Source organism: Megascapheus bottae, chromosome 10, assembly GCF_031878675.1.
Source record: "Megascapheus bottae isolate mThoBot1 chromosome 10, mThoBot2.hap1, whole genome shotgun sequence".
Classification (NCBI taxonomy): Eukaryota; Metazoa; Chordata; class Mammalia; order Rodentia; family Geomyidae; genus Megascapheus; species Megascapheus bottae.
Window position 1 is genome coordinate 50,116,932 of NC_143518.1, and position 126,976 is coordinate 50,243,907.

Below are 126,976 nucleotides of genomic sequence, written 5' to 3' on the forward strand. Positions count from 1 at the left end.
ATGGGCATCATGTAAAGATTATGGTTGATCAAAAGTGATTACTATCAGATATTTTCTATAAAGCTTAGCTTTATAGAAATCACCAACGTTTAAATTATCACTGTAAACAGAACACAGTGGTAGGCACTGTGGAAATACATTTGGTCCTGTTCTCCCTACCCAATGCATGCAAAATAGCGACTGTTCTAGAGAGTGGTGAGCACATACACTCAGGGAAGGAAAGAACTGAGGGCCCCATACCTGATGGGACACATGTCTGGGCCTAGTATTCCTCGAAAGACAATAGCCATACAATGATCCTGCTAAATTAGAACAGTTAGCATTGCAACAGGTCACCACTAAATGGGGTATAGATTTCCTAACCTCCAGAATTCTCAAGGCAAATATATGAGGGAATACATATAAAGAAAAGAAAGAGAAATACACATGAAAAGAGAGAGAAACACACATGACACATTTTCTTACTAGAAAGTTACATACTGAGAAAAGTAAAAGAGAAAAAAATTCAATAGGTATAAAGCTACTATATTTCAAATCACACTAGAAAAATATAGCATTATCTGTAATAGGAGGGTGGCATGGAAAGGAATTCAAGTTCTTTTGGGGTACCTATATCTGAGCCCCTCAGCTTAACTGGGCCCTAATTTTAAGATTAGAATCATGGACAGAATCTTATCAGATCAGTTTTTGTGGCCATCAATATTAGCTATTACAACACACTTTGTAACACTGTTATAAAAAAAAAACCAGTAAAAATCAGCTAAGTGCAGTGGCTCACACCTGTATTCTTAGCTACTCAGGAGGCAAAAATCAGGAGGATCACACTGAGAGGCCAGTGTGGGCAAAAAGTTGGTGAGTCCACATCTTAATCAATAAAAACTGAATGTAGTGACATATGTCTGTTGTCCCAAGGAAAAGAGAAGAGTAAATAGAAAGATTATGGTTCGGGAATTTGAGGTTCTATTAAATAATTAGAGCAGAAAAGGAACAAGGGCATAGAGCTCAAGTGGTGGAGCACCTTTTGAGCAACTGCAAGGCCCTGAGTTCAAACCCTAGTAATGCAAAAAGAAAAAAAGAAGGAAGGAACGAAGAAAGGAAGGAAGGAAAAAAAAAGAAAGGAAAAATAATTTCCAAGAACCTTTCTTGCAGGTACAAAATACAACTTAAAATGGAATACTACCAGATAAATGGTAGTGGTTAACATGATATAAGAAAAAGCATTTTAAGCAACATATTGCTTACATTAACAATAACACCTCCTATAGTGTTCGTACAATAATTTCCAAGTACTTGCTCATCCCCACCACCAGAAAAGCTAGGCTTACAAGTCCTGGGCTTGAACTCAGAGCCTGAGCACTGTCCTTGGGATTTCTCAAGGCTAGAGCTCTACCACTTGAGCCTCAGCACCACTTCTGGCTTTTGTCTATGTTTGTGGTACCAAGGAATCAAACCTGGGTCTTCGTGCATGCTAGCAAGCACTCTACCACTAGGCCAAACTCCCGGCCCCTAGGCTTACTGTTCCATTCACAGTCTCTCCAAAGATGTCCAGGCACTACCCAGTTATGGAGGGTCAGCAGTCTTTCCTTTCACCTCAAATGGACGATTCTGACTGCTTGGTTAATACAACTGCTTTGGGATTTTGATTTGTAGGACTATCAACTGCCACCTGTACAAAGAATTAGAATACAAAACACGTACAGCACATACCATTTAATTAATTAATTAATCTGTTTATCTATCTATTTATTTATTTTTGTGCTGATCTTGGGGCATGAATTCAGTGTCTAGACTCCATCCCTAAGCCTTTTACCTTAAAGCTAATGCTCTCCCACTTGAGCTACAGCTTCATTTCTGGCTCTTTTTTTTTTTTTTTTTTGGCCAGTCCTGGGTCTGAACTCAGGGCCTGAGCACTGTCCTTGAGCTTTCTCAAGGCCAGACCTCTACCACTTGAGCCACAGCACTACTTCTTGCTTTTTTCTATGTATGTGGTTCTGAGAGGAATCGAACCTGGGTCTTCGTGCATGCTAGGTAAGCACTGTACCACCAGGCCAAGCTCCCAGACCCCATTTCGGGCTCTTTGGTGCTTAACTGACAATAAGATTCACATGAACTTTCCTGTCCAGGCTGGTTTTAAACAGTCACCCTCAGCTCTCAGCCTCTTGAATAGCTAGATTTACAAGTGTGAGTCACTGGCGCCTGGTTGTATATGCTATTTTAATAAATCAACAGTTGACTTAGAAAAAAATAGCTGACTTAAATAAAAATGATTTCATACTCTATATACCTTTTCTCTATCATGTAATTGGTTTTTTGTTTTTTGCCAGTCCTGGGCTTGAGCTCAGGGCCTGAGCACTGTCCTTGGACTTTCTCAAGGCTAGAGCTCTACCACTTGAGCCTCAGCACCACTTCCGGCTTTTTTCTATGTATGTGGTACTGAGGAATCGAACCCGGGTCTTCATGCATGCTAGGCAAGCACTTTAACCACTAGGCCAAACTCCTGGCCCCAAACTTCCGGCTTTTTTCTATGTATGTGGTACCAAGGAATTGAACCTAGGTCTTCATACATGCTAGGCAAGCACTTTAACCACTAGGCCAAACTCCTGGCCCCTCATGTAATTGTTTTAAAAAAATAGTACTTACAGCTTTAATTTCACCATTTGCAAGTCCTATATTTATATTGTGTCTTCTCAGATCAGACCTGATCAATGCTGAAACAGAGGAGAATCAACAAGGTCACACTCCAGTACTGTGATACCCCACTTGTAACTCAAATAAACTCCTCTCCAGGCCTTGACTTTAATGAGTACATCATTCATTAATAAACAAAGATGAGATGTGAGGAATCAACACTACAGAGGTGAAAAGCACACTCTTCCCAAAGGATTCTTGATAGGTACACAATTACCGCCTCGAATGACCACTACAACGCTGAGGGTATGAACTGGGTACGGCGAGAGAGAACATGGGAGAGAAAAACGCCTGTCAGCAGAAGGAAAGCAGGGAGGGCAGCCAGGGGAACACTAGCTGGGAGACAGATCTGGGGAGCACTGTGGTTTGAGGACAGCCTGAGCAATGACCAACCTGTGGACCCAGAAGCATAGACCCGTCATCCCAACCATGAGGGAAGTGGAGGCTGGGAGGACTGCAGTTCCAGGATGACCTTGGCAAAGAAACAAACATTCAGAAAAGGCTGGACAGAACATGTACAGGAAAAGTTTGGGATCCATGGTGATCGAGCATGAGAGGGAGGCTGTAGGAGATTATGTCATGTGTGCCTCTGCCTCAGTGCGGAGGAGTGACGCCATCAGGTCTACACACCAAGGAAAGGGACTGACCCATGGCAACATGGGAGATGAAAGTCAGCAAGAAGACCAGAGGCAGGAAGCCTAGCCACCAGAGTATCCTGCTGAGAAAGAGGGCGTGCCTGAATGTATGGACAATGAGATGTGGCAAGGGTGCTCTCAGGAGCAGAGTTTAGAGGTTATTTTAGAATAGAAGCAGGAAGGTCTGGGATTTGATAAAAATATGGAACGTGATGCATGGCAGGGGAGAGGGAAAATTAGGTAGCTTTGAGTTTTCTCACTTGGGCAATCAACTGGATGTCAGTCCTAGTTACTGAAACTGAAATACACGAGAAATAGGGGTGACAGAAAGATGATAAATTCAGTTTTAGACAGGCTGAGTTATAAGATGCTGTGAAACATCCAGGGCAGAGGCTGTGGTTGGACAAACAATACAGGTGTGAAATACAATACAAGCCAGGTCTAGAGGGAGCGATGTCTATATTACTAGTGCTGAAGTGGTAGTGGAAGCTATCTATTGATTAAAAAGGAAGTATATGACAAGATATAGAGAACACAATGGCTTACACCTGAAATCCTAGCTACTGGGAGAATAAGATTCAGATGATAGTGGTTTGAGGACAACCTGGGAAAAAAATTTTGACATCCCTTTTCAACCCAGAGCTGGGCACAGTGACATGCCTGTCACTATGTGGGAAAAAGAGGGCTGGAGGACCTTAGTTCAAAACCTGCCTGGCTAGAAAGTGTGCAAGATACTTTTTTGCTAAGTGTGGTGACACACACCTCTCATCCCAGCTACTCAGCAGGCCCAGTTTAACAGGATCACAACCCCAAGGTAGCCTGGGTAAAGCAGTTTGTAAGATAACGTCTCAATGGGAAGGAGCTGGGCACAGTGACACATGTTTTCATTCCACTGTGAAGGAAAGCATGAAATATGAAGATCAAGGTCCATGGATGTCACCAGACAAAAAGTAAGACCCTAGATAAAACAGGCAACACAAAAGGACTAGAGGTGGAGCTCAGCAGGAGAGTGCTGGCCCAGCAAGCATGAAGCTTTGAGTATAAACCACAGTAACACACACACACACACACACACACACACACACACACACACACACACACAGTTTATTTGCAGACAGTTTAGTCATTGAATTAGACATAAAGCAAAGTGGAAATGAAAGTCTTGATTCAGTTTTGTGTTTCCTTAGACATCTTTCTGTACCCCTTTATTTTTCTTCCATAAAGCCATTATTTCTTGTAAATAACATGATTGGGTCTTGTGTTTTAACTCACTTTACATCTGTCTTCTAGCTGGTGCAAGTAGGATTAGTGATGAAGTTGAATCAATGCCTACCACATTTAATGCTGTTTTCCACTTATTGTCTTGCTCATTCTGATTCGTCTTCCATTCTTTTTCTACCTTTTGTGGTTTTAGTTGTATATTATGATTTTTCTCTTCTTTTTTAGCCCATCAATTATACTATTTTAAATGCTTTTTAGTGGTTCATTGTTTTCTGGCTGCTTCATATAGTTTTAGCTCCTCTTTCCTCACTGATAATCTTGGCAGTTTGGTGGTTTTCTCTAAGTACTAGGTCTGATTTTGTTATCTTCTTCATTTGTGTCTCTACCAATGAGTCTTTTTATTTATTTTTTGCCAGTCCTGGGCTTGGGCTCAGGGCCTGAGCACTGTCCCTGGATTTTCTCAAGGCTAGGGCTCTACCACTTGAGCCACAGCACCACTTCTGACTTTTTGCTATGTATGTGGTACCGAGGAATCGAACCCGGTTCTTCGTGCATGCTAGGCAAGCACTCTACCACTAGGCCAAACTCCCGGCCCCAGAGTCTTATTTTTTTAATGTGTTTTCATAATAGTAATTATTGACCATTCACTTCCAGATGTAGGAAGCCAGCCTACCTGCCTGCTTTCCCTCTTTTCCTCCTTTCCTCTAACTCTCTTCCTAACTTCCTCCCTTCCTGATCCTCTGCTATTCTTCCTACCATTCCCTCCCCTTTTCTTCCTTCCTCCCTTCCTCCTGCCTTTCTTCTTTCCTCCTTCCCTCTGTTTCTCCTTTCCTTCCCTTTCCCTCCTTCCTTTCCTTCTGTTCCTTTCCCCTCCTCCCCTCCCTAGTTTTCATTTTTCCTGTTATGGGTATTGAGTATCAGCTGGGTCACTGTGTTTGCTTTGATTCTGAGTGGGCTCAACAATGGAGTATCTGTGTAATTTCTTCAGCTCTAATCCTGTCAGACAAATCTATGGTTGTATTAGTGGCTTTCCACTGTGTTGTGTCATGGCATTGTTTTACTGAAGGTAGGAGACCCACCTGGCCCACAGGCTGGGAGTGGTGGCTGTAGGTGCTGTAGGCTCTGCAGTGGGTAGAACTGCTATCTGGTTCACTGCTGAGCCAGACTTAGGAACATGTGGGTGTAGGGTACCACTGGCTTACCTCTGAGCTAGTCTGACTTTTCTGGGAGCTGGAGTATTAGCTGGGTGGGAGTTTGGATCTCAGACTTTCTGGTGGACATAGGATTTGTGGTACTGTGGTGCCCATGCGAGTTGGCTAGAATGATGGTGGCATATCCCAGGGTGGGACACTAGCAGTAGGTCCATTTTCAAGATGGCACCCAGCTGAAGCACTTTAGATTTAGGGCTGGCTCCTAGTCTGTGGCCTTCCAGCCATGGGATCCATGGCAAGTCTCCAAACTCTGTGCAGGGTCTGTGAGGTCTACAGGAGTCTCCTGGCCAGTCACCTGAAGTGGAAACAGGGGGCTGCTGGGGCCACAGCAATCATCTGCACTGGTTCTGTTCTTGTATATAATCTGCTGTTCACCTGGGTAGTGAGTTACAGGTTTTCAACATTCATTACAATGTTGTTGTTTGTTTGTTTGTTGTATATGTATGTGTGTGTGTGTTCCTATATAGAGTAATTATACTGAATTTGAAACCTCCAAAATGAATTGACAGATTTATATTCCAAGTAGCAAACAGTGCCCTGCTTTTGACTTCACTTTTAACCCTTAGCACTTGAACACTACCTAGCCATTAAGAAGCAATACAGAGAAAAGTTAAATATGAAAACAACATGACATCATGTTTTTGCCAGACACATGCCTTAACTGACCTGTTAGAATGATTCCTAAGAACATCCAGACACAGAGGAAACTGTTCCCTGCACTCGGGTAGTATTCAGTTGTGAGCTTTCTTTGAGCCAATGTGAACAAAATTCCAAAAATCTACGGTAAGAGAAATTGTATTAAGTTTGCTTCTTTAAACAAGTACACCCCCCTCCATAAGGACTTTCCTTTTCCTTTTCTTTTGCCAGTCTTGGGGCTTGAACTCAGGACCTGGGCACTGTCCTTGGGCTTTCTCAAAGCTAGTATTCTAGCCACAGCACCACTTCTGGCTTTTTCTGTGTATGTGGGCACTGAGGAATTGAACCCAGGACTCTGTGCATGCTAGGTAAGCTAGGCCACACTCCTGATCCCAGGACTTTTCTTAACTAATTTTCTGCATGTGATTTGGCTTCCAGAAACAATCATTGAAAAGTAAGATTGCTATAAACCAAAATTACAGCCAAACTCATTATTCACTGGACGCATTGATGGTATGGTCCTCTCTGCTTTAGAGAAATCAGAGGTTTACCTGTGCGGCAGCATTAAGGAGACCAGATGAAGTACCCTCTGATTCAGGGTAAGTGATTTCAACAGCAAATTCAAAACCCAAGGGCAGGTAGCCAGTCATGAAGAAACTAGAACACATCCAGAATTACAGACAGATTCAGCAGAAAGACAATATTACACGGGGATACAATTATTCCAAATCTCAGGTTTGTTCCAATGAGGAAGGAAATATTTCGAAGTTGCTAAGTGAAACTATGTTAATTATTATGTTAACTATTGTCCAGTCACAAGAACTAGGAAGCAAAGTAATTTCTAAGTTTAGCTGTAGCTTTCTAAGTCAATTGTCTTTATAAACAGTTACTTAGACTAAATAAGGCCTATCTATTTTTCACCAAGAGTCTACCCCAATCATTACATTAGAGTTTTGAGGTATTATACATTTAAATGTATAGAATGGATCTTTTAGAGTTGAAAATATTAACAACTTTTAGATGAACATAAAGAACGTTAATTTAAAAAACAACAACAAAACAATGCTTGAAAATGGTCATGGTAGGGTATCATTTCCTCTAAAATACTTACCCAAGAATTCCTCCAGTAATAAACACAATGATAATACATTTAAGGTCCAACGTGAAAGTAAATACAACCATTCCAATAAAAGATAGAGTGTAAACTATCAAAGTAGTCTGTCTAAAAGAAAAACAACAAAACTGTTAGCATTTTCTCTGATTCCCTTAGACACATGACAATAATAATGTAGCTAGCCACTACTATATATAATAATAATTCTTTTTCAAAATTTATTTTTTTGTGTTTGTGGAAAATGTATCCTCTAAACCATGGCCTTCAAATCCAGCTATCAGAAGATAGAGATCCTGGTTTGAGGCCAGTTGGGGAAAAGTGTTAGCAAGACTCTCCTTCAGTCAACAAGCTGAGTGTGACAGTATGCATTTGTCATCCTGGCTATGTGTTAAGTGACAGGGAAAAGGATCACAATCTAAGGCAGCCCCAAGCAAACACTATGGAACCCTACCTGAAAAACAACCCAGCAGGAACCGGGAGAAGGAATGACAACTGCCTACAGATGATACCTCTCTGGTGAATTTCTTAAATATATAGCGGTCCACAGACCACGAAGAAATTTAATCCCCTCATCTATAAATTGATTAAGTTTCACTCTAATCTATATTTTATAATAACAAAACTACAGCAAGTGCTGTCTTAAATTATGGAAGTGCTATCTTGGAGCATTTTAGGATTGAAGATATTTCTGGAAGAGTAAGAATAATAATATAAATGCATCTTGGGCCTTGAAAAGTGTTTATGTCATGGGTCCATATTTCATTCATTCATTTGTCCTATTCCATTCATTTATTCACACAGGATTGCTCTCCTTCATTTTCCCAAGCAGATAAGGGACAACCTATTTTTTTTTTCTATCACTTGAGCCTCAGCTCCACAGTGCAGCTTTTCTGGGTGAATAATTGGAGAGAAGAGGTTCCTGTCTGGCTTCAAACCCCAGTCTTCAGATCTCAGCCTTTTGAGTAGCTAGGATTATAGGTACATGCCATGGGCATCCAACTACAGTGTTTTTTTTTTGTTGTTTTTGTTTTTGTTTTTTTTGCCAGTCCTGGGCTTGAGCTCAGAGCATGAGCACTGTCCTTGGACTTTCTCAAGGCTAGAGCTCTACCACTTGAGCCTCAGCACCACTTCCGGCTTTTTTCTATGTATGTGGTACCAAGGAATCAAACCTGGGTCTTCGTGCATGCTAGGCAAGCACTTTAACCACTAGGCCAAACTCCCAGCCCCAAGGGACAACCTGTTAAGAAATGTGCCTGATACACTGAAAACTTTACAAGAAGGAATAGGAGATACACTAGGTCTCCTTGGCACAGATTGGAACTTTCTTAATAAGAACCCGGAAACACAAAAAAATCAGAGAAAGTCTGGATAAGTGAGACTGCATTAAACTGCAGAGCTTCTGTATGGCAAAAGACATAGCTTGCAAACTAACTAGAAAGCCTACAGAGTGGGAGAAGATCTTCACTAACCATACAACAAAGGCCTTATATCTAAAATATATCAACAGCGCAAAAAATTGAATCACTCCAAAGCTAATCTCCAAAGTAACAACCATCCCATTAAAGAGAGTCTTCTCTGAAGAAGAAATAAGAATGGCCTATAGACACATGAAGAAATGCTTGACATCTCTGGCCATAAAAGAAATGCAAATCAGAACTACTCTAAGATTCCACCTCACTCCAGTTAGAATGGCCAGGATCAAGAAATCCCTGCTGGCAGGGATGTGGTCAGGAGGGATCACTACTACACTGTTGGTGAGAGTGCAAACTTGTTCAACTGCTATGGAAAACAGTATGGCGGTTCTTCAAAAGACTAAATAAACATAGAGCCCCCCTATAACCCAGCAATTCCACTACTTGGCATTTACCCAATCATCCAGAAACACGGACATACTAAATCCACTAGCACAACGATGGTCATTGTAGCACTATTTACCATAGCAAAGATATGGAACCAACCCTGATGCCCCTCAGTTGATGAGTGGATCAACAAGATGCGATATTTATATACAATGGAATTCTATGCTGCTGTTAGAAAGAAGGACATCACCCCATTTGTAAGGAAATGGAAAGACTTAGAAAAAATCATATTAAGTGAAGTGAGCCAGACTCAAAGGAACATAGGCTCAATGGTTTCCCTTATTTGTCATAATCAGTAGAAACCTTGGGCTCTCCTAGCAGAGATTTACAATAGAACAAAACCTAGATACATAAGACCATATAGGATGACACTAAATGAAAGGACCTCCAGGGTATAGAAACAAAAGCCACATAATGAGTGATTGTTGCCCTTAATGTACTATGTTTTCTCTCATCTCTTTTGCTGTCCCTTGGTCATCTCATATTGTTACAATATTTTACCTTGTTATCTGATATATTGTATATATGCTTATTTGGTTATTTGAAATTGGATAAGGAAGGGGGGAAAACAAGATGAGGTACAGGGGTGGGGGGCCCAAGACATGAGAAAGGGTATCAATGTTTGTGAAGTAATGCACTGTCTATTTGATGAATATAATGTAACCCTTCTATTAATTACAATAAAAAACATATATAAAAAAAAAAAAGAAATGGGCCTCCTGGGTGTTGGCAACTCAATGCCTGTAATCCTGGCTACACAGGATGCTCAGTATCTGGGGATTACAGTTCAAAGCCAGCCTGAGTAGTAAAGTTTGTAAGATTCTTATCTCCAATTAACCATGATTAAACCAGAAGTGGAGTTGTGGCTCAAAGTGGTAAAGCACTAGTTTTGAGCAAAAGAGCTCAGGGACAACACCCAGGCTGTGAATTCAATATTTTATAAGGCGTCTTCCTGTCTAAATATAAATCTCCATACACACACTAATTTGTGCATGGGTCTGGGTGATTGTAGCATTACCATGTGGTCCCTGAGGAAAGAAAAGAGAAAAAAAAGAAGGAAGAAAGGAAGGAAGGAAAAAGGAAGGAGAGGGAAAGAAGGGGAAAGAGAAGAATAAGGAGAAAGGAGGGAGAAAGAAAGAATGGAAAGAAAAGAAGGAAAAAAGGAAGGAAATACTTCTTTTGAATTCAAGCCCCATGACTAAAAAATAATAATAATAAAGGAAACAAGCAAGCAACAAAGGAAGGAAGAAATGTGTCTATTATTTTTAAGGCCTCCAGCAAAAGACACCCCTCTCACATCCCTTCCTGTCCTCCCAATGGCTACCATTCTCTGTTTTCTTCAATAATACAGTTTGTTATAGATAAGCTGTGCTGTGGTTTTGGGACATTCCAGTCAAATTTTTTTTTTTTACTTAAAAAAAAAAAAACCTTCCACTCAACAAGAATGTTTTCGTGGGAAAGAACGTTTTGTTTGTTTTCTAAGTCCACAACATAAAAAAAGAACAAGTCTGTGAAGTCACACGCTTCTCAGAAATGGTTCTCTTTTCTTTCCATTCTTTCTTCCTTCCTCCCTTCTCTTTTCTCTCTTTCTCTCCCCTTTCCCCTTCTCTCCTTCTCTCCTTCCTTCCTTTCTTCCTTCTTTTTTCCCCCTTTTCTTCTTCTACTAACTCTACAATCTCCTAGAGCCATGTACAAATGAGTGCGTGTGGAGAAGTATATTTAGAAGGGAATCCTCATAAGATATTGAAGTTAAACTTAAAATAAACATGACTAGCAAAATAAAATACAAAGACTACTGAAACTTTTGCTAAGTGAAGAGAACCTACAGGTTTTAAGAATTTAAACCTTATGGGCCGGGAGTTTGGTCTAGTGGTAGAGTGCTTGCCTAGTATGCACAAAAACCCGATTCAATTTCGTGATACCACATATACATAGAAAAAGCTGGAAATGGTGCTGTGGCTCAAATGGTAAGAGTTCTAGCCTTGAGAAAGCCAAGAATGGTGCTCAGGCCCTGAGTTCAAGCCCCAGGACTGGCAAAAAAAAATTTAAATCTTAGGGTAAGGGATATGGTATGAGCTGAGACTCTGAGTTCAAACTCCAATCTTGCCAAAAACAAACAAACAAAAAAGAATCTAAGTCATAAAGTAATCAATGCCTTTTTAAATCCCTTAAAATATAAAGTGAAGTTCTTTTTGATAGAAACACAATTGGTTAGACAATACACACACACACACACACACACACACACACACACACACACACACACACACACACACACACACACACATATATCCTCACTTACTTGTATGTTTTGGTGTGATCCAGCCATAAGCCACAAAGAATAGAGCCCACCATGCCAGCCACAACCAGTGTTAGCCCAATCCTTCCAGCATTCACGTTTTCCTGAAGACAATTTGCACAGCAAACTAATCAATATTTCTAATTCAAGTGGATTTTTCATATTATCATACCTCTACATAGTAGAGGAATAATTAAATGAATAAATAAATGAATAAATAAATAAATAAATGGAAATAATTTAAAAATTTAAGCATACAAGAAAGATTTTATATAGGCTAGAGTTGGGCGGGCAGGTAAAAGACACATAAAAACCAGGTAGCAGTGGCTTATGCCTATAATCCTAGCTATGTGGAAAGCTGAGAATTGAAGAATCATGGTTAAAGGACAGCTGAAAAAAAGAAAAGTTCTCAAGACCCCTTCTTTATAGCTGGCACAGTGAAATACGCCTATCATCTAGCTAAGTGGTAGGCTTACAATCACACTAATAGGAATTACATTACTAAACAACAACAACAACAACAACAAAGTCTTGGCCAACCATGCAATGATAAAAGCAGACACTTACCTGAAAATAGTACACTATAATCTGATTTAGCAATGTGGAAACTGAATAAAATGCTCCAGTCATGATACCTATAATAAGGAAAGAAATTGTAAATGCATACTTTACCAATTCATGAAGTGATATGGAATACTACAGGACATTTTGAAAATGTAAGCTGGCAGTTCATTGACAACATTAAAATCTATTTCCCTTCTCTTTTAGAATGGGTACAGCATTGTACGCCTATAGTTCCAGCACTTGAGAGGTCACAGAAAGACGAGTTTGTGCACAGCTTTGGCTACAGAATACCTGTTCTCAACCAAAAAGAAAAAAAGGAGGTGGACTAATGAATTGAACACTGTAACTTATATATGGCTGGGTATTGTTTGAGTGTATCCCCAAAGGTTCATTCACTAAAATCTCAAGGTGGGATGGAAAGCAAGGCAATTAGATCATGGGGCACTTCCATAGGAAAAGATTAATAATGCTCTCATGATTAACAGTTGAGACTGAAGAATCATTCCCCTTCCATCCCCAAAATAGTTCAACCTCAGAAAAAGCTCCTTCCATTTGGTTCTTGAGTTTGGGATATTATTATCCATACAATATGACATAGGAATGCCTTTGTGATCCCAAGGTATACTATGTGTGAGACTACTCTGATCTTGTGTATGAAATACATGGTGGAGTGGGAGAGAATGCTCATCCAATGACTAGGTGATGTCACCCTCATACACGGATCCCTAACTCTGCATCTCACTGGTAAAGGACCCGAGGCCAAGAGATGTACCACGTGTGATAGGCGACACTGTTGGATTCTCTGTGGAGTTTCCTAACCCGTTTCCTTGTAATTCCTTCAGGAGAATAAACAGTTTGACTTCCTAGCCAGGCTCTCTATCTGTCTTTTTCAATAATCCAATCTACCACTGCAGTCTGTCAATGTAACATTAACTGGCATCATTTTGATCCCACATCTTCTAGCAATGTGGTCTATTCTCTCCATTTAAATTAACTGGGTTGTGCAGAGGCGGGTGGCTCACATCTCTTACCCTTGAAAATGTTACTACCCCCTTCCCTTTTCTCTACATCAACCCAGCACCCACTCTCTGGGGGTGTTCTTCCTGACATTTGTATCCTGTACCTTGGTTTATCTCTTCCAGGAATGCATCTTGTAGGCCTTCAGCAAACACTGGCCATGGAATTTCCCTTGTATTGCTACTTTTCTGATGTTTACTTAATCTCACATATTACACATGGTCTCTACTCACAATCCTCCAATCTCTGCCTCCCAAGCAGCAAATTTAATGTTTAGTTTTGATGGAGGAGTCAAAATGGATGCCAGCGTGCAACAGGATGAAATAAAAGAACTGTTGACAGAATTTCCTGCCCTCTATGCTCATAACTGTATCACATTGAAGCTGTTCTACGCACTGGGAACTCACTCAAGAAGGCAGTACTTCTCTATTTGAGATGTATTTTTTCTTTTATTTTATAAGCATATAACTTCAATATCACAAAAATAATAACAAAAATAATAATAATAAAAGTGTGTAAAAAAATTCATCTTGGTTTTCTTTGTACTTAGTTGAAAATGTAAATTTCTGAGACTCTTCTCCCCACCCTTTTTTTTTGCCAGTCCTGGGCCATGAACTCAGGGCCTGAGCACTGTCCTTGGACTTTCTCAAGGCTAGAGCTCTACCACTTGTGCCTCAGGCCATTTCTGGCTTTTTTCTATGTATGTGGTACCAAGGAATTGAACCCGGGTCCTCGTGCATGCTAGGCAAGCACTCTACCACTAGGCTAAGCTCCACGTCCCCCCCCCCCCCCCCCCCCGCCCTCCCCTCCGCCTTTTTGGCCTGTTCTGGGGCTTAAGTATGGTCTCTGGGCTCCTTTTAACCAAGGCTAGCACTCTACCACTTGAGTCACAGTACCAAATCTGGCTTTTTTATGTGATCAATTGGAAATAACAATCTCACAGACTTTCCTGCCTGGGCTGGCTTCAAACCAGGACCCTCATATCTTAGCCTCCTGAGTAGCAAGGATTACAAATGTGAGCCACCAGCGCCTAGTTCCTCTTTCCCCTTCTATTTCTTCCTTTTTCTATTTTTTTTTTTTTTTGAGTCCTAGGGCTTGAACTCAGGGCCTGAGCACTGTCCTTGGGCTTTCTCAAGGCTAGAGCTCTACCACTTCTGGCTTTTTCTATATATATGGTACATATGTATGTATGTATGTGGAACCCGGGTCTTTGTGCATGCTAGGCAGGCACTCTACCACCAGGCTAAACTCCTGGCCCCACTTTTTTTTTTTGTGGGTCATGGGGCTTGAACTCAGCCTGGGTGCTGTCCCTGAGCTCTTCAGCTCAAGGCTACTGCCCTACCCTTGAGACAAGCCCCACTTCCCATTTTCTAGAGGTTAATCGGGGATAGGAGTCTCAGGTTCTTTTGTGCCTGGGCTGGCTTTGAACCTCGATCCTCAGATCTCAGCCTCCTGAGTAGCTAGGATTACAGGCTTGAGCCACTGCTCCCAGCTATATTTCTTTTTTTTTTTTTTTTTTGGTCAGTCATGGGGCTTGAACTCTGGGCCTGGGCACTGTCCTGGAGCTCTTCAGCTCAAGTCTATCGCTCTACCACTTGAACCACAGAGCCACTTCCCCGGTCCCTCCCTTTCTATGTCTTCTAGTTCTCCCTACTTTGTTTCAATTTATGAAATAAATATTGGTTGGCCTTCCAAAACAAACAAACAAACAATTAAACAAAATGCAATCCACTTACCATAAGTGATCAACAGAAGAACAAAAGGAATGTTCTTGAACAGGTTTTTTATTGACTTCAGATAGGAGTACTGTGCAGGAGGACTGTCTGGAAGAGCTGCTTGAGCCTCACTTGGTGGATATGGAGGTTTTTCTTTGAATGCTGGGAACATATGTGAAAAAGATTATATATGATTAATATATGTGTCGCATATTGGCTCATACAATAAGTAATGACATGGACAGAATTCAAGTTTAAGCTTAAAAGAGAGAATGAAAGTTGCTTATGGTGTGTTTTTCATTTCCATTGCTTGAAAGGTTTGATATCATCATCTCAGCCTCTGAAACTCACCAAAACCCAAGAGATTTGGCAGGTTCACATAACTAGGCTTCAAACCCTTCATTTGTATTTTGTTTTTGAGATCAGATATCACTGACTTCAAACTCATATTCCTTATCCCTTTAACTCTGGAGGAGCTGGAATTACAGGCATGCACCATCACACCCAGTTAAAATCTAGTTTTTGTAAGCCTCAAACCTTTAAACTAATTCACTCAAACTTTTAAATACAATAAAAAGAAAGGTGCTGAATCACTAACTCCATGATGCTTACATTCAGTGATCTTGACAGGGGTCAATAGAAGGTTTTCCCATAGCCAGGTTGCTATTATCACTAATTTAGATGTCACCGATTATTAAAGACATATCAATATCTGATCTTATGACCACAGAGTTGATCAAATAAGATACATTTAGAAAGAAAAAAAAGATGTAAATGGTTTCAGAACACTAATACTAAAATAATTATAAAATAATTCTTGCTTCTCTCTTTCCTTATAGTCTCTTTCTCTGTTCCTCTCTTTCTTTTGTGGCAATTTTTAATTCCTGCTTTCTCTTTTCTCTTTTTCCTTTCCTTCTTTTCATAACAATTTTTTCCAAGAAAAGAAGCTAATGTTCTTTTGTTGTTGTTGGACAGCTAAATCTGGTCGTCAGCTGGAATCGTTTGGGAATTTAAAAATAACACAGATTTTGAGATTCTACTCAAGATTCAATAATTAAAACCTCCATGAGAATATGTATTAAACAACTCTCCCCCACAGTGTTATCAATGGAGCAGTCAGGTTTGAGAATCACTGGGAAAGGAATAACTCTTTTTAACTTACACAAAATAACTTGTTCTCTAACTCTCCTGCTTGCTGCTAAAAGGGAAGTTCTTTGCTAGCCAAAACATTTATTACAAGATAACTAAAACATAACTTATTTTTACAGAGATATAACTCCTAACTATTTCATATTTAGTAACCTTACACCGGAGAACTAAAATATATAAATGGTTTATGTTGCTATAATTCTTCCTTTCACCTTGCTTCTTTTTTGTTTTGTTTTGTTTTGCTTTTGCCATTCCCGGGGCTTAAACTCAGGACCTGAGCATTCTTGGGCTTCCTCAAGGCTAGAGCTCTACCACTTGAGTCACAGCACCACTTCTGGCTTTTTCTATGTATGTGGTACCAAAGAATCAAACCTGGGTCTTCATACATGCTAGACAAGCACTCTACCACTAAGCTAAACTCCCGGTCCCTCACCTTGGTTCTTGCACTGTTAGGATGGCTGATGTTTTTTTCCTGAAAGTCTCCTGGCATGCTCCTAGTTGGACAAGGTGGATCTCTTTTTATTTATATGGGTAATACAGAATTCTCATAGTAATAAAACAAAGTTTGACTGTAAAATCTATGATTTCAAGGTGATCATAGGTATTTAGTGTATCTTAAATTTCTTTCTTATTTTCATACAAAAAGCAAAATGATCTGTACTAGTCTTTAAACTCCATTAACTTTACTTTCTGAATCCAAGTATTATCTTCAAGTTTCAGATGGCCAGATTTGGCAAAATCAAGCCTGTATCCACCAGCTATATGCTGTTGTGAAGTCAGATTTGAGTCTACATGAAGCAAAAAGGGAAAAAGAAAAGTCACTGGTCTATGACCTTGTTTACTTACAGTTGCTATTTTTACAAGATGAAAGGCAGCTTTTCCTTTCTCCTTTGAAGTTGAAAAACAATGGTCTCCTACTCTTCCCCTCCCACACCCACATTTTGACTATTGAAACTGCTTTTGTCCACAGTGGCAATAGGCATATCCACAATATAGCCAAAAGATTCTTAGTGACCACAGTACAACTGTTTCTCCTGTGTTGAGAAGCCAGGCTGGGCAGGAAACATCTGAGACTCTATTTTCAATAAACTACCAAAACACTGGGAGAGAAGCTGTGTCTCAAATGATATAGCTCCTAGTCTTGAGCGAAAAAACTCAGGATCAGAGGCTAGGGTCTAAGTTCAAGTCCTACAATCAACACACAAAAAAACTATTATTAACGTCATTTTATTATGTAAAATATGTAGAATTTTGTGATGATTAAGTACTGCACAAAATGTGTTTTTTTGAGGAATACTTATCTTTTAAAAAATCAGTGACTTTGCCTCAAGGACTTAAAATGTTTATGCATCAAGTAAAATATATATGTTATACATATTTATGTAATATTTATAATATATAAAACTCTACTGCATATACATGTTATAATGTCCTGCATTTAGTACTGTTATATTAAATGTTTTTGCTTTTTTTTTTTTTTTTTTTTGCCAGTCCTGAGCTTGAGCTCAGGGCCTGAGCACTGTCCTTGGACTTTCTCAAGGCTAGAGCTCTAGCTCTTGAGCCTCAGCACCACTTCTGGCTTTTATCTATGTATGTGGTACCGAGGAATCGAACCCGGGTCTCTTCATGCATGCTAGGCAAGCACTTTAACCACTAGGCCAAACTCCTGGCCCCTATTAAATGTTTTTAATGACACTGCTTTTGGTTTCTGTTATCTATTCAGCAACTCAAGAAAGGATTTTTATGTGTTGATCATAGGGCTTAAATTCAGGACCTAGGCACTATCCCTGAGCTTTTTCGCTCAAGAGCTCTACCACTAGAATCACAGTTCAATTTCTAGCTGTTTAGGTGTTTCATTGGAGCTAGAGTCTCACAGATTCCCTGTCTAGGCTGGCTTCAAACGGTTACCCTCAGATTTCAGCCTCTTGAATAGCTGCGTTTACAGGTATGACCCACAGGTGTCCAGCAAGAAGGAACTTTGTAACGGATATACTTTAGTTCAAGTTATATACTTTAGTGTTCTACTGCTTAAAACAGGAGGAACTGATGTCTAAAAAAAATGAAAGTAAGGGCAAGTAAATATTAAATGATCTATTTAAATGTATAATATATATATATATTTTTTTTTTGCCACTCATGGGCTTGAGCTCAGGCCTGAGCACTGTCCTTGGACTTTCTCAAGGTTAGAGCTCTACCACTTGAGCCTCAGCACCATTTCTGGCTTTTTTCTATGTATGTGGTACCGAGGAATTGAACCCGGGTCCTCGTGCATGCTAGGCAGGCACTCTACCACTAGGCCAAACTCCCGGCCCCTAAATGTATAATATTTTATAAGCGGAATTATATTGCTTAGGCTTAAATCTGACGTTGGGTGCTTACTAACAGCAACATTGGAAAATTAAATGTATTTCAGATCTGTGGCCCTGTTTCCTTACAAAATAGAAATAATAACAGGACCTTTCTCAAAGGACCCTGAGGATTAAGTGAGATCCAGTGGAGCATGTATTTATAGCCATGTCAGCAGCATGGTATATAAGAACCTTGATTTGAGAGGCTACCCTAGAGTTCCAACAAGGAGAAAGAGGTTGTTCTAGGAAATGCGGTGCAGAGTTAGGATTTATTCCTGAGTCCCAGATGGGTTGTATTCACATATAAACTCCGTAAGAGAGAGGAACAGAGTTACATGGCTACCTTAGGTAGCCTACAGGATACCAGTTCAGAACATGATACCATTTAAAACTTCAGCCTATGCTGGGTGCTGGTAGCTCACAGTCTGTAATTCTAGCTACTCAGAAGGCTGAGATCTGAGGATCTCAGTTCAAAGCCAGCCAGGGCATGAAAGTCTATAAGACTCTTAGCTCCAAATAACCTCCAGAAAAGGGGAAGTGGCGCTATGGCTCAAGTGGGCTGAAGAGCTTAAGGACAGTGCCTGGGCTCAGAGTCCAAGCCCCACAACTGACAAAAACCAAAACCAAAAGAAAACACCAAAAAAAAAAAAAAATACCCTTCAGCCTAACTAAATTATCTTACAAAGATGCGGTTGAGTTTCCCAGTTTTTATGGGTGGAATTTAGAGGGAAGTAGGATAATCTCTCAGGATGTAAGAAGCATTAAGTAAGAATTTTATAAATAATAGAAAGTTTCCTCCTCAGCAACTATCTAAGTATAAGGGAAACAAAAACATTTTCCATTTAAGTGTCACAATTTTCAACATAAGAGTTTCATATCACAACTCTATACTATCTTGTTTTTGTTTTTGTTTTTTCAGGCCTGAGCCTTGAACTCAGGGCCTAAGCACTGTCCTTGGGCTTTCTCAAGGCTAGAGCTCTGCCACTGGAGCCACAGTACCACTTCCAGTTTTTTCTATATATGTGGTACCGAGGAATCAAACCCAGGTCTTCATGCATGCTAGGCAAGCACTCTACCACTATGCCAAACTCCCAGCTCTACTATCTTATTTTTATATTGTCCTTGGCATCCTATGATTAAAATTACAGGTCACCATGGCAAATTTGAAATTAAGTCTTTTATTCCACTGCTGCTATTCTTTTTGCTTATTTCTACTTTAACTTTCTACCAGGAAGTCTTGAATACTTAATTAATTAAGTATATAAATAGCATGGTCTTTTAACTTCTTAAAAAACACAGGAATATATGCTAATAGCCACATCTTTTATTTTGCTCCCTTCCTGCAACAAATAAAGACTGCCTATTTGTAGCAGGTTAAACTTGCATGCACATACATACTGTATTATAATTTCATACAAATAGGTATCTTATAGATAATAATTGGTTGTCTCTTTGGAGATAATATTTTTAAAAACTTGGAATGTGATGACATATAAGCAATTAAAGGAAGAGGATTTTATACTTTTTCTCAAGATCCATATTGACAATGGCCAATTTATGCAAAATATACATAAATAATATTTCCTATTTCATCTAGCAAATATGGCTACCAGAAAAGTAGATTTAAAAAGATACTACCAACAACACCTCCACCATAACAACCATCATAGATACCTTTATAGCTTTTTTAAACTGCTGAAACAGTACAAGGAAAATTGTCCTTTTTCAAATGCCTGTACCCTAACTAATTTAAAACATAAAAACCAACCCACAGACTGGACATGGTGGAATACTTTATATGCTACTAAGAGAACATTCTGTTCATTATTTGAAGGGAAAGTAAGTGTTTGGGCTGAGCTTCCTCTACCTGAATCCTGCAGTTCACCTACCCAGGCAGTCTCTACTGAAACATTCTAGAATCTTCAGCACACATTTCTCTAAAAACTGAGAACTTCACATCTGGAGATCATAAAATATGAATGTGTCATTACTATCATAGCCATAATAAAAGGTAATATATAAATCTAAAACCTCCCACTAGAATGCATTTATTTATAAATGTTCACTGATTACAATAACAAGATGGCCTTTCAGTTTTATGGTGCCTTTCCTTTTTAAATACATTTTGTGACACACAGAATACCTGAGTTATGGTAGCGATATATTACTGGGAAATGCCTTACCTATCTTCTCTCTGAAATCAAAACTGATTCCCTTAAAAAAAAACAAAAAACTATAAAAAGCAGACCTTCCCAAAGCTTCTTCCAAACTGCTGGTGGCTGTTTGCAGCTGAGTTTGACTGACTGCTTCAAGAGACAGGCCCAGGATGAGAAGACTCAGTGACTGATGGTGGCTTTTGTGCCTTGCTGGAGGGGCCTAATAAGCAGGTAGTTGCCGCAGTTTGAAATTCTGCTGAACAGCCTGCTGCTGCCCAGAATAATTCACTGGTCAACATTTCTCAGAGCAAGTTAATTTTAAATTAGGCATTCTTGGGAGGATTTATCATTTAAAAAAAGATGAGGGGCCAGGAGTTTAGCCTAGTGGTAGAGTGCTTGCCTAGCATGCACAAAGACCCAGGTTGTATTCCTCGGTACCACATACATTAAAAAAAAGCCAGAAATGGTGGCTCAAGTGGTAGAGTTCTAGTCCTGAGAAATCCCAAGGACAGTGCCCAGGCCCTGAGTTCAAGGCCCAGGACTGGCAAAAAAAAATTAATAAATATTAAAAAAAAAAGATGAGATCCTATCTGTGTTGTTTCAGAGCATGACATGGATTGTTTCTGGCTAGGTACATGCAAGATGTAGACTGTGTAGACAAAAATGAGGAGAGGAGATAGGGAGTATGTTTGAAACCAAGACTCACCAGGAAGCTAAGTTAGTAATGAAATAAATGAAATGGATTAGTCTTCAAAGCCTTTCCAGTATTTAAATGCACCTAGTGGACCATAACATATTCCTAGGGTTGCAGTGTTTATATATTATCTGAGCAACACGTGCATGGCAAGAATGAAACCAGCAAAGAGCAACTGAGATATTATCAATGAAAAAATGTTCAGGGTTAATTATTCTCATATCTTTTGTCATGGATTTATCTAAGCATCGGAGGAAATAATGCACTTACCAATTGCGGTTAAAATAAATAAAAATGTTGCAACAGCTGATGTCCCATAAAACATGGTGCGGATGTTACTAGCCAGCAGTTCTGTGTTATTCTGTGTGTTGGGCACTAGAACAGGTGGTAACAAAAAGCCAACTGCAGTTCCAAGCTGTAATATAGAGAGTCCTATTAACCGCTACTATCATTAGAGGAAGAAGACAAAGTAAATACTGGCATTCAAGCAACATAAAGAAGCAGTATAAACTCTAAAATCTGTTTTTATATTTTTGTTGCTATTGTTAAGGGGAAATTGCTGATCTCTTTCTTTTGCCACAAACATTACTGAGTCCTTACTATCTTGATAATTCTACCATGAAGCTAAGACACAGATAGCATTTAGATGCTTACACTAATAATAGTAATAACAATAATAATAATAATAATAAAGGGGTGCTACAGGTATGTAAAATGTGATAAAGGAGAAAGCACCCTACAAAATGGGATAAAAATTTGTAAATCATAATCTGAAAAAGGACTAGCACCTAGAATAAGACTTACAACTCAATTAAAAAAATCTCAATTTCAAGATATCCCAGTTTTTAAATGGGCAAAGGACTTGAATAGACATTTATCCAAAGATATACAAATAATAAAAAGAATATATGAGATCTTTAATATTCTTTTTTCTTTTTCTTTTTTTGCCAATCCCAGGGCTTGAACTCAGGGCCTGAGCATTGTCCTTGGGCTTTCTCAAGGCTAGAACTCTACCATTTGTGCCACAATACCACTTTTGGCAAGCACTCTACCACTAGGCCAAACTCCCAGCCCTGATATATTTAATATTCTAAGTCATCAGAAAAATGCAAATGAAGCTGGGTGATGGTGGCTCATACCTGTAATCCTAGCTACTCAGGAGGCTGAGATCTGAGGAGTGCAGTTCAAAGCCATTCCCAGGCATAAAAGTCTGAGACTCTTCAATTAACCACCAGAAAACCAGAAATGATGTTGTGGCTCAAAGTGGTACAGCACTAGCCTTGAGCTCTTGATGAGCTCAGGGACAGTGCCCAGGCCCAGAGTTCAAGCTCCATGACTGACAGAAAAAAAGAAAGAGAGAAAGAAAGAGAGAGAGAGAGAGAGAGAGAGAGAGAGAGAGAGAGAGAGAGAAAGAAAGAAAACATGAAAATCATAAGAAGATTCTATCTGCTAGGATGGCTCTATAACATGAGAACAAAGCAAGTTTTTTTTTGGTTTTGGTTTTGGGTTTTTTTGCCAAGTCCTGGACCTTGAGCTCAGGGCCTGAGCTAAAACTCTGCCACCTGAGCCACAGCACCATTTCTGGCTTTTTTCTATGTATGTGGTACTGAGGAATCAAACCCGGGTCTTCATGCATGCTAGGCAAGCACTCTACCACTAGGCCAAACTCCTGGTCCCAAAACAAGTTTTTATATAAGGAAAAAGTACTGTACACTGCTGGTGGTAATGAAAGTGGCAATACAACTGTGAACAAAAATTGACTAAGTTTGGCAGTTCCTTTAAAAGTTTAACACAGAGCCAGGTGTTTTGGTGTGCACTAATAATTTTAGTACCTGGCAAGTTGAGACAAGAGGACTGTGAGTTTGAGGGCAGTGTGGGCTCCACAATCTCCATTTTTAAGACCCTGTCTCAAAAAACTAAAACAAAAAATTTCAAACAAACAAACAACAAGCCAGGTGCCAGCAACTCACACCTGTATTCCTAGCTACTCAGGAGGTTGAGATCTGAGGATCTCAAAGCCAGATCTGGCAGGAAAGTCCATGAGACTCTTATCTCTAACTGCCAGAAAATTAGAAGTGGTGCTGTACTAGTGCACTAACGGTGAGTGAATAAAGTTCAGGGACAGTGCCCAGGCCCTGAAAAAAGTAATAAATTGCCACATTACCCAGAAATTCTGCTCCTAATTTTATACTCCAAAAACCAACACTACATATTAAAAAACATCATACATGAATATGAATTATTTATACTATTCAAATGTGGCAAAACTCAAATGTTTATCAACAGGAAAATCAATAAAATGTGATATATTCATTCATACAATGAAACAGTATTCAGGTACAAAAAAAAAAAGAAACACTGATATAGTGCTAATCATGGGTAACCTCTGAAAGTATAAGTGAAAGAAGCCAGAAACAAAAGGTCAATATATAACTCCATTTCTTCTTGTAAGTCCATGTAGAGAGAAAGCAGACTAGCTATTACCAGATGCGGAAAGGATAGGAGATACTATCACTTAGTGGTGAGTTAGTGGATATTGGGACTTATTCATGAGTAGATAAATGTTTTAGAATCCCAAAAAGATAGCAATTGCACAATATTGTAAATGAATGAAACACCAATGAACTGAAAATATAAAAATTCATTTTGTTATATGAATTCATCTTAAGAATATAAGACTAAAGGGGCCAGGAGTTTGGCCTAGTGGTTAAAGTGCTTGCCTAGCATGCATGAAGACCCGGGTTCGATTCCTCGGTACCACATATAGAAAAAAAAAAAAAAAGCCAGAAGTGGTGCTGAGGCTCAAGTGGTAGAGCTCTAGCCTTGAGAAAGTCCAAGGACAGTGCTCAGGCCCTGAGCTCAAGCCCAGGACTGGCAAAAAAAAAAAAAAAGAATATAAGACTAAAGCTGGGCATGGTGGCTCACACCTGTCATCCTAGCTACTCAAGAGGCTGAGATCTGAGGATCACGGTTCAAAGTCAGCCTGGGCACTAAAGACCATGAGACTCTTATCTCCAATTAATCACTAAAAAGCAGAAAGTGGGGCTGTGGCTCAGGGGGTAGGGTGGTAGCATTGAGCTGAAGACCTCAGGGACAGGGCCCAGGCCCAGAGTTCAATGCCCATGACCCACCAAAAAAAAAAAAGAATGTAAGACTAAATAATCACAAGAGAGAAAGTTAAAAATTAAGGAATTTCAATGGTAGGATAGGATTTGGGGGATCATGAAGGTAAAGAGAAAAGTCCCAAACAAGGTATCAAGGAAGCAGAGGCAAATAATGTTTGCCAAATATCTTATTTCCAAAAGACTAGAGACAGATAACTACAAAAGAACACTATATCAAAGTACTACGACAGAGATGTAGAGAGTTCTAGGACAGGAAAACTCATATCCTTTGTCATGTAAGCCAGAGCACTGTTCTGAATGAACTCCAGTAGTAATTAGGCCAAATAGTAGGTTTATATCCAGACTTGCCCAGGTCACTAGGGACACATGGTCACCTTGGGTAGGACAGCATTTTGTAGTACCACCTTGCATAAAGTAAGGATTCAAGCAAGCTTTCTGGAGAAGGAGAGATCTAAAAAAGAACCCAAAATTAGCCAAGTGAATGAGAAGTGTTCTAAACCACAGGACATTATGTACAAAGGCCACAGAGAGAACATGACCTTGTGAGAAACTGTTGGTATGAAGTCTAGCTGTGAGCAGAAAAAGAATGTGTGTGTGTGTGTGTGTGTGTGTGTGTGTGTGTGTGTGTGTGTGTTGGAGGGGTAGGGGCAGGTATTAGAACTGAATGAGGCCAAAGAGTGGGCAAGAGACATATGGAAATGTCTTGCAAGTCACATTAGAAAGTCTGAACTTTATCTTTCATTTTTTCTTCCTTCTTTTTTTTTTTTTTTTTTGTCCAATCCTGGGACTGGTCTAAGCACTGTCATTGGCCTTTCTCAAGGCTAGCACTCTACCACTTGAGCCACAGCACCACTTCTGGCTTTTTCTGTGTATGTGGTACTGAGGAATCAAAGCCAGGGCTTCGTGCATGCTTGGTAAGCACTCTACCACTAGGCCATGCTCCTAGCTCCTGAACTGAATCTTAAGGGGAGCAGGAAGCCACTGCAAGGGGCAAAGGAGTGCCCCTTCAAGTCAGAACGGATATACCAGATGCCTGTGGAGGACAGAGAGAAAGAGCATCAGGGCTGCTCATGGGTGCTGGGAGTGACCCAAGTTAAGCCTCTAACAATGGAGATAAAGAGAAGTGAGCCAGAAGACAAGGTTCATTTTGAGGGGTGGGCTCTGCAGAGATACATGGAAACAAACACCTGTCCAGTACCTAGTGAGTCTGACAAAACCTGTTTGTGTATGAAGAGCTTACAACATGTCAGGCACTGTAAATAGTACTGTAAACATGAGACCGATGAGCACTATATGCAGACAGAAATTTTGATGGTATAATAAAAGAGCACTAGAGAATTCTTCATGGATTCAAGAAATGCTATGGGCTATTCAAAACAAATGTAAACATAAAATTAATGATATAATCATGTAATCATAAGAGGAAGAACAGAAATCTAGGCAGAATGAATGTCTGCCAGGGCCAGTAAGCAAGTCCAGCTCAGTGTCATTAGGAAATTAAAGAAGATATCCCAGTAAAGTTTTGTATTTAATTCAGTTTACTTTTTAAGTATATCATAAAATCAATGGCAAGATCAAAGCAGAGCAATAACATGATGTACCCTATATTTTAAGATTCCTTCTGGTTAGGAACATGCAGTCCACATTTGATGTTAAAAGCTATTATTTAGGGGGTGCTTGCCTAGCATGCACGAAAACCGGGTTTGATTCCTTGCTACACATACATAGAAAAGCCAGAAGTGGTGCTGTAGTTCAAGCGGTAGAGTGTCAGCCTTGAGGAAAGCCCAAGAACAGTGCTCAGACCCTGAGTTCAAGCCCCAGGACTGGAAAAAAAAAAAAAGGTTATCATTCAAGAACCAGACATGTTGACTTGAGTGTGAGTCACCACTCGCCAGCTGCACGACCTTTTTTGAAAAAGAATTTCCTTCATGTGGCAATTTTCATATCTAACAAGTAAGGAGATTCCTAGTACCTACCTTGTGGCATTAAGTTAAATGACACAATGCACAGATATTGCTTGGCATGTTGTCAGGCTGCCCATGAATGCTCAATATTTCTGAGTATTATCAATGATCACTTCACAAAGTAGGTTGAAACGCATACTTGGAAGTAATGAGCAAACTGTATAATTAATGGAACCAAGGAAGTGATGAGAACACCTAAGGAGAATATAGGAAGAAGACCCAGAAGTCTGCTGTTAGGGGCAAGTCTGCCTATGAGTAACCGTTTCCATTTACTGGCCATAAAATTGATGGTGCATAGATATGGAGTTGATAATATTCTTGCTCAATGAAATGTTAATCCTGAATTTTACAAATGTAAAATAGTCCTCTCAAGTTTTCTGGATAAATCTTACTGTGATCATGACACAATGACACAAGTGAGACTTGAAGAAAGTAACCTTCGGGCTGGGAGTTGGGCCTAGTGGTTAAAGTGCTTGCCTAGCATGCATGAAGACCCAGGTTCGATTCCTCGGTACCACATACATATAAAAAAGCTGGAAGTGGTGCTGAGGCTCAAGTGGTAGAGCTCTAGCCTTGAGAAAACCCAAGGACAGTGCTCAGGCCCTGAGCTCAAGCCCAGGACTGGCAAAAAAAAAAAAAAAAAGAAAGTAACCTTCTGGGAAGTAGAGGTGTGGCTCAAGTAGTGGGGTGCTTGTCTTGGGTGGGGGAGGGGGAGTAACCAAGAAAGAAGGCAAGCAAGAAGCAAGCCAAGCCAGAAGGTAAGATCCCAAGTTCAACCCCCACTATCCACACTATTAAAAAAAAAAAAAAAGGAAAGAAGCATTCTTTTGCTCCATAGTTACAGTGGGACAGGTAAAGTTTTTTGGTGCACAAGTTTTAACTAGATTCTTCTCAAACTCAATGAACACTCAGTATATTTACAAAAGATGTCATGGTACTTCATGCAGAACTTAAAGTATTATAGAGAATTAGTTTGCAATTTTAAAAAGCACACACGCTAGCATTCTATCTAGTAAACCATCTGCAATACTACTAGCATTTGAATTTATGAAGAAATTTTCAAAAAGTAAGGTCATTTCTCAATTGAGGGTTGGCATATTGAGCCACAGATTATTTCATAATCAGTAATTTGTCATGAATTGCTTTTTGGGAGGGGATGGGATGGATAATGGAGCTTGAATTCTGGGCCTAAGGAGCTATCCTTGAGCTCTTCAGCTCAAGGCTACCACCTTACCCCTTGAGCCACAGTCCCACTTCCTGTTTTCTAGTGAGTAATTGCAGACGAGTCTCATATTCTTTAGTGTCTGGGCTGGCTTTGAACCATGATCCTCAGATCTCAGCCTCCTGAGTAGCTAGGATTACAGGCTTCTTGCATTGGTTTATTGTTGTATAGAAAATGGTAACTGGATTCAGCGATGCTGTGAAGTATTTATCACCACAATATTTATTTAGCAATCATTTGGTACATGTCCATTTTGTGTCTGACTAATAGATAAAATTAAATAAGAGTTGTTTACAATGACATTCAATATAGAAACCAATTTTCCAGACTCCAACACTTCCCTTTTGCAAAGGATACACTGGTGACAAAACAAGTGTAGCTGCTTAGTGTATTGCTAAATTTTCTATGATGTTACCCATCTTATAGGCCAATACAGTCAATTAATTTATAGGCAATTTTAAAGGAAGACAACCAAAGTGGTCTCTTTAAAATGTTTTTGAGAGTTTGAAAGTGCTGTCCTAACAAAGAAATCTAAAAGTGTCTTTAAGACTGATTCCTATCTCCCATCACCTCCAGTCCTTTTATAGACAAATGCACCATAGATAGCGCATCTAGCTCACATGGCCTAGGGCTTTTCCTGCTCCCTTCACCATGGGACGCACCCTCACTCCAGTCCTTACCTGATTGGCCAGCACGGCGGTGGCACAGGCTGTGGACACCTCGGTGGGTCCAAACCACACTGAGGCGATGCGGGAGGGTAAGCCCAGGATAAACACCTGCGCGACAGAGCACAGGCCCTGGCCCAGCATGGTGACCCAGAAGAGATGGGGCTGGACACTGCAGCACTTGATCCAGGCACCCAGAGAGTTGAGACCAGAGCCCAAGAGGGCGGTGAGCCGCAGACCCCTGGTATCCAGCAGCCAGGTGGCGGGGAAGATGAGCGGCACGTAGGCCAGCATGTAGACCATGGACAGCCAGTCGATGTGCAGCGGGGAGACGCCGTAGAAGCCCTCGAACACGTGGCTGATGATGCTGTACTGGATCCACTGGAAGGCGTTCACCAGCGAGTACAGGCTGAAGATGAGCAGCACCACGAAGCGCCGCGCCGAGAGCGCCGTCCGCGGCGGCCGCGCTGCCGCGCCCCCGGGGTCCGCCTCCTCCACGGCGCCCGCGGGCAGCAGCCGGGCCCGGGTCTCCTCCTCAGGGGCCAGCCGCATCGGCGGCCCGCTCAGGTCTTCCGAGACCGAGCCGTCCTGAGGACCCCCGTTGTGGAGCGGGCAGGTGGCCTGGGGCCTGCCCGGCACCTCGGCGCTCGCCTCGGCGGCCGGGGCACCCCGCGGCACCGGAAGGTATCCATTGGAGAGCCGGTGTCCAGGTGGCGTCGCCGCCCCCTCCTCATCGTCCGGCAGCGCCATGTCACCCGGCTTCCCGCCGCCTCCTCGGGTCGCTGCCTTCCCGCCCGACGCTGGAACCCCAAGACTGGAGCCCGAGGCCCTGCCGGTTCCCCACTCCCGCGCTCTCCGGGGCCTACCACCCTGGCTCTCCTAGCTGACCGGAGCGGGCACCTGGGGTCGTCCTCCGTGCACTCGTCCTCCGTGCGCTCCGCTAGGCCTAGCCGTCACTCCGGGTCAAGCCCCGCCCCGGGAGCGCGACGTCTCTGTGGTAATATCCCATCAGCCAATCAGAGAGCGCCTTCGCCCGGCTCGTGAGCCAATCGCAGAGCTGCCGGGAGGGCGGAGCAAGAGTACACGTCCGGACCTCACGAGAAGCCGGGACAGGGTGCTTTCCTCCCACGGAAGGTGAGGGCTCACTTGAAAGTCGGGGTCGGGAAGTGGGGGCGGGGGGCAGCCCACGGATGGGACAGCTCCGGACTGGGATGAGGGGAGACCCGGAGGCTGTCACCATCTCACTATCATGAGGGGCTTCCCAAAGTCCGGGGGCGAATGCGGCCCCCAGCCCCGCGTGCGTGAGCGGGGACTCTGGCTTCAACTCTGCCTCTCGACAGTTCCCGCTATCTCGGCAGAGGAAAAAGAAAAACCTCTGGGAAATCTCTTCTAAAGGGCAGTGTCCTCATCCTGATGACCCTTAGTCTAACGAGGTACTTCTCATGAAAGGTGATAAAGGAGTGAATGGATCCCCCCCCATAGATGTATCTGGATAGTCGATCATAAATCTCATCCCCGCAAACATTTAAAAAAAACACCTGTCAGTACAGGTGTGTTATGTATGGAATTTCTAAACCCTATGGAAAATTGAGCTATGTGAATTCTAAGATTTCTTCTGATTTCATTGCTGTTATTTATGAAAAGTGAAATAAGATGTTTCCAACCAAAGAATTAGACAAAACTCAAGGGCAGACAGTGCAGTCACTATTCAATACATATCCTATGAAACTAGGAAAGTTGAGGGGAGAGAACAATGAAGAGGTGACATCAATCAAGATGCGTTGACTTGAATGGTAACTTCTTTGTACAACCACTTGAAGATAATACAAACAATTTAAAGCCCGGTATGGTGGCTCATGCCTGTAATTCTAGCTACTCAGGAGGCTGAGATCTGAGGATCCTGGTTCAAAGCCAGCCTGGGCACTAAAGGACAAGAGACTCGGGCTGGGATTTTGGCCTAGTGGTAAGAGTGCTTGCCTGGCATGCACTAACACCTGGTTAGATTCTTTGGTATCACATACACAGAAAAAGCCTCATGTGGGGCTGTGACTCAAGTGGTAGAGCACTAGCCTTGAGAAAGCCCAAGGACAGTGCTCAGGCCCTCAGTTCAGGCCCCAGGACTGGCAAAATAAAATAAAGAATGTGAGATTCTTTAGAAAACAGAAATGGGGCTGTGGTTCCAGGGTAGGGTGGTAGCCTTGAGCTGAAGAGCTCAGGGACAGCACCCAGGCCTAGAGTTCAAGTCCCATGACTCACATACACACACAAATAATAACTTAAAACCCAGCAGAATTAGATAAAAATCACATGTCCATTTCAACAAAGTACCATAAAGAACAGAGTACATTCTGAGAGCAAAATCAGCAGTATCTCTGGAGTGCCATTTGAATTCCTGAACCTTGAATGCTTTCTCTGAAGACTTTGGTGATAGTTAACCGGTTTAGATCTGAGCTATATTTTATATGTTGGGATGTATAAAATAACATGAGCTTTAGTCTGTCTTAAAGGATACTGCTGAAAGCATCACTTGGCTAGGATTCAAGATGATACTGTTACACTATGAATATAGAAGGTCAAGTTGGAGAGATTTGAATACTAACAATTCAGTGAAAGAGAGAAAAGGGGGGAGGGAGAGAGGAGAGAAAGAGAGAGAAAGTCAGTCTGCAGGCCTGGTTGCTGTTTGAGTTTTTGTGTTCAAGGCTAGTGCTCTACCACTTTGAGCCATAGAACTATTTTCAGTTTTTTATGAGTAGTTCATTGGAGATAAGTTTCACAGATATTCCTGTCCAGCTGTCTTTGAACCCCAATCCTCAGATCTCAACCTCCTGAGTAGCTAGGATTACAGGCATAAAGCCACCAATTCCTGGCTTAAAACGAGATTTTAAAAAATAATTTTGTGGGCTGGGAGTTTGGCCTAGTGGTTAAAGTGCTTACCTAGCATGCATAAAGACCCAGGATCGATTCCTTGGTACCACATACATAGAAAAAAGCCGGAAGTGGTGCTGAGGCTCAAGTGGTAGAGCTCTAGCCTTGAGAAAGTCCAAGGACAGTGCTCAGGCCCTGAGCTCAAGCCCAGGACTGGCAAAAAAAAAATAATAATTTTGTGGTATGGAAGATTGAACCCAAGGCCTCATACTTGGTAGATCAGCACTCTGTCAGTCAAACCACACTCATATCCCCTTTATTTTTATTTATTTATTTATTTTATTTTTTTGCTAGTCCTGGGCTTGAGTTCAGGGCCTGAGCACTGTCCTTGGGCTTTCTCAAGGCTAGAGCTCTATCACTTGAGCCTCAGCACCACTTCCAGCTCTTTCTATGTATGTGGTACCAAGGATCGTACCCAGGTCTTCGTGCATGCTAGGCAAGCACTCTACCACTAGGCCAAACTCCCGGCCCAATATCCCTTTTATTTATATTGGTTTTTTATTTTTGGATAGAGGGTCTCCTAACTTTGTCCATGATCCTTCTGCTTCTGTACTCTTAGGTAGCTGGGATTATAGATGTACACCACCACACCCAAATCAGTGATAGGAGATCTGAACAGCATCCAGAAGCCAAGGTTCAAGATGCTATTGGAGTGATATGACTGCCCTAGAACAAAGGTATACTATAGTCCAAAGGCTTCAGAGAGACAAGTATAAACCTGTGCTCCCCCACATCCAGCTATTGATTCACTGCTGCTGTTACATTGGATGAAACCTCAATAAAGGGATTGGGCTAACAAAATAGAGTTCTAATCTCTCTGCCTAGCCCAGAGGAATCTTTAGGCTTGTAGTTGCTAGAGTTGAGAAAACACATGGCTCTTGAAAGCTGTATGTAGGGTAAATGCTGAATGGAGGCAGGCCATAAGGAAAGTCAACATTCTAATCTGAAGAGTGGAACAAGCAATGGAAACAACATTGGTGTGCACACACTCTCTGTATGATCTCACAAACCTCCTTCACATGAGAAAGGTCATAGGTGATGAGATATCAGAAGCTTGGAAAGGGAGCACACAGGTAAGGGAGCACACACTGGCATTTGAAAAGCACTGGGATGGCTGCCATGTAACTGGTTTGGGGTTAAACTGTGTGAGCCTTTGAATGTCAGTTAGTGAACTTGAACATCATTCTCTAAACATTTAAGAACATTCTTGATTATAGAAATAAAATGATCTAAACCTACTTTAGTGTGCTAGGCGAATCTGAAGTAGAAAAGAGAAGGCAAAAGTGTTTAGTAGACAATGTAACACACACCTTCAGACATACTTACTAAAGATTTGATGAATGGTCTATATTATATTATAATATAATATAATATAATATTACCTCAAGAATTTGGGAGACTAGCCGGGCATGGTGGCTCACGCCTGTAACCCTAGCTACTTAGGAGGCTGCTATCTGAGGATCAAGGTTCAAAGCCAGCCCGGGCACAAAAGGACTTGAGACTCCTATCTTCAATTAACCTCTAGAAAATGGGAAGTGGGGCTTGACTCCAGGGTAGGTTGGTAGCCTTGAGCTGAAGAGCTCAGGGACAGTGTCCAGGCCGAGTTCAAGCACTATGTCCCACAAAAAAAAAAAAAAAAAAAAAAAAAAAAGAATTTGGAAGACTTAACAGTATAGCAAGTATAAGAGAGCAGATAAACTAATCAACTCTAGATTGTTTACAAAATGAGGCAGCTCACAAGGAAACATCTGTGTCACTTCTCTTTCCTATGCAAGTATATTTATAATAATTAGCATTAGAAATGTATGTTAGTTTTCCACCACTGCTTGAAAACAGCATTATCTAAGTCATTTTTTAAAGTTTATAACACTGTTTATATAAGATAAACAATTATTTCAACTTTTTTGGGGTACAGAATCTTATATAGCTCAGGCTGGCCTTGAATTTTTAATGTCCCTACCTTAGCCTGCTAAGTGCTCAGGTTACTTGAATACACCATGACACAAGTGTATAAGACATCTTTGAGGGCCGGGAGTTTGGCCAAGTGGTAGAGTGCTTGCCTAGCATGCATGAAGATCTAGGTTCAATTCCTCAGTACCACATACATAGAAAAAACTGGAAATGATGCTATGGCTCAAGTGGTAGGGCTCTAGCCTTGAGAAAGCTCAAGGACAGTGCTCAGGCCCTGAGTTCAAGCTCCAGGACTAGCAAAAAAAAAAGTTTTCAGTGCATGCATCAATATCACTGGTACAGTAATAAGTACTTATTAGCTACCATCACAGAACTACATCTGGTTCTCCCAGCCTGGGTAAGGTGCCTGTACACATGATCCCTTGGTGAGATGGCTCAGAATGCATGCTAGAGATGCTAGTACCACAGCTGAAGTGGAAGAGTGGTGATGAAATTGAACCACTCTGGTCTACTTTACCCCTCTGGGCCAATGCTTATCATGTAGTCTTCTTTGAGTGCAAATGCTCACCCATCTTCTCTTGACAACTGAATCCTATCTATTCTTTATGTTCCAAGCCAACATAGATCCTACCTCTCTGGTCTTTCTCCGACACTGGAGTCCAAGAGATCTTTGGCTCTCTCAAGACCACTCCTGGCAATGTAACTGCTTTTTCTTTACATGTTTTCTTATTTAGATCTAAGCATCTTGACTCTAGGGATTGGATCATCTATCATCTTTTATAACCACTCAGTACCTAAACATGCCTTTCAGTTAATAGTACATGCCATACAGGATATTGCATTTAACTCAGTAATTAATCCATTTTGGGAGCAAGAACTAGTAGTATGAAAATGCCCAGCCTATTACTGCAAAATTAATTTTAACTTACATCACAAGTCCAATTATACCCCTCTCTTCCTCTGAAATGTAACTAAACTTAGTTTAAATTCTATTTTTTGGGGGGGTTGGCCACAGAGTACGCATCTATTATTGTATCCTTGTAACCTAAGAGTGGAGCTGAAGAAAGACTTCAGTTAAGACTTGGAGAAGGTAGAAAACCAGAGCAAGTCTGAGAAAATATGAATAAGAATAGTGTAGCATGAACTGGGCATGGTGATTCATGCCTGTAAGCCTCTCAGAAGGTTGAGGTCTGAGGATCAAGGTTCAAAGCCAGCCCAGGCACAAAAGAACCTGAGACTCTTATCTGCAGTTAACCTCTAGAAAATGGGAAGTGGGGCTTGGCTCAAGGGTAGGTTGGTAGTCTTGAGTTGAAGAGCTCAGGGACAACACCCAGACTGAGTTCAAGCCCCATGACCCACAAAAAAAGGAAAAATAAATAAATAAATAATAGTGTAGCGTTCAACCTAAGGAAGGAAAATTTAAGGATAATCCAAATTAAATTTCTTACATGATATATTATCACATTGCAAAGGAATGACAATAAAACTCGAGTACAGCATACAAAACTTTATTAATAAATCTAATCTACTTTTAGAAAATTTCAAAATGTTCAACACTTTTCAGCCTATATTTTCCAGTAACATCTCTGTATCAGCGTGAGCCCCATCTTATACTTAGGGGAAGCTGAAGCTACTGATATAGAAATCTTCCTTATTGGATTGGAAGAAAGGGAAATCTAGTCTAACCTCCCAGCCACCCAAATGCCCAGTGCCAGCATTGTGCTCAGGGGACTTCTGGTCTCTTGATAGCCCTTCTTTTTTATCTGGTGGGGGGCTTGTTATAAGCAGAATAAAAGATAAATTAAAAAACAAGAAGTCCTTTGTTCTTCTAAACCATGGTGTCTCATGGTTGCCATGTGCCAGGCTTGTCTCAGGTGGGTGGTTCAGTGTGCCTCCAGAGTAACCTGCCTTATTCTCCAGTGGACTGATCTACTGACACTGTAAACTGATGCCTTCCCTTATCACTAATTCTGCTGAGATAAAGGAATTCTGACTCTGGTATTTCTAAAATTTCAAAGGCCTTTTAAAAAAAACTTAGAGGTTTCCTCTTACAATAAAATAGATATATGACTAAAATATCTGTATGAAGTATGGATTCTCCTCCTCCTCTTCCTCCTCCTCCTCTTCCCCTGTTCCTCCTCTTCCTCTTCCCCTCTTCCTCCTCCTCCTCTCCTCCTCCTCCTCCTCTTCTTTTCTTCTTTCTCCTTTCTTTTTGAGATGAGATTTTGCTCTTGCCCCAGACTCCAGGCAGTCCTCCTGCCTCAACCTCCTGGGTAGCTGAAACTTCAGGATCAGATTGCCACACCTAGCTTGAGATTATAATAAAAATAGCTACAATTAGCTCAGCACCTGTGGCCCATGTCTATGATGCACTGTACTCAGGAAGCTGAGATTTGAGGAGTGCAGTTCTAAGCCAGTTGGGCAGGAAAGTCCTTGAGCCACTTAGCTCCAATAAACTACTCAGGGGAAAAAAAATCTGAAGTGATACTGTGACTCAAGTAGTACAGCACTAGCAAAAAGAAGTTCAGAGACTGGGCCCAAACCCTGAGATCAAGTCCCAGGACTGGCAAAAATAAAGAGAAAGGAAGAAAGAAAGTAAGGAGGGAGGGAGGAAGAGAGGGTGGGAAGGAAGGAAGGAAGGAAGGAGAGAGAAAGACAAGCAGCCATAATTTACTGAGAACCTGAAGCAAACTCTTAGATTATGATTGCTCTCCAAGAGGTACTTCTTTGTCCCAGTGACCTTAATGGCAGTAGACACTGATAGATGCTTCAGAAATGCGAACATGTGGGAGAAATTGAGGGTAGGCATGATGTACACTTCGTTTTAACCCAGCTCCTTCCCCCTTTTATCTCCTCCACAGCAAACATACCACTCAGTGAAGTAAGGATGGCTATTTCCTTATACTGGGGGGTTGACTCATTTACCCAAGCACATATGATTGGTAGTCTTGTCTTAATTGGGATTCTATAGGTAGAACAGGGTTGGAATGGCCCAAATGAGAACATTCCATCACTAGGGTAACGTATCAGGGGCTCACCAACACCAGTGGACTTAGACTTCGGATTGCTGCATATTAGAGGTAATTTATAATAATGTGCCTAGGGAGATTGGATTCCTTTTTTTGAATGGGGGTGTTTATTCTTTTTTCTTTTTGTTGGTCATGGGGTTTGGTGTACATGCTTAATATTTTCAAATCATTTTTCTTCTTTTTTTATTTTTCCAGTCCTGGTGCTTGAGCTCAGGGCCTGGGCACTGTCCTTGGACTTTCTCAAGGCTAGAGCTTTACCACTTGTGCCACAGCACCACTTCCAGCTTTTTCTGTTTATGTGGTACTGAGGAATTGAACCCGGGTCTTCATGCATGCTAGGCAAGCACTCTACCACTAGGTCAAACTCCTGGTCCTAATTTTCTTCTTTTTCTTTCTTCTTCCATCCCTCCCTCCTTTCTGAATCAATCTCTCCCTCCCTCCCTTCCTTCCTCCCTTCTTTCCTACCTTTCCTTCCTTTCTTTCTCTCTCCTCCCTCCCTTTCTTTTCCCATACTTGCTCTGCAGATCCTCTATCAATTGAACTATGGCCTAGTGTTTCAGATCTCTTCAAAAACTTGAGGTAGGCACCTAACTTATCTCCAATCTAAGAGACTGTAAAACTGGGAGCACTGGCTTTGGAAATTGACCTTCCCGTAGCAGCCATACACAGGGCCAGTTTAACAGGCTGGCAACCTGTGCAGCCATACCAGGTCTCTATGCCCAAAAGCGCTTCAGTTTGGCTTAATGCTCTGTTGCCCCTTCTTGAAAGTCTCAGCTGTGTTTTGGTTTGGTTTGGTTTGGTTTCTTGAGATAGAGTTGCTACATGGCTTAGACTGGCTGAAACTTGCTATGCAGTCTAGGATGGGATAGAACCTGCTATGTGGCTCAGGGCTTGCCTCAAACCCACAGTCCCTTGACTGGGCTACAAAGGGAGTTCCAGGCCAGCCAGGGAGATGCTCTAGAGCTCAGGAAACACAATTCTGCTCTCTTCCAATTGCTGAAATAACAGGGGTGAGCCACCACCCTGGCCTCAGTGATTTTTTTTTTTTTTGCCAGCCCTGGATCCTGAACTTGAGACTTGGGCACTGTTCCCAAGCTTCTGGGTGCTCAAAGCTAGTGTTCTACCAGCTCTAGTAGCCACAGAGCTACTTCCAGCTTTTTTAGAGGGGGGCAATCCTGGGCTTGATCTCAGGGCCTGAGCACTGTCCTTGGGCTTTCTCAAGGCTAGAGCTCTACCACTTGAGGCACATCACCATTTCCGGCTTTTTCTATGTATATGGGGTACCAAGGAATCAAACCTGGGTCTTCGTGCATGCTAGGCAAGCACTCTACCACTAGGCCAAACTCCCGGCCTCTACTTCCAGCCCCACAACCAAAATACAAAATCAAAAACTTTGGGGTGATGTGTGGGGATTGGGCAGTGGTGGTGGGGCTACTTTGTGCAAAGAGAAAGAAGATCTCTGGTAAGTACAGTAGGGAGTATTGACATTTAAGCAGCAACGATAGGACTTTAATTTTTTTTTTTAACTCTTGGTTATCATCCATTTGTTAGAATAATGGCATCTGAGAACAAAACCAGCCAGGGGATTAAAAGCCCTAAAATAAGCAGAAAAAAACTCCTGGAAGAGCTAAATGAAAGGCGTGAGTCCAACTGTCTGGTGGAAAGAAGCAATAAAGTCAACCTGCTGAGAGTTCAAAAGAGGCATTTCAGTGTTACTTGTCTGCCTTATACCCAAGTCCAAACTGAAGAAGTTGCTTCTGAAAGTAACAGGAGCTCCTGGATCAACCAGAGGCTACCTTTTCACAAGGAGAAAAGGCACTTTCCATCAAAAAGTAAGATATTATGGGAGAATTCCTATCCAATCTGTAGGAGAGAATTATAAGAAAACTTGGGAAGACTTTCTGGAGTTGAAGATTACTGGACTAGGTTAAAGGCAATCTAGCTGAAGGCAAAAGTGTCAGTATATACCCTATATTTTGTTTAGATTAAACAGCCCAGATTCTGTCTTTCTGGTGCCTGCAGGATCCCAGGCTCCAGCTATGGGATAATTCATTTTCCAGGGGATTGCTGGTTGCTGGATTTCTGTATTCTCAGCCAACTAGAATGAATTCACATTTTGGGAAAAGTTATTATATATAATTATGATCTACCACAAAGATCCCAAAATGCCCTAAGAAGCAATAATCAAAATGCATTTGGGTAGAGGGTAGTGATATGGGTTGGTGTTATTATTTTGCAGGAGGAGGAAGAGGAAAAGGTAAAGACTGTTTTAAATATTAAGGAACAAGTGAATACTTATTTCTTGGCTAAGAAAGTATTCACTTGTTTCTTAGCCAAGGTAGACAACTGATAACTTTTTGTATTTATTCAATAAATATAATTGATTATATTCAATCTACTTGACTATGATTTAATTTAAGAACAAAAGAAAGGCCTACATTGGAGATTTGACTTCTTTGATGTGACTATGACTTTGCATTTTCTCAGTGCTCAGTAAATGGCCTAGGGAGGTAGTACAGTCTGACATGGAAAGCCAACATGCTCCGTTGTAAGTTCAATCTGTAACAATCACGAACGTGTTACTTGAAAAGATATAACTTAACTTGCTGTGTGTGTCTCACACCTGTAATCCCAGCTTCTCAGGAGGCTGAGATCAAAGGATCAGAGTTTGAAGCCAGACTGGGCAGAAAAATCCGTGAGATTCCAGTTAACTAAACAAAAAGCTGGGCTAGAAGCACAGCTCAAGTGGTAGAGTTCCAGCTAAAAGCTAGGCTAGAAGCATGACTCAAGTGTTGGCAAAGAGACTAAGTGAGACTCAAAAGGTAGGAAGGATCATGAGGTCAAAAGTATTTCCACAAGAATGGTACATTATTTTCTTCCTTCTCTCATTTGTTCTTATGAGTATAGTGTTCACTGACATCATTACTCTTACCATGAAGGGAATATAGACTTATCTTCCTGAAGTTTTAAAACTGTTTTCTGTTTTAGGAGTTTGGGGTAAAGCTCAATAGTAGAGCACTTGTCTAGCATGTGCAAGGCAGTAGGTTTGTGGTACTAGAGGAGCACCACACACACATACACACACACACACACACACACACACACACGCACATACACATACATATACACACACATGCACACATACATACACACACATCTGTTTTCATTTCCAATGGTAAACACTGAGAATGAGAAATAGTAAACAAAAGCTTGGTAGGGTCCTCTGTTTAAGAATCTAATGAATTCTGAGTCCAAAAATATTGAGAATCACTAAGCAAAATACAGGTAATTGTTGACTCAAGGCTGTGTATTATTAAAACTTTCCCCAAGGTTGTCTAATTTCTACTTGAAAATTTAGTTTCAACATTACTTCTCATAAAGTACAAAAAAAGAGATAGTTGGGTTTTTTGTTTTTTGTCAGTCATGGGACTTGAACTCTATGCCTGGGCATTGTCTCTGAGCTCTTCAGCTCAAGGATATTGCCTGACCCCTTGAGCCACAGTGACACTACCAATTTTCTGGAGATTAATTGGAGATAAAGAGTCTCATGGACTTTTTAGTGCCCTGCCTGTCTTTGAACCACTATCCTCAGATCTCAGCCTCCTGAGTAGCTAGGATGATAGGTGTGAGCTACTGCACCTGGCTGATATTTGGGTTTTATTTTCTTATTTTCACAAGTATAAAGTACCTGGACACAGAGAAACTTGTGTACATATACATTTTGAGGGTGTGTATGTGTGTATATGTGCACATGCACACATGTGTGGGCCAGTACAGGGGCTTGAACTCAGGGCCACTGTCCTTGAGCTCTTTTGCTCAAGGCTTGTGTTCTACTTGAGTCACAGCTCTACTTTCAGCTTTTTGGTGGTTAGTCAGAGATGAGTCTCATAGACTTTCCTGCACACCCTCAACCTCACATCTTAGCCTCTTAAGTAGCGAGGATTACAGCCTAAGCCACAGGTACCAATTCAGGGACTTGAACTCAAGGCCTGGGTGCTATTCCTGACCTCTTTTGCTCAAGCCTAGTGATCTATCACTTTAAGCCACAATACCACTTCCAGTTTTCTGGTGGTTAAATGGAAGTAAGCGTCTCACAGACTTTTTGTGCCTGGGCTGGCTTTGAATTACTATCCTCAGAGCTTAGCCTCCTGAGCTAGGATTATAGTCTGAGCCACCAGTGCCTGGCTTTTTTTTTTTTTTTTTTTTTTTTTGAGTGCCTACTTTATTCTGAATAGATGTTAAGGCCAACAATAGCCACTAGGCCTTTGCTTTCTTCCTCCTCTAGACAGCCCAAGCCGGTTCCCACATCCAAAACTTGGCACATATTACTTCCTTTCCCTTGGTCACCACTCTGTCTCTGCCCCTACCCTCTCTTTCTTTCTCTACCTTTGCTCAAAGTCAGTTTATCAGAAACCATCCTGACTATGCTAGGTAACATTTCAACATGCTTTGCTCTTTACTCTGCTTTCTTTTTCATTCCCTTACAAATGCTAAGTTCCCTGAAAGCAGGGATTGTACTGATAGCTTAATCTGCAGACTAAAACAGCACTGGCACATTATGAACTCACAAAATGTTTGTTGGCTGATTGGACAAATATCAAGCCATAGGATATTTGTTCTTTGGCCAGGAATTTGGCCTGATGGTAGAGTGCTTGCCTAGGATAGTTGTTTGTTGTTGTTGTTTTGTGTCAGTCCTAGAGCGTGGGCTCAGGGCCTGAGCACTGTCCTTGGGTATTCCTCAAGGTTAGCGCTCTACCACTTGAGCCACAGCACCACTGCTGGCTTTTTTCTGTATATGTGATACTAAGGAATTGAACCCTGGTCTTTGGGCATGCTAGGCAAGCACTCTACCACAAGGTTATGCTCTCAGCCCCATAGGATAGGGTTTTTTTGGGTCAGTTGTGGGGCTTGGACTCTGGGCCTGGGTGCTGTCCTTGAGCTCTTCAGCTCAAGGCTACACCACCCTACCCTTGAGCCAAGCCCCACTTCCCCTTTTCTAGAGGTTAACTGGAGATAAGAGTCTCAGGTCCTTTTGTGCCAGGGGTGGCTTTGAACTTTGACCCTCTGATCTCAGCCTCCTAAGTAGCTAGGATTATAGTTGTGAGCTACCGCGCCCAGCTAGGATAGTTTTTATAGAAGTAGTGGTGGATCTTTTTTGAGCCCAGTAGTCATGGCATTGGGCAATGGCTTACAAGCTTAGAACTTCCCACAATCTCAGTTGGTTGCTATAGAATAATCTTTAGAGGTTGAAAGGTATTTTTTCTGGATACATAAAATAAGTATTAGACATTTAGACATTTACTCTTCCTTTAGATATCTGTGTGAGGGACAGAAGGCTTTAGTGGTGTGTGTGTGTGTGTGTGTGTGTGTGTGTGTGTGTGTGTGTGTGTGTGTGCTTGAACTCAACCTGGGCACTGTCCTTGAGCTTTTTCACTCAAGGCTAGCACTCTACCACTTTGAGCCACAGCACCACTTCGTTTTCTGGTGGTTAGTTGGAGATAAGTATCTCAAAGACTTTCCTGCCTAGGCTGGCTTTGAACCATAATTCTTAGATCTCAGTCTCCTGAGTAGCTAGGATTATAGGTATGAGCCATCAGTATCCAACTCAGAAATTGTTTTTCAGTTATTCAACATTATTGATGAGTGCCTACTTTATGTCAGGCATTATTCTATATGCTTAATATTATAATGAACAAATTTCTTGCCTCAAGATGTTTAGATTTTATTGGATAGGGCCATTACATGCTATGGAAAACATAAGTCATGGGTTAGCATGGGTGTGGGGGGTGGAGGGGAGACAGGAGGGTGCTTTGCTGCCCCAACAACTGTATGAGGAAAAAAATTAGTACTGATAGTCTAACCTTATGATGGTCTAACCCGGTGGATTAGATGATCCATTACTATGACAAACACTTGAGATAATATATATATACCATCCATTACAATAAAAAATACCTGAGATAATCAATAAATGAAAAGAAAGGGTTCATTTGACTCATAGTTTTAGAGGTTCAGGTTCCATGATCAGGAAACTCAATTGCTTTTGGGGCACAAGATGGCATGGTGGGGGGGAGCATGGCAGAGAAAAACTGCTGAAATAATTCCTAAGGAGCAACAGAGATTGATAAGCCAACAGTCCCACAGTCCCCTTTGAGCGCAGATCTCCACTGACCTAAAGACCTCCTACTAAGCTCCACCTCTTAAAGGTTCCACCACTGCCAATAGAGTCACCCTGTATATCAAACCTATAAGGTTTGAGGTCATAAGGTGGTACTAAGAACCCTAAGGGAGGAGGGTTATGATTTTGCTATAAGCAATTGGAGTTCTGGGGTTCCTCTTTGCTCTTGTCAATAACGATGTCAAGACTAGGGAAGGAATTTTCTTAGCCAGAGAGATCTCTCCTTAGTCTTCTGCTTGGAGATGCAGGGCCAAAAGGAGAACAGTATGCTTAAATGTAAAGCCTTAAAAACAGACGACAGGTTCGAATCTGTTTCTGCCATTAACTTATGTAGTCATGTAGTGTTTCTAAGTCTTAGTTTCTGTATCTCTAAACCAGTATTCAGGAACTGCAGGTACAATATAACTTCGTGATATGGTCCATGCTGAGCACATGAGATCACATGAGAACCCAGCTTCAATCCCCAGGGCCACAAAACAAAGAAACAAACAAAAATATATCCACCTTCTCTGCCCTTCAGGTTGTTCTAAAAACTGTGAAATAAGTTATCTAAATATTTTTTTTTATTTTTCAGGTAATGCCATATTTGGATAAAGTGCATCTCCAGAAACATACAAATAAAGGTTCTTTGGTTCTTTAATGTCTGCCTGAATTATTTAGAAATACTAATTATAAAAGAAAACTAGCACTCAGGACACTAAGGTTTGAGGACTGTGGTTTGAAATAAGAAGCCACAACTTCCTGGGCAGTAAAGTCATGGGACTCTTGCCTCCAATTAACCAACAAAAAGACAGAAATGGAGGTATGCCTCAAGCGCTAGAGCATTTGCCTTGAGTAAAAACACTTAGGTCCTGAGTACAAGCCCCAGGACCAGAAAAAAAAAAAAAGAGCAAAATAATTAACTATATCCTCACAAAAATTTGAGTCATGTAAAGCATACTACATATTCATACACCCCACTGTAGTATTTAGAGTTAGATGTTTTAAACAGGGTCTGAATTACTACACTGCTTTTGAAAGATGAAATGACTTAAAATATACAGTGACATACTGCTTACTAATCTAAAATAGTTAAGTGTTGGGAGCCAGAGTAGAATCAAATTGTACCTTGATTTGCATCAGACCATGGCTTTATTTTCTTATTGTTTTATGGCCTTATTCTGTTTAAATTACCTGAGATTTACCATATGAATGTAACAGCTGGAAGTTGCCTGGTTTCAAGAAGGGATATAAGCTGGAGTTGACAATAAACGGGGCAGTCTTTACCTGGGCTATAGACATCCCGGACCCTGTGTGTCTGTCTCTCTTCTATTTCTTCCTAGTCCTTGCCCCCTATTTCAGGAACCCCAATCTGCGAACCCTGGTTTGCTGCCGGCTGGCCCCGGCAGTTAAGTATTAGTTCACATTTATTTCTATAGATTGTAGGAATATGCTGATCCATTCCACTGGTCAGAAGGTTGGTACTTGCTCAAATTTAACATTTGCTTCTAAATTGTAATTATCAATTACTTAAATTACTTTGTCAGACCTATGGTTTTGATGACTACTGCACATCCTGGAGCGATTAAATATGTTGCTGGTAGTTAGAGGGTTTTGTTATATTTCATTTCTCATCCTCCAAATGAGCATTGCTAGAATCATATTTGGCTTGATCTCATTGCTTCTTAGAGAGCAGCATTTCAAATTTCCACTCAGCTTGTGTTCTTTTTTTGTAATTAATAAGCCTATTCCATATGGCAAGTAAAGCACTGCTGGGCCTGGAACCAAGCTGCTTCTTGGCATTTGTCTTCACATTAATCAAACATTCACCTTTTACTTGGTTACTCTGTCTCCATAAAAAGCTCATCTTCATAGAAAGTCAAAGTATTCTCATTGAGAAACAGATCAGGAGAAGCCACCTGGCTTACACCCCTGGCTCAGCTAGGATAGCAGAGTGTGGGAAAGACTCCAAGGGCAGGACAGCCCACATCTGAAAATCCCAGCAGCACTCAGGGAGTTAAGGGGGAAGATTCCAAGATCAGATCAAGGCCAGTCCTCAGCTCAAGGCCAGCGTGGACTACATTTAAAAACAAAGACTATGAGAAATAAATATCGAGCCCAAACCTAAATAAGTTTTCACTTTCCAAATGGCAAATACACATGTCTACATTCAGGGACTGTGAAGAGCTGGCCTTCCATAGTTTCACAGGCACTAACAGAGCCAAACAACTATACTGAGTACAACAGCACAAGCCTCATGCTTGGACTGACTTTTCCCACTGCTTCAAGTCCTTTCAGGCCACGAAGTCCTTAGGGGTACATGGGACACATACAGGATATACCTCATAACTCAGGGTCCCTAATGGTAAGCAACCCAACCTTTGCCTGAAGGAGACAGTTATTATCAGGAACTTAAGCAAGCCTGTTTTGTGCTCTATAGAACAAGTCTTGAACAACAGGAGATGCTGTTTCTTTTATTATTATTATTACTTTTTTGTGAGTCATGGACTTGAATTCTGGGCCTGAGTGTTGTCCCTGAGTTCCTCAGCTCAAGGCTACTGCCCTTCCATTGAGCCACAGTTCCACTTCTGTTTTTTTAGTGATTAATTGGAAATAAGTTTTGCTTCTAATTAAAAATCTGTCAGAGCCATAAGAAAAGTGGAGGAATAAGGTCGACATGTTCACTTTCCAGGGAGAGAATCCTCAAATATCAGAAAACTGAATCATCTGTGGGTAGGCTGAAAAGACAAATTCCTGACACCAAACTGGACCCATAAAGAATCCACCTACCTAGCTACTGGAGCTAGACAATGCAGGCAACATTGGCAGCCTTCCCAAGCTAGACTCTGACCAAGATCATTAGCGTTGAGTCATGGCATAAAGTACATTCACATTGTTGGGCAACCATCTACCTGCAGAACTAATTATTTTTTAAGCCATTAATGGGGTTTGAATTCATTCTCTAATTTTCAAGCAAAGTTAATGTTTTACAATGAGTCATAACTCCATTTCACAGCTCCACTTTGTTTTTTGATGGCTAAATTGAGACAAAAATCTGGAGTTTCCTGCTCAGGACAGCTTCAAACCTTGATCCTCAAATCTCTGCTTCCTTAGAAGCTAGGATGACAGGCATGAGCTACCATTTCCTGACTGTAGAACTCTTTACACATAAGATTTTTTAAATGTGAAAACATAAAGTATTGTTACAAAGAAAGTCATACTCATTTTAATAGTGCCATTTACATTTTAATTTTTTTGACAAAACTTGGATTGAAACTTAAAATCAGTTTATTAAGTAAACTTTTAGATGTCATTATTTAATAATGACTATACGAGGCATTGGCCTCAGGAGTTAAACTCTTAAGAGCAATGTGAAAATCGTTTACATTTTGCTTTTAAAGAGAAGTCAGTACTAAAAATTTTATAAACTCAGAAAAGAGATTTCTGGTAGCATAAGAAACTGACACTCCCTTTATTGGTTAAATCCTATGAAAGCTAAGCAAGTGTGAAGGATCAGAGTTTGACCTGCTCTCCACTTATCACAAGAATGATACACCTTATCTGGCAGAGCTTCTTTCCTAGAAGTGACTGTCTGATTCACATGGTACAGTGACTCTATTTAGTGGTCTGGGTAAGGAAAAGCAAGCAATAGTGTTTCCCAGTCTCCTGCCATGATTTGGAGAAGTGAAAAGTAGCAGAGGTTAGAGTCAGAACCTAAGGTTTCACTTGTCCTGTCTCTAAGATAATTTATCTGAAACTATAATTGGTATTCCCATAGGCTTCTTCAATACAGATTCATAATGTTTCCTTTTTGCAAATGCTGCCTCCTACTGCTGTCCTGAAGTGGGTGGTTTTGATGCTATTTCTGCAGCAGATATTGAAGTTTGGGAAATAGTTTCAATGCATTCTGTGTTGTCACTTCTATAACTTCTTCCACTGAGATTCCTTTCACTTGGGCAATATAGTCGGCGGAAACAGAAATGTTGGAGGGCTCATTCCGTGTCTGAAACAGAGCAAAGTAGACTACAATCTTAACATCAAAAAGGAAGCAGATTCTTAGAGACTAAACAGAAGAAAATGGGTTCATAACAACTGATAATGAACCCCTTTTATTTTTGCACACATAATTTTTTTGTTTCCCTTATTTTTGCTCTGCTTTATTTATTTTGAGCTGGTCTTGGGGCTTGAACTTGGAGACTAGGTGTTGTCTCTGAGATTTTATGTCTTCTGTTTTTTGCTCAAGGCTAGCGCTCTATCTCTTGAGTCACAGCTTCACTTCTGGCTTTCCTGTGGTGGTGGCGGTGGGGAATTAATTGGAGATAAGAATCTCCTAGACTTTCCTGCCCTGGCTGGCTTCAAGCTGTGATCCTAAGAGCTCAGCTTCCTGAGTAACTAGGATTATAGACATGAGCCACCAGTACCCTGCTTTTATTTTTATTTTATTAGTTTGAAATTGGGGCAGGTAATGAGAGAGAAAAGTATGACTGTTATATTGATTACAAGATTCTAAGTCTATGTTGCTTTTTATATTTAGTAGCTTTTTGTAGATGAGGTTTTGTTCTAAGCGTCTCATGGAATATTTCATTTAATCCTCAAAAAGTTTGGCCTAGTGTAGAGTGCTTGCTTAGCATGCACTAAGACCCGGTTTTGATTCCTCAGTACCACATACATAGAAAAAGCTGGAAGTGATGCTGTGGCTCAAGTGGTAGAACTCTAGCCATGAGAAAGCCCAAGTACAGTGCTCAGGCCTTGAGTCCAAGCTCTAGGACAGGCAAAAAATATAGCTCTAAGATAAGTACAATTAGCATTAATATCCCTTTTAACAGGCAAGGAGTTCAAAGCAGCTACAAAGCAGTCCAGCTGAGTTACACCCAAGCAATTGAACTTTACTTATATTCCTACCTTCTATAATACGGTAGTAATGTTTCAATGCGTTTATTTTCATGCTTATGATTTTTCTGTTTTCTAACTTGTATATCTTTTTCTTTTTTCCTTCCTTCCTTCCTTCTTCCCCCCTACCCCTTTCTTTTTTTTGTCAATTGTAGGGCCTGGACTCTGTCCCTGAGCTCTTCAGCTTAAGGCTAGTGCTCTACCACTCTGAGCCACAACGTCACTTTTGGTTTTCTGGTAATTAAATGGAGATAAGAGTCTCACAGACTTTAGTGCCCAGGTTGGCTTTGAACGGCAATCCTCAGATCTCACACTCCAGAGTAGCTAGGATTACAGGCATGAGCCACCATGCCTGGCTTTTTCTTTGTGTTTTTGAGAAAGATCCATGCTATGTAGCACAATCTGGCTCACAAGCCCTGGAATTATACCATCACAATCAGAGAAAATTTTATATAAATGTTTATTGAGTATGTTGCTACAAACTTTTTTTATATCAAACTGACAAAAATATAAATATAAAATTGACTTGCACCTGGTGCCAGTGGCTCATTTCTATAATCCTAGCTACTCAGGAGGTTGAGGTCTGAGGATCATGGTTCAAAGCCAGCCCAGGCAGGTAAGTCTATGACACTCTTTTCTCTAAGTAACCACTAAAAAGCCAGAAATTGAGCTGTAGCTAAGTAGTAGAGCACTGTGCCCAGCCCTGAGTTCAAGCCCCAGAACTGGCACCAAAAAAAAAGAGTTACAATTGTATTCAAGGTTTATTTCTGCTAAAGGCATCAGTGGCTCACATGTGTAATATTAGCTATTCAGGAAGCTGAGTGGAAGATCGAAGTGTGAAAAGACAGCCTGGGCAGGAAAGTCTGTGAGACTCTTAATTACCAAAAAGCGAGGAGTAGAATTGTGGCTCAAATGGTAGGACACTTGCCTTGACCACAAAGGCTCAGGCACAGTGCCCAGGCCCTGAGTTCAAGCCCCAGGATGGACACACACTAAACAATTATTCCTGTTTAGTGGAAAAATTGTTAGGTCCTGTCGGGCATGGTAGCTTATGCCTGTAATCCTAGCTAGTCAGGAGGCTAAGATCTGAGGATCACAGTTCAAAGCCAGCCTGGGCACTGGGCTGAGACACTTATTTCCAATTAACCACTAGAAAACCAGAAGTGGTACTGTGGCTTAAGGGTTAGAACAGTAGCCTTGAGCTGAGGAGCTCAGGGACAATGCCCAGGCCCAGAGTTCAAGTCCCATGACCGACACACACACACACTGCTTTAGGTTCTTTCCTTTCCATTTTGTATTGAACAGGAAGGCAATTCTATACACTCAAATAGAAATAACTAGCATTACAGTCTTCTATTCTCTCATTCTCATTCATTCTCTCACACATTTTTATAATATGTATAATTAGCTGGGACTTTATCAAATATCCACTTCATTCACAAGTAATTCTCATTTCCTACTAGTCATACCTAATCTCCACTGCTTCTAAAAAACCTCTCAATTCCTAGTGCTAGTTCTTTGGCAAAAAACATGGAGAAGAAGATCTGGTGACCAGTCCCAGATCTTGTTAAATTGCACATTAAGTGTAAAAGGCACTATCTAAAGCAAATAAAGCAGAGAATGTGGTTACAATTTAGAAAATTATCATCTGGAACAGAAGCTATATGAAAAAGTAACAAACTTAGAATAAGACTTTTTGTGGTCTCTAATTACAAAATGTTACACTACATAAGTAAATGTATCGTTTTAGCAATACTTGTACTAAAAGAAATAGAATCTCACTACAAGAAGCTGATTGAAAGAAGAATGGACATTTAATGATTACTTACTACCAGCTACTGCTGCACACTTTCTCATAGATTCCTTTGTGTGATACATAACATAGTCCTTAAAGTACGACATTATTATATCAACAGTTTATACATGAATAAATTTCAAAGAGATTAAGTCATGTACGAAATCAGCTGATGGCTAACAAGACTGAAGTCTTTTTGATTGTTGTCACTTTTTTTTTTACTTACAGTTACTAGTATATAAATTAGGCTATGTCCCCTATCAAATCCTCTGGAGACAACAGTTACTTAGAAAAGAACACTAAGTTAATATGAACCCTCAACTAAGCATTAGGATTCAATTGTATTTATACAATAGTGAAATACACAGCCAAACTGAAAATAGCTCAAATGAAAGCTACAATCTAATCTAAAAATTAGAAAAACACTTACCTGTTTTTCTGGCCCTAGTGCAGGAGAATCTGTTTCTAAGCAGATAGATGTTAAAGGCAACTGCTTCACAAGTTTCTGCTTCTTAGAGAAAATAAAATTTAAAGCATCAGAAATGCCTCATTCCGCAAGAATCTAAAAATCATGTTTTAATATTCAAGTGCTACCAAATGTTTACTGTATTTACAATATTCCATTATTAACTATTAGTTATGTTAAAATATATTAACACTCATTGACAAATATGGTCCAAAACTTTCAGGAAACCAAAGTGTAGTAACCATAACAAAAAGTAGGCATATATCATTTGTTAAATGATTATTCCTCTGTATAACTTAGATAATAAACTTATAATGCAAAAAAAAAAGCCAACACAGAATACCCAAGCAAGACATTCAAACATCTAATATCATATATGCTCACTGATACAAGGAAGAGATGTCATCTTCTCCATCACTGCCACATTCAGTATTTTTTCTTATCATTCTTTCCCCCTCTCCCCTCATAGGGCTTGAACTCATAACGTAAGCTCTATTCCTGAGCATTTTCCTCAAGTCTAGTATTCTATGGCGTTGAGTCACAGCACCTCTTCTGATTTTCTGTGGTTAATTGGAAAGTCTCATGGACTTTCCTGCTTGGGCTGGCTTTGGATGATGATCCTCAGATCTCAGCCTCTTGAGCAGCTAGGATTACAGATGTGAGCCCCCAGCACCAAGCATTGAACTTAATTTTTGTGTGTGCCTATGTGCAGCAGAGTCTCGAGATTAATTTTTAAAATGTAACTAGAGGGGCCTGGAGTTTGGCCTAGTGTTAAGTGCTTGCCTAGTATGCACGAAGACCTGGGTTCGATTCCTTGGTACCACACACTTAGAAAAAGGCTCAAGTGGTGCTGAGGCTCAAGTGGTAGAGTTCTAGCCTTGAGAAAAATCCAAGGACAGTGCTCAGGCCTTGAGCTTAAGCCCAGGACTGGCAAAATAAAATAAAATAAAATAAATAAAAATGTAACTAGAATAGTATAGTAAGAGCTATGGAGAGCTAGATAGCTAGACGTAGTAACAGAGAGCTAATGCTCTACCATTTGATCAGATCTTCAGATCTCAGCCTCCTGAGTAGCTGTATCATCAGCACCCAGCTACTATATCCTTTTTTTTTTTTTTTTTTTTGTGGGTCATGGGCCTGGACGTTGTCCCTGAGCTTTTCAGCTCAAGGCTACCACCCTACCCTTGAGCGAAGCCCCACTTCCCATTTTCTAGAGGTTAATTGGAGATGAGTCTCAGGTCTTTTTGTGCCTGGGTTGGCTTTGAACCTTGATCCTCAGATTTCAGCCTCCTGAGTAGCTAGGATTACAGGCGTGAACCACTGAGCCCAGCTCCAATTACTATATCCTTTTTATGAATGTTTTTACAGTGAAGAAAATGTAGACAGAAAAGCCTTTGAGAGAGAATGGCACTTAGCTCAACACTTGCATTTTTTTATTTTTTTGCCAGTCCTGGGGCTTGAACTCAGGGACTAAGCACTGTCCTTGGGCTTTCTCAAGACTAGTGCTCTACCACTTGAGCCACAGCACCATTTCCAGCTTTTCCTATGTATGTGGTACCAAGGAATCAAACCCAGGTCTTAGTGCATGCTAAGCAAGCACTCTACCACTAGGTTAAACTCCTGGCCTCAACACTTGTATTTTTAATTGGACTTTACAAAGTGTTGGGTAGGTTTTAATGGAAGAATTTACCTGTCCACTTCTTATGATGGAAGGCGGGATTGAGAAGAAGAACCCAGCTCTCACTCCTTCCATGGCTATGGATGGCCGACCATCAAACGCATGCAGCAACACCTTGTCAGCACCTCCCAAATGAAAGACATATTTCCTTAGCAAGAGTTTGTCACTAATCAAACCCAACAAAGGAGATCTGAAACTTATGTGGATGCTTGTCATTAGGAAATAAAAATGAGAGTCTATGACTTCTAAAGTGTAAGTACATAGTGTTCAATGAGTAGAAAAATAAACAACCATTAGAATATAACTATTAAAATAGAATCATACAATTTAAATTAAGCTTCCTGTACCATCAGATCTTTTCTGTAAGTCTGTAAATTGTGAAACTATCACTTCTTTTTTTTTTTTTTTTTTTTTTTTTTTTTTACCAGTCCTGGGCTTGAGCTCAGGGCCTGAGCACTGTCCTTGGACTTTCTCAAGGCTAGAGCTCTACCTCTTGAGCCTCAGCACCACTTCCGGCTTTTTTCTATGTATGTGGTGCCGAGGAATCGAACCGGGGTCTTCATGCATGCTAGGCAAGCACTTTAACCACTAGGCCAAACTCCCGGCCCCACAAAACTATCACTTCTTAACAGAATTTTAGGCAGTTAAATTGATGTTCCCAAACAAAAATGGTAGAAGACCGAGCTAAATGACTAACAAATTAGTGAAAAGTTGGTTTCAAAAGCTAATTCAAGTTGATCCTCAACACCACATAAACAAGCTTGGTCTATGTGAGGTAAGCTTTTTACCATTGAGCTGCATTCTCAGTCCTACCAACTCCAGCTTCTAAAGGACAGTCTCTCACTTTGAATGAAAAACCACGCTTTCATGAATGGATACAAAAAAATGTGGTACATATATTCAATGGAATTCTACATAGCCACCAGACAAGATAAAATAATGGCATTTGCTAGGAAGTGGATGGAACTAGAACAAATCTTGTTGAGTGAGGTAAGCCAAGACTAAATGAACAAAAAGCACATGGTCTCCTTGATATGTGGGTAGTAGTCCAAACAACCCAAGACTGATGACTCAATACTCAGGTACTCCAGGTCATTGACATGAATTTGGAGATACAAATATATATATCTATATGGACATATAGTCGATGATGGGATATATTCTATAGACATATATTGATATATAGATCAACATGTATCTATGACATACAAAGACTTTAATTTTCTGTTCTTAAATTTATGTGCCAATGATTGCACATAGAAATTCCTTTCTTGAATACTTTTTTGTTGAATATGACATTTGAAATATGATTAAAAACTCAGTGTTAATAAAAACTTTTATTAAAAATCCCCACGCTTTCAGTGATTTCTGAAGAGTTTAGTATTCATCACTGAGAACAAAATACTTTCCTGGGTCAGTCAATTACATCAATGGTGTGACTATTAGTGTGCTGTAACCACAATGAATGACATAATCAGTTTAGGTCACAAGCAACCAGTGTGTGCTCTTGTAAACACATATGCACCTGTATGTACCCTCATGAATTTCTGTCAGTTTTCCTTATGTACAGATGAACTTTAAAAGTATATTTCTTCCACAGGTGGCATTTTTTTGAAATATGAATAATGATAATCCACTGTACTTTTTATGTGAGAGCCACAATCTGTACCACCTACTATCCATACCAACAGCCAGAAAACACATAGAATAATGGTGATCCAATGTGACTGCAGTTTGTTGCCCTTCCTTGTCCTTTTTTTTCTTATTAATAAAGTGATTTAGAATCTAAGATGCTAATTTTTAAATTAAGGAATTTAAGCCAAGTACAGGTGACTTATGTTGGTAAGGCTAGGCGCTTAGGAACCTGAAATCTGAAAGTCAAGATTTGAAGCCAGCCCAGGCAGACAAATCTGTGAACCTCTAATCTGCAATTAACCAGCAAAAAGCTGGAAGAGGAGATGTTGTTCAAGTGGTAAAGCACCAGGCTTAAGTAGAAAAGCCAAATGAGAACATCAGTCCTGAGTTCAAGCCTTGGTACTGGCAGATATACAAAAAAAAAAAAAGAATTTAAATTACTTAAGTTTTCATTTGCTCTGTCTTGACCCGATAAATGTATAATCATACTAAAATCCTCGTAAACAATAGTCTGATGGGCAAAATCACTTTAGCTTATTTCCATCTGTACTCTTTCCCCATTAAAATTAAAATACTGTTTGCTCTATGGAAGTCCGAACTGGAATTGTTAAATTTGACCAATAGGCACATTTTTCTCAAAACCCTAAATACCTTGTTCACATAAGAGGCTGATGGTAGGTCTTCCCGCTGAGCGTGAGTGGACATTTCTGTTTAACAACAACAAAATTCCTTTTAAAGTTGAAACTACTGTTTAAACCTGAAGTATTATGAAAATATTATATTTCTGTGGGAGTGTGTTGGGAGTGGGGCTTGAACTCTGGGCCTGGGCATTGTCACTGAGCTCTTCAGCTCAAGCCTAGCACTCTACCAATTGAGCTACAGCACCACTTTTGAGAATACTAAAAAATTTTTTTTGCCAGTCCTGGAGCTTGACCTTTCTCAAGGCTAGCACTATGCCCTTTAGCCACAGCACTACTTCCGGATTTTTCTGTGTATGTGGTACCAAGGAACTGAACCCAGGGCTTGTACAAGCTAGGCATGCACTAGGTCACACTCCTGGCCCCAAAATATTATTTTTAATGTATTACAGTACTGCACAGAAAAAGAGGCATAAGGCTCCACTTCAGGAAGACTCTTGGACTATTATTTAATTTGCCTTCTCCTGAATTTGGGGCTTGAACTCTGGGCCTGAGCACTGTCCCTGAGCCTTTTTGTGCTCAAGGCTAGCACTCTAGTACTTGAGCCATAGCACCACTTCCACCCTTTTTCTGAGTAGCTCATTGGAGATAAGAATTTCACTGACTTTCTTGCTACAGTTGGTTTCAAACTACCATCCTCAGTAGCTAGGATTATATAAGCATGAGCCATCAGTATCAAGCTCAATTTGCTTTTTTGACTATTAGCATAGAAATATGATTAATTAACCTACAAAGGCAAGTTTAGTCTTTTGGCTAACTGGACCTGTCTGATCAAAACTTGTCTTTGTTCTTCCTTTTGTTCTTGAGTACCAGCAAATCTGGGGGAGAAATCCAATCCAACCTACAACAGAAAAAGTAGAGAAGACATGATTTAGTGATCCCTTCTCAAAGAGGTACTACCTAATAAAGACATAACATGAGCCACAACTAGAAGCTATATGTAACTTTATATTTTACAGTAGTTACATTAAAATTAACAAAAGTGAAGTTAATTTTAATAATGTTTAACCCAATAGATCTAAAATACTACTTTAATTTGTAATCATTGTAAATATTTGAGTTATTTTACATCTTTTGGGGAGGGAGAACTAAAACTTTGAAATTCATAATGTTTTACACTTTTTTTTTTAAGTCGGTCATGGGGCTTGAACTCTGGGCCTGGCCATTGTCTCTGAGCTCTTCACCTCAAGGCTACCACCCGCCTTCTTGAGTCACAGCACCACTTCCAGTTTTCTGGTGGTTAACTGGAGGTAAGAGTTTCATAGACTTTAGTACCCAGGCTGGCTTTGAACCTCAATCCTCAGATTTCAGCCTCCTGAGTAGTTAGGAGAGCCACAGTACCCTGTGCTTTTTTTCTTTTTCTTTTTTTGCCAGTCCTGGGGCTTGAACTCATGACCTGAGCATTGTCCTTAGGCTTTTTTCAAGGCTAGCACTCTACCACTAAAGCCACAGCACCATTTCTGGCTTTTGTATGCATGTGGTACCAAGAAATCAAACCCTAGTCATCATGCATGCCAGGCAAGTACTCTACCACTTGGCCAAATGCCCAGCCACTGTGTTTTACACTTTTAAAAACACATCTTAATCTGGATTAGTCATAGTTTAAATGGTCACTGCACTGGACAGTAGAGTTCTTTGATATGATTTTTGATGCATTCTGTAACCTATGTTCTGAATTTAATCATTATTCATCTTTGATCTTCAATTAGAAATGGAATTTTTACTAATTGATTAAAGTGTTCTCCATTATAAATAATTTAAACAAAATGGTCCTTAATTGAAAATGGTAGCCTACTTAAACTTGCTTTAAACTTACTTTAAAAAGCAAAGTATTTAGAAATACTACTAGCATGGCCTTTTCCTATTAAGACAAGCCTATGTTAGGCTTTGTGTAGTTTCATCCCCAAATATTCTTGCTTACTGACAAAATATGAACGCATTATTAGTTAGCTGAAACAAGGTGAATATAATTATCCAAGTCAGTTACAGTCACTAAAACTGAACCAAAGATTACTCATATATCATATGTAGATCTAGATTATAAGTTATTTGATGAGCTAATGGGTTTTTACCTCTCCAATTGCCAACAACCGATCCTTATAATTCTCGATAATGGGTAAAGCTACATCCAAATCCTGAGAGAGAAAAAACTATATTTGTTAATATGGAAAGAGAAGAGATGTAATAATCAATGAGCATTTCTTATGTGCCTATGCTATGTATGCTTCACATACATTTAATACATTGAACCGGTCAGTGAAGTAGGAACAGTAATCTTTTTTATAACTGTGACTAGCTTTATCTATAAATCTAAGTACAAGCATATCACACATCTACCCAGACTATAAAACTATGACTTATGAAGATTCCCACTTACACATTGCCTCCTGTGTTGGAGGCATCTTTGATGGGAGGTATGATTTTGATTTCCTGGATAGGCTAAGAGAGAAGTGAGCCACCAAGTGGTCACCACTGCACTTGAGTTTTGGGGACCATCTTGTGTTCTGCTCTCTTATAGTACTACTGGTAATAAACTTATAGTAGCCATAATCCCAGGCTCGCTTTGTTCTTTATTTCATTGATTTCATTTGTCTTTATAGTCTTGCTTGTCCATTAACTACTGAAGGAACTGTGTACAGTGGATTTTATTCATGCCACCTTTCCCATGTAAGAGTATCAATCCAGTCACAGCTTGCTTCTAAGGCAAGGGAAAGACAAACATATGCAAAATGGCTTGTGGGTAACTTTTAAACTATTTTGTCGGGGGGGGGGGGGTGGGAAGGGGTGGGGCGAAGGTTATCATTGTTTTCCAAATAAGGAAGAAGACTACTTTGTAGGTTTTAATTTTAGAATATATGCATTGCAAAATACTTCTATTGAGGATCATCAGAATAAGAGAGAATTGGGCTGGGAGCGAGGTGTAGTGGTAATGTGTTCACCTAGCATGCACAAAGCCCTGGGTTCAATTCCCTGGAACCACATACACAGAAAAAGCTGGAAGTGGTTCTGTGGCTCAAGTGGCAGAGTGCTAGCCTTGAGTAAAGTGTGTCCAAGGACAGTGCCCAGGCCCTGAGTTTAAGCCCCAAGACTGGCAAAAACAAAACAAAACAAAAACAACAGGAAAAAAAACAGAATAAGAGAGAATTATGAAGAGGGAGGTAGAACATAATAGATAATCCTCATTTCCTAATAAATGCATTATATTTTATGATGCTACAAATTATTTCATGATATCTATAATTCTGAGCCTTTAGACTATTTCAACTTTTCTCTACTACCAACAGACATTGTTTTGAAAAAAGGTAGAGTTTTTTTCTCTTTTTGGGTTACTTTTTTTAGAATATAAATTAGAAATAGAAAGTTTACTAGGGAAAAAAGTTATTAACTGTAATGGTTTTTGTTTAGTGTGACTGGTTACCTTTAACGTGACACTTCTTTGGTCTTCTGGTGAAAGTCCTTGCACTGGGTGAACACCTAAACATGGCAGGAGGAACCCTTTGTACCTAAAAATGCAGAATAAATTAAGAAAGCAGAAACAGTTTTCTAGGAGACTATAGTGTCATTGAATATGTACAAAAGAATTTCTTTTTAGGGCTATGATGTTGTGCCCCCACCTCCATTCTCTTTTAAAATGCATCTGCACTGGTGGCAGCTATGCAGAAGGCTGAGATTTAATGACTGCAATTCAAATCTAGCCAAGGCAGGAAAAGACCCTGAGACTCTTATCTCCAATTAACTACAAAAAGCATGAAGTAGAGATCTTTGATTATAAACCTAACATTAGATTTATTAGCATCTCTTTTTCTTTTGGCAGCACTGTGGTTTGAACTCAGGACCTTGTGCTATCACTTGAACCATGCCTCCTGACCTATCAGGAGCTTCTTTTTATAATCATAAAATCTAATAATGGCAGCCAACAGCAGTACCAGTATTTGAAAGGTTAACGGATGAAAATTACTTGAGTCTATGAGTTCAAGACCTGCTCGAGCTACACAACAAACACAACAAAAATCTTAATTAAAAGTAGCACCTTTCTGAAAGTTGTATGATCTTTTCAAATTCTCCTGAATGTTCAGCAACTGCCACAAGGGCCATAATATTGGCCTGAAAAAGAGAAAGCGAGGAAGAGGAGGGGGGGAGTCAAATAATACACACATTAAATAAAAACTTACTATGTCCATACCCTAAGTTCAATGAAAATAATGCTATCTCATTGACTCTGAATTGAATTCAGAAGTCAGAAGGAATTGAATCAGAGGTCAGTTCTGGATAGAGTTAAATTGCATGCCTAAGATCACTAGGCCTATGTAATTCATTAAGGCAAAAAGCCTACATGCCTAATTACCCTCCACAGTAAAACCTGGCTATATGTAAAACTAATAACCTTTCATGAATCTTTCACTGTCTGAGAAGAGCCAAAACTCTACTTGCAGTTAACTTCATGAACACAACTAAAATAATGATCATTTTTTCTAATAAGTAAAAGTGTTTGAGAAAGCTTTTATAATATATCCCACATAAGCTAGATATGATGGCTCAGATCTGTCTGTAATCCTAGCTACTCAGGAGGCTGAGATTTGAGGATCGTGGTTCAAAGCCAGCCTGGGCACTAAAGTCCACGAGATTCTTATCTCCAATTAACTGCCAGAAAACAGAAAGTGGTGGTGTGGCTCAAGGGGTAGGGTGGTAGCTTTGAGCTGAAGAGCTCAGGGATAGGATCCAGGCCCAGAGTTCAAGCCCCACAGCCAAACAACCAAAAAAAAATATATCTCTATATACATATATATACATATATGTATGTATATATCCCAGATGTCCATAATGCTGTGAATTTAAAAAGTACCAGATGGACCAATCCATTCTTTAGTGTGACTAAGCACAGTGGCCACAGGAACATGTTTTGAACTCACACTAACCTATCTCCTCTATCTCTTCACTACTCTGTGTCTGTGGACTAGTTACAAGGCCTTGCTTTCATCTATCAAACAGAGTTGTACAATATTAGCTTTCTCAGAAAAGGACTCAGATTAGTGCCTAACACATAGTAACCACTTAATAAATGCTACTTGTTTATACATACTATTCAGATGTAACAACATAGTATCAAGCTAAAACAACTTGAAACTAGCAGAAAACAAAAACAAAACAAAGAGGGAGGACAATTTTATAGAAATTGACTTACTTTCTTGGCCTTTTCCAACACATCATCCAGATCCTAAAATAAACATAAGTAATCACAATTGTTTTAGGTGAATAAGTAACTGGTCTTTGGCTGTGTATATCAATGTAGAGTGGCAACTGGGTAGATGAAAGTAAAGACTCCACTGACCTAGCTCCTGTTTACTCTTTCAGTAGACTGGCCCTTGCTCCCACTGCATTAAACAGATGCCTCTAATGTCGAATAATAAAGGACATGTTTCTATCCTCCTCTTACTCCATTCTTCAGCAGCTTCTGGATCCTTCACTTGTCTATTCTTTCCTACTCATCCTGTTTCCTGTTCTTGGCTTCCACAACATTAATTCTCCCTGTGGTTATTTTCCAGTCTCCTTGACTGGATCTCTGAAATAATTTCATCTGTTCTCATGGTTTTAAATATCATTATATAGAATCCCCAACTTCTATATCTAGCTTGTAATTTTCCCAAAATTATAATTCACATTTTAAATGTTTATGTAATTTCTTCACTGTGGTGGGATCAGGCTTTCCAATGTGTCCTGACATAAATCTTGTCTCCCCACAAACTATCCCTCCTGCTCACTTCACCATCCATTCTTGGTCTTCATTTCCGTAAATTGCTCCAAAGTCCTCCCTACAGCATAAGCTAAACGTCCGAGTCATCTTAGATATCTCCTTTACCTTTGCTTCCACGTCCAATTCCTCAGCAGGTAGTCTGGGTTTCATTTCTAAAATATACCTTGAAGCTGGGTGCCGGTGGTTCATGCCTGTAATTCTAGCTATTCAGGGAGCTGAGATCTAAGGATCAAGGTTTGAAGCCATCTCAGGTAGGAAAGTCCATAAGATTCTTACCGCCAATTAACCATCAGAATCTAAAAGTGGCACTTTGAGGCTCAAAATAGTTGGGTGTCTGCCTTGATCAGAAATGCTCTGGGACAGTGCCAAGACAGGCCCTGAGTTCAAGCCCCATATCTGTCCAAAATTTATATAAAACATCTATAATATATAAATATACATAAATTATACCTATTTCCCTCAGACTCCCCTGCTGTACTTAACTATTATGCTGCAAACTGCTTCTTAATTGGTCCTAGCATCCACTCTTCCACCCATTTTCCACACAGTAGCAAAATGGTCTTTAAATGGATATTAGATCCTGTCAGTTTTTTTGTTGTTCTTGTCACCAGCTTTTTTTTTTTTTTTTGTGGGTCAAGGGGCTTGAACTCTGGGCCTGGGCACTGTCCCTGAGCTCTTCAGCTCAAGGCTACCACCCTACCACTTGAGCCACAGCCCCTCTTCCCCTTTATCTAGTGATTAATTGGAGATGAGTCTTCCATTGTTTTTTTTTTTTTTTTTTTTGCCAGTCCTGTGCTTGAGCTCAGGGCCTGAGCACTGTCCTTAGACTTTCTCAAGGCTAGAGCTCTACCACTTGAGTCACAGCACCACTTCTGGCCTTTTTTCTATGTATGTGGTAAGGAGGAATCGAACCCTAGTCTTCGTGCATGCTAGGCAAGCACTCTACCCCTACGCCAAATTCCGGCCCATCACCAGCTTTTCTTAAGAACAACACAAACTTTGATGAATTTGAATTGTGTTTTTACACAATTTATTACAGATCTCTATGTTGCCCATCCCCTGCAAACAGCTCCAGTGTAGTTTCATTCCAGTATTTTTCTAATTCATCAGGATCATACAGTTTTCTGGTAACTAGGTCAGATTCTATGCTGTCTGGCTGGGGGCAGGGATGGGAGTGAGGGTGGGGACTACAACCTGCCTGCTTTCCTCACCCAATACATTCTCCCCCTTGCTTGGCTAACTGGCTTCCCAGGCCTAAATGTCATCTCCTAAAATTTCCCCTGAAATACATGCCCACTTCTCGTCAATGATCAGTCTTTGGTTTGCTAACTCAGTATGTGTATGCGTGTGTTTCTCTGCGCTTCACTCCTTGGTTTGCTTCTCTCCCCGACCAGACCTGGAGACCCAAGTCTCAGATGGGGAGTCAGGTAAACTGAGGGCTGGAATAAACGGGGTGGGGGGGAGGGAATAGGAGGAAGGGTTCCTGAAACCAGAAACCGCAAGCACAAGCTTTATGGAGATCAGAAAGAAAGATTAGTTATGACTGAAGTGCCACAAGATATCCATCATGTCACAAAGGGGGCAGCGAGCAGAGCCTGAGGACGACCGGGGCGGGGGTCGTTTTGAGAAGGTAATTTAAAGGCAGGGACCGGAAACCGCCCCCGCCCACCCCCCCGATTCTCGCCTCGGCTCTCACGTACGCTGTCAAATTCCGGGGCGGAGAGATGACAGTGACAGTCCACCAGCCCCATGCCAACCGCCCCCGTGGCAGCTCCTGAAACACGTCCGAGGAACCGGGCCGGAGCGGGGACCGGAGCGCGAGGCCGAGCCGGAACCGGAACTGGAACGTTGTGGCGGTAGCGGCTTGTGTTTCCGGCCGGACGCGGGCTCCTGGCACCACCAGGAACTCTTCCTTCCGCTTTCGGAGTCCCCGCCCATAGTTCGAACGGGGAAGATGGCGAGTTTTCCCGCGTTTGTGGGCACCGCTACTCCGCTGGACGAAGAGTCCGTGGCCGGGACAGCCCGTCAGGCCTCGGCCTCGTGTCTTCCCCGAGAGGACTTCCGAGTGCCCTGCACTTCCAAGCGGGCCGTGGCGGAAGTGCTAGCACTGTGCGGCCGCTTGGTGCAGCAGCTCGGAGACGCGCTGCCGGAGGAGATCCGGGAGCCGGCGCTGCGGGACTTGCAGTGGGTACGGGCCGCGTCCGCCCCGCGGTTGATCTCTGCCTTGTCCCACACCCCAAGTTTCCCGAAAGACCCCACGCTAGGCCTCGGGGTAGTTAGCGCGGTCCCCGTATGTGGTAAAAACAGCCTGAGAATGGCTAGTGGGAGGGCACAGATAGCGGTGTCTCCTGGTGTTATTCCTCAGGCCCGCCCGGTGCAGTAGAACTACAGGGCGAGCCACAGGACGTGGTGTTAAAGTCAGAGGAAACGGACGGAAGCAATCTTTTCTTTATTCCAGCGTGCACAGTAGTAGTGGACGCGTGAATGGGGTGTCTTGCGTTGCGTGCGTTTCACACTAAGTGACTTTTATTTACAGCGCATCTCCTTTCAGACTGGCTAAGTACGAAGTGGGTTAGTGACTTCGCTGGTGAACGGTGCAGGCATGCAGACCCTATGAGCAATTCTGTAGGAAAGTATAATACTGGAAGTCAGCCTGAGATCTGACTTTTGCCTACTTTGAACATCTGAATAGTGCAAAAAAAACAAACAAACAGGTTTAATAAGTCTAAAATAAATGATACATTGCTGTTGCTCGAGGCCTAGATCTAAGCAAGTCTCAAATATTGAGTTATTGCATCCTACATACTTTTAGATACATCTCTAAAAAGTGTAGTCCTTTATAGAGTTACAGCTTTTAGCTTTTACTGTTTTGTTTTTGGCTGGTCCTAGAGTATGAACTTAGACTTTGAACTCACTCAGTTTGATTGCTCAGCTGACACTCTACCATTGAGTCAGAGCTCTGCATGTTTTTCTTGAGACACCACAGTCTATACTGTATGGCCCAATCTAGCTTTGAACTTATGATCCGACTGCCTCAGCCTCCTGAATGCTGGGATCACATGCAGCTATGCAGCTAATAATTTCATTTTCTTTTAAGCATGTCTTGTTGACTCTCACCAGTATATATACATACTCTTTGTACCCCTGATTCAACTGAGTTGGGCATTATTCTTTCCTTGCTTTAAAAAGTTCATTTTTATTGCTTATAGAAATATTCTAAAATTAAGTTACAAATTTTCTTGTGGACAGCATAATGACTCCCAGCTAAGATGTAGGTAAAGTCAATGATTCAAGTGCAATCTTAAGAATAATAATTTAAAAATCTTAAAAGAGTAAATATACTAATGGGCTAGTCTACTATTTTTATTTGTATCCTGTGTCACATGTCTGAAATTATTTGTGATATTTTCTTTTTTTTCCCTTGATGGTGCTGAGGGCTGAAGTCAAGGCCTTGCTCTTGTTAGGTAAAAGCACTGAGTTTACTCTGGTACTTTAACCATACTTGCTCTTTTTACTTTAGGTATTTTTGAAGACAGGGTCTTTTATTTTTCCCTGGACCATTCTGTACTGTTGTCCTATATGCTTCTCTCATGGTTGGGATGACAAACACACACCACTCAGCTATTGATTGGGATGAGGGAGGTTTCATTAACTTTTGCCCTGAGCTGACCTGGATCTTCTTATTGTCAGCCTCCTGAGTGAGATTACCAGTATAAATCACCTTGCCCAACTTTTGATAGTTAATCTTGTCAACTTAATTGGTGCTGAGGAAATTATAAAGAATATCTCTAGGAGCCGGTGGCTCACACCTGTAATGCTAGCTACTCAGGAGGTTGAGATCTGAGGATCAATGTTCAAAGCCAGCCCGGCACAAAAGGACCTAAGACTCTTATCTCCAATTAATCTCTAGAAAATGGGACGTGGGGCTTGGCTCAAGGGTAAGGTAGTCTTGAGCTGAAGAGCTCAGAGATAGCACCCAGGTGAATTCAAGGTCCATGACCTACCCCCCCCCAAATAAAAAAGAGTACCTCTAGGTATTTCTAGGAACAATTGAATTGTGACCTAATTAATGATTTATCCATTGATGTATTGAAATTTTTAACAAACTTGGTAGGTGGTAGGGTTGTAGAAGATGAGGCCTGTGGCCTTGTTGAAGAAAGTAGGTTTCTGGAGGTTACCTTTGAAAGATAATGTTTCCACCTTGGTTCCTTCCTCTTACTGCCCTGAGGTGAACATCTTTCCTCTGCCATGCCCTTCCTCCATAGTATTTGTGCCTAGCCCCAGACTAAAAGCAATAGAGCAGCCACCCAAGATCTGCATTCTCTGAGCCAAAATTCTAACTTACTTATGTTGTTTTCCCAAGTATACGGTCACAGTCACAGTAGTCTGACTAAAATGATTATTTTGCCAAAATGTTTTAATTCAGTATTTAAAACTAGTTTTAGTGACTTAAGTGCTGTGAATTTATTGCAGACTTTTGAATCATCTGTGCAAGAGAATGTCAGCATTAATGGGCAAGCATGGCAGGAGGCTGCAGATAATTGTTTTGTAGGTATGTGACTAAACTTCTGTCATTAATTTGAGTTATTTTTTACAGCTAGTTTTATTCTGAATGCTATTTTAAGGATCTACTGATGTCATTTAAAAATACTAGAGAAGTAAACAGAGGAAACTAAAATAAAACTATTGAAATTATAATGTAACTAAGATGCAATAGGTACCTTGCACTGTCAAAAATAATATCTGATATTTTAAACAGGATTGTCATCTGATTAATCTTCAAAGTTACTTTTGTTAATAGTTTATTGGCAAACACTCTAGAATTTTCCCCAAAAGAAACAGGCCAGAAAATTCCTGTAGATCCTTATAAAGGCAGTTAGGCTTTTTTTTTTTTAACTCACTGATTCTTAGAATGGGTAGTGAAGTATTTTTATTTTATTTATTTAATTTTTTTTTTGCCAGTCCTGGGCTTGAGCTCAGGGCCTGAGCACTGTCCTTGGACTTTCTCAAGGCTAGAGCTCTACCACTTGAGCCTCAGCACCACTCTGGCTTTTATCTATGTATGTGGTACCGAGGAGTCGAACTCGGGTCTTCATGCATGCTAGGCAAGCACTTTAACCACTAGGCCAAACTCCCGGCCCCTGAAGTATTTTTAGAAATGTGAAATTAAACTGTAAGCACAATCTAAGGATGAAGTTGTGTTTTTAGATACCATCTTAAAAATAAAATATTTTTACCCAAAAAAGCTCAGGTACAGTGCCTAGACCCTGAGCTCAAACCCCAGCACACACACACACACACAAATGCACACACCCTGAGCTCAAACCCCAGTACACACACATACACTAAATCAATATAGGAAGAAAACAGTTTAGTAAATCATTGTGAGTCATTGTGAGAAGGGGCAGAGTTCCCAGTACCTGTGTAACAGTGTCCAGAATGGGGCTACCTTTACAGGAGTGTCAGTGGGCACTGGCATAGCTTGATGTCACTGCTTTATGATCACATATCCATCTCTACCCTTGAACTTGTTCCAAGCCTGCCAACCAACCCTCTGTGGTTATAATTTTTTCTTCTCAACAGTAAGATAATACTGTTCCCAGAAAATTTTGCTGTTAGTTCTTGGGAGCAAGATATTTGTCTTTTCAATGTCAACAAAATTGACTTTTTTGGTTTATATATTCAAGGATAAAAATAGTAGCCTCAGCATTGCTAAATATTAACAAAATAGTCACCAATTAGTAGGGAGAAGGAGTTTATAGAATCTGCTGGGAGTACTTTCAAACTGCATAGCTTTTCATTGAGTCTTTATTGAATTCTTATTCCATGAAGCCACTTTGTAATTGCTTTTTTGTTTGATCCCACACTTTCTGTTGGAACATGGTTCTTCACATTGTAGATCTAATAGGTCAATAGCCCAGGGAAAGAGTGGCTGTCCTTTGTTCCTTTCCCTGCTTTTACTGTGAAGAGAGATAATGAATACTACACTAGACTTCTTACCCTCTTCCATGGGTAACTGCTATATGCCAGGATACATGCCAAATGCTGGGAATAGATGAAAAGATAACATCTTTTACTACTTAGGAATTTGTCTTGTTTCTTTCTCCCTTTTTTTTCTTTTTCTTTTTTTTTTTTTGTTTGTTTGTTTTTTTACCAGTCCTGGGCTTGGGCTCAGGGCTTGAGCACTGTCCTTGGACTTTCTCAAGGCCAGCACTTGAGCCTCAGCACCACTTCCAGCTTTTTGCTATGTATGTGAGGTACCGAGGAATCAAACCCGGGTCTTCGTGCTTACTAGGCAAGCAATCTATTACTAGGCCAAACTCCCAGCCCCATCTTTTTTCTTTTTTGTGTCTGTCCTGGAACTTAAACACAGGGTCTGTGTTTTTGCTCAAGGCTAGTACCCTACCACTTAAGCCATTTCTGTCTTTTTAATGGTTAATTGGATTTTTCTGCCCAGAATGGCTCTGAACCATGATCCTCAGATCTCAGCTTCTGGAGTAGCTAGGATTATAATTGTGAGGGACTGGTCCCTGTCTTACTTTTTTTTTTTTTTTTTTTTTGCCAGTCCTGGGCCTTGAACTGAGGACCTGAGCACTATCCTTGGGCTTTCTCAAGGATAGAACTCTACCATTTGAGCCACAGCACCACTTCCAGCTTTTTCTATGTATGTGGTACCAAGGAATTGAACCCTGGTCTTCGTGCATACTAGGCAAGCAATCTACCGTTAGGCCAAACTCCCAGCCCTGTCTTACTTTTTTTTTTTTTTTTTTTTTTTTTGCCAGTTGTGGGGCTTGAACTCAGGGCCTGACCACTGTCCTTGGACTTTCTCAAGGATAGAATTTTACCACCTGAGCCACAGCACCATTTCCAGCTTTTTCTGTGAATGTGGAACTGAGGAATTGAACCTGGGTCTTTGGGCAGGCAAGGCAAAGCACTCTACCACTAGGCCAAACTCCTGACCCTGTTTTACTTCTTTTTAAAGTCTTAAATTTCAAGGGAATATACTTCTTGGTTCTGTTAATCAAATTATCATTGTTTCTTAAGATTATATTATATTCATCTTTGTATTTGTCTAGTTGTGCCTGACCTCACATAGACAAATAGATCAATCAGAGAATAAATGAATAAATAACCAAAGTGCAGTCATGTGTTAACTTGTTGTATTTGTTTTCTTTAACCATTTAAAACATTTGGTTTATATCTATCCCATTTCATTCTAATACAGTGAGTTTGAAGGAATATTTTGGATTTCTTTTTCTGAACTAGAGTCTGACATCAAAATACTTGAAGATCAGTTTGATGAAGTCATAGTAGATATAGCGACTAAACGCAAACAATATCCCAGAAAGATCCTTGAATGTGTCATCAAAACCTTGAAGGCACAACACGAAGTTCTGGTAAGATAATCTACCTTTGAGTTTTTGTCTTCATTTTATTACAGTAAAAAAGTAAAGTAAAGCTGGGCACTGGGGGCTCACACCTGTATTCCTAGGGACTTAGGAGGCTGAGATCTGAGGATCACAGTTCAAAGCCAGCTGGGGCAGGGAAGTCCATGTGGTTCTTATCTCCGGTTAACCACTAGAAAACAGGAAGCGGCGCTGTGGCTCAAGGGACAGGGCAGTAGCCTCAGCTGAAGAGCTCAGGGACAATGCTCAGGCCCAGAGTTCAAGCCCCATGACTGACCAAAAAAAAAAAAAAAAGTAAAGTAAGAGCCATATCTATTTAGATAATATGTTGTCTTTTTCTGCTTCAGCACTACTCCTCTTAAATGACTTTTCCTGTTCTGAACCATTGTATTTAGTAAACGTAGATTTTAGTAAAATTAAAACTGAAAATGGAACACTGATGATGACCAGGAAGGAAAGGAAATTATCTTTTACCCCTTTCTATTTGCCAGTTGTGTTTAACATATTATTTGTATATATTTCTGTGTTTTGGCCGGCCTGTTAATGAAATTAATGGAGAAACTTGTTTGATCTACCTACCAGTTCACAATACTGAAAGTTGCCTTACAAATAGTATATAATTTGTTTTAAAAATCCTGACTCTGTAGGTCACACAGTCAGCTCCTTTGGGTGATCTTTTTTTTTTTTTTCTCTTTAAACAGTCCTGGGGCTTGAACTCAGGGACTGGGCACTGTCCTTGGTCTTTCTCAAGGCTAGCTGTCTACCATTTAAGCCACAGCAGCACTTCCAGCATTTTTCTATGTATGTGGTACTGAGGAATTGAACCAAGGGCTTCATGCATGCCAGGCAAGCACTCTACCATTAGGCCATACTCCTGGCCCGAGGTAAGCTTTTTGACAGGCAGTGCAGCTTCTTGTAATTGCCATTGGTAATTAAAGACCAACCACGCCATACTCTTGTCTTTTTAGACTTATTAGGACTAGTATAAATGACAAAAGTAAGTTCACAAGGAAATTAGACCTAAGTCTTCCTTGGATATAATGTGGAAAAGGTTTCCTAGGACTAGCATTGCTCCTGGAGTAAGAACTACATGCAGCTTTTAAATTATGCTATGCTGCTTGCCTTTAGGATTTTTAATTAGCATACTTGGACATATAAACCTTCCAGTTACTTCCTTTTTGCCTTTAAAAGTCAAAACTTTATAATCTGTCTAAAATAGGTATTATTCTAGGGAAAAAATAAATAAGCAGAATAGTTCTTTTTTTAAATTATTGTTTAGTCCTTAAAGAAATGCCCCAACCACTTAAATTTTCTTCAGGGAAAACATTCAAAGTGCAATTAGTTTTTACTGTTTCTCCTCTCCCAGACCCCCTCCCCCCAAACCCTAAGATCTAGAAATCAGTATTACATAAAAGAAAGTTACAGGGGCTGGGAGTTTGGCCTAGTGGTTAAAGTGCTTGCCTAGCATGCATGAAGACCCAGGTTCGATTCCTCGGTACCACATACATAGAAAAAAGCCGGAAGTGGTATTGAGGCTCAAGTGGTAGAGCTCTAGCCTTGAGAAAGTCCAAGGACAGTGCTCAGGCCCTGAGCTCAAGCCCAGGTCTGGCAAAAAAAAAAAGAAAGAAAGTTACAGCACTACGACTGTGCTAGTTTAAAGAAGAGCGGTAAAATGGGTGGAATGAGAATACTATAGCACTTCCTTTTTTTCTTTTCTTTGAGCAGTTAGGACTTGAACTCTGGTCCTGGGGTACTTTCCCTGAGCTCTTCAGCACAAGGCTACTGCCCTACGCCACTTCTTGTTTTCTAGTGATTAGTTGGAGATAAGAGTCTCATGGTCTTTAGTGCGGGGACTGGCTTTGAACCATGATCCTCAAAGCTCAGCCTCCTGAATAGCTAGGATTACAGGTGTGAGCCACCTCGCGTGGCAAGCCTTGCATTTTTTTCTTTAGTTTCTGTGGAAATCAAATTTTGAGCTCCTAATACTTGTCCTAAATGAACCTTTTGTGGATTGGGGTAGTAGTGGGGTTTGAATTCAGGCCTTGTTCTTGCCAGGCAAGAACTCTATCATTCTTGGACCCATTTGACTTTTGTTATTTTTTGTTATTGTTGTTAAAATATTTTGTTTTATTTTTGCTAGTCCTAGGGCATGAACTCAGGGCCTGAGCACTGTCCCCGAGCTTCTTTTGCTCATGGCTAGCACTCTACCACTTGAGCCACACCGCTCCTTCTGTCTTTTTTTTTTTTTTTTGCCAGTCCTGGGCTTGAGCTCAGGGTCTGAGCCCTGTCCTTGGACTTTCTCAAGGCTAGAGCTCTCCCACCACTTGAGCCTCAGCACCACTTCCAGCTTGTTTTTTTTCCTATGCATGTGGTACTGGGGAATCGAACCCGGATCTTCGTGCATGCTAGGCAAGCACTCTACCACTAGGCCAAACTCCCAACCATCCTTCTGGCTTTTTCTATGTATGTGGTACCAAGGAATTGAACCCAGGGCTTCATACATGATAGGCAAGTAAGTACTCTACTGCTAAGCCACATTCCCAGCCTCACTTCATTATTTTTTAAAATGTGGTTTCACATTTATGGCCAAACTGGCCTGGACGACAATCTCCCTGTTTGGCTTCCTGTATCTTTAGGATGACAAACCCTCATCACCACTCTTAGCTTTTTATTGGTTGAAACGAGGGTCTTGTGAACTTTTGTGCACAGGCTAGTCTTAAACTAGAGCTTTCCTGCAGTTAACTGTGACCTAAACTGCCAAGTAACTAGGATTACAGGTGCGAGCCATAGTGCCTGTCCCTAAATGAACTTTTTTTTTCTTAATTAAAGAATTTATTAACATTGATTTTTACATCATAATTCAAATGACGTTTAACAAACAAATATTCAAGAAGGGAATCTCTATATACAATCACTGGCACTTAGATTTTAGAGCTTAATTAAAATTAGGCTGAGGGTTTGTATGTCATAGATACATATTAATCTATGTAATAAAACATTATGTCTATGGAGTCATCCTAAATGAACTTTTTTTTTTTTTGCCAGTTGGGGCTTGGACTCAGAGCCTGAGCACTGTCCTTGGGCTCTCTCAAGGCTAGAGCTTTACCACTTGAGCCTCAGCACCACTTCTGGCTTTTTTTCTATGTATATGGTACCGAGGAATTGAACCCCGGTCTTAGTACATGCTAGGCAAGCACTCTACCACTAGGCCAAACTCCTGGCCCCCCTAAATGAACTTTTGAAGACAGTCCACTTATAATTGGATTATCTTGTGCTTTAAACATAAAACTCCATCACTCTACCTTTTAATTTGCTTGATTTTTTCTGATTATAATTTCTATGTTGCTGTTTCTTAGTGTATGCGGTAGGTGGCAGTACTGTTGAAGCTGTAATTCAGACTGTAGTCTTACCTCCTTCCCTTCCCTGCAGATTTCAGAATCTAAACAAATTTTCCCCAAAGAATAGTACTGTTGGTTTTGAGTATATTTGCTTACACTAGCCAGAAGAAATACTTATAAAGCACTAAATGATTACATTAAATCTGTTTTAATTTGTATTATGTTTAGAAGAAGTTTCAACCTGTTGTACAATCTTTGGACCTGAAATATGAGCCAGATTCAGGTAAGTTATTCTTTTTTTTTCATATATTTTTAAATGTAATTAATAGAAGGGTTACATTATATTCACCAGATAGAAGGTGCATTACTTCATAGACATTGATACCCTTTCTCATGTCTTGGTCCCCATTTCCTTCCCCCTACCCCCGTAAATTATTCTTTACTCTTGGTAAAAATGAAGTATCAGCTTGTGATAATCGTGAGTTTTTGACATTCTTCTGAAGGAGTAGCATCATGGCTGTTTTTCCTTTCATTGCTTCTGGTTTCTACTGATTATCCATGTTTAGCTCTTTGTTTAGAATTCTGAGAACTTGTTCTAAATCTGCTTACAGAATCTCTAGAGCTTGGCCTTAGGAATCTGAACTTCATCTATCTCTAGCTTCTATTATAATACTCCTCTCCCCTCCTTTTTTTTCCTCTGCTATTTTACTATCCTTTGCATTACAGGAAAAGGTATACTATTAAAGCATTTGCTCATATGTTGCTCTTCATTATAGTCCATCACCTAACACAGTTTCTCCTGTTCACAAGATAAAACAGTATAAAAAGACAAACAAACATAAAATTGGACTTAAACATGTTAATTGTGCCTTTGGATATAATTCTGTTTCCATTTAGATGCATTGTCTAAAACACATCAAGTAAAACTGATTGAAAGTTACCAGTAACAATTGGCAATGCTAAATAATGTGGATTTTTTTTTTCTTTTGCCAGTGCTGGGACTTGAACTCCGGGGCTGAGCACTATCCTTGGGCTTTCTCAAGGCTATCACTCTACCACCTGAGCTACAGTGCCACTTCCAGCCTTTTCTGTGTATGTGATACCAAGGATTCAAACTCAGGGCTTCATGAATACTAGGCAAGCATTCTAACATTAGGCCACGCCCCTGGCCTCTTTTTTTTTTGTGCTGATACTGGGGCTTAAACTCTGGGTTTGGCTTTTCTATTCATGTGTTCATTTTTGGGTTTTTTTGTTGTTGTGGGGCTTGAACTCTGGGCCTGGGTGTTGTCCCTGAGCTTTTCAGCTCAAGGCTACCGCCCTACCCCTTGAGCCACAGGGCCACTTCTGGTGGTTAATTGGAGATATGAGTCTCATGGACTTTAGTGCCTGGGCTAGCTTTGAACTCTAGTCATCAGATCTCAGCCTCCTGAGTAGCTAGGATTATAGCCACCTCACGCTTGGCCTCATTCATTTGTTCTGTACTTGAGTCACACCTTCACTTTTGGCTGATTGGTTGGAGAAATGAGTTTTGCAGATTTGTCTAACCTAGTCTGGCTACAAACCATGATCCTCAGATAACAACAACCTTTGAAGTAGCCAGGATTGTAGGCATGTGTCACCAGCACCTAGCTGTGGATTTTTCTTCCCTCCCTCCCTCCCTCCCTCTCTCCCTCTCTCTCTCTCTCCCTCTCTCCCTCCCTCTCTCCCTCTCTTCCTTCCTCCCTTCCTTCTTTTCTTCCGGCCTTCCTCCCTCTCTTTCTTTTTGTTCATTCGTTCGTTCTTGGGACTTGAACTCTGCCTAAGTGCTGTCCCTGAGCTTCTTCTGCTCAAAGCTACTATTCTACCACTTGAGCCACAGCTTGGTTTCTGGCCTTTTTGGTAGCTTATTGGAGATTAAAAGCTCATAGATTTTTCCTGCTTGGGCTGACTTTGGGCAATGATACTTAGGTCTCAGCCTCCTGAGTAACTAGGATTGAAGGTACAAGTCACCACCAGTCTCTGGTTTGGCTGTAGATGTTTTTAAATGACTTATAAATGCTCACATTTTAAAATGCTGAAACGCTTTTTGGATTTTTGCCTTTAACATTAAAAAATACCATTTCTACATGGTTAAGAGTAGAGGAAGGAATCCCTTAAATCTTTTATTTGCATGGAATAGCAATTCTTAGTGGCTTTGTTGAATTCTGAACCTTTTTCCCTCTCAAATACATTTTTTTTTTTTGCCAGCCCTGGGGCTTGAACTCAAGGCCTAGGCACTGTCACTTGGACACTTTTTGCTCAAGGCTAGTGCTCTGCCACTTGAGCCACAGTGCCGTTTCCAGCCTTTTCTGAATATATGGTACTGAGGAAACAAACCCAGGGCTTTGTCCATTCCAGACAAGCACTCTACCATTAGGCCATACTCCCATCCCCTCAATTACTTTTTAACACAGGTTTCACTCGCAGATCTCCTAAGTCAATGGGATAAACCAAGATGGGAGTACACATGGCTGTGAAGTTGGTTGAAATCACACTCTTCACTGTGTTTGACTTTAAAAATTAACCTAGGACCTAGTGTTTAATCAGTTACCATGACCCACCAAAAAGCATGGTTTTAAAAATAGATTTCAGAAATACAGTAGGCCAGGTACATTCTAGTGGGAAGAAAAATAACCAGAGATAACCAGTGACTTCAGTGTTAAGACAGTGCTCACGGATAGTAATGCTTTGTGTGCTAGTAAAGAAAGAAATTTATCTGGTTGTGGTCTAGAGGAAGAACTGTACATACAGAGGAGAGAATGTGAACAGCAATCCTTTTGTCAGGAATGTGTTTTAGTGTTCATGGAACGAAAGACCACCAAGAAATGATGGAAGGAGTAGAGAGAAAAAGCCAGTTTCCTGGCCAAGGTCAGTTAAGGTGAGAAGGGTAAAAAATGTGATGGAAAGTGCTGTAAGAGACCACTGAAGGTGATGGTCACATGCTTATGAAAATGGCTACAAAGCAGGTGGCTGCAGTAGATCTTAAAGGTTCTCCAGAAAATAAAAAGGGATTGTTTCCATTTTTCCTAGCAATGCTTTTTCCCAGTCGTGATTCTATTCATGACTCTAGTACCTCTTTGGAAATCAGTAGAAGCTATGTATCCTATGTTATACATGCTTGCTTGCCTACATTCATAAAATCCATTGGAAGTAGAAAGGAATCACTGTTCATGTATTTTTGCTGAATTTCTGAATTTGTGCAGGCTTTGGAAGTTCATGTTGCCTAGTTTAGTCAGTGCAGTGAGCTGAAAGCAAAACTAGGCTGATTACTCAAGCTTTCATTTCCACTTTTTCCTTCCCTTGTGTTTTAGAAAGCAAGTGACTAGGGAAGGCAGTGTTCTCAAGAGTCTTTAACTTCCACATTTTTAAAGGCAAACTTAAAAAATATCTGCAGCAATCTACTAATTAATTAGCATTCAGCCAATAATATATAATTCTCATTTGTTTTTAATCTTTTGTAATCTTATTAGTATAAATAGTTACTTATATATTGTCTTTTTAAAAAAGTTCTTGAAACTAACTGAAGAGATTTTTTTCCCCTTTGTTCTCCACTAAACATGTGATGGCAGGATCTATATTGTTTATACAGTAGACTTAATGATATTTCCAGTTCTCTATTGACCTACAAGCCCAGGACTTGCAATTTCTTTTTTTCCTAATACTACTGTGTTGTCCAAGCCACTGCTCCAACATTTGCAGGTAGCCACCCACTTCAGGTTACTCTGAAGGCTTATTTAATCTGCAATGTAACTGAGATACCAAGTATTTTATGATGTAAATATGAAGAATATCACATGTCATGCTTACTCTGGATTCCAGCAGATATGAGTTGTAATGTTTGTCAGCTATAGATTCAGTGTTTATCTTTTGTTTATAATAGGAGGCTGAGCTTGTGTTCATACTAGTAATCATAGCTACTCAGGAGGCTAAGATATAAGAATCATGGTTTGAAGCCAACCCAGGCAGAAAAGTTCCGGAGACTCATCTCCAGTTAACCACACATGCACACGTACACACAAAACACGCCGGAAGTAGAGTTATGGCTCAAACGGTAGAGGGCTAGCCATGAGCAAAAAAGCTAAGGGATAGCACCCAGGCCCTTAATTCAAGCCCCAGGACTCTCCCCCCTCCCCCCAAAAAAAGGAGGCTTGTCTTAAAGGGTTACAGAGTTGCTAAAAATTATGTGAGATTGGCTGTGAATGTGTTATAATCCCAACTATCATAAGAGTAGGTTATGGTTATCAGTGAACAAGTACAGAAAGTGCCTGCTCATGGTATCTTTACTCCTCTCTGCTGAACTCTTGCCTTTTATAGCCAAGTTTTTCAAAGAACTTCATCTCTACTCCAACAGCCAAAATTTTAATATTTCATGTTCTTATAAAAAATAAATAAATTTGATAGGGAAAGGGGGAAAACCAAGACGGATGGGGGGTGTGGGGGGGGGAGGGAAATGGGTACCAAGACATGTGAAAGGGTATCAATGTATGTGAATTAATGCACCTTCTATCTGGCAAATATGTAACCCTTTTACTAATTACAATAAAAAATAAAAAATAAATAAAATAAAAAAAATAAATAAATCCGGGGCCAGTAGTGTAGCCTAGTGGTAGAGTGCTTGCCTAGCATATACAAAGCCCTGGGTTCAATTCCTTGGAACCACATACACAGAAAAAGCCAGAAGTGGTGCTGTGGCTCAAGTGGCAGAGTGCTAGCCTTGTATAAAAAGTGTTCAAGGACAGTGCCCACACCCTGAGTTCAAGCCCAGGACTAGAGGGGGGAAAAAAATCAAATATTCAGTACTTAGATTATTATGACCATGGAAAAAAATTTTTCCAGTCCTCGGGTTTGAACTTGGCCTGGGCACTGTCCTTGAGTTTTCTCAAGGCTAACCCTCTACCACCTGAGCCACAGCACCATTTCTGGCTTTTTCTGTGTATGTGGTACTGGGGAAATTGAACCCAGGGCTTCATGCATGCTAGACAGGCTCTCTCTACCACTAGGCCACATTCCTGGCCCCATGTAATGCTTTTCCAATAGTCAGATTTTATTTTCTTTCCTGAGCAGCTTCCTTTCCCTTTCTGGAATGATTGTTTTATTTTTCTGTTTACCTTTAGTCTTTTGGTTCTTTGTTAGTGGTTATTTCCCAAACATTTCACCAGATTTCAGTGTGATAAACACTTCACATTATCCATCAAACCCATATTTAGACCCTTTCCTTTTTCTTGGAGATAATCCTCTGGGAACATTCGTCTTCTATTTCAGTCTGGGCTGCCTGTAAAGCTTTCATCCTGTCTGCTCCTTTCATCATTATTCTGGGAATTTCCTTTACTTCTCTCCTGGTTTAGGCCATGTTTCCTGGTTCCTGTTTTCTTGATTTATTCCCTTGTTTTGATATAGCACTTCCTCTGCCAACCTCCTAAGCCCTTCTCTTTCTCCAGCCCATCTGGCACTAACTACTCCTATAATTCTCTTATGCTCTGATTTTCCTTTCCTTCCATTCCCTCATCTCACTTTGCACCTTTTAATTCTCACTATCATGACCCTCAGGACACCTGCCTGTAGAGTCATAAACTGTTCAGTTCTAAGATCAGAGAATAAGGTACTCATTGGAGTTGATAGTGCCCCCTAGTGGCCCTTTTGAGAAAGTTGAAGGACATCTTTAAATATTTATTTATTTATTTATTTATTTATTTATTTATTTTGCCAGTCCTGGACATTGAACTCAGAGCCTGAGCACTGTCCTTGGACTTTCTCAAGGCCAGAGCTTTACCACTTGATCCACAGCACTATGTTTGGCTTCTTTCTATGTATGCGGTACCAAGGAGTAGAATACAGGTCTTTGTGCATGCTAGGGAAGCACTTTACCACTAGGTCAAACTCTTGGCCCCTTGAAAGACATTTTTTGGGTAGGGAAGTTATAGCTGGTATTTTTTGTTCATAGATCAGGAACACTTAAATGTCTTGTATGTCTGGTGCAGTTTTAGAATGTCCCCCCAGGCATTCAGTTGGGAAAAATCTGTTTATAATTATCTAATTCTAGGCTCTTAATTCCATTTTACAAACAAGCCCAAAATAGCCTCTGCACTTTTTACGTTATCATTACTTGAACAACAGTTGGAAAACAGTTATTGTTCATCAATATGAGTTTAAAGACCAAAGGAAAAAAAAGAAATATGAAGCATTTTATATTAGTCATTGATAGCACATAGCCTAAGAATCTTAGACAAACCAGTGAATATAGTTATCAGCGCTATTAATAAAAACATTAAGCAACTGGATGCCAGTGGCTCACATCTGCAGCCCTGACTACTCAGGAGACTGAAGTCCAGAGAATCATGGTTCAAAATCTGGGCAAAGGGGCCGGGAGTTTGGCCTAGTGGTTAAAGTGCTTGCCTAGCATGCATGAAGACCCGGGTTTGATTCCTCGGTACCACATACATAGAAAAAAGCCGGAAGTGGTGCTGAGGCTCAAGTGGTAGAGCTCTAGCCTTGAGAAAAGTCCAAGGACAGTGCTCAGGCCCTGAGCTCAAGCCCAGGACTGGCAAAAAAAAAAAAAAAAAAAAAAAATCTGGGCAAAAAAAAGTGGAGGGAGATGCATCTCAGGTGGGGGAGTGTCAGCCTGTCAAGTGTGAGGCCCTGGCTTCAAATCCCAATATTGCAGAAGCATAAAAATAAATAAGACTAAAAGCAAATCCCACTGATGAGAGAAGCAATCTCTCATCAGTGGGATTTGCTTTGTATAGAGTGTGGTGCATTCTATGTTCAAAATGCTTTTCTTCTATAAAATTCATAGTAATTAAGTAGTACCTTGTATTTATTTTAAAATATGATGAGGCCAGACACAGTGGCTGATGCCTGTAATCACAGGCAAATGGGAGGTAGAGATCAGGAGAATTATGGTTTCAGACCAGCCCAGGAAAAACATGAGTAAAACTTTATCTCAATAGAAAAGCTGAATGTATTGGTGCATGGCTGTAATACTAGCTATATGGGAGGTATAGGTAGGATCAAAGACTGGCCCTGGATAAAAAAACAAAACCTAGTGGAGTGGTAGGAAAACCAAACTGGAATAAAAAAGGGTTAGGAGCATGGATTAGCAGTAGAGTACCTGCCTGTATAAACATGAGGCCCTGAGTTCAAACACGTTATCCCCCAACAATTTCTGCCACCCCCGCCTCCCCACCCCCCACCCCCGCCTAAGAAAAAGCCCCATAAAACTAAGGTGAGCTGGGTGCAGTGGCTTAAGCTTATAATCCTAACTACTCAGGAGGCTTGAGATCTGAGGATCGAGGTTCAAAGCCAGCCAGGGCACTAAAAGTCCATGAGACTCATCTCTAATTAACCACTAGAAAAACGGGGAAGTGGTGCTGTGGCTCAAGAGGCAGGGAGGTAGCCTTGAACTGAAGAGTCAGGGACAACACCCAGTCCAGTCTAGGAGTAGGATGGTAGCCCTGAGCTAAAGAGCTCAGGAACAGCGCCCTAGCCCAGAGTTCAAGACCAAAAAAAAAAAGCTAAGGTGAATAACCCTGAAAGATTGCTTGTGTCCAGGTAGCATGTAAATAAATGCCTTTTATAAATTGGCTATTGGATTAAAAGAAAAGAAAAGAAAGAAGAAAGAAAACACCTAAAAATACTGTTTGATGGTTTCCTTGCAGATTCCCGTGTGGAAAATTTGAAATGCAGAGGAGAAAGCATAGCCAAGGAGATCAGTGGAGTCATGAAGGTAAAAGCTGTGTGCTAAAGTATAAAATGATAAACTGTGGTTCAATACCTGCCTTTAATAGCCAAGTGTTTCTGTGACAATGACAGGAACTTAGGGGTCTTTTAAATAGATCATTTGTGAGTTTATTGAGCAACAGCAACATTCAGAGTGCCATTTACCACCTACTTATGCGCCAGGCAGTTCACCTTTTATTTTTACAAAGTTGGTTGTTGGCCAGATGCAGTGGTTCATGCCTGTAATCCTAGCTACTCAGGAGGCTGAGATCTGAGGATTTAAGTTCAAAGCCAACTCAGCACTGAAGCCCATAAGACCCTTGTCTCCAGTTAACCACTAGAAAACCGGAAGGGGGGCTATGGCTCAAGGGGTAGGGAAGTAGCCTTGAGCTGAAAAGCTCAGAGATAATGCCCAGGCCCAGGGGTAAGGTGATAGCCTTGAGCTTTGAGCTGAAGAATTCAGGGACAGCGCCCAGGTCCAGAGTCCAATCCCCACAAACAACCAAAAGAAAAAAAGTTGGTTGTTATTTTGAGTTCTTTAGTGTTAGCAGTCGATCAAATAATTATTTATTTATTTATTTTGCTAGTCTCAGTGCTTGAACTCAGGGCCTGAGCACTGTCCTTGGGTTTTCTCTTTTTTGTGTGTGTGTTGGACATGGGGCATGAACTCTGGGCCTGAACTCTTGGCTCAAGGCTACCACCCTACCCCTTGAGCCACAGCACCCCTTCTCCTTGTGCTTTCTCAAGGCTAGAGCTCTACCACTAGAGCCACAGCACTGCTTCCAGCTTTTTCTATGTATGTGTGGTACCAAGGAATCGAACTTAGGTCTTCATGACTGCTAGGCAAGCACTCTATCACTAGGCCAAACTCCTGGACCATCAATCAGTTTTAGGTAATCACAGTGACATTTATTGAACCTTGGTGTGAATCAGGCACCATCCACCTACTTCACATGTAGTTCTTTATCTATTCCTTACACTCACCTTGTGAGAGAGACTGTTACCCCATTATATAGATGAAGAAGCAGAGGTGACAGCTAGGTTCAAAGGCCTGGGTATCATACCTATATTCTGTGTTCCTTCTGCTTAGAAGACATACTTCGGCATCTGGGGAAGCCTCCTATTGTTGCAGTAAAGTTGTTTAGATTTTGACATTTAGTTTACAGAAGCAAGAAAACATTGGGGTTTCTAGTGTAAATTCCTACTGGCGTTAATTTTTGATAACATTCTTTTTTTTTTTTTTTTTTTTTGCCAGTCCTGGGCTTGGGCTCAGGGCCTGAGCACTGTCCTTGGACTTTCTCAAGGCTAGCACTCTACCACTTGAGCCTCAGCACCACTTCTGGCGTTTTGCTATGTATGTGGTACCGAGGAATCGAACCTGGGTCTTCGTGCATGCTAGGCAAGCACTTTAACCACTAGGCCAAACTCCCAGCCCCTGATAACATTCTTTTGTGGTTGTTTTCTGAAGATTGTCCATTACACCACTCACCACACTTTTGATTGAGAATTGGGAAACTATAGTGGGCCAGGCTAAAATTCACCCCTTGCCCCTGTTCTTGTAAATATAACTGCACTGGAATACAACATGTCCATTCATTTACTTGGCATCTGTTGTTTCTGACACGCTACAGCAGCACAGTTAGGTTCTTGTGGTTTGGTTGTTTTATTATTAATATTGTTATTAAATATTAACACTGATTTTTACATATTTCAAATGTCATGTTTAACAAACAGATTTTTTTTTTTTTTTTTTTTTTTTGCCACTCGTGGGCTTGAGCTCAGGGCCTGAGCACTGTCCTTGGACTTTCTCAAGGCTAGAGCTCTATCACTTGAGCCTCAGCACCATTTCTGGCTTTTTTCTCTGTATGTGGTACCGAGGAATCGAATCTGGGTCTTCGTGCATGCTAGGCAAGCACGCTACCACTAGGCCAAACTCCCGGCCCATTATTATTATTTTTAAGACAAAGTCTCACTGTGTTGCCCAGGCTGACCTTAAACTTGTGTCCTCTTGCCTCAGCCTTTCATATAACAGTGCTGACATGCTTGTGTTGTTTTGGGAATAGGGTTTGAACTTGAGAGCTCATCCTTGCCAGGCAGGCACTCTGCCACTTGAGGCATGTCTCCAACATTTTTGTTTTTTGGGTTTTTTTTTTTTGTTTCTTTGCTTTTTTATTAGTCTTTATATAAGGTCTCATGGTTTCCCCCAGCATCAGTCTCAGACTATGATACTCCTACCTTCAGCCCCCTGCTAGCTGATGTACAGACATGAGCCACCAGATCTAGCTTATCTCTTATGATGTGTCTCACTATCTTTCTGTTTGGGCTGGCGGTGGACTGTGATCTTTCTGATCTTAGCCTCCTGAATAGCTGAGAACATTCCTAGTTATTGTAGGAAAAGAATGTCTTTCTGGTTTTACCTTATAGTTAAAAAAAATCCTCACACTAATATATAAAGTTGAATATTTATAACCTACAAAAGCTAGGATTTGAGAATTGTAATATTTGTCAGGTGTGGTGTCTCATACCTGTAATCGTAGCTACTCAGGAGGCTGAGATCTGAAGATCCTGGTTCAAAGCCAGCCCCAGCACAAAAGGAGCTGAGACTCTTATCTCCAATTAACCTCTAAAAAATGGGAAGTGGGACTTGACTCAAGGGGTACGGTGTTAGTCTTGAGCTGAAGAGCTCAGGGACAGCACCCAGGCCCAGAGTTCAAGCCCCACGACCGACAAAAAAAAAAAAAAAAAAGACTTGTAGTATTGGGGCCAGGAGTTTGGCCTAGTGTTAGAGTGCTTGTCTGGCATGCACAAAGACCCAGATTCGATTCCTTGGTAACCACATATACAGAAAACGCCGGAAGTGGTACTGTGGCTCATGTGGTAGAGCACTAGCCTTGAGAAAGCCCACGGACAATGCCCAGGAGTGACAAGAAAGAAAGAGAAAGAAAGAAAAGAAAGAAAGAAAGAGAAAATAAATTGTGCCCATCTCTGCATTTAAGCTAGCCTGAGATTAAATGTTAGATTTATTTGTTTGTTTGTTTGTTTGTAGGCCTTACCTGCACTAATTGAACAAGCAGATGGGTTTTCCCAAGTCTTAAAGATGCAGCCTGTTATTCAGCTCCAAAGGATCCACCAGGAAGTCTTCTCCAGTTGTCACAGGAAGCCAGATGCCAAGCTTGAGAGCCTTCTATCACAAGTAGAAACCACACCAACAGAGACTGATTCCAGGAGAACCTCTAATGTGGTACTTAAAAGAAAACAAGCTCAAGACTGCCCACAAAGAAAACAGTATCCACTAAGGCCTAAGAGAATTAATCTTGATACGTGACCATTGGTTGTGGCAGATGAAAATAGATGCTATCAACATCTAATTGCAGCCTGTCACTTGGAATGAATTCATTTAACAGAACAACCAATTCATTTATATAGATACATTAACTGCTATTCTGGACACGACACATATTTTATTTCAATATTTCATCCATAGTATTGCCACAAGGCCCCTTAGTGGACATAAATAGTATACACTTACTATCCTAAAATACTATCCAGCCTAGGCTGTCTTAACCTCTTGTGGAATTTCATGAGCCGCGTGTTCTGTTGGGTTTCCTTGGTGTCCATCTTTCTTTAAGGCTATAGTCTGCATGGTGGTTCTCTAAGTGCTGAAAACAAACATCAGTGCCATATAAGTGCAATTTGACTCCCTAATGAGCAAGTGACAATACTGGCTTTCTCTTTGTTCTAGGATCACCTAATCTGTATTCCTGAAATTAATTTTAGAACTTGGTTTTAAGAAGACTATAGTTTGTGCAAGAATTATTATTTTTTTTATTAAAGAGTTTATTAACATTGATTTTTACATCATATTTCAAATGACATGTTTAACAAGTGTTCAAGAAGAGAATCTATATACACTGGCACTTAGTTTTTAGAACATAATCAAAATTAGGCTAAGGTTTTTATATCATAGATACATATTAATTTATGAAATAAAACATTATGTCTTTAGAGTCATAGGTTTTTATGTCTATGTAGTTATGTTTTTATTTCCAATACCATGTCCATAGCTTTGGGTATGCAGTTATCGAGTCCTTGCCCTTGTACTCTTTGGATCTAATAGCCACATATTAAGGATACCATGCTCCTTCTGTTCCTTTGGTCTTGACTTGTCTCACTCAACATGATTCGCTCTAGATTCATCCACTTCCCTGCAAATGCCATTATTTTATCTTGTCTGTTGGCTATGTAGAATTCCATTGTATATATTGTATCCATTGCATATATGTCCATTCATCTGCAGTAGGGCATCTGGACAAGAATTATTTTTTAAAAATTGGCATATAGCCATGTATTTTACCCACATTTGTCCATAGACATTTTAATATGACTTGGAAAAAATAATTTCCTTTTAGAATTCCTCATTTACTTCTAAATAGATCTTTTAAGTGCAAAGTGTGTGTGTAGGGGTGTGTGTGCGCATGTATGTATCGATATACTAGCAAATTGCCATTTTTCAGCAAATACAATTATCCTGAACTATTGCATACTTGAGATTTATCTGTCATATATACCATTATTAGTAGCAAGTCTGAGAAACCTTATTTTGTACTGTACTTGTAACATTTAACTGTAGTTGTTGTTGTTGTTGTTTTTTAAGCTTCTGTATATATCTTACATGCTACAATGTGGACAGGGCATTTAACGTGCTCTTTGTTTCCCCTGTGGTGTCTGATGCCTCCCCCATCTTGAGAAGCATGCACTAGTCATGGCCGTCATGCTGTCTTGCTCACTAGGCCTTCATCATCACAGTCAGGTCTGTCTCTGTAAAGAAGATTCCATCCTACATACAGCCACTTCATTCCATTCTAGCATTCTGTTTGAGGTTACAATTTGAGATCTGTGAACTTGTGTATGTCAGCATGGATGTTTCTAATTTAAATAATGTATGAGGACTGGTTGTCTTAGGTATTTTTTAAATTATATTTTTATTACCTTTAAGTAGTTGTACAAATGAGTTAGCATTCAAATCAGTTTATGAATATAGTACATCTTGATTGATGTCATGCTTTTCATCATTCTCTCTCATCGTCTTAGGCACTCTTCCCCCACCCCCCCGCCCCCGACAGTCTTAGGACTTGAACTCACAGCCTGGGTACTGTTCCTGAGGTTATCTGCTCAAAGCTTGTGCTCTATCACTTTAAACTAGAGTGCCACTTCTGGTTTTCTTGTGGTTAATTGGAGGTAAGAGTTTCATGGGGACTTTTCGGTCCAGCCTGCCTTTGTCCTCAGAGCATAGCCTCCTGAGTAAATAGGATTACAGGTACAACCCACTGGTGCCCACCCTTACAGTGATTTGGGGGCTAAAAAAGGGTTAATATTCTTACAGTGCTCATTCATAATCTTTTAAATTATGTGAACTTACTTTACTTTGAAAGTTTTCAAGTCAGAAAATTGCTGATGCCATTAGATTACATAAAGCAATTACATTATTATTACATAAAGAATATAAAGGGAATACTGAAAATAAAATCTTGATTTCTCTGTTGGAAAAGGAAGGGTGGAGTGGACAGAGTTAAAATTCTCTTTCAAGGCCAGATACTTGTGGCTAACACCTGTAATCTCAACTACTGAGACTTTAGATTTCAGAATTCAATTCAAAGCCAGTCTAGTTGGGAAAGTCCATGATACTCTTACCTTCAATTAGCTACCAAAAAGCCGGGAGTTTAGCTGTTACTCAAGTGGTAAGTACTAGCCTTGAGCAGAAAACTCAGAGATAGCACCCAGGCCCTAACTTCAAGCTCCTGGACTGGCACCAAAAATCAAAATGAAGAATGAAGAAATAGAAATGATACAAGAAACAACCCCAGAACTGAGGGGTGCCAGTGCTGTGGTCTGGAGTGTGCTGTGTCTGCCAGAACCTATATGGAAATACCTGGTCCTGACATAACAGCATGGACAGCTAAAGAGGTCATTTGGTCACGGGGGCCCGACCATGTAGGGTTGAAGGTAGTTCTTGCAGAGAAGAGCAGAGCAGGTCAACTTCCTATGCTTGCACTCTTGCTTCCTCTCTTGTCATGCCATTTCTTTGTACAAATCCATTTGCTCTTCTGCTTTTCCACCATGTATGGATAAAATTGGCTCAGCAGAAGTTGAGCAAATACCAGTGCCATGCTCTTGGCCTTCAAGAAGTGAGAGCTAAATATGCCTCTTCATGATAAAGTCCCCTGCCTCGGAATTTTATGGTGCCACACTTAGGTTTCCAGATGGAAAAGACCCAGGAATAGTCATTGCATGAAACAAACAAAAAACTCCCACCGAGGGCCAGGAGTTTGGCCTAGTGGTTAAAGTGTTTGCCTAGCATGCATGAAGACCCGGGTTTGATTCCTTGGTACCACATATAGAAAAAAGCCGGAAGTGGTGCTGAGGCTCAAGTGGTAGAGCTCTAGCCTTGAGAAAGTCCAAGGACAGTGCTCAGGCCCTGAGCTCAAGCCCAGGACTGGCAAAAAAAAAAAAAAAAAAAAAAAACCACCGAGACTTGATGAGAAATGCTAGAATAGCAAGGATAAAGAGAAATTCCTAGCCAGGCGCAGGCGCTGGTGCTCATGGTTGTAATAATCCTACCTACCCAAGAGGCTGAGATCTGAGGATCACAGCAGCCTCCACAGAAAAATCCATGCTTATCTCCAATTAACCACCAGAAAACCGGAAGTGTTACTGTGGTTCAAAGTGATAGGCTAGCCTTGAGAAAAAAAGAGCTTGGGGACAGTGCCCAGGTGCTTAGTTCAAGCCCTACAATGGATGAGAAAGGGAGAGAGGTTCCTAAAACTTCCACTAAGGGAAGAGCTCATAAAAGGAGGAGAGTTTAAATGGCATAGAAATACTAAACAATTGTAGAATGTAGAAGCAATGTAATCTTGAAGTTCTCAGCAGGAAAGAGTTGTAGCATACTTCATCTAGTCAAGTGAATAATCAAATGTGAGACTAGCCAAAAACTGTTCTCAGATATGAAAAATCTCAAAAGGAGAAAAGCAGCTTTGTGGTTCAAAGGATTAACAAAATGTTCACTGTGGGATCTGGGAAACACACCCCAAGAGAGAGCAGCACTGTTAAGAGACAGGATACTGCTCAGCTGATGTGGACAGCAGTCTAGCGAGATGATGTTAAAGGAAGAACATATAAGACTCCAAATTAGATTGTTTTCAGAAGGAGAAGATTCAGTTGCCAACATAAAGCGATATAGTGCTAACCATCAGGAAGTCAGCATAAAGGAATTATTTTAGAATATTACTCATGTTCAAGGAAATGAAAGAATCAGGCAATTGTTCAGCAAACCCAGAAAATTAAATCATAGTTACAAGTTGGTTCCTTGGTAAATAATATTTATATTGACATACTAATAACAAAACTGAGTCTTGATGAAGAATTGGGACAGTTAAGACTGTCAGGCTGAGAGGTTAGGGGGGAACACTCGGCACAGCCCAGGCACTGAACAACTGGACTGATTTTGGGGTCAGGCTGGAGTAAGTTTCTGGAAGCCCCTGTGGCTGCTGGGTCCTGAGCTAACCAGATGTCTGGACATAGAGCAGCCAGTAGGGAAAAGGAGGTGGGGGGAGACAGGGACACCGAGTACATTTCTATTTCAATATTCAGTATATAGTGGAAACACATTTCAGGACTTAAGCCATTCGAACGCTTGTTCCAGGGTGACCAGTAGACCTGGAATGGGAATGGGTTGGGACTGAGATGCTCACTACTACTAGAAGCCAGTACACAATTTCTCAAAATTGTTCCAATACAACACAAAGAATGCATATTACTCAGAAGATACCAGAATAAAGAGTGAAAAGTGTTAGATCTAGATGAACTTAATTGGGTTTTTTGGTATTGTCATAAGTCTTATAGGTTGGATTTTCAAAATTATGTGAAAGTATGTATATAACTAAATTTGGCTTTTGTGTGTGGGCTGCTCCTGGGGCTTGAACTTGGGCCTAAGCTGTGCTCAAGGTCCATCTACCATTTGAGCCACAGCTCTAACTCTGCTTCTGGCTTTTGAGTGATTAGAGATGAGATAAGTATATCACAGGCTTTCCTACCCAGGCTTTCTTGGAACTATGATCCTTAGATCTCAGCCTCCAGAGTAGCTAGGATTACAGGCAGGAGTCACTTATATTTGGCTTTTAAATGATTCTAAAACTATCATAAGGCAAATGAATTATCTTCCACATTATCTCCCACTCATCACTGAGATAAATTCTCTTCAGAGGCTACCAGGATTTCAGTTATATTGTCACAGTGTATTTCAGAGAAGATTTGTGTTCTGGATTTTTGTGGAGAATTTTAGTTTTACTTTCTATGAGGGTTTTTGTTTCTCCCTACTATTTGTTTTGCAAATAGTCTCAGTGTCGAGCCTCTGTGTACAAAAATGAAGGGGAAAATTCTTTCAAGAGAACTACTAAAGCATTCTTGGGGGTTTTATATGCAAGGGTTTGGGGCTATTAATGTTCTATCTGTGTGAAGCTTCAGGCCTGGAGACTGCTGTTACCCATTGCTGTCTCTGTGTAGTCTTCATTAATATAATAATGGATGTTGGTTGCATACATGCATGCATGCATGAATGATTTCATATTTCCAAATATGCCTTGTGGCATTCCTGTTCATTATTTATTTGAGCTTATTGAAAGGATTAGAAGAGAGGGAAACTTACCAAAGATTAAGGGCAAATCCTGGGGAAATTGCCTAAAGTAGATTTCTCCTGGCTCCTAGCTAGAGCTAAATCTAGTCCCTATGTCTATCCATGTGGGACATCAGAACAGAGGGTTTGTGGTCACATTCTCAGCTCTATCTCTGTGGTCCTCGCAGGTGTATTTTTCTGGTTCTCTTTTCCTTTGGCTCTTTCCCTTAACTTATGAATGACCTGGGGTAGGAAACCCAACTACCCAACTCAGAGGTCAGATTGGACTAAAACCCGCTACTATCTCAAAAAAAAGGAAAAGGAAGGAAGGGAGAGAGGGAGGGAAGGAAGGAGGTAGGGAAGGGGGGAGGGAGGGAGGGAGGGAGAACGAGAGAGAGAGAGCGCGCGAGAGAGAATACAGGGAAGAAGGCAGGGGCAAAGGAGAAAAAAACAGAAAACAACTGGCCTGCTCCAGCTGTTTCTGTGCCAGAAAGGATCAGGCATCTGTATTAGTGCCTGGACTCCCTCACTCAGAACAGTCTCCACATTCTGTCCACCAGGCTTAACTCCCACCATTTCCCCCTGTTTCCCCCCTGTGTACCTGCCAGGGCCTTCACCCTCAGGACCTCCAAAATCTCAGAAACAATTTTCTCTAACAAATTCCTATCTCCTTATAAATCTGAATTGATAATTTCCCCTAACAAATCCTATCTCCTTATAAATCTGAATTGAAAAGATTATTTAAATAATGCTACAGTATTAGATTTGTTCCAGCAACACAAAGTCATCCTGCATTCTATTCTAGGTAGTTTAAGATAAAAGATTATGAAAAAGAAAGGAAGAAATTAAAAACCATAGCTATTAAGTACAGCAAAAGGCCACTAACAGTGTGAGTCATAGAATTATTTAAAGCAACATACATGTCATGCATGTTTATTATATAAGTATTTTTATAAAGAACATATAAATGCATGCATATGTGTTTTGCCTATGTTTGTTTATTTGTTTACTTATTTATAAATTGGATTTCATTTCATTTGCCAGGCCAGGCTGGTCAAAATTACCAATAGGTAGGCCAGTATCATCTCTGAGTAAATAAATGTAGACAAAGACAGTAAGCACCTTGCCACCTTCCTAGCTGTCTGCAGACCATATTGAATAAGACAAGGCTTTGGGGGCTCTGGCTCTTCTCCATGGTTCAAGACCTGGTCCCCTCTCATCATTATATAAGAGTCACCCAGTTGGGTTTTGACACTTACCAACATACACTGACAAACATTTCTGCATTTCCCAGGAGTTCATGAATACCTAATAGTTAGGGCAATAGCAGCATTTAATAAAAGTACTGAAAACAGTTGAGGTAAATTATTTTAATAATGTTAGTGATGTGCTTTTGTTGTTTACTTCTTAGGAAATATCGATCCATTTGGGCCACTAACAGCGCTCAGGATAATGATTACAAGGAATTCTGAATTTGTCACCTGTGGATCAATTAAGGTTTCAAAGCAAATTCCAGACAACTGAGTCATAGACTGCTTAGGAGAAGTATGTGTCACACATTTCAGTCGTTGTCCTTTCACTTGGGTGACATTAAATTATCTTCTGGTAGACGACTGCTAGAAATTGCATCCATTTTCCAATCTTACATAGGATCTCTTTGAGGAGAATATTTTAAATTAAATCTCTGTGCATTTCCCTTATTAAACCTTGTTCCACTTGACCCTGAGAGAACCAATACTGCCCCTCAGTAACTCAGAAACAGAGCCTGGGCCCCGCCTGGAACTAAGTGTGTGGAATCGCTGTTTTCTCTTCCACGTGGCCTCTTCAGCCAAGTAGCTGGATTCCACCCACGAGCGATCTCACAACTTCAAAAGCAAAAATTGCCAGCCCTTTTTGTCTAAGATTAGAGTTGGCACATCAATGCCACCGCTTTATTTATTAAGGCACATCTCAGGCACCTTTGACACAGGAAAGGATTAGATAAGGAGCTGTGCAGGTCACAGACACTTAGAGGAATGGTTCATTGCAGCCACTGAATTCTTGGCGCATCACTTTGTTGGGGCCTGGCCTCCATCTCTGAGGCCTGATTCTGGCTCAGCGGCAATTAAAGGGCTTTGTCCAGGCATTCACTCCTTGCATACTTCTCTTAAGGCATCTCTGTGTACGTGACTCGATTGAACCCCCCGGAGCTTCTCGGGTCTCACAGCAGCTCAGGTATCCCGTGCTTTCCTGCACCTGTCCCGCCCAGTACCTGAAAGCCCCACCCAGACCCTTAGTGGTAGCACAGTGGCCCTCTTCCTATTGGCTAGCTTCCCAGTTCCCACCTTCTCCTACCACAACTGTGTATAACTAATTGTCTGACGCAATAAAGAGAGCATGAGAGATCAGCAGATCAGATCAGCAGAGATCAGCAGAGATCTGATGTGCTTTCATGGTTAACACTGCTTCTGACTCAGCGTGGTTTTTTCTTCCCCGGTACTTGGGGGAGGGATGGGTCATCGATACTTACCATCTCGCTCGGCTCCCGGGGGGACTACAGGCTGGCCCTGTGTCCCTCCCCATCCCGTGTTGTTGCCCCAGAGAGAAGCAACACACTTCAGTCCAGAAACTTTTGATGGGACTACACCCCCAGCACCTAACACAGTGCACAGCTCCTTTTGGGCTCTCAGTAACTATTTGTTGAATGAACAAAAATGAAGCATCTGGCTAAGGCTGTGCAAACATGCTACAGCCCCATAAGGATTGCAGAAGTCCGGGTTTTAAAGAGCAATCAGAGCAACTATTTGCAAAATCAGGCCGATTTGCTAACCTCTAATTGTTACTCTGATGTGTTGGTCCTTCATCAAGTTAGCTACCGTGTTACCTCTTATAAGGCATCAACTACCAACTATATTTATTTCCTTTTCAATTATCTTTTCCAAACACAGAGTAAGTAAGCTAATAAACAAATTGCAGAATTTGCATTCTATAAAAAAAGAAAAGAGGTACAGTATATAGATGACAAAGAGTGGGTAGTGAACTTCTTGTTTTATAAAGAATGGGGTCTTGGGCACTTCCTGCCAAAATTTGTAGTCCTCAGGACTGTGTGCATTTCAAGCCTCTGCTGAGTAGGAGTGCTCACAAGACTGTCTCTGGCCGCTGTCACACTGAGTGGAATCCTTTCACCTCTGCTTTCCAGGTCTATAGAAGCGAACTGGAGGTATAAGTTGTTATGGGGCTATTTCAGGTTCCCAGATATCAGGGTGCATAAATGCCCCACCTCATTGCCACCACATTAAAAGTGGCTTTCTTGGAAAGAATCAAGACTACTTGAAAATTAACATGGAGTGGCTCCAACTCTAGAGCTACCAAGCTCCGTAAAAGCAGCCCCTAAGGAACCTACGTTCTTTGACATCCCCAGGGGATATCTAAGGAATGCATTTGCCAAGGAACACATTTCTAAGGGTCCCTCACACCCATGTGAGATGAGTGTGAGAAATAGCTGGGGGACAAGCTGCATCTCTTCCCACGCAGCCCTGGGCACTTGATCCACCACCACTGAGTAACCAGCAAATTCCTGGAACTGCCTTGATGGTGGCTTTTACGAGGAGCCACACTCTTGAGCCATTCAGCCAGTAAGGCTTAGGAAAGTCTTTGGCAAGTGCAGAATCCCAGTGGAAAGGAAACTCTGTAAGTCTTCAGATCCAGCTCTCTGCTTTCAGGGAGCTAAGGATCCAATAACCAAATAAACTAGTTAGAAAATGTAGGTTTTCCTTCTGGTCATTTCTCCTCAAGGGATAAAGTAATTTGACAGTGAGATTGAAATGCCAAGGAGAGACCCTTGGTTGATTCATCCAGGGAAGCAAAAGATAAGATTAGTGATTCAGTTCTGTGGAAGGATCTTAGGCAGAGGTGAGAAACTGCTGCCCTTCTGTTTCTAAGGGGAGAATAAGAGGAAATGGGTTTGAAGAACAGCATGTGGAACCAAAAATAAACATGAAGAACTGCCACCATCAGCATTAAGTCCTAGAAAAGGCAGCTCAGAGTCTCCAGAAACAAAACAAAAACTACAGACTCGTATAAATACAAACCAAAATAACATCTCCAGCTAGCTCTCCAAAACCTTTTTATATTACCAATAATTGTCTCTGGGTAAAGGGATTAGGAATGGTAAACAGCATACTTTAACAATTTATTAATTGGAGATACCATTATTTGTTATTACCAAGGAGAGTTATGGATATTTTTGTAGCTTTTAATTTTCTATACTAAATGCCTCTCTTTTCTGTGGTACTGGGGTTTCAACTCAAGACTTAGCTCTACTTAGGCAGACATTCTACCACTTGAGCCACTAGCCCTTTTCTGCTTCAGTTATTTTCCCAGTAGGGTTTCATATTTTGCCTGGTTGACTGGGATGGCAATTCTACATGCGCTTTCTTTGTAGCTGGAAAGATATGCATATACTGTCAAACCCAACTTTTATTGGTTGAGATGAAAGTTTCACTAACTTTTTATTTGAGATGATTTTAACTGGTATTCTTCAGATTTTCTATTTCGCAGTGGCTAGAATAAGTACTTATAGAATACCCAATAGGTGAATGTAATCATTTGAAGTACCTGTGGGAGCCAAAATAGGGTCCAAAGAACAAATCTCAGTAAAGTTAAGAAGAATGAAAATCATAGTAATAACATCCCAGACAAGAGTGGAATCAAACTAAGAATTAATAACAGAAATAAAAAGAAAACCTCCACACATTTATATTAAGCACTTTTCTAAACAATCCATGTGACAAAGAGAAAGTCCCCAGGGAAATTTAAAAGTCAAGTAAATCTTGTACTGAATGGAAGTGAAAATACAACATACTGAAATATGAAAGATTTAGTTAAAGCAGTGCCAAGAGAAAAATTCATAGCTGTAATACATATCTCTAAATATTCACCTCAAAAACTAGGACTAAGGCTGGGTATATGGCGCAAGTGCCTGACAAGCATGAGATCAAGAATAAAAACAATAATGCACCTTCTATCTGGCAAATATCATGTAACCCTTTTACTAATTACAATAAAATAAAAAAATAAAAAATAAAAAATAAAAAAATAAAAAAAGAATAAAAACAAAAAGGAAAATGTAAAATAAGCCATTCCATTAAAAACTACCATGTCTTGTGTAATATGAAATTGATAAATATTGAACTTCATAGTTTTAAAAATTCTTCAAATAAAACATTTACCCCATATTGTTTCTACCAAATATTTAAAAAAGAATTAATTAATGTGGCCTATTAAAGCATCTATAAAAATGAATCTCTTCTAGAGAATAGAAGTAACACTTCTCAATTCACTTTATGGAGGTAGTAATATTCTAATATCAAAAGTAAAACAGATTAGCACAGTAAAGGAAGTATACGCCAACAGTCTTTATGAAAATAGATGCAAAACTTCAAGAAATATCAGAAAAGATAATTCATATTTCATACAAAAGTATAAATCATGACTAAACAATTTATTTTAAGAATTCAAGGCTGGCTTAATACTGAAAGTCCACCAGTGTAATCCATCATATTAATAAATGAAAAAAGAAAAACATCACGCATAAAAGCACTTGATAAAAATCTAACAATGTTTCATCATAAAAAGTTCCCATAAAGGTAGGAATAGAGGGACCAGGAGTTTGGCCTAGTGGTAGAGAGCTTGACTAGCATGCATGAAGCCCTGGTTCGATTCCTTGGTACCACATACACAGAAAAATGCTGGAAGCGGTGCTGTGGCTTAAGTAGTAGAGCTTTAGCCTTGAGAAAGCCTGAGGACAGTGCCTAGGCCCTGAGTCCAAGCCCCAAGACTGGCAAAAAAAAAGAAAAGAAAAGAAATTTTCAGCTCCATTAAGTGCCCAGGGCCAATAAGGTGATATGTAACTATTGACCAAAACATTACCAGTTTGTGATTATCTGTTTAATGAAATTCCTATTAAAACCCCAACAAGGTTTTGTTTGTAGACACATTTTTTGTTCTAAAATTTATATGGAGAGTCAAAGGAATTAGAAAGATCTTTCAAAATCTTAACAAAGAGAAAAATGGAAGAAGTCAGGCTATTCTACATGAATACATGATATGGCTACAGTAATCAAGGCTATAGTACTGGATTTATGGGCTCGTACTGAGTATGAGGCTCATAATGAGTAGAACAAAAAACCTGACTCACCTAATTTTCCACAGTGGTACAAAAGCAGTTCAGTGAAAGAAATATAGCCTTTAAAAACAGTGCTCGAGATCTGAGAGCATGGCTTAAGTGATAGAACACCTGCTAGCAAGTCTAAAGCCCTGAGTTCAAACCCAAGTACTGCCCAAAAAACGTGGCTTGAGCAATTATTCATCTATTAGTCAAAGAAATGAACATCAAGCTACATATCACATCTTACTGAGAAGTGATTTATCATGGACCACACATCTAAATATAAATAACTGGAGACAATCTTTAGGACATAGGGCTAGCCAAGTATATGATTCATAAAAGGATAAATTTCAAACTGGACTCAATAAAAATTTTAAAACTTGCTCTGTGAAATAATTAAAAGGATGAAAAGATAAGATATAAAATATGAGAAAACAACCACAAACCATATATATGACATAGCATCTACAATATATAGGGAACTCTTAAAAATCAGCAAACCAAGAAAAACACTCATTATAAAATGTGCAAGCCATAAAGATAATGTCATGAGTTGGGCAAGGTGATACATATACATATAATCTCAATACTTGGTAGACTGAGGCAGGAAGATCTCAACATGGAAACCAGACTGAGCTACATAATGAAATCTTGTTTTCAAGAAAAAGGAAGAAACATCACAGAAGAGCATGTATCAATCGCAAGGATGAAAAACTATTCAGCATGATTAGCTATTAGGGAAATGCAAAATTAAAACTTAAGACAATGTTTACACAAAATCCAAATAAGAATGTACCAGTTTTATTTGGAGTAGTTGAGAACTGCAAAACAAACCAGATGTGTTTAATAATAATTAAACAAACTTTGCCGCAGACAACTCTACAGCACACTACTCAGCAACACTAAGGAACACACTACCAATATAAGCAACAATTTGGATGAGTCTTTATTGAATTAACTGGATGCAAAAGAGCCAGTCTTAGATACTATATGACTACATTTGTATTTATCATTCTTGTGTGGGAGGAAATGCTGAAATTTGAACTCAGGGCCTCCCACTCTCCCTTGTTTTTTTTGTTAAAGGCTAGTGTTCTCTCTTAACACTTGAGCTATGCCTCCAATTATGGCTTTTTTTTAAACTAGCTAATTGGAGATAAGAGGAGACTACCGCCAGGACTGAACCCACAAGCCTCAGGTCCCAGTCTCTTGAGTAGCTAAGATGACAGGCTTAAGCCACTAGCATCTAGTTTATATGTAGTATTCTTAGATGACAAGATTAGTGAAATGGAGAACAGACATGTGCTTGCTAGGGAAAAGAAGAAGAAGACCTCACACACGTTCCAGGCGGGTTGGAGTGTTCAGTAGGATAGTTTGGCAAAATGAATACCAGAAAGCTGAAACTTGTCTTCTTTTTTTGGCCAGTCCTGGCCCCTGAACTCAGGGCCTGAACACTGTCCTTCCACTTGAGCCACAGCACCACTTCCAGCTTTTTTCTGTATATGTGGTACAGAGGAATTGAACCCAGGTCTTCGTGCATGCTAGGCAAGCACTCTACCACTAGGCCAAACACTTGGCCCTGAAACTTGTCTTGTCTGAGGAGGAGTTAGGGGAGGGGGCAGATGAATGGAGAGAAGAATTATGGGGAGAATATAACATAATACTCATACATCCATGAAAATGGACAGAGGTAACTAGAGGAGATCAGTGGAAATGAGGAGAATGATGGAAGGGGTGACGCTTATCAAGATGCATTGCACACTTAAATTGACATGAAACCCCTTTATACAACATTTTAAAATAATGAAAATTTGATTTTCTTTTAAATCAAGGAAAGGAACCCTGAAGTCTCTGAAGAACAGACCACCAGCAAAAGAACTGTTACTTTTCCATTCTTTCCAGATTGTGCCTCTCAAGTATTGCCAGAGCCCCTTATTAATCAACCAGGGTGACATTATTCAAAAGAAATGCACTCTTTATTTGACTTATGTAACTTTATTCCTCAGTCCATCAACCTTATAATAACAATTTAAAACACAGAACAAAAAAGTAATGATCAGCCAGGTCCCGCTAACCAGAACTGTTTAGTAGTTATGCAGGTATTTTGCTTGCTGCCTCAGTTCTTCCTCTATTCTAACCTAAAGCTCAGTGTTCCCCAAATGTGGGCCGAAGTACTTACCTTGCCCCATCCCACAGAGTACACATGCTAAATGACAGGTCTCCGTCTCTGCTCATCACTTCCACTCATCTCTTTATTTGGTATATGAAGTGGTTGGAAAGGGGATGTGGGACCTTGGCCTTGGACCTAGAACTCTGGTTCTAATTAGCTAATGGGATTTTCATATGCTCTGCACAGACCTATCAATTTCCAGATCATTTGGCAATGTAGAATGTCTGAGATGACAGCTTGGCGTGTCAAGCCTAGTGTGTAAGTTTGGAAAACTCTGTATGAATCCTGATTCCTTCCAGTGATCCCTTCCCTTCACTGTCTGCACTGTCTTCTTCTTCCTCTTACTATTATAATTACTAATTATTGATTTTTTTTTTGTCTGTTGTGGGGCTTGAACTCAGGGCCTGGGCACTGTCCCTGAGCTTTTTTGCTCTAGGCTACCACTATATCACTTTGAACCACAGTGCCACTTCTGGTTTTCTGGTAGTTAACTGGAAATAAGAATCTCATAGACTTTAATGCCCAGGCTGGTTTTGAACTGCAATCCTCGGATCTCAGTCTTCTGAGTAGGTAGGATTACAGATGTGTACCACCAGCACCCAGCACTTATAATATTCTTAAGTGAAAGAGTGGGCTAATGTATATTTATATGCATATAATTTACTTTATATGTATATAATTTAAATTCTATTTATATTTATATGCATATAAACACCATATTCTTCCTTAGAAAAAAATGTAGGAAATAAATAAATTCTAAAATCTTAGTACTTATCTCTGTGTGAGTGGCTGAATGTTGAATCTTTTTTTTCTGTGTGTTTTTCCACAAGATGTGGATGTCATTATCACATGTGACCAAGAATCAAAAACGCTAAAGGATAAAAAATTAGCTAGCTCACAAGTAGTTGCTAACTACCATTCAAAACATCACTGAAAACTGAATGAGGCTGGAATTAGAAAAGCAATGTTCTTATTCTTAAAATAAAACCAACAAATTATCAATTTAAAAAGCTGACTAACCTCTCCCCCATATGAGGAAATCAAGAAAAATATTGTTGTTATTAGCTTCCTGATATAGTTTTATAAATGTTTCCCTTTATACTTTCTAGGCACTTCTTAACATTTAAAAACGTATACTTTAATAAATATAAAATACATAAACAATTTGGTAATCTTGTGGAAATGCTGACCAAGATATATAAAGACAAGATACAAGAATCCAGCTATATTTTCTATATTTCATTTTCTCAGGATATTGATCAAGGTTGTTTAATATACAATATTTTGTACTTGTCATTTTACAAGTCCTTTCCTGTGAAGATAATTCTTTGATAATAAACCGCCAGCTCCATGGTTGTTCTGGCCCTCCAGGTTGGATAAATCCCATTTCTTCTTGAGGTCTCGTTTCTGTCTCTGTTTCTGAGGTAATGTTTTTAATATTGCTAGAGTGTCTGGAGGGCTCTGATGCCTCAGATCTGGTGATTTACTTCCCTTAGCATGCGGGGAGACCAAAGAGTGAGGTAGGAGCACTGTCTACCCCAAAGCTTCCGATGCACTGAGTTTAGGATTGTGCCTTCTGTTAGGAAATCTTATTCATGGAGTATGTGGCTTGGCTGAACCATCCCGCTGGTGGATGCCATCTTGCTGCTCACCAAGACTCCAGGGAGGTCAACTTGTGGGGGATTATGGAGACACTTGTGTTTTGCTCTTTGATCTCTTCTTTATAAGACAATGATTCTACACTGCTATTATTTTCTATAAAGATTAAAATCAAGTCAGCCTTTCCATGTCACTGATGGGAATTTGATTTAAAACATATGCTGATAATATTTCTCATTTTGCAAGATGTTTATTGGTAATGTCATGTAACTGCCAGATTTTTGGCAGATGGTGCACCCTTTGGCAGAAGTTAATTTTGCCTTGCTGTGACAAAAATTCAGAATTGAGATAAAAAAAATCTCTTAATTGAAACGAAAATAAGCTGGGTGTGGTGGCTCATGCCTGTAATCCTAGCTACTCAAGAGACTGAGATCTGAGAATCACCATTCAAAGCCAGCCCAGGCACAAAAATCCGTGAGACTTATCTCCAATTAACCACCAGAAAACTGGAAGTGGTGCTGTGGCTCAAGGGGTAGGGTGGTAGCCTTGAGCTGAGGAACTCAGGGACAGCGCCCAGGCCCAGAGTTCAAGTCCCACGACCAACCAAAAAAAAAAAAAAAGAAAAGAAAGAAAACATATGAACTTTATCTTTTCGGGGTATTTCATAGTTTCTTTCCAAGTGATTCATCTTCAGTATTCTCAGAACTGACCTACGTCATTAATGAATTGGTCATGGGTGGATCTTGTTCGGTGTAATCCTCTCTGATGTCAGGACTGCAGTAAGAGCTCCAGGAAATGCTTTTTCTCAGGGTTTTCCCATTTACCTGCTTGATAGTTGGCTCATCAAACAATTTAGCAGCTTGTCCTTTGCTTCCAAATGGACATTGACCCTCTTCCTCAGCATGAGCATACAGCAGTATTGCCTACAGCATCATCTGAACGTTGCTAGTATAATTGGTCTGTGGCTGTCTTGCTTATTAACTCTTTTCTACGTTTTCTCAATTTCACGTCTTTGTCCTCCAGTTCTTTAATATGTAAATACCTTTAGAAATGACAAAAGATGATGCCCTTTACATACATGTCAATTAGGAATCCTTAATTTCTGATTTATTTGTTGAAATACTTCCATGTCATATTCAAACTTTATGGAATGTGCCACTCTTCCAACAAGGAAAATTTCCTTAAGAAATATTTGTCATTGTACATGAGAAGGAGTATCAAAGTTTGAAAAGTAATGTATCTGGTGAATATAACTGTAATCCCTCTATACATTACAATAAAAAAGAAAACCATTAAAAGTAAAAATAACGATGACTCTATAGACATAATGTTTTATTTCATAAATTAATATGCATCTATGATATACAAACCCTTAGCCTAATTTTGATTATGTTCTAAAAACTAAGTGCCAGTGATTGTATATAGAGATTCCCTTCTTAAACACTTGTTTGTTAAACACGTCATTTGAAATAGGATGTAAAAATCAAGGTTAATAAATTCTTTAATAAAAAACATGTCATTCGAAATATAATGTAAAAATCAAGGTTAATAAATTCTTTAATAAAAAAACAAAAGAAATAAAAATAAAAAAGAAATATTTGTCATTGTATATGCTGTATTGTTGATTTCATTCCTGGCAGGGGAAAACTCTGATTGGGCTAGGTTCCTCACTGAGCTCCAGTCACATAAGCCTCCTTCAGCGTCTGGAATGGCCAGGTTGCTCCTGTAGTGTACAACAGCTTTTGCCTTTGTTGCTGATGTAGCCTGAACCAGATAATCACATCACCCTTCTTCCTTCACCTCCTGCAGAAATGACTTCCTTGGTCTATTTAGAGCTTTATCTCCCATGATTACCCATTTCTCATCCCTTCCTTATATAGTCCCTATAAAACCTAGCACCATTTAACATTCTGCTTGAGGTCTGTCTCCCTCTTTAGAATGTGAGCTCCCTGAGGTGTGACTCATTGGGATACTGTTAAATCCCAGTGCCTAGAACAGTGGCTGATCCACAGTGGGCAGCTTCCGGTAAAATCAGTGGATCTCTGCCTCCAGCTTTCTGTTCCCCAACCCATCCACAAGCTTGTAGGATCACTTTCTGAGAAAGTCCTGAGAATATGATTACCAGAAGGCCAATTTCCCTAATGGAGAACAGCGAAAGTAAATGAGGGACAAGATTTTTTTTTAAAAAAAGCCTATGAGCAACTTGTTTTGATAAAACATGTCTTCTTGTGAAGTGTATCACCAGAGGATTGGGTCACTGAGCTGTAAACCTCCCCTGCACCTCCTCTTCCTCTCCCCAAACATGTAATCCAGGGTAATCATGGTATTAGTAGGAAACTGCCAAATCATACCATTCCTCTTGCCTGTTCAAGGGAAAAAATACAAATAAAAAGAAAAGGCACCAAACGAAGGCAACATTCAAAATGTTTATTCTTATAATGCCTTCATTTTCTTTCCCCCCACTTCAGATAAAATGAGCCAAAACATGTTACAAAAAAAATAGGTTATGACAGGAGCAATCTTCTTAAAGAAATGTTGGCATCCTAGTACTTCAAAGGAGCTTGCCATTAGGGAAGAGGAGAGTATCCACGTGCATGTATTGCTTATTAATAAGAAACATTCAAAGACCCAAAGATTCCCAGAAGTTTAAACAATGAAACTATAATCCTGCCATTACAAGAGAAAAACCTACCAGCTTGATATATATTTTTCCAATTAAAAAAAAACATTTTATATATGCATTTATACTTTTTACTCTTTTTTCTTCACTTTACCTCCTATCAACTAAATCATCCAGGTGACAAGTTTGTCTTCGTGCTCTAATTGTAAAGAAATATAATAGTCTACACTGGAGCAATAACATTTTGGTAAGCCAAGTAACTATAATTGGATATTTATGTTGCTTTAAAATTTTTCATTTTCAAATGCTATGAACTTCTAGGGAATGTGGTGTTTTTTTTTTTTCCCCATCCTGAATCTATTTGATGATCTTCTGGAATGGTTTTCTAAAAAATGGAGTCAAAACTGATAACTTATGAGAGTCACAATAAAACTGCCTTCCTATAGAGCTGTACCAATTTACACCATGCCACTGAACATTAATTTGCAGTAGGTATTTTGTTAATATTTTGAAGGATTTTAATTTCAAATTTCTATCTATCTATCTACCTATCTATACCCATTTTCCCTGGCTCTTTCTTCTGATGCAAGGTGAAAATGTATTGTCACATACAAATCATCTTTGGGGGGGGATAAGAGAGGATTGTCTCAATATTTTTCTTATTCACTTCAATAGGATCTATATAATTGAAATATTAACTCTTTCTTATAGGCACTGCGTTTTACCGATCCGTTTAACTGTCTAGATACACTACCAATTAAAACAATGTCACACTTTCCTACAGTTCAGTTGCTACCAAAGTAACTTTTCTTATCACAGATTTTCTTAGACAATTCTCTCCTTGTTTTATCCCCAAGACTGTAATAAGGACTTTATTCCATCAGTCTCCCTGATTCTTATTTCTGACTTTAGTCATTCATTCATTTTGCTGTATGATATGCAGGTCAAATTGATCTCTTCCCTGAATGTTAACTAACCAGTAAACTCCGGTTCCTTTAAATATCTTGGAAGACGCCCTTACACAGTAATTAGACGTCGCTTATAATGAAAAGTTCTTCTGTGCAGGCAGGGGAGAGAAACGGAAGGCACACAGGTCCAGTGGCGCATGGAAAGCAGAAATGTGGCAATAACCGGGAGGAAGCATGGGAGTGTGCAGTTGCCCTGCTGTTTTTACCTTGTCCTTTCTGACAAAAACAACAGTGGCAATGAAAGAACGCAATAGCATGGCCATTTGCTCTAGATATTTTCTTATTTTTGTTGAATCCAACTTTTTCAGCTGATGTACTTGCTGTCACTTTTATCGAGTGTTGTGCGTGATGGAAAAGTACTGGCCCCGGGGCAGCCATGCTTTATACTGACTGGTGAAATCAAGGGAGCAGGGAAATCTAGGCAGAAAGCCCGTTGAAGAATAGCTCTGCTGGGCGACATCCGGAGCGCGCCCTGCAGCATCCACCCAGTTACACCGCGCTCTCTCTCCAGTCACCTTTCCGGGCCGCCTCTCTTCCCTGCTGGCAGCCGCCGGGGAGCCAAGCTCGGGAAAGCTTCCCTGGCAATTGCGGCAAGGGCTGGTCCGGAGTCCCGGTTTCCAGTGGGAGGTGCGGGACGGGGGAATCCGTCTCCACGACTGCCCGGGAACTACCGAGGCACTTCTGCTCTGGTTCCCAGCACTCGCACCCAGACTTTGGCTGATCTTTCCCCTGCTCCCAGCCTGCACACCACACACCTGTTTGGGGTTGGGTTTTTTGTTTTTTGTTTTTCTTTTTACTGGGCACAACCATCTTGACTTCCCACTGTGGCATGGAGCGTGGTAACGGTGCATCACAGCCCACACGCACCCCGGGGAACAGAAAGCGATCCGGTCCACTGAACCTTCGTACGGTGGGCCCAGATCCCCGGGTCCGCGACGACAGAGGCTCCGGGATCGGATCTCAGGGAAGCCTGGCTGCACACGTTTCCCCTCCCCCCCCACACCTCCCTCTGCCCACCTTCACCGCAGGGGATTCACCTTGGGGGCCGCCCCACCTCATCCCTCCCACAGCCCAGCGGGACAGGGAAGCAGCGTGGGTGCTCCCCCCCTCAGAAAATCCTGGGGCTGCCCTCAGGGGCGCACGCACTGCGTTTCCCGGGCGGCGGAAGGGGTGAGAGAGGCATCAGGTGATGGATGGCAGGGAGAAAGTGCCCGTGTCCCATGACGGATGGCACGGAGGAAGTGCCCACGGCCCGTGACGGATGGCACGGAGGAAGTGCCCACGGCCCGTGACGGATGACAGGGAGAAAGTGCCCACGGCCCGTGACGGATGACAGGGAGAAAGTGCCCACGGCCCGTGACGGATGACAGGGAGAAAGTGCCCACGGCCCGTGACGGATGGCACGGAGGAAGTGCCCACGGCCCGTGACGGATGGCACGGAGGAAGTGCCCACGGCCCGTGACGGATGGCAGGGAGAAAGTGTCCACGGCCCGTGACGCGGCTCAGTGGGGGGAGGGCGGTGGTGGCGTGGTCCGTAGGCGCAAGCAGTGGAGATGGACCCGGGGTCGGGGGTGGGGGGACACCGACTCCAAACCACCCGCTCGCGTTTGGCGCCCGAGTCCTCGGAGCGCGTCGGCGGCTCCCGGAGGCTGCGCCGCGCCCCGGGCCTGCTGCGCGGTCTCCCGGGGGTGGGCTTCACGTCGGCTCCGGGGTTTCAGAACCACCACGTGACTTCCACGAAGCACCCCGGAAAGCCGCCCAGGGGTGGGATTGGGGACCCCGAGGTGCAGCGAGAGGGCGGGGAGAGGAGGAAACGAGGCGGGGCGGGCTTGGGGGCGGGAAGGGCGCGCTGGGGACTGGAGCTGGGGGAGGTGGGGGACGGGGCGGCCGCGCCGCACCCCGGGAGCTGGGAGAGCGGGAAGTGTGAGGGGCGGGGCGCAGGGCCGCGGGCCCGCAGGTGCCGGGCGCCGGGATGCCGGTGCCCTAGGCCGTGTCCCGCGCGCAGGACGCTCCTCCCGAGGCTGCGCGGCGGGGCGGGGCGGCTGGACCAGCGCCCGGCATGTCGCAAGGGCTCCCCGCCGCCAGCAGTGTCCTGCTGAGGAGCGCCGCGGCGCCCCGGAGCCAGCCGCAGCCTCAGGTAGTGGGGTCGAGTGCGGGGAAGGTAGTGGACGTGCGGGGTCGGGGCGTCCGGGAGGAGGAACTGGAGACCCGCCGGGCGGGGGCGGGGGCGGTCCCGGAGACCCGGACGTGCGCCCCGGCGGGTGGGTCCGCCCCGCGCGCGCGTGCGGTGCCCCCCGGCGGACTCCAGCGCGCACCGGACTGGCCGGGGCCCCGCGCGGCTGTGCGCCCGGCACGTGGGCCTTAGCTGCGGGGGAAGGGCGCCCCATCCCTGGGCGGTGGAGGCTGCCAGCCCGCTGGCCCTGGGCTTGGCCTTCCTGGCCCCTGGGCGAGGCCCGAGCACCCTGCGAGAGGAGAGGAGAAGGGCGTTTTGTCCCTACTTTCATCCCGCTTGCTGCCCACCGGATGGGAAGGTTGGACGCGTCTCGCAGTCCCCCAGAGACAACTCCCTTTGGAAACTTTTCCCCCAGTTGCTTTAAAACCAAGAACTGGATCTTTCCGTTCTTCTCCCCACCTTCACCCTACCCACAATTTGGTGCCAGGCACAGAGTGTCAAAGGGTGACCCTGCTATTGCTAACTGCTCTGAGTTTGAGTCTTGGCTTACATACAGATTGAGTTGACCTTGGGCAATGTGTTTAACCTGTCTAAGCCTGAGCCTCAGTTTCCCTATCTGTGAAATGGACACACATTACCCATTCTGAGATATACATATATGTATATGTATATGTATATATTGGCCAGGCCTGAACGCAGGGTTTTGGTGCTTTCCCTAAGCCTCTTTGTACTCAGGGCTAGAGCTCTACCACTTGAGCCACGGCACCACTTCCGGATTTTTCTGAGTAGTTTATTGGAGATAAGAATCTCTTGAATTTATTCCGCCAAGGATAGCTTTGAACTACGACCCTCAGATCTCAGCTTCATGAGTAGCTAGAATTATAGGCATGAGCCACCAGCCCCTGTCTTTCCGGATTTTTGTGAGGAGTAAATGAGATGCGGAGGATACATCTGGACTGCTGGCCTACCACGTTTCTTAAACACTATCTCCCTTTCTATTTGCTATGCTGTTTCTCTCACTCCCTCTCTCTGTGTGACTGTCTCGCTCTGTCTCTGTCTCTGTCTCTCTTTCCTTTCTCTCCTCTCTTCTCTCTCTTCTGAGGCTTGAACTCAGGGCCTGTGCCCTGTGCTTGCACACCTTTTCCTCAAAGCTAGCACTCTGCCATTTGGGCCACAGCTCCACTTCTGGTCTTCTCTGTGTGGTACGGAGGAATTGAACCCAGGGCTTCGTGCATGCTAGGCGAGCACTCTATCACTAGGTCACTCTCCCGCCCCTATTTATTCTCTTTTGATGCCATTTTGTTGCTGCATATGCTGGAAATTCTTTTTTTTTTTTTTTTTTTTTTTGCCAGTCCTGGGCTTGAGCTCAGGGCCTGAGCACTGTGCTTGGACTTTCTGAAGGCTAGAGCTCTACCACTTGAGCCTCAGCACCACTTCCAGCTTTTTTTTGCTATGTATGTGGGGTACCGAGGAATCGAACCTGTGTCTTCATGCATGCTAGGCAAGCATTCTACCACTAGGCCAAACTCCCGGCCCCGCTGGAAATTCTTATCAGCAGTAGCTTGGAAAGATAACATGTCCGGTTTTCTTTTTTTTTCCTGCAATACAATACCACCTAAAATGATTACTAAATTGGCCACTTCTTTCTGTTATCAAGATTTGCTTTCCATTGAAGTTAGTTCAACAAACCTCTACATACCTCTGGTGTTTTTTTTGGTTTGTTTGTTTGTTTGTTTTTGTTGTTGTTTTCTTTTTTAGTGCTGATGATCAAACCTACTGCCTGTGCATGCAACATAAGTACTTTACCACTGCACTCTATCACCAGCCCTCCCCCTACTGTCTCCTGGGATTCAGGAAAGCAAACACTACAATCCTTTTCCATGTTTCTATCATAAATTGTTTTACTGTGGTAGACACATTTTTTTTCTGCCTGCCCGTTATATGTTACTTACTGAAGAATTTGACTCGTTTTGTTAAATCTCACATATGACTAAGTGCTCTCAAGACACCTCATACATTTGCTTTTGGATTCATGCTGACCTCTGAAACAAAATGTCAGTGACACGTTGTCCGAACAAGCACACTGTCAGTGGTGTTCCAGATCATTCTGTGGGCTTGTAGAGTTTTGCGGTTCAAATTAGTTATAAATGTGTAATCATGATTTTCACACAGTATCAGAAGCACCTCCTTGGGCATGTGGGTTTAATGCTGGCACATAGTAAGTTCCAGGTAGCAGATGCCCCTGACTTTGCCACAACTCTTCCAAGCACACGCCCTGTGGGGTGGAGGTTTATAAAGTCTGCTTTGGAGGCCAACAGACCTGAGTTCCACTTCCCACTCATCCCCTTATAGCTCTGATACCTACAGCAGTTCCTTAACCTGTCTGAGTTTCTTATTCCTCATCTTTTATATTTAATTTTTACATTTGTGTGTGCGTGTGTGTGTGCGCTGGATACGGTCAAATCTACGTTTCCCACATGGAACACTAGTGTCCCGCCACTGAGCAAGTCCCTGGCCCCCTTTCCTATCTCCCACTTTCCCTCTGTTTCTGTCTCCCTTTTATATCTATTGCTGAGTTTATAACTCTATCCCCGAGTTCTGCTTTTTCCACTCCAGGCTCACTCTGCCACTTGAACTACACCTTCACTTCTGGCTTTGGGTTTTTGTTTGTTTCTTTCTTTGTATTTAATTGGAGATAAGAGTCTCATGGACTTTCCTGCTGGGGTTGGCTTTGAACTGCAACCCTCAGATCTCAGCCTCTTGAGTAGTTAGTATTATAGGCATGAGCCACCAAACCTGGTTGTGACTTCTCATTTTTAAAATGATAGTCACCGTACACATTTCCCGGAATGGTGGAAGATAAACTCCTCAGTGGAGAGCCAGGATATAGTTAGCACCCCTTGAGAGGTAGCTGTCTGCTGGTGCCGGTCTGCTGGTATAGAAGCAAAAAATGCTATTACATGAGGTCGAAACGGAGCTTAAGGAGCAATACTAGGCCTAAAGAGAGGGCAGAGGAGTGTAAGGTGCAGGCCTGATCGTCACACCTCTCAACTACTATCCCCCAGAGTCCCGAGGATGATGACAGGAAGGTTCGAAGGAGAGAAAAAAACCGAGTTGCTGCCCAAAGAAGTCGAAAGAAGCAGACACAGAAGGCTGACAAACTCCACGAGGTGATTGCTGGGTTGGGCCTGGGCCATGTGAGCATGTTGGGGGAGGAGCCATCCTCTGTCCTCACCGGGAGATGGGGTGGGGGTGAGGGTTTCACTGTCTCATGTCTTTCCAGCCTACTACATGGACTGTTTGCCTATGGCCACTCCATCTCTCAGTCTAATTCCCTGGGTGCTTCCAATGCTTGATTTTCTCATTTTAAAACAAAACAAGTACCTCTTTTGATTCCCGGTCCTCTCAATGTCTTTCCCCATTCATTTGAGAGTATAGCTTAGTGGAAGAATCCTTACCTGTCGGGATTGCAGGGGTTTAAATGTTAATGTTGACCAGAGTTTCAGATAAGGTTTTTGTTTTTGTTGTTTTTTTTAAAATCTCATCCTTGAAGATGTTCTTGTTCATCTGTTCTAACATGATCTTCCCACCTGGATTACTAGATAGTCCCTCTGTCTAGGCCCATAACTTCACCCCTGTGTATATGTCTCCAGATGGGTCTGCTACAGGCTCATAAAAGAATGAGGTCTGTTTGCTCTGAGTTCTCTCTTCTCCCTGTGTTCACAGTGTAGTAATGGACATAGCCAGTCCAGAAGCTTGATATAAAGCTCTGTATGGGGCTTCCATCCCTGAATACCACAGGATGGATCACTTATGAAGAATAATTTGACTCACACTTCTGGAGGCTGGTCACCACATCTGCTTAGCACATGTGGCGGCTTGCCTCTCTACCATAGTTTAGTGGAAGGCAGCACATAAGACAGAAAGCAGAGAGAGAGCTTGCTTTTATAAAAGGTCGCTTCCAGCTGGACACCATTGGCTCATGCCTGTGATCCAAGTTGAGATCTGGAGGATCAGAGTTCAAGGTCAGCCCAGGCAAAAAGTTTCTTAGATTTTTTTTTTTTTTTTGGCCATTCCTGGGCTTGAGCTCAGGGCCTGAGCACTGTCCTTGGACTTTTTCAAGGCTAGAGCCTCTTGAGCCACTTGAGCCTCAGCACCACTTCCGGCTTTTTTGTATGTATGTGGTACCAAGGAATCAAACCCTGGTCTTCATGCATGCTAGACAAACACTTTAACCACTAGGCCAAACTCCCAGCCCCTAAATTTTTTTTTTTTTTGCTAGTCCTGGGGCTTGAACTGAGGGCCTGAGTACTGTCCTTGAGCTTGCTTGCTTGCTTGCTTTCTCTGTCTGTCTGTCTTTGAGCGTTCTTAAGGCTAGCACTCTACCACTTGAGCCACAGCACCACTGGAGGCTTTTTCTGTGTATGTGGTATCAAGGACTCTAACTTAGGTCTTCATGCATGCTAGGCAAGCACTCTACCATGAGGTCTCACTCCTGGCCCAACAGTTCCTTAGATTCCATCTCCAATGGACCAGCAAAAACAAAAACAACAAAAAAACTGGAGGAATGGTTCAAGTGGTAGACCACCCACTGAGTAAGTGGGAGACTCTGAGTTGAAGCTCTAGTAGCAGAAAAGAAAAGCCACTCCCATGATAAACCAGTAATCAATGAATAAACTAATGTACCATGGGAGCAGAGGCTTCATAAGCTAATAAATAACCTCTTGGAGGTGCCACCTCCCAACGCTGTTGCATTAGGGATCCACCTTTAGAGGACATATTCAAACCACACTGGGGTTCATCCTCAAGTGATTCCCTTTTCCTTAATCCACATAATCTTCAAGGATACGAGAATTACTCCATGTCAGAAGCTGGCCTTGAAAGCATTGACAGTTCTGCCAAGGAATTGGTCATACCCCCTTCTTACCATCTCTGTATAAGATACTTTCCCTCCCTCCCTTCCTCTCTCCTTCCCTCCCTCTTTTCTTTTCCTCCCTCTGTCCCTCCTTCCTTTCTTTCCTTCTGGTTGAATCAGGGCCATGTCCCCAGTGCTTTTGCTTTTAGTTTTATTTTTCAGATAGGGTCTTCTGCTTTTGCTTGGAGCAGCCTTGGACTATGAGCTACCTAACTTCACCTCCCAAGAAACTGGAGTTACAGATGTAATCTACCATGCTCAGCTTCCTGCCATGCTTTCTTTTCCTTTTCTTCTTTCTCCCCCAGATCCCCCTCCCCTCAGTGATCCAGTTGTAGGGCTTGAACTCAGGGCCTGGGCACTGTTTTTGAGCTTTTTCTTTTTCTTTTTCTTTTTTTTTTTTGGTCAGGGCTAGCCACACTTCTGGCTTTTTGGCAGTTAATTGGAAAGAGTCTCATAGACTTTCCTGCCCAGGCTGGCTTTGTACTATGATCCTCAAAACTCAGTCTCCTGAATACCTATGATTATAGGTATATAGCACCTGACTCTGCCATGCTTTCCTGTCACAGATGATCTTGGCAAAACTAGTTTGAGGTTTGATGCATAGGACACAGTTGTTATTTGGGAAGCAAGAAGCGCATTTCTGAAAACTTTAACAATGAACAGAAAACACATTTAGAATTTACACAGTCCAGGGAGATGTGAACCTCTGGCATAAATTCACAGAATGGCATAATTTATAAATGTCAGATTTATAAATTAGGAGAAAGTAGGTATGCTGGGCCTTAGAAAGAGATGGGTCTCTAGAGTCAGGGAGAACCTTCCCATTTCTTCATGAGTTCTGTAAAATTTCCACAGAAGTCTGTCTGTGACCTTTTCCTCTTTGGTTCCTTTTCCCTTGCTCTCAAAGCAATTACAGCTCTAGGTTCATGTTACCAAATAACCCCCAGAGGGGACAGTTATGTGCATGGCCCTGTATTCAGACCATGGTGTAGCTAGTTGCCTGGGTTCTTCCTTTTAGAAGTTTCTAGTCCAGGCCAGGTGTGTTAAGGGTTATAAACACTGAGTGATTACATATACACAAGTGACTGGATTGGACAAGTCTGTCTCTGGAATAAGGTATGACAGACATGTTCCACAAGCATTAAGCCCCACTAAGGGCAAAGTTTTGCTGTTGGGTCACAAATAGAAAAGGGGACCTCATTTGTGTCCTTGGGAAGCATTGGGTTTCTCACAGAAAGTGTACTAGCTTCTTACTGCTGCTGTAACAAATTCCCAGAAATATGATACCTTAAACTAACAAATTTACCATCTTACAGTTTGGGCTTTCTAATATCTGAAATGTTTCTCACTGTGGGATAATCAAGGTGCCAGCAGGGCTGCATCCCTTTTGGAACCTCTGGAAAAGATCTATGTCTGGTTTTGTTTATTCGTTTGTTCATTCATTTCCAGTTTCTAGAGGCCTCCACATTCCTTGGCTTGTGGTCCCTTTCCATTTTCTAAAGAAGCAAGGGCCAGTGGATTCTTTCTCATGCTGCATGACTCTCGCCGTGGTTGCATCGTCACCTAATTCTTCTTCCACTTACGAGCACTGTCACAAGGACATGGTCGAGCAATCCAGGATAATTTCCCCCACTGCATCTCTCTTAATGTTATCTGCAGAGTCTCTCTTGATAAATAAGGCACCATCTTCCCAGGTTCCAGAGACTAGAGTGCAGGCATCTTTGAGGTATTGTGAACCTGCCTTTCGGAGAAGATAACACACAAATATCCATGTAACTTTACTAACAGAGTCCCCAAAGGACAAGTAAGTGCAGGTCAGATTGAATAACCAATAGAATTGAGGAGTGGTGTTGTGTTTGCTCCTGCCTATTCTCTCTTAGAACCACAGAGTTCCCTGGGTGATGCTGTCTATTGGCTGGATTATCAGATAATTACACCAGTTGCCCATTCCAGAGCTGGGGTAGGTGAATCTGAAATCCAAGCCTTTCTCTTTCTCTGGGGGGCTGGTGGGCAGAGTCAGGATAATGTATTGCTGGAATATCACCTCAGCAAAGCCAGCTTTGTTGCAAAACACAATTCCAAGGAAGTCAGGACCCTGCCTCCATCTGTCTCCAGAACACAGAGCTGTAGCCCTCAGCTTTCCCTCACTCATTGCACACAAGCATCCCAGATGAAAAAGGGTGGAGGGAGGGAGCAACTGGCTTCAGAAGATGGACTTACATCCCACACTTTCTGCCAAACAGGATAAATAACATCTGTGGACCAAAAAGCACCACAAGAATAACCCTTTCTCTGTTATTTCCTGGACTTGTTCAGGAGGACATGCTAGTTAGGGCAGGTCTCTGTTCTGCAAGGGTAACAATGTGGTGGCAAGACACAGAATGACTAATCCTGGAAGTGAGGTGAATGGTCAAAGAAGTTGGGTAAAGGACACTTTCACTCTGCTTCTGTGACCTGAGTGTGTAGCATTTAACACACTGCTGTGAGGCCTCACAGAAATCCCTTTGGGGCCTGGATGGATCCCAGATCACATGTAGGATCGAGAGAGAGAGAGAGACAGACAGACAGACACCATACATGGAAACTATAGCCTGAGGAATCCAGGAGCCAGAGAGGCATGGCTGCCTGCTACTCACAGGAACTAGTAGCCCATTGAAAATGCTCTCTTTGGTTCTATCCTACTCTGCAGAATTCCTTAACATCAAGATAGCTCTGACTCTTATGTGTATTGAAGGCCCCAAAGACTTGGAGCAAGACTTGTTTAAAACTTCCGATCATTCTCTTCTGCTCACTTCACTTACATGCCATAGTTGTCCTTGTGTTCCAGTCACTGCCAGCACCCTGGAAGCTCCATCTCTTCTGAGTTTCTTGGCTAAGTTCATCACCCAAACCATCTACCTGTCAAGATGGGATAAGCCAAGCAGAGGAAGTTAGAATTCCCATGGGCTATGGTGGCTGGCAGGTTGCACCGTCCTGCTAGAAGCAGCTGTGAAATACAACCTTTCGTGTTAGGTTTTCAGATCATTTCCCTCTATACACTTATACCTTTCATGAGGATTTCTACCTCCATTTGCCTCTAAACATCGGGTACATGCTGGAGCTCATTCACAAATGAGTACCAAAGGGAATCAGCAAGATCTCTAAGAAAACAGAAAGATGGCTCAGAAGTGGATCAAAAGTGGGCCACCCACTTAAATCTCAGGAAGCTGAAATTTAAGGATGTTGGTTTGAAGCTAGCCCAGGCAAGAAAGTTCATAGATTCTTACCCCCAGTTAACTAGCAAAAACAAAAACAAAACAACAACAACAACTGGGAGTGAAGATATGACTCAAGTGGTTGAGTGCTATCCTTTGAGCAAAAGAGCCAAGCAAGGATGTAAGACACTGAGTTCAAATCCTAGAAGCAGCACCAAAAAAAGAGAAGTGGGTCAGGCCAGTTCAATCAGGCAGCCAAAGATGTCAGACTGAGAAAGAATTTTGAGTCAGAAAGAGAAAGCACTAATGCCAGTTTCATCACAAACTGATGAATTACTTGGGCAATAGGGTTGTCAGGTTTTTGTCAGATAATACGTGTTTTAACAGATGCTTCATGCTCTCCCTTCTGGGGTTAGAAACTACGTACATATCACACTAACGGGTACGGCTCTTGGTAGTGACATAATTTTTCTACTGGCAAGTACATTTCTGCTGGTAAGGCCTCTAGTTACTTCTAGTAACCATGGTGGGGGAATTTGGGCCAAGATATTGCCAACTAAAGAGAAGTGCTGGTACTTTGTGAGAGCTTCAGTTGACCTTGGACCTGTTGCTAACTCTCAGAAGTTCCACTGTATGACATGAAATAGGGGGCAGTGTGTGGTTATGTCCTCATGATACTCCCTCCTCCCCCCAACACATCTCTTTCTCTGTGTGTGTGTGCCAACCGGAACTGGGTTTTGATCTCAGGGAACTGAGCTCTCACTTGGCTTTTTTTGCTCAGAGCTAATATTCTACTATTTGAGCCACACCTCCATTTCTAGCTTTTTGCTGCTTTATTGAGCATAAGCAGGATTTGTCTGCCTGATTTGCTTTGGAGCTGCAATCCTCAGATTGGGATCTGCATAGCTCCCAAGTAGCTAGGATTGCAGGTGTGAGCCACCAGTACATGGCTAATTTTTCTGACCCCTCTTTTCCTTTACACCTGAGATTTTATTTCTTTTCCCTAATTCCCACACCACCTCTACCCATCCCTAATCCCATCATCTTCCTAAGAGGACTCTGGACCCTGGAAGGCCCAAGCAGCCTTTTGTTCATCCAGAGAGCTTCTCAGAGATGCCCAGAACAAGCCCTCTCAACTTCAGCACTATTGACATGGGCTGGCCAACTCTTTGTTGGGGCAGAGATTGTCCCTTGCACTTTAAGACTTTGAATATCATCCTTGACTTCCACCCACTAGTGACAACCCCTACTGTCCAAGTGCCAAGTGCCACTAAATATCCTCAAGTTCTCATCTAGGGACTACCAAAATTGTCCCAAGTAAGAGCCACTGTTTCACACCATTTCCCCCCTCTCTGCGCCTCTCTCTCTCTCTCTCTCTCTGTCTCTCTGCCCCCCCCCTCTCTTTCTTGAACTCAGGGCCTTGAACACATTTTGCTCAAGGCTAGAGCCCTGCCACTTGAACCACAGCACCACTTTCAGCTTTTTCTGAGTATGTGATACCAAGGAATTGAACTCAAGGCTTCACGCATGCTAGGCAAGCACTCTACCACTAGGCTATGCTCCTGGCCACACCACTTCGTTTCTGAGGCACAAGTGGGATTTGCAGTGATTCCATCGCCTCTGATCTCTGCTTTGAAACTATGAATTTTTATGAACTTTGTGCCAGGTTAACACAGCCCTTGGAGGACAGCATATCATCCTCAAACCCTCCCTCAGCTCTACAGGATTTGAACTAGTTGTAGTGAAGTTTCATTCTTTCCCTTTTGGTCTTGTTTGGTGATCTCTGGCCTCTTCTCCCAGCTCCTCTTTTTCTTTTTGCAGTGTTTGTTTCACCTGAGGAATTTTTTCCCCACTTTGTATTCCCTTGTGTTCTATTACCTCACTAAAAGTCCCACAGATATTTGTGACTACAACATAAATCCCAGGAAAGAAAGTCCCTATGGAGAAGACAGATGAGAAGCCTGCACAGGCAGCTGCAGTGACTTTCTGAGTAAAACCTGGGGAAGCAATGATGCCTTCGGAAGGTGGGAGGCCTCATGGATCCTCCTGGGTCCAGAGCAAAAGCTTAGTGTCCTGCCACCAAATCAGTGCCTTGCCCTTCTGAGATGTATGTCAGTTAAAGTCCTCTCCTTAAGCTCTGAAACATTACTCACATGAAGATGGTGAGGTAGCACCTATAGATGGAGTTTGATTCCTCCACAAGCTGAGGGACAAACCCAGTGGCTTAGGGCCAGCACAAGAGAGGCTGGCCCATGCATGGGCCAGAATGATGCACGCTGTCCTGGGAGTGGCATTGTCTCAGAAGTCTGGCAAGTTGGAAAATGCATCAGGGACAGTGAATAGGAGGGTGAATGGAATGATAGCTCTGACCAAGGAACTCAGCAGCCCTAAGACAGTTGAACTTGAAGGATACAAATCATGGTGGAGTTTCTATGTAGTTCCCTTAGGTTGAAGCAAGCCCAATAGGTGGATTTGATGGAGAGAGTATGAGATTGTTTAGTTTTATCTATGTTCTTGGTGCCAGTCTTGGAGCTTAAAGTCAGGACCTGGGTACTTATTGTCCCTGCGTTTTTGTGCTCAGAATTACTGCTCTACCACTTGAACTACAGCTCTACCACCAGCTTTTTGGTAGTGAATTAAAAATCAGAGTCTCATGGACTTTCTTACCCAAACTAGCTTTGAACCTTGATCCTCAGATATTAGCTTCCTGAGTAGTAGGATTGTAGGTATAAGCCAGCAGCACCCAGTGATAGTATGATTTTAATCAATGAATAATGGAGCTTTCTAATAGAACAGCTCAGAAATGACAAGGACAGTCTTTTAAGGAGGGTGGGTGTGTCCCAAGATGTGAGCCAGAATTACATGTGGGAGGTGTATGTTATACTATGTGAGGTGGACAAAGGGAAGTTCTAAGCCATGTGTGAACCCTTACATACTGGAGAATTGAGTGGTTTTTTTCCTGCATTTGTTTGTGTAATCAATAAACACTTTATAATCCAGGTATTAGTCTAAGTGCTAGAAGTATGGTTCAGATCCCAACAGAGACCTCAGGATACAGCCTGTCAGTTGGAGGTAGGTGAGGGCCTGGAACAGAGAGGTATGAGGGTACTTTTTGGAGTGATGGAAATGCTCTACATATAAGCCAACTGATTTAAACATGTATCAACATTCATCGAATTTTATACTTTATATTTGCCCATGGCAAATTAGACTTCAGTCAAGCAGATTCAAAGTACAGAGCTTTCTGCCTTCGTGACCCTTTTGTTGTGGTGGGAGAAGAAAAATCATAAGCTAATAAACACTATGGGAAGTCAGAGGAAGGGAATGTGGTTTCATAAATGTATTTGTCCATTGTCTTTATTCCACAGGAATATGAATGCCTGGAGCAAGAAAACACCGTTCTGCGGAGGGAGATCGGAAAGCTGACGGAGGAGCTGAGGCAGCTGAACGAGGCACTGAAAGAGCATGAGAAAATGTGTCCGCTGCTGCTGTGTCCCGTGAACTTCGTGCAGGTGCTGCAAGAGCCCGTGGCCAGCTGCCTTCCCCGATGAAGCCAGGGAGGCCATCGTCCTGTGTGGAGTGAGGAGCGTTGGTCCTTTACAAACCTGGAAGAAAGGATTTCCATCTGTACCTGGGGTATCTAGCTGCACCACTTCCTGGAAACCACCCACCCATCTGTGGCCTTGGCAGCCTGGCCTCAGCACAGCACCGTGCTCTGCCAGCCCCACACTCAGAGCAAAGGAACAGCACATCCAGGGGTCAGGCTGCCATCTTCAGGAATCACTTCCTATCCATTTTGGCAGCTAGTGATAAAGGATTATGTAGGGCCATGCAATGTCATGGCTGAGAGCAATGGCTTGGATGTTATTATTATTATTATTATTATTATTATTGCTGTTGTTATTTTGCTAGTCATGGAGCTTGAACTCAAGGCCTGGGCACTGTCCCTAGCATTCTACCACTTGATTTACAAGAGATACTTCCAGCCACTTCCAGCTTTTTTGAATAGTTTATTGGAGATAAAGAGTCTCACAGGAGCTTTTGTGCCTGGCCTGGCTTTGAACCGTGATTTCAAATCTCAGCCTCTTGTGTAGCTAGGATTACAAGCATGAGCCACTGGCTCTTGGATGTTATTTTTTTAAAATAATGATTATATCCTTGTTACTGACAGAACCACTTGTGACGTAGCCCTATCCGCCACAACCAGGAAAAATAAAAAGCCTTGCTCTGACCATCTGAGGCAAGACTCCACTACCTAATGTGTGGGAGGAGTTGATGATAAATGCACCTCAGCCTTCCAGAGGTAATAGCACACCCCAAGACTGATGCAGCCCCATGGCTACAGACCCCTAAAACATGAGGTATACTGAGACTTTCTGGGCAACAGTTCCTTATTGAACCTATCTACCCTCCTGTATGAGGGTCTATTTTTCACCTTGCTTTGCATTACTAAATCTGCCTTGCTTGAGTCTTCTTCCTCTGTGTTCATTCTTTAATTCCTTCTTTGATGAGACCAGCAATCTTCCTGCCCCTTATCTAGTGAATTGAACTCAGGAACATTAGTTGGTTCTGCTGTTCTGCAGAACCTCTTGAATTCCTCTTGAATTTGGATAATAAAAAGGACAATTATGTTTCTATGTTTCTTGCCTCAGTTCTTGGTTATGTGTATGATCAGTTCCTCTTCCTGGGCAGGTCATCTTCTTTCTCTTCAGGATGTGTCTCTTTCTCCTACTTGTCTCCCCCACAGACACATTTATGGGAGATAGAGAGGCACTTTTGGAGGGGGCTGTGACAGAGAATAAGGGAGTGGAACTTCCTAGCCTCCCATAGCCTTTCAGAAATCGTTGACCCATATGAGTTGCTAAGAAGTGGGGTGGAAATGTCCCATGCATGCCTTATACTTTGTGTACCATTCTACTTTTGCCAACTCTCAGACCATGATAGACTGCCATGGGAGATTTTTCTATTCTGGGTTGCTTTTTTTTTTCCCCACAAGCTGGTCCTGGGGCTTGAACTCTGGGCCTGGATGCTGTCCCTGAGCTTTGGGGCTCAAAGCTAACACTCTAGCACTTGAGCCACTGCTCCACTTTGGGCTTTTTGGTGCTTATTTGGAGATTAGAGTTTCACAGACTTTTCTGAGCAAGCTGGTTTTAAACTGTGATCTTCAAATCTTAGACTCTGGAGTAGCTACAATTACTGATACCAGCAGCCAGGTTGGTTTTTCTTAACTATCTTGTATACTTCCATGTCACCCTGCTGTGCTACAAGGTATAAGCTTAGAAGACAAAATCACATTAGTCCAAAATCTGTCCCCTTACGAAGATGAGAAGAAGAGCACTTTTCCTTCACAAATTCTGTCTGGTCTCTCAGAAAATGTAGAACAATGCCAAGTTAAAATTGGGCCCCAAGCTGGACTGTGGCCCAGGTTGTGAACAGCCTGTCTGTAAAGCGTGAGCTCAAAGCCAGGTCACAGGAGCCTCTATGGCTGTGAGGATGAACACAGGAAACAAGTCCCCCATGCAAACAGATGTGGGGCTGCTATCATCTGTCAACTCCAGTCCTCCTCTGGCTCTGCAGAGAACACTGACTTTCAAGCTGATCCTGCAGAACTTTCATGATCTCCAGACTCCAGGATCCCTCTAGCTGATCTGACTTTAAAAATTGAGCTATTCTATTGGTGTGCTGATCCTGCTCTAACCCTCTGTAGTCACTGCTGTTATGCTGCCTACCTGTCATCCTCTGCTAACTCGTGGTGTCCTTGTCTGGTAGCTCTGCAGGCCTGTTTTTCCTGAAGCTCTGTCCAGCTTGATTTTATAGCCTCTCTTTTCACCAGACAATAACACGGTGACCAACTTTCTTCCATTTTCTCTGTGCCCCTGAAGCCTGAACACCTCTTAGCTCCTCTACTTTGGGTGGCAAGTTAAGGAAGAGAGGTTTGGTGGGTAGTGCTATGTCCCAGAGGCAATGGCACGTTGCTATCCCCGCCTGGCTTCATGCATTGGCCAAAGCTCAGCTAGTTACAGGGCCTCACCCAGCTACAAGGGAGGTTGGGAAATGAAATTTGGCTAAGTGTTGGGGCATGGAAGAAGGAACTCAATTTGGTAACTGTCATTCTCTGGCATTAGACCCAGCCTTTACTCAAACCTCCTCCTGGAATCTGCCTACCTAGAGGCTACCAGGAAGCTTTGTTTGTTCATCTAATGAGCTCTAATGTCTCAGGTTTTATCTCCCTTTATTACTATATCTTCCTATTTTCTTCTCAAGATTAAGGTTGAGCCAGTCCATATCCACCTCTATGCTGGTAATGCCCACTAGTATTCTGAACCCAGCTGTCTCCTGAGAACAGCCCTGTATATGGGCTCCAAATTAAGCATCTCAAAGAGGCTGACAGTGTATCCTGTTCCTCGTGGTGCACACTGTACTTTCATGTCATCATCTTCCTATTTATTTACTTCTACTGTCCTCAAGCTAATCTACAGGCCTGCCAGTTGTCTCCTGAATATCCCCAGAAAAAAACGATCTTCCCACAATAAAAGCAAACAGACAAAACAAATTTCATTCAAATTAATTGCTAAATGCAGGGAACTTCTCTCTGGTTGTTTGTGTTGTTCTCTCTGGTTGTTCCCCAGAAAAGCAGATCTTCTCACAATAAAAGCAAACAGACAAAACAAATTTCATTCAAATTACTTGCTAAATGCAGGGGACTTCTCTCTGGTTGTTGTGTTGATTGAAGTTGAGCTTGAATTTAGAAAGGGCCAGACTACTGCCACTCTGACATTAAAGCAGTACTTTGCTAGGCAGGGAAACAAAACTAGGATAGCCTAGGACACTGCTGATTAAGTATTCACCAAGATAACTGGAGATGGAAAAAGAGTGCTGAAAAATAAATATTCATTGAGCTACGCCTACTTTGAAAAGATACATATTCTGTATAAAGCAAAGACATGATGACTTTTTTTTTTCCAGAAGGACATAGACAGGCTGCTGAAGATTGGGTTTGCTTGGTTGTTACTTTCACTGTCGCTTGTACCTGGGATTTGACTGAGGACTTGAGTGTATCTGTTTGCTGGGTTAGGGGAAGGGAGAATGCTGAGAAAAGCCCAGAAAGTGTTAGAAAGGGAGGAAGCCCTTCCCTTACACCCACACAGCCATACAACTTCCTGTCCGCAATCCCACCCTGTATTGCACCAACCTAGCCTTAAAGCTTGGGGTTTCCATCACTGAATCAGTCCCCAATTTGGGCCCCAAACCTTGGTTAAGAGTGGTGACTCTTAACGGACAGGAAAGCAAGAGACTCAAAAGCCCCTCTATAATTTCCCATCAGTGTTAGGGTCAGCACAACCCTGGCTGTATTTACTGACAGAAGGCTGTGGGTCTTGCTTCAGTGAGAACTACAAGAAAAAAAAAACAGTTTCAACCTTCACTGACCTGCCTTCTACCCTTCAAATCCAGGAAGTCCTAGAAAGGTCATCCATGCCTCAGGAAGGAGGCTGGGAAGAGAGAACAGGGAGCAGAAAGAAGGATCTATGAGAAACTGACTTACGCCTGGAGTCATAGAAACATTTCTAAATTGCCCATCTAGAAACTGACCACCTTGATGAAATTGTCACAGTCTATCAGTGTGCACTGCCACCTTAACCAGAAAACAACAGTCTGCATCTAACAGGTGCCGATGGCCTTGCTGGAATACACTGGGGTGGGTCATTCCTGGAATCTTAAACTGTACTCAGAGCAGAATGTCTCTGGAGACAGCTCACCTGCACTTTTGGTGTTCTAGCATTTTTTTTTTATTCCTGGTACAATATTCTGAAGAAGGACAGAAATGTCATCACAGATCAAACCAAAGTCTCCTACAAGCTCAAAATTTTGACCACAGCCTGGAGGAAGAGGGTCAGGGAGAGTCCAGTGTTTGTGCCCTGAAATGCCAGAGTTGTGCTTAGAACATCCCTGATTTCCCTTAATAATCTACTACTTATAAACCTATCCATTAATCAAGATTCTAGTGGAACAAATTTAAAGGGACTTTTGTTGTTGTTTGCTTGTTTGTTTAAAATTGCCTGAGACCAGATCTCCAATTCAGTATCTGATGCTTTTTTTTTTTCCAGTTCTGGGGCTTGAACTCAGGACCTGAGCACTGTCCTTGGGCTTTTTCCTCAAGACTAGTGCTCTGCTACTTGAGGCACAGCACCACTTCTGGCTTATCTATGTATGTGGTACTGAAGAATGGAACCTGGGTTTTCATGCATGCTAGGCAAGCACTCTACCACTAGGCCAAACTCCTGGCCCCAATATCTGACACTTCTACTCATTGGTTGACACTCTACCACTTGAGCCACTCTTATAGTGACAAAGGTTTGGTTATTTCATTATTATTATTGTATTATTAATTATTGTTATTATATATTGTGTGTTTATAAGTCCTGGAACATGTAGGGAGTGGCACTTACTCACCTGACCTGATACTGCTAAGCCACATCTCTAGTCCTTTGATTTAAGTTTTCAGTTGTTTCATGGAATGGGTCACTTTCTTCTTGGCACTAAATTTGCTGTGCAACATCTGAACTCCACGGTCACAGGTTTTGTGGACAATGCAGTGGCTATTTCCCCAGCACTCATTTTCATGGAGTGCCCTGAGAGCCTTTCCTCTAGACCAGGCCAAAAAGTACCTTCCAGATGTCACAAAACCACAAATGGTTCAGTTCACCAGGCAGTACTTTTTGAAATTGAGAAAGGAGGCAAGTTTGAGAAATACTGGTTGTGGCTGTTGTGAAGCTTAACAGTGAATAGAATAAGGATTGGGAGCATAGCTTAGTGGTAAAGTGCTTGCCTAGCATGCAGAGCCCTGGGTTCAATTCCTTGGTACCATATACAAAGGAAAAGCTGGAAGTGGCGCCATGGCTCAAGTGGCAGAGAGCTAGCCCTGAGCAAAAAGTGTCCAAGGATAATGCCCAGACCCTGAGTTCAAGCCCCCAGGATTGGAAAAAAACAAAAATAAAAACAAAACCAAAAAGAATGACAAGAGCAAATAGATTCAGGACCTGTGGATGATAGGCAACTGGTCTATCACTAAACTGCTTCAACAGTTATTTCTTAGTTAATTCTAATCCTTATTAGCAATTATTTATTCTTTTTTTTTTCTCTCTCTCTCTTATTTTGTGCCAGTACTGGAACTTGAACTCAAGGTCTTGAATTCTCACTAGGCTTTTTCACTCAAGGCTGACACTTTGCCATTTGGGCCATGCCTCCAGTTTCAGGTTTTTGATGGTTAATTAAGATAAGAGTCTGTTAGATTTTCCTGCCTGGACTGGCTTTGAACCTCAATTCTCAGATCCTTTTGAATAGCTAGGATAATAGGAGTGAATGATTAGCATCCAGCTAGCAATTAGTCTTTCTAACAATTCAGCTCTTGCAATAATGACTTTTTGATAAAAATGCTAAAATGCCATTAAATTATTTCGATAGTTTATGAATGAATCATTGTTCAAACAATTCATGGTTAAGTACTTCTGGTAGGGAGCAAGATTAGCAAGAGAGTGACACCCCTATCTTTTCTCATACCTGAAATGGTCCTCTATCCTAAAACTTCTGAAATCTAACCTCCAGACTTAATCTGAACAAAAAAAATTTAATGATTTCCTTTTAGTGATTTACCTATTCTTTTGCTCCTATAATTTGTCATGTTTTCATTTAGGAATTACGATAAATTAGTAGAGAGGTTAAGGGAGACCTTCTAATAATTATTATGAAAGCAGCCATAGCTCATAGTGATGGGGAAGGGGAAAGGATAGGACAACCACACAATGAATACCAGAACTCTTTGGTTGTTATCTTCAATTCCATTTTAATGTTGTCAGTGCAGCTAGCACATCTTCATTTTGTTCTACCGTGATTGCTTACGTCTTTAATATTTGTTCTGGGTTATTTTGTCATGTATTCACAGAAGAGCTGAGTATTCACATTTCTGGTAGACCAGGCCAGGGGATAAAAACACAAAACGAAGCAAAACAGAATTTCACAGGTTGGCCTTCTGGAGAAAAAGTTCAAAGGAAAATTATGCAAGGTCTAGAGAACATTCCTCAGGTTATCTGATTGTAGTCTTTGAGCTATTTGAGTAAATTTATGTAAATTTAGTTAATTGATAGCAATGCAAAATAAATGCAAATTATATCCTACTTAGAGAGGGGTCAATTTACTTTCCTCCCTCCCTTCCCCTCAGAATAACCAGTTTGTCTCCATTTGTACATTCATTTCAATACTCCAGATTTGTAAAGATGCCTGTTCTGCAGATTCTCTTTTAGCTGGTTACAAATGATTGGCTTCTTCATTGATTAATAATCTCTAAAAATACATAAATAAAAGTAGTTTAGATAGTATCAGATGAGTTTTAAATTGTTGAAAGACGAAAAAGTTATTTCCAGGTACAGAGACGGTGTCTTCCAACAGCTCAGACTAATTGTATACCTTCTGCTGAGGTGCCTGCAAATTTCTACACAGTCTGATTTAAAAAGCTTAACCTAAGGCAGGAGCTTGACTTTAGTGAAATCTCCCAATATTTTCCTGCTTTCTTTGATTACATTGGCTTTGTAGGCTGGTGCCCCACCGTGCTGGTTTTCAAAGACAGCTTTAGGGCCTTCTGTGGTTGGTGCTATAGGCCATATCTTTACTTCTGGCTTTTTGCTAGTTAATTGGAGGCTTTGTCTCCCTGATCTGACTCTAAACCATGATTTTAAGATCTCAACCTCCTGAGTAGCTATGATTATAGGAGAGAGCTATGCATTCTTGGAGCCCTCTCTCTCTCTCTCTCTCTCTCTCTCTCTCTCTCTCTCTCTCTATATATATATATATATATATATATATATATATATATATATGGTTTTTTTTGCCAGTCCTGGGCTTAAGCTCAGGGCCTGAGCACTGTCCTTGGACTTTCTCAAGGCTAGAACTCTACCACTTGAGCCTCAGCATCACTTCCATCTTTTTTCTAGGTATGTGGTATGGAGGAATCGAACTGGGTCTTCATGCATGCTAGGCAAGCACTTTTACCACTAGGCCAAACTCCCGGGCCCCTGGCTGTATATTTTTATGTGCTTGGAAACCTTTATTAAGCCTTGTCCAGGCTATACAACTTGATGCCTAGTATGTACCTTATCTTTTCCTTATTTTTCTCTTTGTCTTTCTTGTTTCCCTCCTCTACCCCATCCTGTTGAATCAATAACTGAACTTGTATGCATGAGCAAATTCTTTGAAGAACCTCTGGCTCTTCCCACAATGGTTAGAAATGCTTCCTGATCACAGGAGGGGAGATACTACCCTGTAAGGCCACCGAGGACACCCCTGTGAGTGACTTCTCACTCTGTGAAAACAGCTTTCTGTACTTTGCTGAGTCATCTGAGTCCCATAGAAAATTAGGAAAGTAAAAGTATGGAGGGAAGTGCTCTTAGGGCCAGAGTAGACTGAGTGAATCTGCGCACCTGCCTGGACAACTTCTTTACATTAGTAAGAAGAAAGGCAAAATAGTTCATAAATATTGGGACCCCTTCCAAACCTGGATTTTAGACTCTGTGGTGTACCTCCATTTCACCCCAGAACTGTGCAAATGTGGTTGGTGGTCAGTGAAGCCTCTTTGCCTTCAGCTCATTGGGTGAGAAAATATGGAATCCTGTGTCTTTAAGAACTGAAACCATCTAGAAACAGGATTTGATACCCTGTAGGAGACAGGAGACTTCCCTTTTGCTGTTCAAGTTTCATCTTCAGTTATCAGGAACTGAGCAAGAGGCACCAGGACTTGGAGCTGCAGTTACGCAGGACTGCCAAGCTGCTGTTCTCTGGAGATGAATACGCTCTTCTTTCCTTTTGAATGTGCTCACCACAGTGAAAAGTACGTTTAAGAAAGTCCCTGGTTGACTCTGCACGTCCCATGGGTTCACTAGAAGAGGGGAGCACTACATCTAGTCCCAGATGATGGCCCATCCAGGAGTTTGGGGGTTCCCCACCTTCCCTTGACAGACAGGACCCCTGTCTGCATAAGACTGAGTCCAGCCCGTGCTAAGTGAGGAAAAGCTTACCAAAGCATCTTCAGTTGAAAAACAAACATCTTCAAAGGCCATGTGATCCATCTACCCATTTTAGAACTGAGCTAGTTGAGGTCCAGGTTGGCAGAGATGTGTCCCTCAGGGCTGGCAGGGTGAAGCCAGGTGAGAGATCCAGGTGTGAAAGTCTTGATGGCCTGCTTGGTGTTTTTCTTTTCTTATTCTGCCATGTCCAGATGACCCATGCCACTGCCTTTCTCAGGGTGTGTCACATTTGGTCACTCTGATTCATCTTGCTGGCCTCTAAATCTGCGCACTAAATCTACCCAACCCCATCTGCACTTGCTCCGCGCGTGGCTGACTTTCAAGTGGCACAAAGAAGGCTGGAAAGTGGAAGGAGAGCGTGGTTGGCAGGGCCTTCCTTGTTTCTCTTCCCTTGACTGGGAGTCTCTGGGGTGGCAGTGGCAGTGTTCTTCCAGCTTCTCTTGGAGCCCAGTTCTTCCCAAACTGGGGAGGAATTTCCTTCAGTTTCCATCAGCCCTCATAATACCATCTTCTGCTGCTCCTTCAGGCCCAGCTAGTGTAGCCGCTCTCCTCTGGTAATAGCTCCTAGGCTTTACTATCTTTTTGGTCCCCTAACTGGTCCACATCCTGAACCTCGACCCTTTGTTAAAAACTTACAGCATTCCAGTACTCACTGAACCCCTCTGATATGGGCCTTTCTAATATATCTTACTTGGAATACTCTCTGTTCTCTTCACTCACCACCAGAATTGTCTACTTAGAAGTCAAATCTGATCATTTCTTTTTCCTGGTTAAAATTTTGCAGTGGCTACAATGATTTAAAAAAAAATCAAAGTTCTTCACAATCTGGTTCTAACCTAACCTATGCTTTTAGCTGCTTCTCCAGTAGTGTAGATAGAATAATGTAAGAGGAGACAAGAAAGGATGGGAGGATGGGAAATGGGTATTTAAGGATTTAGACATTCTGAGTGTTGAAGCCAGGAAAGGAGTGTAAGATTTAAAATCGCCCTCTTTGGTCCAAATCTATTAAGATCAACTTAGAGTTTCCTTAAAACTTTAACTCCTAAACAGATCCACAGGCAACTTCCTATTTCACTAAATGGGACCAATTCTGTCTATGGGATCTGATACTGACTATGGAAACAGTTGAAAGCAGACCAAGCCACATACTATGAATAAGAGAGGAAATGCTCCCTTATTGAGACCTCAACTTGAACTGGCCAGCTCAAGCTAGAAGGGATGACCAGGGATGACCAAGACACTCACTTGAATAGAGTGCGATAGCTTTTTTTTTTTTTTTTTTTAAATCAATTCAGAGTGTGTAGAGGAGAAACTGAAGTTTTAAAAAAAATTGTCACAGGCACAGTTTCAAAAAGCTGTTTTCCTTTTCTTTTTTTTTTTCTGCAAGCATCCTGGACTTGATGGGCAAGTGGACAATCAACTCCATTCAGGAACTTTTGAGTTAGAACTGGTGTCATTATCTTGCATAAATATTCTGACCTTGTGATAGAGTTTCCCAGAAAGCACAAGGACATTGTATAACAAACACATATCCCCTCCAAAGGGCAATTGGCCAAATTAACCCTGTGTTACAGTCTTGGACAAAATATTTCTCAAATGATCTGCACATCGACATGCAAAGATTAGTAGAAAATGGCTCAAAGGCTGAGATGCAAAGGGAATGAAAAATATGAAGACAGAGATGTCAGCCCTTTTATTCCATTTCAGTCAGCCATCAGATAGCTATAGGTTCCAGTGAGGAGTCAAGGTTTTTAGTAAAAGTGATCTTCAGGTTTGTGCTAATTAACCTAGGCAACTTTTATCATCATCTACACGTCAGAGGTGGTATTTTACATCAGATCATGATTTGGCTTTGACAGGCTAGCTGACATCTGAGTGGATGCTGGGGTATTACTGAGGAATTTTCATAGGATAAGATTTTCTTCTATAATATTTCCCTCTTGCCTGCATCCATCACTTGTGCAGACATTGTGAGTCTACTAACTTGGTTTAATCATATGAGATTCTGAGTCTGCTTACAGTCTGGCCTGGTGGCCTACTCTGATGTTTTATGACAAAGATGCTAAGGGAGTACAGGAATAGAGGTAAAAGAAAATATAAGCCAGATGTAATCGGTTCAAAACCAACCTGGACACTAAAGACTGAGAGACTCTTATTTCCAATTAACCATTAGGAAACAGAAATGGTGCTGTGGCTCAAGGGGTAGGGTGGTAGCCGTGAGCTGAAGAGCTCAGGGACAGCGCCTAGGCCCAGAGTTTAAGTCCTACAACAACAACAACAACAACAAAAGCATACATCTGGCTCTAAATGGGTGACAGATTAAAAAGGCCCAGACTTTACTTGCCTTCTGTCCCTTTGAGTGGTCCCTAACTATTTCAAGATGAGTTTTGAGTCTTTGAGATTAGCTAAACCTAAGTATGCCACTGGCTTTCCAAACCTAAATAGCTTTACCTGGTAGATTCTTAGTCATCTTTCAACTCTAAGCCCAAAAGGTTATCTCCTTTGACTCAAGGAATCTCCCTTGAGTCACCCAATCAGAACAGTTCTCTTTTCCTCTGTGCTGTTGTAAAATCTTGAACCTATCTATGTCACAGTACTTGTCTTAGTGTATTCAATTTCAGATTTATTGTACTTTAAAAATTCTATATAAAATTGAACATCGATTTGTCAGTGTCTAAAAACTAGCTATTTTCAAATAGGATTGCCTTGACTGTAGATCAAAATGAGGACAAATTACAGGTTGGTATTAGTCTTCTGGTGCAGGAATGTGGCATATCCATCTACCCCTAAGTACATATACGTGTACCCCTAAGTATCTGTGTCTTAATGCTGTTGTAAATGGAATTTATAAAATTTCAATATTAATCTTGAGTTCAAATTCAAGTATTCCTTCCCCCATCCTTCAAAATGCAGTTATCTTTTCATTGTTCCTTATCTTAGAGGAAACAGTCTTTCTCTATGAAGGATGTTGTTAGCCAAAGGTTTTTGTTGTTGCTGCTGCTGTTTTTTTGCTCTCAGTATCATCCTTGATTAACTGAAGTTTTTTTTTCTCTTATTAGTTTGTTCAGAGTTTTTACCAAAAAGAAATGTTGAATTTTGTCAAATGCTTTCTCCATATCCATGGAGATTATTTGATTTTGTCCTATTCTGTATTGTTAATCTGATAAATTACATAGATTTTCTTTGAATCCTGAATCAACTTTTTTTTTGGCCAGTCCTGGGCCTTAAACTCAGGGCTTGAGCACTGTCCTTGGGCTTTCTCAAGGCTAATGCTCTACCACTTGAGCCAAAGCACCACTTCTGACTTTTTCTATTTCTATGTATGTGGTATTGAGGAATGGAACCTGGGTCTTCGTGCATGCTAGGCAAGCACTCTACCACTAAGCCAAACTCCCAGCCCCTGAATCAACTTTTGATGACTATAATATACTCCATTCAGTCATACCTTATGCTTTTTCTATTTTGGACCCAATTTGTCAATATGCTAAAAATGTGTGTGTATCTGTGCACAAGAATATTTTTCTTGAATTTTGGGGGAGCAAATTTCAGCATAAAGTCTTCTTAATCCAATGTAATTAATTCTAACTCAAGCATTTATGCAATTAAAAACCAATAGTTCTACAAGACTTATGACCTTATGAAACAAAATTTATTTCAGCTAGAAATAACAGAAAAAAATCAAAAAGATTTGGCTTAAAACTCAGAGAGAAAGAGAGAGGGCAGGGCATAGTGGCTCACACCCGTAATCCTAGCTACTCAGGAAGCTGAGATCTAAGGATCAAGATTCAAAGCCAGCCCAGGCACAAAAGGACCTGGACCTGTTTAGCTGGGCCTGGAGTTTGGCCTAATGGTAGAGAGCTTGCTTAGTATGCATGAAGACCCAGCTTCAATTCCTCGATACCACATAAAAAAACGAAAGTGGTCCTGTGGCTCAAGTGGTAGAGCTCTAGCACTGGCTCAGGCCCTGAGTTCAAGTCCCAGGACTGGCCAAAAAAATAGAGTTAAGCTGCTAGGATAGCTCCGTTATGTCATTAGAAATCCAGGCTCATTCCTTTTTTTTTTTGTATCCACAAAGTCACTTCCATATACCAAGCCATATTCCAAGATGGCTACTGGAAATCTGTCCATGAAGTCTACAATCCAGGTCAACAGCTAGAAGAGAGAAAGGAAAGAGATTGCCTGCTCCTCTCCTCACTTTTACAGAGACTTCCAGAAGAGCCACAGGAGTGATCTGTTGACTTATGTTTCATTCATCATATTTTTTTTTGTCTGTCATGGGGTTTGGACTCTAGGCCTGGGCACTGTCCCTGAGTTCTTCAGCTCAAGGCTATTGCCCTACCTTTGAGCCACAGTACTACTTCCAGTTCTCTAGTGGTTAACTGGAGATAAAAGTCACTCTGTCTTAGTGCCTGAGCTAGCTTTGAACCATGATCCTCAGATCCCAGCCTCCTGGGTAGCTAGGATTACAGGTGTGAGGCAACATGCCCAGCTTTCATTCATCATTTTATCCTGTGATCACAACTACTTGCTCAGAAGGTGGGGCACTATCCTATTTTTAGTTATGTATAGTACTCTAGATCTGGTTACCAAAGAAGAAGAAGAGAATGAATATAAACGTACTATTGAACAAATGAAACAAGTCCTCAGGCAAATACATTCAGCATGGTTCTATTTATATGAGAAACTCTAGGAAAAGCTAATCTAATTCATAATGACAGAAAGACCTCATCAATTGTGGGTCAGGATGTAACAGG

The 126,976-nt window shown here is 41.4% G+C and overlaps 5 protein-coding genes and 1 pseudogene across 5 annotated transcripts; 3 read left to right on the forward strand and 3 right to left on the reverse strand.

The window, feature by feature from the left end:
- Positions 1-498: 498 nt before the first annotated feature.
- Positions 499-29,144, reverse strand: LOC150058410 (choline/ethanolamine transporter FLVCR1-like). Its single transcript, XM_090341219.1, has 10 exons — positions 28,298-29,144; positions 21,577-21,721; positions 14,981-15,121; positions 12,231-12,298; positions 11,667-11,767; positions 7,503-7,613; positions 6,943-7,048; positions 6,422-6,533; positions 2,641-2,708; positions 499-1,666 (listed from the first exon to the last, which is right to left on the reverse strand). The coding sequence occupies exons 1-10, from the start codon at positions 29,030-29,032 to the stop codon at positions 1,592-1,594; spliced, it is 1,662 nt and encodes a 553-aa protein (XP_090197345.1). The 5' UTR covers positions 29,033-29,144; the 3' UTR covers positions 499-1,591.
- Positions 29,145-29,303: 159 nt separating this feature from the next.
- LOC150058411 (spermatogenesis-associated protein 45-like) lies at positions 29,304-42,965 on the forward strand. The gene is made up of 4 exons (XM_090339918.1): positions 29,304-29,416; positions 36,672-36,726; positions 37,699-37,979; positions 42,900-42,965. The coding sequence occupies exons 3-4, from the start codon at positions 37,703-37,705 to the stop codon at positions 42,917-42,919; spliced, it is 297 nt and encodes a 98-aa protein (XP_090196044.1). The 5' UTR covers positions 29,304-29,416; positions 36,672-36,726; positions 37,699-37,702; the 3' UTR covers positions 42,920-42,965.
- Positions 42,966-45,543: 2,578 nt separating this feature from the next.
- On the reverse strand, positions 45,544-61,185 carry LOC150058412 (putative deoxyribonuclease TATDN3). Its single transcript, XM_090341221.1, has 10 exons — positions 60,919-61,185; positions 58,649-58,681; positions 57,497-57,570; positions 56,885-56,969; positions 55,539-55,601; positions 54,198-54,307; positions 53,420-53,475; positions 51,146-51,258; positions 49,420-49,497; positions 45,544-46,307 (listed from the first exon to the last, which is right to left on the reverse strand). The coding sequence occupies exons 1-10, from the start codon at positions 60,967-60,969 to the stop codon at positions 46,164-46,166; spliced, it is 807 nt and encodes a 268-aa protein (XP_090197347.1). The 5' UTR covers positions 60,970-61,185; the 3' UTR covers positions 45,544-46,163.
- On the forward strand, positions 61,014-81,064 carry LOC150058413 (kinetochore-associated protein NSL1 homolog). Its single transcript, XM_090341220.1, has 6 exons — positions 61,014-61,406; positions 63,692-63,770; positions 66,485-66,615; positions 70,191-70,245; positions 77,636-77,703; positions 80,743-81,064. Exons 1-6 carry the CDS (start codon positions 61,173-61,175, stop codon positions 81,019-81,021), a joined length of 846 nt encoding a protein of 281 aa, XP_090197346.1. The 5' UTR covers positions 61,014-61,172; the 3' UTR covers positions 81,022-81,064.
- Positions 81,065-90,245: 9,181 nt separating this feature from the next.
- On the reverse strand, positions 90,246-96,328 carry LOC150058414 (alpha-ketoglutarate dehydrogenase component 4 pseudogene; annotated as a pseudogene).
- A 5,597-nt stretch (positions 96,329-101,925) lies between these two features.
- LOC150058415 (basic leucine zipper transcriptional factor ATF-like 3) lies at positions 101,926-114,761 on the forward strand. Its single transcript, XM_090339919.1, has 4 exons — positions 101,926-102,006; positions 102,527-102,535; positions 105,105-105,209; positions 113,517-114,761. The coding sequence occupies exons 1-4, from the start codon at positions 101,926-101,928 to the stop codon at positions 113,697-113,699; spliced, it is 378 nt and encodes a 125-aa protein (XP_090196045.1). The 3' UTR covers positions 113,700-114,761.
- The last annotated feature ends 12,215 nt before the right edge of the window (positions 114,762-126,976 follow it).

Bases quoted from the DNA above. Each gene is read 5' to 3' on its own strand.
- LOC150058410 (XM_090341219.1), bottom strand. From the start codon at position 29,032: ATGGCGCTGCCGGACGATGAGGAGGGGGCGGCGACGCCACCTGGACAC. The intron at 7,614-11,666 runs GTAAGTGAGGAT...TTTTTCTTTTAG, and splicing joins GATCACACCAAAACATACAA to ACAGACTACTTTGATAGTTT. The intron at 1,667-2,640 runs GTAAGTACTATT...TTCTTTGTACAG, and splicing joins CAAATGGTGAAATTAAAGCT to GTGGCAGTTGATAGTCCTAC.
- LOC150058413 (XM_090341220.1), top strand. From the start codon at position 61,173: ATGGCGAGTTTTCCCGCGTTTGTGGGCACCGCTACTCCGCTGGACGAA. The intron at 66,616-70,190 runs GTAAGATAATCT...TATTATGTTTAG, and splicing joins AGGCACAACACGAAGTTCTG to AAGAAGTTTCAACCTGTTGT. The intron at 77,704-80,742 runs GTAAAAGCTGTG...GTTTGTTTGTAG, and splicing joins AGATCAGTGGAGTCATGAAG to GCCTTACCTGCACTAATTGA.
- LOC150058412 (XM_090341221.1), bottom strand. From the start codon at position 60,969: ATGGGGCTGGTGGACTGTCACTGTCATCTCTCCGCCCCGGAATTTGAC. The intron at 54,308-55,538 runs GTAAAAACCCAT...TTTCTGTTGTAG, and splicing joins GGTTGTTGGCAATTGGAGAG to GTTGGATTGGATTTCTCCCC. The intron at 51,259-53,419 runs GTATTTAGGGTT...TTCATTTGGGAG, and splicing joins CAGCCTCTTATGTGAACAAG to GTGCTGACAAGGTGTTGCTG.
- LOC150058411 (XM_090339918.1), top strand. From the start codon at position 37,703: ATGGCATCTGAGAACAAAACCAGCCAGGGGATTAAAAGCCCTAAAATA. The intron at 37,980-42,899 runs GTAAGATATTAT...TTTATTTTTCAG, and splicing joins AAGGCACTTTCCATCAAAAA to GTAATGCCATATTTGGATAA.
- LOC150058415 (XM_090339919.1), top strand. From the start codon at position 101,926: ATGTCGCAAGGGCTCCCCGCCGCCAGCAGTGTCCTGCTGAGGAGCGCC. The intron at 105,210-113,516 runs GTGATTGCTGGG...TTTATTCCACAG, and splicing joins AGGCTGACAAACTCCACGAG to GAATATGAATGCCTGGAGCA.